General features: G+C 41.3%; 1 protein-coding gene and 1 long non-coding RNA gene across 3 annotated transcripts; both read right to left on the bottom strand.

Annotated features, from left to right (window-relative positions):
• Positions 1–50,858: 50,858 nt before the first annotated feature.
• On the bottom strand, positions 50,859–123,496 carry MDFIC (MyoD family inhibitor domain containing). 2 transcript variants are annotated; one of them, XM_039508122.1, is made up of 5 exons: positions 123,278–123,496; positions 122,747–122,901; positions 112,109–112,240; positions 74,968–75,243; positions 50,859–54,385 (listed from the first exon to the last, which is right to left on the bottom strand). In XM_039508122.1, the coding sequence occupies exons 2-5, from the start codon at positions 122,838–122,840 to the stop codon at positions 54,138–54,140; spliced, it is 750 nt and encodes a 249-aa protein (XP_039364056.1). In that variant the 5' UTR covers positions 122,841–122,901; positions 123,278–123,496; the 3' UTR covers positions 50,859–54,137. The 2 variants fall into 2 exon arrangements, with proteins under 2 accessions (XP_039364056.1, XP_039364060.1); XM_039508126.1 differs by lacking the exon at positions 123,278–123,496 and adding an exon at positions 123,164–123,224.
• LOC120387417 lies at positions 79,083–108,254 on the bottom strand. Its single transcript, XR_005590158.1, has 3 exons — positions 105,848–108,254; positions 104,701–104,887; positions 79,083–79,338 (listed from the first exon to the last, which is right to left on the bottom strand). It is a non-coding gene; the product is annotated as an uncharacterized LOC120387417 (long non-coding RNA).
• Positions 123,497–144,179: the final 20,683 nt, after the last annotated feature.

The following is a 144,179-nucleotide window of genomic DNA, read 5'->3' as shown; positions in this document are numbered from 1 at the left end:
ATGACCTGCAAAAGTAACACTGACTATGCAAAAATCCCAAACACTGCACTTCATTTTCCTTTAATAATTTTAAAACTAGGATTAGCAGAATATAGTTACTGAATAGAGTAAAAACTTTGTTCATGAAGCAAAGGTCACATTTAAAAATAGCAATATATTACCAGGTATTTTTTCCACAGATATCCTATAGATGGTAGGTAGAGTGCATAGGGCAGGCACATGCTAAAAGAGATTGGCAAGAATTTCATTCTTATCATTATGTTTTCAAATGATTTCTTGTGTTTTCATATTTAACCTAGAATTCAGAGCAAGTGATGAATACATAATACACACAGGTATAGTAAGACTTTTAAAGCAATAAGTAAAACTTTTAAAATATTAGGGCTTCAAAGGAAAAGAGTCAGGAGTATTAGAAAAGGTAAACATTAGCTTTGGAAGAATAAATGGAACTTTCCCTAACAGGTTTGGCAAGACCAGTGGAAAATATTCCTCACTCACTGTTTTTTTTTCTCTTCCCCCTAACAAGGGATAATTTGTGGAGAGAGAAATTAGTGTAGCAAAAACAACTTGGATGAACTATCAGCAGCATTTCAATAGAGATACAACCAACATATACTCAAACTTTACCAGGTCACCGGGGAGGCAAATCGATATATGTAGGTTATCGCTAACATCAAAAAGAATAGATATATCACAGAAAAAATCCCAGACTATTTAAAAATTGAAAGCATGATCCCTAGCATTGTTATTCAAAGTCTTTCTGTACAATTGGGTTTGCTTGTATGTTTCTTTTGCAGTGGAACGTATAGGACTAATCCTGCAACCCTTACTCACATGTTCAGGGCACTACATGGGCTTTTACTTCTATGTGTAAATAGCACTGAACGATTCTCAACTTCAAAACATAGTAAGAGTAAAATAAAGACTCATAAATGAGAGACATAATCAGCCCAACACAAAGCACTAGACAACAAAGCAAAAGGACAGATGTAACTTGCACACCAAATGGTTATGTGGATGTTTATATTCATACTCCAGGTATTAAAATATGTGCTTATCATGAATTCATACATCACATACTGCTTGCCTAATCTGATTGGCCCCAGCCTGACCTGAAGTCAATAGGAGGCTTTCCATCATCTTCAGTCCTCCAAATAGGTTTCAGAAAAAAAACAGGAGTACTTGTGGCACCTTAAAGACTAACAAATTTATTTTAGCATGAGCTTTCGTGAGCTGCAGCTCACTTCTTCGGATGCATAGAATGGAACACACAGACAGAGACAACACAAGTGAGAATACTGAACAATATGGAGGGAGCAGGAATAAAATATGTTACAGAAGTAAGGTCCTGCAGTTATTTAAGTATTTTATATGCATATCTTGATATTTTTCCAAGTTCATCAGCAGACACAAAGACTTTCTTGGTGAGGAAGAGCAGACTTACTGTATGATATGAAAGATTGTAGATCTGTGGCAATTCTGTTCTAGCACTGGAATTAATTAAGGTATGAGACATGTTCTACTGCTTTAAATGTAAAATAATCCAATTAATCTAAGTTAAAGTTAATCTAATAAACTAATTAAGTTTCCAGTAGTGCTATTTGCAGTGGGAAAGAAAGAAAGAAAGAAAGAAAGAAAGAAAGAAAGAAAGAAAGAAAGAAAGAAAGAAAGAAAGAAAGATTCTTCTGTCCTTGTAAGCTGTAAAGTGACTGTTCATTTTTATTTACTAGAGTTTATATTTAGAGCTGTTTTGAAAATGTTTTTTCCTCTGGAGAAAATTATTTTTCTTAAAAAAACAATTTTTTTTGCCCATTTTATTTTTTTAAGCAAATGTGAAATTTTCTTCAAGAAATAGACACTTCCCCCCAAAAAATAGTTTAGTCAGAAACCTATTTTTTCATCAAAAAGCAGACATATTTTCATCCAGACCTATTTATATTGAATTACTTCGTCTGTGTCTCTTGTCACAAAACAATAATAATTACAATAAGATAATTTATGTTGACCTGCTTTCAGTATTTACTAAATGCCAGTAAGGACAGAAATGTCATTCTTGGCGGACATGTGAGATTGGATTATACAAATCTATTTTTTATTATTTACTTTATTATTTTCTTTCTTGATGGCTAGGAAGGCAAGGAGGAGTACTATTTAGAGGTGTCAGACAAAAATAAATTTAATATTAGAGCTGGTCAGAAAATGGCCTTTTATTCCCATGGAAAATTGTAAGTTTTTGACAAAATATCAGAAACTGAAATATTTTGGCAAAAAAGAAAATATTTCAGATAGAAAATGCCTGATGAGTGTTGATGACCACGGTCTCCCCTCATAGTGAGAGGAGGAGGAAGTTGCATCACAGGAGTCCCTTGCTATAGTGCATTGTGGGAGATGCAGACTGGTTGGGGAGCCCTGCTCATCAAGGAAAATGGGGACATGATGAAACCAACCTACAATTCTCATTAGGTATCATGCCAAGGTATCTGAATTCAAATATTTCAGTTTTCAAGCATCTTGTTTTTCGACATCTTGAAATTTTCCATGGAAAGCAGACATGTTTAGTGAAAAAATACATTTGGTTGAAAACCCAATTTTCTAGTGAAAACAGTTTGATGGAAAATTTTCAACCAGCCCTACTCATGACTTTGTTTATGGTACTTCATTATACTTTCTCCATTTCTTTAGTCATTACTATAGTGCACCCATAATTAAAATGAATTGTTCTCCAAAAATAAACAAACAATCTGCTGAGAAAAACAAACTAATGCTTTTGTTCGCATCAGTGCAATAAATGAATTTCATACTGGTTCCTGTGGCATGTTCTACTGATTTGATTGTTCAGTAGTCAGATTTACAGTGCATTAGAAAATAAGAAGGAAAAATTGAATGAAAGCGGCTCCTCTTTTCAGTTCTTGTAAGCTGTACAATAGCTTTTCACAGTTCATTCATTAAGTAGAGGATGAGTGATGGACTGTTGGCCCGTGGTGGTGTTTAATATCATTGGTATTCTCCTGCTAGCATTCTGCACTGATCACATACTATTCTTCAGGAGGTGTTTCACTGGCAGTTCTCTGGTGACTCTGGACAGAACAGTAACAGCAGCAGAATTTTTCATATGCTCTCTAATTCAGTTACTGGAGATTTTCTAATCTAAACTAACTAGAGGGTGATTTATAAGTTGTTTTAGAAGCCAACTTGTTCTTTTGTAATTTATTTTTGTCTGCAACTTGACTAAATGCTTAGATTAAGTCAACATCTAAATAAAAGGGCTGTTTAAAAATATTATTATTGAATGGATGAAAGAATTAACAGCACAGCAAACTGAAATCCTCTATCCATAGAACATGTACAACGTAAGCAATAGGTTTGGCTGGCCAACATACCTCATTCCTATTCTGGAGAAACACCTGTAGGGATGAGAGTGTAGGTAAATAACCTTGGATACTGATTGATTGGCCTGCTGCTCTGCTTAAACTATAAAATTTCATTGAGGTATCGTCAGGTGTCCACTAGGAACTATATGCACAGATAGCTAAACTGAGGCAAAATAAAAATGACTTTCAGTCACTTTTCTTCTTCATCTCCCTACCCCCCTCCCCATCCAGCCACCGCTTATGGAAAACTAAAAAATCCAAAGTCATATTTTGAATGAGATTGCATAAAGAAGTCTTGTTCTGAATGAGTCTTGTTTCAGCACCCCTTGTTTGGGTCAGTGGATTAAAACACTGACATGGCATATGTTCCTTTTCATACATTATGCCACACTAATGAATTAAACCTGAAATGATGTGTGTGTCTCAAGAAGAAAATAGCATGTAGTGCAGATTCGCATCTCAGTTACAGCATTGTTAATTTGGAGTGACTCCACTGACAGCAGTGGCTGTACATCAATGTAAATTAAATCAGGGACTAATCCTATGGCCATTTCCAATTGTACTTTATGGCACATTACATCCAGGCATTAAAATTTGCCACAAAAACAAATTTGCTTACTGGACCACAGAACACTCGTTTTCAGAGGGCCTGTTCAGAGTGCACCAAACCTAATCTGTAGAGTAAATAGGTAGCAGCAGTAGCACTAATTTTTTTCCTATAGTTCAATCTGTATAGTCTTTTTCTTATCCTGGTATTTTGAGAGGGGGAAAAAAAGATCCTTGGTGTCAAAATGGGATGAAAAGAAGAGAGTTTAGGAGCGTTATTTCTTAAATGTAAATTTTGCTCCTTTAAAATAGACTTTTTTTTTATTTAATCAAATTGTAAAACTCAGCATGGTCCCAAGTTATTCTCCTGCCCATGCAACACCAACAGTTTTAATTTATGAGGACCAACTGGAGAACTTAAATACAACTTTTTTACAAATATAACACCAAAGTATTGAAAAGGTCCAGTTAGCAAATCCCCAGGAGCCCTGGTCCTTTCACAAAACTACAGGCCTAATTTGCCTAGCCACTGTGCCTACAAATGTGTGCATGCAAGTGAGAATGCTTAAATGTCCATTTGTACTTGCAAATATTAATGTAGGCTCCATGGTAATATAAATAATAATAATAATTTGCAGTATTTTGTGTATGCAGATAGGGCCTGATCCAAAGCCCACTGAAATGAATGGGAGGCTTTCCATTGACTTGTGTGGGCCTGGGATCAGGCCTATACCCAAAAGTGTCTGTTGTAATTATATGCACACATGCAGACGTGCAATTTTTCATAAATTAGTTCGCGTCTTTGAAAATGTGGTCCATAAGAAAACAACATAGTGAAAACAAAGACTGAATACAGAAAGAATTTTTTAGCCTATTTTCTTCAGAACCTGATTGAAATTTGGGAACTTTCCTGAAAGCTGGCATTATCTGCCAATATTTAGTTATAAATATAAGATGCATGGCAACACTTAATACAATTGAAAACAGGGACATATCTCTAATTTGATTTTTAATATGCAGCATATGGTCAAAGCTTTCAAACTCAATGCACAAAATAAATACATACATAAACTTTGTTTTCAAGCACAAATCAGCATAAACATTAGATTGTAAATTATAAGAAAATTTCCCTTACTATACTGAATTACTCTTAATACCAGAAATTTAATTAATATCATCACTGATTAAAGTGAGAGGTGTTTTTTCTTTTCTCTCACATACTGCCACGGAATATCATTTCATACACCTGAATAACCATTAGTTTCTTCATGCAGCAAAATTCACCTTCTAATAGCAGCTCTTAAGGAGGTTATGAGGACAATTCACATGAAAAATTAATATACTTTTTTTTTTAACCTGAAGACTTGTTTTACTTGTTGTTTCTCAATGAACAGCCTTTTCCCATTCGGAATATTTGCTATACTATGAAGAAGTTGTTAGTTACCTGTCAGATTGCACCTTATCTTCTGCTGCAAACCTCTCAGGCAGGGCATGCACATTTCATGTCCTTTCACAGTGCAGTTCACTTGGAGACAAAAGCAAGAGGAATTTGTTTCAGTTGAGCTATTCTCTTTTAACAGACACTTTCCAGCTGACTAAAGTTATCTTTAAAATTACAGAAGCGGTCAAAAAAGAATCAAGAATTTAGATGAATAATTTTCAGGATTTCAAAGATCAATAAAGGGAAAACTTTTATATTTATGTATTTGAAAGTACCATTAAAACATGTAAATGTTAATTGATTATGCTATCAACATGCCTGTCTTAAATCATCCCATGTAACTAAATTATTTTCCAAAATGTCATCATCGGATACTTGATTTAAATACGTCATGTTGAAAATTGCTTCCAGTAAAATACAACAGTGATACTTATTCTACTATTTCCATTAAAACTAAGTAATTGGCCTAGCTACAAGAACAATAGAAGGCTTATTAGATCAACTATGTATTATTTGCAGTTTGGGCAGCCTAAACCCCATATTAATTTTAAAATAGATGTATGCCGCGTAATACCTTGATTATTGTAGATACTAGTGCTATCTGACCAGAAAACACACAATCCAAAATACTTTTAAAATTGATCAATACTATTCATAGACTCTAGACTCTAGGACTGGAAGGGACCTCGAGAAGTCATCGAGTCCAGTCCCTGCCCTCATAGCAGGACCAAATACTGTCTAGACCATCCCTGATAGACATTTATCTAACCTACTCTTAAATATCTCCAGAGATGGAGGTTCCACAACCTCCCTAGGCAATTTATTCTAGTGTTTAACCACCCTGACAGTTAGGAACTTTTTCCTAATGTCCAACCTAAACCTCCCTTGCTGCAGTTTAAGCCCATTGCTTCTTGTTCTATCCTTAGGGGCTAAGGTGAACAAGTTTTCTCCCTCCTCCTGATGACACCTTTTTAGATACCTGAAAACTGCTATCATGTCCCCTCTCAGTTTTCTCTTTTCCAAACTAAACAAACCCAATTCTTTCAGCCTTCCTTCATAGGTCATGTTCTCAAGCCCTTTAATCATTCTTGTTGTTCTTCTCTGGACCCTCTCCAATTTCTCCACATCTTTCTTGAAATGTGGTGCCCAGAACTGGATACAATACTCCAGTTGAGGCCTAACAAGCCCAGAGTAGAGCAGAAGAATGACTTCTCGTGTCTGGCTCACAACACACGTGTTAATGCATCCCAGAATCACGTTTGCTTTTTTTGCAACAGCATCACACTGTTGACTCATATTTAGCTTGTGGTCCACTATAACCCCTAGATCCCTTTCTGCCATACTCCTTCCTAGACAGTCTCTTCCTATTCTGTATGTGTGAAACTGATTGTTCCTTCCTAAGTGGAGCACTTTGCATTTGTCTTTGTTAAACTTCATCCTGTTTACCTCAGACCATTTCTCCAATTTGTCCAGATCATTTTGAATTATGACCGTGTCCTCCAAAGCAGTTGCAATCCCTCCCAGTTTGGTATTATCTGCAAACTTAATAAACGTACTTTCTATGCCAATATCTAAGTTGTTGATGAAGATATTGAACAGAGCCGGTTCCAAAACAGACCCCTGCGGAACTCCACTTGTTATACCTTTCCAGCAGGATTGGGAACCATTAATAACTACTCTCTGAGTATGGTTATGAAGCCAGTTATTCACCCACCTTATAGTAGCCCCATCTAAATTGTATTTGCCTAGTTTATCGATAAGAATATCATGCGAGACCGTATCAAATGCCTTACTAAAGTCTAGGTATACCATTAGGTATCTCCCTTATCCACAAGACTCATTATCCTATCAAAGAAAGCTATCAGATTGGTTTGACACGATTTGTTCTTTACAAATCCATGCTGGCTATTCCCTATCACCTTACCATCTTCCAAGTGTTTGCAGATTATTTCCTTAATTACTTGCTCCATTATCTTCCCTGGCACAGAAGTTAAACTAACTGGTCTGTAGTTTCCTGGGTTGTTTTTATTTCCCTTTTTACAGATGGGCACTATATTTGCCCTTTTCCAGTCTTCTGGAATCTCTCCCGTCTCCCATGATTTTCCAAAGATAATAGCTAGAGGCTCAAATACCTCCTCTATTAGCTCCTTGAGTATTCTAGGATGCATTTCATCAGGCCCTGGTGACTTGCAGGCATCTAACTTTTCTCAGTGATTTTTAACTTGTTCTTTCTTTATTTTATCTTCTAAACCTTCCCATTAGCATTCACTATGTTAGGCATTCCTTCAGACTTCTCAGTGAAGACTGAAACAAAGAAGTCATTAAGCATCTCTGTCATTTCCAAGTTTCCTGTTACTGTTTCTCCCTCCTCACTGAGCAGTGGGCCTGCCCTGTCCTTGGTCTTCCTCTTGTTTCTAATGTATTGATATTAAGGACAGAAATATCTCTACATGTTTGAACAGGTGTGTTGGCTACAGATAATAAAATTTTATGCCTGCATCTGGACAGAATTTAATCAATTTAAAGTTGAATATGGATTTCATGTATTTATTATTATTTATACTGCTATAATACCCAGATACCATGATGTTGATCAGGGCCATATTGTGCCAGGCTCTGTACAAACACAGGAAGACAGAGTCATTGATTCAAAGTACTTATAACCTAAGGTCTGGAAGACCTATCCCATCAAGCACTTGTTGTGCACCAGTTGGCTACAGCTCTCTGTCCCAGAGGTGGCTGTATTTCAGTGGGCCTGGATGCATTTAGAGCCATACTGTAGCTCTTCTCTACATGCCCCTCCAATATCTGTAACCCTCACACTGATACTGGTCACAATGGGAGTGCCAGCACTCAGAGAGCCCCAGAATTCCACTGGGCTAACTCCACTGTCAGCTCCAGTCTCTGTAAAGGGGAGGGAGAGGATGCTGAGTCAGGGTCCTTTCCAATCCAGCCCTTGTCACTAGCCAGGCAGATAAGGAACAAACACCACGCCCAGTCCATGGGTGATGCAGCAAGCAGGTTCATGCTGCATTCTCCAAAGCTCCAAGAAGGAATGTCTGATTTACAGTACTCTTAGGAGTTCTTGGAGTAGTGAGCTCCCCACTACCCTGGAGGCAGACCTCTGGCTATATGCCACAGTCAAGCCTGAGTTTGTAAAGCACTTTGTGATCTTCTGGGATGAAAAGTTCTATATATATGTAAAATATTATCACAATTATTGGCTGCTGTTGGAAAATAGGGAACAGGAGCAGAGCTAGAAAATTACTCAAAGGCCAAACCTCCATCCAACCCTGCTGTGCCTGTCACATTTTGGCAGGAGAGAGTGGCAGAACCAGCCATCCTGCAAGTCTTGTAGTCACTGAACCTTTCTTTCAAGAAAGAACAATTATGAACTGTGTTTGGGGATATATTACTGTGGATGTCCAGATCAAAAGAAATGATGGCTATAGAATATTATGGTAACGGCTTTTGAACATATACTGTATTTTGTTGAAAAAACCCTAAGCAATTAAGAAATTACATTTCCAGTAATTTTTTAAGACCCTGGACCAGATTGCAGGAGGTGGATTTAGGGGAGGAAATTATTAACATTATCCTCACGGAATTTTCCATTTGGGGAGATGGCATTTCCTGCTATCCCATCCACAAGCCTGTTCTATGCAGAGTTGGCTGTACTTCTACCTTGAGAATACCACTAAATGATATCTCAGATCCCTTGAGACATGTGCTAATTTTAAAGGGTCTGGTAAGGACACAAGGCCACCCATATGAGGTCTCTGTGCCTTAGTACTGGCATTGGGGACCCTAGCCCCTGGTTTAGGCCCCTAAACAGCAGCTCTATGCTGTATTGCCAGGACTCTCACTGCCCTGGAAGCCTTGTTAAAGGGTATTTGCTAGCATGGAAGGACCTTTATGGAAAAGCTAATGCAGCTTCAGGCCACAACAGCGTTTTGGTGGAATCAGTGCTGACATGCCCCTTATGTCTTGAAGTAGAATCCTGCAAATAAGAAACAGTCTGTGTGGAAAAAGATTAGGTATTATCCATTGGATCCCTGAGATTATGAAATAAGAAAATAGAGCATCTCAAACATATATAACATTTTATATTTTCATTCTATTAGCTTTAGTTCTGTAGAAGAAAAAGTAAGTTGTAGAGGAAGATATCTCTAAATGTTGAGTGAAAACTGGCCTGTGATTGGAATCAGGCAACTAAGAAAATATTTCAGAATCACTGTAGCAAATTATTATTGATCCTTTCTAGGAACTTGAAACTATAGATAAATGTAGGGCATAATCCTGCAACAGTTAAAGACATGACTAGTTGATGTCAATAGAACTACACCTGTAAATAAGGGCTGTTTGTATGATTAAGAGTTGCAGGAATAAGCCCAGACATTTTCATTGAAACCTCTGTGAGTTGTGATAAAAGTTTCATTTTTAATACTTGCTAGTGTATTTGCTTATTATGTGGGCAGTGTAAGATTTTTTATGTCCTTAATTATTCCTTTCCTTGCTTTCAATTGTTTAGATTTTGTTGATGTAACTAGAATGGATGGGTTACCAGACTATTACAGTGAAGGACTAAGTAAACTAATAATGACACCCATTGACCCTGACCTCATTTGATGCATGTCTGACAAGACACACATGTGCCCTTGGTATGCAGTACATACAGCCACAGTGCAACCTATCTTCACCGCAAAGGTTGGTAAAAAAAACTACAAAGCAAATGCAAATTTTCAGACTAGAAGCTATTGTATGTCTCTCCCGTAATCAAAGCATGACCCTCCAGGCTATAGTGTTTCCTAGCTAAGTGACTGGCCCTCTCTTTGTTACCTCTTCTGAAAAATGTCAACATTACTTTGAGGGTCACGTCAGCTCTGACAGTGGCTTAGATTAGAATCAGGAGATTAGCTGAGCTTCCCCTCATGCTGGGTTGCCAGTTTTGTGCTTCTGGACATACACCTCTACCTGGATATAATGCGACCCGATATAACATGAATTCGGATATAACGCGGTAAAGCAGTGCTCCAGGGGGCGGAGCGGCACACTTCGGTGGATCAAAGCAAGTTCAATATAACGCAGTTTCACCTATAACATGGTAAGATTTTTTGGACAGCGTTATATCGAGGTAGAGGTGTACCTCACAAAATCTCATCCAAAATGTCTACTCATAAATAATTTGAAGCAGCAATAGTCAACCATGGTCTCTTATATTGTATGGGGCTTTCTTCCAAACTTTCACAATGGTGTGGTAGTGCCCTACGGAAAAATAAGAATTTAAAATAAAAACTGAGTATCACAGTTAAGAGAGGCAGATAGGAGATCCACAGATTCATTTTTTTTGTGTCTCTGGGACACCATTCTATAGCTAAGTTCCACTGATTTAAAAGATGAAGGTGGGGTAGATTTTACCTACCTTATTTTGAATCAAATATAATATGATCTTTACCAGGACTGTAAAATGGCTCTGTGCACACGTTTACGAGTCATGTTTCACTTACTTACGTCCAGATATTGCCTTCACAGAGTAATTACAGTTTATCACCTTAATAATACCAACATCTGTGAAGCAGGTGGCATGAAAAATCAATTATTTGATGTATATTTATTTAAATGTTCCTTTATAAAGCACATACCAAAACCAAATCTATGCCCAAATACAAGAAACTAAAATCAGATATCAAAAAACAGATAGCGTAGGCCAAAATAGCAGACACCTTCAAAACCTTGCCCCAGATAACACAGATAAAACACTGCCAGAATTAAAAGACCTGAAACAACAGGTAAGTCTTGTGCTTCTTAAACTTTGTCTCTACTATGAAAAGTGGCAGTTTTATTCCATGGAGCTGTTCCTTTTCTGAGTTATACCTGCTGACTTTAGTGACAAAAAGCTTTTACTGCTTTTTATGCAGAATGGACCTGCAGAATGAACACAGCTAAGAGAGAAAGATAGATTCTATTCCTTCTTGTTCATCTTCAGTAGAATTCTTTAAAATTCCAATCACCTATGCTTGTGTATAACAACCATGATCTTGGTAGTCAGGGAAGATTGAACCCAGAAGTTCCATAGCATGAACTTAAGCTAAAGGGCTAAGGCTGCAATCGTGCTTATATGTTTGGAGGATTGTGGCATTATCCCCTGCTTGTAGCAAACCCATATCCTTCGTGGATCAGGCACAGAAGGGAACACGTAACACACATTGAACAGCAGTTATATATGCAAACTAATTGATTGCAATGGGATTGCACTAGGAATTCTCATTGGCTATTTCCAGCCAGAATCCTGAGTGGTGCAAAAATTTGCAACCCTAGAACAGGGCTTGGACTCAAGCTTCACCATGAAGTCACACCAGGACAGTCCTTAAGGTAAAGTAGAGCAGGCTCAGGATCTCCTTTGGGAATATGTTCTAGAGTTAACCTGGTTAACCTGTAGAAGTCCGGCATAGTCTTGTTTCTCTGCTAATGCTGACTGCCAGGTCAGCCACATTGCTCAGGCTCCCCCCCCCCCCAAACAGCCCAAACTACAGCTGTCCGTAATGCTGCCTCACTAGGAATCTACACTGTAAGATTTCCAGGTGGAACTGAAGATGCCTTAGGCCTTAGCCTATAAATTCTTAAATAGTTTGGGTCTGGCTGCCTGGGAGATTGCTTCACATTTGATGCTGTCACAGTTCAGTTCAGTCAAAATGCTTGATATGGAGGTCCCCCAATACAAAAGAGAGGTAGTTGCTGGCAGGGCATTTTCCATATGAGACCCTCCACTTTGGAACTTGCCCCTTTGTCTGCCACAACCTGGATGTGTTAACCTTCTGGTTATGTTGCAAAGGCCATCAGTTTCCCCAGGCTTTTGGGAAGGGGTTGTGCTTGGGTTGGAGGGATCTATTATGTTTGCTACGGGCTGGTTTGTTTTATTTATACTATATTTGCTCGTGGATGTTTATCTGTTCTTTGAAGTGGGAGAAGCAATTCATGGTATTATATTGCATGATTGATATTGTTAATGCTACTTTGTCTAAAAAGCACCCAGAGCACCTATTGAGGTGGGCACCTATTGAGACGTCTAGCAATCAAAAATAAATAAAATATTAATTTCTAATAAGACACACACCCACGTACCCACCCATACAAAGAGATGCAATTTGTTGTGCCTCTTATAAAATCGTATAATTGCATTTCATTTTAAAAACTGGCTTTAATTGATTTTCGTATTTCAAGCTTCATCCATAAGGATCTATTTTTATTTTATTGCTTTGGCTTCTACTTTATTGTTTCATTCAACGCTAGTCTACTGAGATCTCTTTATACATGGTATTTTCTTCTTAGCCATATTTTATTGAAATGTCAACTAGTACTGGAGTTCTTCTTTCCATGGATTTTTGAAACTTAGCGATATCTTGGTTCTTACATGATACTTTAATAATGTTGCCAATCCTCTGATAAGTTGTTCACATCAGATATTTAGCCCCAATACCTAATGCTTGAGAATCCACACTGATTCTCTTCACGTTCTGCCTCTGCATTCCAAGATTTATGAATATTAAGTTGTGCTTGCCCCAAAGCAAAAGTATACTCGCTAAGATATTTGCTGAGATCAGGAGTCTCTATGCCCCATTTTTAAAACAAAGGCATTAATAAGAAAGCACTATAAAATGTACAACATTCAAAAAATAAGGAAAACAGGAATTCAGTATTTTTTAATAAAGTGGGGGGGAAAAAATCAGTTCAAAGCACCCTATTCTCAGCTACCCTGAATAATGCAAAAGAGCAACATTTATGAGATTGGTACAGAATTATCTCTGCTAAGAAATGTGAGTAAATCCTTGAGCTCTACAGCTATGACCCTTACTTTTAAAACCATGGTCGTCTACTGTAAAAAGGCATCCTTCGCTATAATTTTAACCCTTTCAGACACCAGGGGAATAACAATATATGGTTGCATCTAATAACATGGAACTCTTATATAACATGTTGCTTAAGGCCTTTAAGAAAATAGCACAAAAATCTCCTCCTCTTAACCATCCAGCAAGGAAGACAAAATAGCCAATAATCATTGTTTTCACACCAGTGTCAGAAACTCTCCAAACTAGACCGTATACATATTTCTGCAAACTCGATAGCAATACCTCCTATGTTGAGCATTTGCAGAAACAGTGATGGACAGTAATTATTGTGTCTTATCCAGCCCTATGTCAGAACCATAGTCTTCATTATGTGTAATCTGGGGACACTTGTGACCAGTCTCTGAAAACAAATGGCATAATGAAAGTGAGGAGTTAAGTGACCTAGCCACAAGTTTGGCATATCAGGACCAATTAAATGAAATTAGATTTACTCCTTCTCTTTTTTGTGGAGGGGGGAGGAGATACGGGGTCTACTTTCTTCTTAACCATGAGGGAAAATTACAGAAAATATATAGTCATCTCAGAACATGTAAGAATATTAAGGCATGCTAATCAGACATGGTTTCCACTCAGGACATTGAGCCCATGTATCTAAACTTTTACCTTGGTTCATATTTACTTCTTAGTCCACTAAATCTCAGTGATACTTCAGTAGAAGTTACTAACGTCAAAATATGCTTGTAAAAGAAAAAAAAAAGCTGAGCTAGAACCTTGAAAATTCACATACCATGATCTATAGTCAAAATCTGTTTGAGCTACTTAGATTGGTAGGTAGGAGCAAAAAGGTTAAGTTAATCTCTTATTGAAGTAAGTGAGCAAAACCTTTCAACTGAACAGAAACACACACAGTTAGAGTATGTCTTCACTACCGGCCAGATTGGCGGGCAGTGAGCAATCCAGTTGGGATTGATTTATCACGTCTAGTCTAGATATGATAAATCAATCTCTGAGCTCTCACCCGTCAACTCCTGTACTCCAGCTCGGCAACAGGCACAGGCAGAGTCGATGGGAGAGCAGTGGCAAAATCAATCAACTCAGAAGAGCACAGACAAGTAAGTAGATCTAGCTCAACTTCAGCCAGCACGTTTGTTCATGTGAAGTTGTGTGTAACTTAGATCGATTCCCCCACCCCACCCCCAGTGTAGACCAGGCCAAAGTTTCAGTACTAAATTCACCCATGGGGTTGCCAGTACAGCTTCAAAGTTTTAAATACATGTACATACACAATTTAAAAAATTAAAAGTAATAGTATACTGGTAACAGATTTTTTTTCCAAAATGAATACCTTTCTCAAGATCCTTTCCAAAAGTACTCACTATCTCCGGAGATTTGGCCCATTCTTATTTGATTGTGGAAATAAGTAATTCTGTATTGCAAACAAGTTGCAAAAAAACCCCAATCAAATGCAGGAAAGAATATAAATAGCTGCTGGCAGAGTTAACAGTGGATTACAGGCTTACTAACAGGTGGAATACACGCGTAATCACAAAACCATTGCATTGAGACAAGCGCAGAACCAAACCAATACTAATCATTTATGGAGACATATATTAAGATATTCAAGGTTCAATTTATAAACTGTGACTGTATAACATGACTTCTACCCCTCTGTTTGTAATTACATCACTTTTCAGTTATATGTATTAAATGGTCCCCAAGCTGCTCTTTAGAAAATAATAAATTGCTTAATTTTAAAAGCAGCCTCATATGGTTAAGATAATTCAAGAGATACAACTGAGTAATATAATTCATAATTTTTGATTTATACCTTTATATTAAACTAAAAATAGAGATCTACAGTGTTTATTACAGTAAATATTCTTATTAAAAATAACAGCACATGAGGAATTCCCAGCAGGCTCTGCATAAGCCATCAGTGACATATCTCATTGTAATTATTTTTCAGCAGTTTCCTCCTACTGTGATGCACATTGTTATTAGTAAGGTGCCACAAGTACTCCTGTTCTTTTTGCGGATACAGACTAACACGGCTGCTACTCTGAAATTGTTATTATATATACTCCAGAACACTGTGCAACAAAACAAGATGTTGGTACTTCTCAGTATTCTGAATGAAGGAGTTTCAATGTAACTTTTATTAGCTTATAATTAAAGGGGGCGGGCGGAGAGGGAAGTACATATTGAAAACCGGCTCCATCCTCAGGAAGCTGGTGGAATCCACAAACCTTTTTTCCTAAATGTACGGCGGCCTCATTGAATATCGGCATGAAAGCTGATCCAAGTGAGGTTTCAGCACGATGGCCTTCTTCCTAAATGGCAGAATGAGGAAAACACCTTGGGTTGTCCCACACTACATTAGGCTACTCCAGATAAACTGAGGATGAAATACTGAGTCATTACACAGATTGCCTGATAGTATTGGAGGCCACCTTTTCTTTAACACTCAGGAGAGTGTAATCTCTTTTTAAAAGATACCAGATGTGGGTCTCCTCACAGTTAGCCGTGCTTTTATCACTCTCCAGGCTGGATTACTGTGGAGTGCCCTGGATGATGGTGTACAGTACAAAGAGAGACACTCTTGTCCTGACAGTCCTCCAGCTGGTATCTCTTAGGGGATAGCAGAAGACAACCCTTAACTTTGGAATTTATTTCCCCCACCCTCTTTGCTCAGCAGAGTGTGTGTGGTGACCAACTGGCCTCTGGTTTTATTCATACTCTTTCATTTGTTAGGAGAAGCAGTTTTGTTGCATTCGCTAATTAACAAAGGTTTGTTTAGCTGACACCTTGTTATTCATATTACTGTATTATTTGTATTGCGATAGCACCTAGGGATCCTGATGATCGTCCAGGAGCCCATTGCACTAGGTGCTGTACAAACTCAGAACAAAAAGGCAGCCCCTTCCCCAAGGAGTCTGCAATATACCTTATGTAGTGTTTTCTATTAAGACCATTGTAAATGCAACTAGAGGCCGGGATATGTACCTTATACATGGAAAAAATGAAAGATGCAGCAGTCTGAATAGACAAAAGTGAACTTTACCTGCCTCCAGACCAAAAGCTACATTTTGCTCCAGAATAGCAATCTAACATGAGAAAAACAAGTGGAACATAATTTGAAAATAATCACTTAGAATTGGTTTCTGCCACCCTTACCTTGTTGTACCTTATTCCTTGAGTAGTCTCACTGAAACGAATGGGGCTACTTAAGAAGTATAGGTACTACGCATTGTGATTAACAGTGGCAGAACCTAGTCTTCAGTTTGAACAGGCTGCCTTTGAAAAACTGACCTTTGCCAATATAACAGGAGCCTTCTGAATCTGCAAAGATCTATAAGAACAACTAACAGTCGCTGCATGCTAACTCTGTAATATAATGCAAGTGCTAAGGAAGAGTGAATATTACTGATATCAGTAAACTAATTTTCTCATTAACCGTGATATAATAGACCCTAAATGAATTACTGATGTAATAGAACCACTTTTGTAAGGTGTAGGCGGGGGAGGGGGAAACCCTAAGGCACTTCAAAAATTATAGTGGTTTTTATTTTGTACTATCAAGGAAAGAAGGAATAAAACACTGGAGGAAATATATTCATTAACGTCCCTGGAGAAAATATATTAATTATCAACAAAGGCTCAGCCAAAACGCTAAGACAACTTATGTAGTGCATCAGACAAAATATGCCAACTAATCAAAACCCAAGACAGACAAGATTAGGCTTGTGCAGATTGTCTCCCTGACATGCAGCGTTCTAGACAAGCAAAGTGAACATGCTACCAGACAAGCAAGTGAACATATTACACAAGAACCTAAAAAAACTACAAAATGATCAAAGACGTCTTCAATATCATAATGTAAAAATATAATGGGAAGGTAGACAGGATGATATAAAGAAACAGATCTCTTTGATATGCAAGTCAAGAGTGAAAAAATGACAGGCTCATAGAATTTTCAGATAAGGATTTAAGATTGTCGTGCTTTCCACAAGAGCAGCCTAGGAAGTGAACATGAAATGCCCAGATTTTAGAATGAGATTAGTATACTTTTGACAAACTATATTATTCCAATATTGTAAAATTCAGCCAATGCCAGAAAGGAAGGTATCACAGTGATGTAACATCTAATTAAATACAAAGCTAGAGAGAGCAATACAGTTAAAGGAAGAGTCAGAGTGAGGGTCTGCCCTCACTGCATGAATTGCAGAGAGACCCTGCTGTGAAATAATAGGACCGGGCTCTGCTGATTTCCCCACCAGCCCTCCAGAAAGAAGGAAGCTGCAAAAAAAAAAAAGTAGGAGCTTTTGGCAGGTCTGTGCTGAGGAGTCATTACTCAGTTTAACTGGAAATGGAGCATCACTATCCCAAAGGCAAGAGCGCTTTCAGAAACACAGGCTGCAGCACTAAATACACATTGGAAGACTGGCTGCAGGAAACCTCTTGTAACATTAAGATTTCAGCTGCAGGAAGCCCTATATTTTTATTTGTCTTAAAGCTGGCTGTAAGAAGTCATTTATTCTTTGCCAGACATTGGCCATGTGAGGAACTGCTTTAGCCTACTGCAGCTGGAAAAAGAAGGGCCAGTTATCTACCTGTGCTTGGCTGGCCAGCGTATTGTAATTAGAATAGAGACAGCAACTCTGCAAAGTAGACACTGGACTATCATGTGCAGCAGCCAAAACATTTGGAAAATGGGGGGAAGAGAGCAAAAAAGATTAACAATACAAATAAGATAATCAGACAACCAAACATCCACTGGGAAAGGACAGGAAAAGTGAGATTATAAACCCTTTGTTGGCATGCTCACTGCTTCTTGTTTGGCATGGATCATTGGTACTTTAGAAGTACAATAGACAAATAATTCTATATATAATTTATCTAAACTATGTGCAAGAAGGGGCTCCCTAAGGCCCTGGCTAAAATTGTCAGTACAATCAAAGAAGGTTTGGGATGATCTCTTGTTTCTGATAGAGTTCACCCTGCTTGGATACAGCTATGTCACTCCTGCCAGAGGTGAAATATTCATAGGGGTCTAACAATATTTCTGAAGAGCAAATCTTTACCGTAGGAACTGACAAATGACATCAACGGGTAGGTATACTTAAAAACTTTGCACAAGGACTGCCCAGTTCCATCATGTTGACAAGCACCTTCTCTCCCAGTACATGAGGGTTAGAACAGGTTAGTGTGGAGATTTTTTGCAGAAGCCTCTTTTTAAAACATGTTGATAGCTCATCTCTTGGGACTTGACCCTCATTGACTTCAATGGGCATTGACTCAGGCCCTATACATGTAAGTATGTCAAGAGACAAAAGGAAGATAAAAGGCAAACACATCTATATAGACAATAAATACTTAACTTGAACTAGTTCAGTGTTGCATATCTTGCCAATTGACAACATAAGGAAATATAAGAATTGATAGAATATCTAATATGTGAGAGCCAAGAGAACCAAAAACTTAATCTGAGAAAAATTAATCTTATGCTCACAATACGTAGCAGAAAATAGCAACATCACAGAAAAGACGGTTACTCACCTGTAGTAACTGGTGTTCTTCGAGATGTGTTGCTCCTATCCATTCCAGTTAGGTGTGCGCGCCGCGCGTGCACAGCTCTTCGGAACATTTTTACCCTAGCAACTCCGGAGGGCCGGCTGGGCGCCCCCTGGAGTGGCGCCGCTATAGCGCCAGATATATACCCCAGCCGGCCCGTCCGCTCCTCAGTTCCTTCTTGCCGGCTACTCCGACAGTGGGGAAGGAGGGCGGGTCTGGAATGGATAGGAGCAACACATCTCGAAGAACAACAGTTACAACGGTGAGTAACCGTCTTTTCTTCTTCGAGTGATTGCTCCTATGCATTCCAGTTAGGTGATTCCCAAGCCTTACCTAGGCGGTGGGGTCAGAGTGAGACATGGCAGAGTGTAAGACTGCTGAGCCGAAGGCTGCATCATCTCTGGATTGTTGCACCAACGCGTAGTGGGAAGCGAAGGTGTGGACAGATGACCAGGTGGCCACTCTACAGATGTCTTGGATGGGAACATGGGCCAGAAAGGTGGCCAACGAGGCTTGCGCCCTCGTGGAGTGAGCGGTGAGGCGGCTAGCTGGCACGCAAGCAAGCTCGTAGCATGTCCGGATACATGCAGTCACCCAGGAGGAAATCCGCTGAGAGGAGACCGGCTCGCCCTTTATGCGATCAGCAACCACTACGAACAGCTGGGGCGAACGCCGGAAGGGCTTCGTCCGCTCTATGTAAAAAGCGAGGGCCCTGCGGACGTCCAGGGTGTGAAGCTGTTGCTCACGAGGTGAGGCGTGCGGCTTCGGGAAGAAGACCGGAAGGAAAATGTCCTGGTTGAGGTGGAAGGCCGACACCACCTTAGGGGAGGAAGGCCGGGTGTGGTCGAAGCTGCACCTTGTCTCCGTGGAAGACGGTATACGGTGGACCAACCGTTAGGGCACGGAGCTCGGAAACTCGTCTTGCTGACGTTATAGCGACGAGGAAGGCCGTTTTCCACGAGAGATAGAGCAGGGAGCACATGGCCAGGGGCTCAAAGGGTGCTCCCATAAGCTTGGCCAGAACTAGGTTCAAATCCCAGGATGGGGTAGGACGTCGTAACGGCGGGTACAAGCGGTCCAGGCCCTTAAGGAAGCGGGAAACCATCTGGTTGGAAAAGATGGACCGACCTCCTATGGATGGACGAAAGGCGGACACGGCTGCCAGGTGTACCTTCAAGGAGGAGACCGCGAGTCCTTGTTCCTTAAGGGACCAGAGGTAGTCCAGGATCGTAGGAATAGGGACCAGGAAGGGATTAAGGCCTCTGTGATTGCACCAGAGCGCAAAACGCTTCCATTTCGCAAGGTAGGTTGAGCGAGTGGAAGGCTTCCTGCTTTCCATCAGGACTTGCTGCACCGCCGCCGAACAGTCCTGCTCCGCGTGGGTCAACCACGCAGGTACCAAGCTGTAAGATGGAGGGACTGCAGGTCCGGGTGGCGGAGTCTGCCGAAGTCCTGCGTGATGAGATCCGGCCATAACGGAAGGGGAATGGGATCCCGAACGGAGAGTTCTAGCAGCAGAGTGTACCCATGCTGCCGTGGCCAGGCCAGAGCGACGAGAATGAGGTGGGCCCTGTCCCTCCGAAGCTTGAGTAGCACCCGGTGTATGAGTGGGAACGGAGGGAAGGCGTAGAGGAGGTGATCCGTCCAGGAGCAGAGGAATGCGTCCGACAGGGAGCCTCGGGAGCGACCCTGGTAGGAACAAAACCGGTGGCACTTCCTGTTCTCCTTGGAGGCAAACAGGTCTATCTGGGGAAACCCCCACCTTTGGAAAATTGTGAGCACCACATCCGGACGAAGGGACCACTCGTGGGAGATGAATGACCTGCTGAGATGGTCGGCCAGCGTGTTCTGCACTCCTGGAAGAAAGGACGCTGACAGGTGAATCGAGTGGGTTACACAGAAGTCCCACAGGAGCATTGCTTCCGTGCAAAGTAGGGAGGAGTGGGCTCCGCCCTGCTTGTTCACATAGAACATCGCCGTCGTGTTGTCCGTGAACACCGCCACACAGCGCCCTTGCAGATGTGCGCGGAAGGTGTGACACGCCAAGCGGATCGCTCGCAGCTCCCTGACGTTGATGTGCAGGGAGAGCTCTCGGGGTAACCAGAGACCCTGGGTGTGCAGGTCACCAAGGTGAGCCCCCCATCCCAGCGCCAAGGCATCCGTGGTCAAGGTGACGGACGGGCAAGGAGGGCGGAATGGGACTCCTGCACACACAACTTCTGGGTCCAGCCACCAGGTGAGCGAACCGAGGACTGGCTTCGTGACCGTGACTACCATGTCCAGGGGGTCGCGGTGCGGACGGTACACCGATGCAAGCCAAGTTTGAAACGGGCGAAGGCGCAGCCTCGCGTACGTGGTCACGAACGTGCAGGACGCCATGTGGCCCAGGAGGCGTAGGCAGGACCGAACCGTTGTCGTGGGAAAAGCGTGCAGGTCCCGGATGATGGAGACCATAGTTTGGTGCCGAGGTCGAGGGAGGCAGGCCCTGGCCAAACTGGAGTCCAGGACCGCTCCCATGAACTCCACCCTCTGTGATGGAGTTAAAGTGGACTTTTCGGCGTTTATGAGGAGGCCAAGGTACCGAAATAGGACTAGGATCTCGGCCATTTGATCTGCTACCAGCTCTCGGGATGGCCCGCGAACCAGCCAGTCGTCGAGATACAGGTAGACGTGTATGCGACAACGGCGGAGGACTGCAGCAACCACTGCCATGCACTTTGTGAAGACCCTCGGTGCGGTGGAAAGGCCGAAGGGAAGTACCACAAACTGGTAGTGTGCGTTGTTGACCACGAAGCGCAGGTAGCGTCGATGGGGAGGGTAGATCGCGATATGGAAGTAAGCATCCTTCATATCGAGGGCGGCAAACCAGTCTCCCGGATCCAGGGAGGGAATGATGGTCCCCAGGGTTACCATGCGAAACCTGAGCTTGAGCAGGTACCCGTTGAGCTCCCGGAGGTCTAATATCGGTCGGAGACCTCCTTTCGCCTTGGGGATGAGAAAATATCGGGAATAAAATCCCCTGCCCCGCATGTTGTGCGGCACCTCCTCTATGGCACCCAAACTCAACAGAGTCTCAACCTCTTGTAAGAGGAATTGCTCGTGAGAGGGGTCCCTGAAGAGGGACAGGGAAGGTGGGTGGGAGGGAGGGGACGAAACAAACTGAAGGCGGTAACCATACTGGACCGTACGAAGTACCCAGTTGTCCGTAGTTATTTGGGACCACGCCGGGAGGAAGTGGGAAAGGCGGTTGCAAAATAACGGGGAAGGATCCGGTAATGAGACTGATGGGCCGTCCTCGGGCGTCCCATCAAAATGACTGCTTAGGCCCTTGAGGGGCCTTAGAAGGTGCCTGGGCCTGATTACGCCTGTTGCCCGACGGTCTACGGTGGTTTAGGCTGCCTCTGCGGCTGTTATAAGGCCGTGACTGGGCCTGGGTAAATGGTCGGTATGGCTGCTGCTGGAACGACCTCCGCTGGGTAGCCGGTGTGTGCATACCCAGGGTGCGAATAGCAATTCAACCATCTTTGAGGGTCTGAATCCTTGAGTCCGTTTTCTCAGAAAAGAGCCCTTGAGTGTCAAAGGGCAGGTCCTGCAGGGTGTACTGCACCTCGGGCGGCAAGGTGGAGGACTGCAGCCAAGAGATGCGCCGCATGGTCACTCCCGAGGCCAGAGTTCTGGCACCTGAGTCCGCCGAGTCCAGAGCGGCCTGGATGGAGGACCGGGAGGCTTTCCTGCCCTCCTCAAGGAGGGCCGAGAACTCTTGTCGGGAGGCTGCTGGGATTAGTTCCGAGAACTTGGACAGGGACACCAGAATGTCATAGGTGTAGCGAGCGAGGAGAGCCATCTGGTTGGCAATCCGGAGCTGGAGACCACCCGCCGAATAGACCTTCCGGCCCAACAGATCCATGCGCCGTGCTTCTTTAGATTTTGGCGCCGGAGCTGGTTGCCCATGTCTCTCCCGGTCATTGACGGACTGCACCACGAGGGAGTCCGGAGATGGGTGGGTATATAGGTACTTGTACCCGGTGGGAGGAACCGAGTACTTGCGTTCGACTCCATGAGCAGTGGGAGGGACGGACGCCGGTGACTGCCAGATGGTAGTGGCATTCTTTTGAATGGTGCGGATAAAGGGGAGGGCCTCCCGCAGCGGGGCCTCAGCTCCGAGCACCCTGGTCACCGGGTCGTCATCCTCAGTGACCTCGGCCACGGGGAGGTCAATAGTCTTCGCCACCCGGCAAAGAAGGTCCTGGTGGGCCCGCAAGTCAATTGGAGGGGGATCCGCCGTAGAAGCCCCCGCCACCGCCTCGTCCGGCGACGAAGACGAGGACAGACCCTGGACCACGGCCTCTGGAGGTGGGTCTTCCAGGGGGTGGGAAGCTGCCTCAGCCACCGCATGCTCCGCCGTAACAGGTGGCGGTGGGGCCTCACCCGGTGGTGATGGGGGAGGCCTGCTAACCGTGGCTTCCGGCATCCTGCATTCGGAGCCCGCGGGGAAGGGGAGCCCATGAGCCTGGTGGTAGGCCCAGGGGGCCCAAAAGCCCCACTGCTGTGGTCCGTGGTCCTGGCCTTGGGGGTCGGCCCAGAGATCTCCACCGCTGCCCGTCTGAGAGGCGACTGAGGGCTGGTGAGAGGGCCATGGGGGGCAGAGGCGCTCAGAGATTGCGCCGTCAATGCCGCCAGTCTGTCCCTGGACGGTGCCGGGGATTGGTGCCAGTCATCGCGGTGCCGGGAGCAAGAGCAGGACCATCGACTGTGTCGGTGCTGGGAGCTCGACCGCGATCTCGACCAACGGCGGCGGGAGCGGCTTCGGGATTCGCGGTGCTGGGAACGGTACCGGGAGCCGGACCTCCTGCGGTATCGGTGGTCAGGTGACCGGGACCGGGAGCGTCTCCGGGAGTGCGACCGGTACCGCGATGCTGAGCGGTACCGGGACTGTGACCGGCGCCGAGATGGGGAGCGGTACCGCGATGGTGATCGGTGCCGGGACTGGGATCGGCGTGACGGCGACCGTCTCCGGGATCGGGACCGAGACCTGGAGCGCCGTCTATCCCGTCTGTCAGGGGACGGGGGCCACATCATAGCCGGCTTGCCCACTGACTGAACAGCCCGCACCGGCGGTGCCGGGGGCCGGAGGCTCGGTGCCTCTGTGAGCTCGATGAGCTCTCTCGCCATCGAGAAGGTCTCGGGCGTTGATGGGAGAGGTAGCTCGACCGCGGTTGGCACCAGGGAGCAGGGAGGTACCGGACTCAACGGCTCTTGGGGTGCCGGAGTCGACGGAACCATGCACGGCTTGTGCACCACCACCAGTCGGTGCCGGAGGTGGCTGGGTGAGCGGTCCCGGTGCAGGAGGCTTAGAGGCCATCTGCGCCGCCTTCCGTTTCCGTGCCGGAGAGAGGGAACGGTGCCTGGACACCGGTGCCGGTTGTGGAGGTCGTACAGTCTCGGTACTGGACCGGCTCGGGACCGCTGGTGCGCTGCGCGCCGAGGAAGGCTTCGGCGCCGTTCGGGTCGGCGCGGCAGGGCTAAGTGCCGACTCCATAAGGAGCTGCTTTAATCGAGAGTCCCGCTCCTTTCTCGTCCGTGGCTTAAACGCCGTACAAATCGGGCACTTGTCTGGCCGATGGGACTCCCCGAGACAGCGCAGGCAGGAGTCGTGCAGATCCCCAATCGGCATGTGCCGCTGGCAAGCCGAACAGGGCTTAAACCCCGGTGCCTTGGGCATGAGCCCGCACCGGTTGTGGAAAAGAGGGGCGAACCCCCCTAATTCCCCTTACTACACTAATTATACTAAACTATTTAACTAACTTAACTAACTTAACCAACTATATATACTTATCAAACGGAGAAACACTAGGGTTGTGGAGGTGAACGGAGCACTCCACTGTTCCAACTGGCCGTCACGGGCGGTAAGAAGGAACTGAGGAGCGGACGGGCCGGCTAGGGTATATATCCGGCGCTATAGCGGCGCCACTCCAGGGGGCGCCCAGCCGGCCCGCCGGAGTTGCTAGGGTAAAAATGTTCCGAAGAGCCGTGCACGCGCAGCGCGCACACCTAACTGGAATGCATAGGAGCAATCACTCGAAGAAGAACAAATATACCTGAAAATGGAGAGAAACTAGAAGACATCAAGGACCAGGCTTAATGAGTTTGAAAATCATTCTAAAAGTCTGAGCACCATAGACACCCAATTAGGTCCTGTTCCTGCTGCTGCATAGCAGTCATTGGGCAAAATTCTGAGCTCAATTACACCAGTGTAAATCAAAGTTGGTGGGCTGATGCTCTAGGTTTTGTGTAGCCAGCCAGGTGCAGAATTTGTTCCACTGGCTTCAGTGGGGATGAGATCAGGTCCTAACACTTGTTCTGAAGTAAAATTAAGAGTTTCAAAGTTTGGTGCTTTTCTTAAAGACCCAGCTGCTGGAATCAAGAGTTTTCAGGAGAATCTCAGTTTTTTTGTTTTTTGGGTTTTTTTTTTTAATTAAGGTTCTAGCCCCCTTGGTTGAAGGGAAAAACTTGAAAATGTGAAAGCAAGTGTTATGTGGCAAATACCGATGGATCACTCTGGCATTCAAAGTTCAGATAGCTGTAGTAAAACCTTCTAGATTATGTTTTCAATTATCTCTGTGACTGACAATTTTCCGAGATCTAATAATGTGTAAAGATGCAGGCCTACATGTATTTTCATTGTTATATGTCTGGACCCCAGGTGGAAGCCTGGCTGGTTGTATCCCGCTGTGAGATTTAGTTTGGGAAAAGGAAACTGGGCTACATTTAGGACTGGAATTACATTGTCCCTCGGACAGATGATATGGTTTACATTTTGTTGCATTGTTTGGGAGCTGCACATGAGCATTGCTTTGACTCTTTAACCAATGCTTTGGCTTCTGAGCTATCACAGTAGGAGAGATATGTGGGCCTTCCACATGCTCAGTTCTGAGCTTCCCTGGGTGCATTAGCTCTTCTTCCATTAATTTCCTAATGTGGAACGGGATTTCCTCTGTGTGACAAAACCACAGAGTGAACTCTGTTATCTGTGTAATTCAATTTGATGTCCTTTGAGTTTTCCAGTGCTCTGGAATAGGGCAGCATGCATTTGGAGTAGCTGATTCAACTTGTCAGACAGCACACTGTGTAACATGTGTATTAGTCCTAATTCAGCTGTAGAAGAATAGGGTGTCTCTCGTCAGTCACTCTGTATATTGGGCTATTCACAAGAGCACTGCTGAAATAAATGTCAACTGTGAATGCTCTAGACAAGGATATTTATTTTGATGTATTAAAAAGGACCCATGCGAACCCTGGTACAAATATTAAAACTTACAATCAAGAAACAATGTTCTTTATGCAAATGACTTAAGGGGCTGTGGACTTCTGTAAGGATAATTCATAATTCAAGAGTGGTCCAGGATTCCTCCCTAACATTGAACACCTAGGAATAATGATTTCAACCATCTCCAGATGCCAAAGAAACTCCATCACATCCTGAGACTCAATGACCAGGCCTCAGAGGGCTGAGAGTCTTGGATAGTCATCATGCTGTGGTTAGCAAGATCTAAATGGCTTTAGACTTTATTCTTCTTGCTGATGTGACTTGGGGGAGGAAGGTAGGAGGCAGGAGGTAGCAGCTGGAGGACCAAGCAGAGGAAAGACACTAGCAATACAATTTGCATCCCACCAAATACAGAAATCTCCTATCTTATGGTGCATAACAAGCAATTGCCACAGTATTGTAGGCTTCCACACGTGATGTTCAGAACCAGTTTAACAAAAGAGGAATATATATAAGAGAGCAAACGCCTTCCTTTAATTACACTTGGATTACTAAATATATTTTTATTATTAGCCACAACCAGGGCCAGCTCCGGGCACCAGCTTAGCAAGCAGGTGCTTGGGGCGGCCACTCCGGAGAGGGGCGGCATGTCCAGCTATTCGGAGCCAATTCGGTGGAGGGTCCCTCACTCCCGCTCGGAGCGAATTGCCGCAGATCGCGATCGCAGCTTTTTTTTTTTTTTTTTTTTTTTTTTTGGCTGCTTGGGGCAGCAAAACCCCTGGAGCCAGCCCTGGCCAAAACACACACACAAAAAAACAAAAACAAAAACCAGATGAGAAATCTAAAGAAAATCAAATATCTGGATGATGCCCTGGCATTCAGGATTTAGCTGAAAGATGTGTAGCCATTCAGGTGGGTAGACAGTTGGCCTAACTATACAGCTAAATACATCCACATACTTTACAAAAAAACAAAAACATTATATAAAGAATGTTTTATACAAGGTATATTAACACATATATTAATACGAATGTGATACATGCACAGATCGTGCTTCTTGTCTATTTGCAAAATGCCTAGCACACCACTGACTCCTACTGAAAAGAAGAAAAATAAGCTCCCCTGAGCAAAGAGTAAGACATCCTGCATTTGTTCAAATCACATCCCATTTTGATGACTCTTCAAACACAGATGCGGAAAACACACTTTCTTTTCCTCAGATGCCATTTTCAAAACTTCAAGGTCCCAGAGAATTACATTTACGTGTGTAGACAGCAACGTGCCGCTCAGACACTCATATTATGCCTCATGTGTATCTGAGCTTAAAACTGGGCCCAACTAGCATATTAACCCAAACAGTGCAGCCTGGGAGCACCTCATACATAATTAGTACTATATCAAGCATCTATGTATTACACTCACCATGGAGGATCACTGAGAAACAGAGCATATGCACTTCATATGCTAATTTCTATAAAAGGCTCAACAATGGATTGCACTTTAAAAAGTCCTTATGCTTTCATGTAATGGAATGCCCTTTGTGTGCTAGCATCCTTGATGCAGTGCTGATAGCCTAGTTGTATCACCCACAGTCAACAATATCTTTCCTTTCACCATACTGATTAAATGAGTGACATTTGCTATTGGGGAATTCCCCAAGGAACAACAGGAGCTCATATGCACCTAGCCACAATACCAGTAATGACATGATTCTGAGGGAATCTGAAACCCTACCTCAACAAATTTATTTCTGTTTTTCAACCTATATTCAAAGCAAAACTTTGGCATTGTAATGTGATTCTTGACAGGGCTAGGGTAAATTCATCATGCTAAACTGAAATGTTTCTGGCAGATGTCTACTTTGCAACAATCAGACTGTGTGTACTATAATATGTGACAACCACAGTGCTACTTCTAGCTGTAAAATTACAAATATAATACTTTATTATTCCTAAGTCTCAATATAATTATGATATGCATTTTTTAATTAGGCAACATTTTTTGCAGAAAAGTATTTCTGTACTTTATTTATATACAGTATATGCAAAAGAGATTCGGTTTTAAAAGTAAATATTGAGGAAAAATGTACTATTACAAAGACACTAAAGATTTTTTTATACTTACCAAAATTAATTTTCTCACTCAATTTACACCTCTGAGAAATTTGAAATAGATTTTTTTCTCCCCAGTCCTTATCAAACTTTCTACTTCACTACCTCTCACTGCTCATTTGTGACTGGACCATTACTCTTGAATGACAGAATCCAGAAGCTGCTTTGGAAACAGACTGTGACTCTGAGAGGTTCTGAGTATTGGGCTCCTGATGCTCCAGGGAAGAGGTACATTGTGCTGAACCAGCAGCAGGAGCACCAGTCTATGGGTAACATACATTGTGCCAAGTCACTATCTGTTTTCCTGGCTGATCCTGAGACAGTAAAACTCTGTGCTGCTCCTTGATAGGGTCAAATAATAAAGCGACAATCTAGCCCTAAATGAATGTCTACACTGAGACACCTTCAATTTGAAATGTTTAGAGAAGTCTGTAGATTTTGTAAATAAGAAAATTGACAAAAAATGTAATGCTCTTTAATTTTTCCAAATAGCTTGACTCCATCATTCAAGGGTAGCCATCCAGCCCCAAAGACTGTCCTACGCCCCTTCCACCACCATATTCCCTGCTTCTTCCCATCCTGTGCTGCACCCTGAGGTATGAGTAGCTCACAAGAGATCAAAGGAGTGTCTTTTGCATAGGCACACAGGACTAGTGACCAGCTAGTCCCTAGTTTTGTTCTTTTACACTTTTTGAGTATATTTGTAAAGGTTGTGATTGAAGCCATGCTGACAGCTCCTGAGACTGAAATCCCAGTGACCCTCTCTTTAATACATCAGGCTGCATTTTGTCTTGTGAACTTTCAATAAACCCCTATAGCATGGATGAACTTTCACGTTTTATTTCACTGAGAGCGGACTATTTAGCCATTCCTCTTCTCCCCCTCACTCCCATTTTATTAACTTTTGCATATTAAGTAAATTCACTTTTTATCTATGATGTTTGTTTTACAGGTAGTTCATCTAATTTAGAGTATTTTCTCAGGGACTTCAATTTAGCATTGCCCTTGAAATTATCATTTTATGTGTTTTACATTTTTGCAATAGAAATTAATCTTTATTTGCATTATTAGTCCAGAATATATCCTACACCCATCCTATTTGATATTAGTACTGAAAACATCTGCCTCTGTCCTGTTATCCCAGGGAGCCCCTTAAAGACACATGTCTGTGATTTGATGGACTTACACCTACCTTCGATGATATACCATTCCAGGTGAAATTTAAATGGATTAAACATTTACAAAAAAAAGTTACCTAGCTTTTGTAGGTTCTTCAAGATGAGTTGCTCATGTCCATTCTATTCTAGGTGTGCACATGCCCACGTGCGCGGCCGTCAGGAGATTTGTGCCTTAGCGTTATCCCTAGGATCGGCTGTGGCGCCCTCTTGAGCGCCACGCTCATGCGTCGGTATATTAGGTGCCTCTCAGTTCCTTTTTGCCGGCAACTCCAACAGAAGGGCAGGAGGGCGGGCAATGGAATGGACATGAGCACCACATCTCAAAGAACAACAGTTACGAAAGGTAGGTATCAGTTTTTTCTTCGAGTGTTTGCTCATGTCGATTCCATTCTAGGTGACTCGCAAACAGTATACCAGGAGGCGGGCTCAGAGTTCATGTTCGTGTGGCTTACAACACTGCTCTACCAAAGCCAGCATCTTCTCGGGCCTGCTGGGTAAGTGTGTAATGCGACATAAACATGAGGATAGATGACCAGGTAATGGCCCTGCAGATATCCTGAATCAGCACTTAGGCCAGGAAGGCTGCCGATGAAACCTGTGCCCTAGTTGAATGGGCAGTCATGGTTGCTGGTGGAGGCACCTTCACCAGGTCATAGCAGTAATGGATGCAGGCTGTGATCCAGGATGAAATCCTCTGCGCAGACACTGGGTGACTTTTCATCCTGTCCTCCACTGCAATGAACACCTGTGTTGACCTGCGAAATGGCTTAGTCCTGTCGATGTAGAAGGAAAGTGCTCTCCTGATGTCTGGGGCATGCAATTTGCACTTCTCTTCCGTTTTATTCTTCGGAAAGAAGACCGGTAAATATACGTCTTGGCTGGTATGAAATTGTGAAACTACCTTGGGCAAGAACACTGAGCGTGGCTGCAGCTGGACCTTGTCCTTGTAGAACATTGTATGGGGCAGCTCTGAAGTAAGCACCCTGATCTCAGATGGGCGGATGTTATCGTGACCAAGAAAAAAACTTTCCAGGAGAGGAGGAGAAGAGAATAGGAAGCTAGAGGCTCAAAGGGAGGACTCATGAGCCATGATAGCACAAGGTTCAGGTCCCAGGGAGGATGGGATTCCTGACGTGTGGGTAGAGACGCTCCAGACCTTTCAAATATTAGACCATCATGTCGTGAGCAATGACTGACCTGCCCTGGAGCAGAGGGCAGAAGGCCAAAATAGTGGCTAAATAGACTTTGATCGATGACAAGGACTACCCTCAGAACTTGAGGTGCGGAAGATAGTCCAGGATCACCTGCAGCAAAGCCTGTTCAGCCCAGATGCCGCAGTCTGAGGGCCAGCCCATGAACCTCTTCTCACTTGGTGAGGTAGGTTGCTCTGGTGGAGGACTTTCTGCTACCCAACAAGACCTCTTGGACATAGGCCAAGCATTTCCATTCCTCCTCATTCAGCCATGCAGTAGCCATGCTGTCAAGTGCAATGCCATCAGGTTTGGGGGCAGAAGACTGCCAGGGTTCTGGGACAGCCAGAGACCACCCTAACCGCTGAAGGATAAATGTTGCATTTGAACCTAGAAAGAGCGTGACATCTGTCTGAGGGCCCTTCTCATGTAGGCTGCTCTCTGCCCGGCTTCTGAGCCTTCCCTGCCGGACTCCACCCCTTGTACCTCAGCCTTGGTGCGTAGCGCACCCCTGGCACTGGGCTCTGTCTGGCACCACTCTCAGTCACTAGTGCCCCAAAAGAAAGCCAAGAAGCAGAGCTCCCCAGCACCAGGGAAGAAAGGTGATGGGATTTGAAGGGAGCACCTTACTGCTGCAGTACCCTCTTCCACCAGGGTGCCCAAATCCTGGGGCAGAGACTCCTTTAACTTACGAGGGAGTCCCATAAGTTAAAATTATATTTTCCCAAGAGAAGCCGGTGGTTTGCCACCCCGAACTGAAGGCTGGCTGTTGAATACATTTTCCTCCCAAAAAGGTCGAGTTTCTTGGCCTCTATTTTTGGGGGTTAAACTGGTCTGCCCCTGCTTGTCCTTTTCATTGGCTGCAGAGCTGACCAGCGAGTGTGGAGGCATGTGGGTATACAAGTACTCGAACACCTTGGCTGGGATGAAGTACTTCAGTCCTCTTGTAGGTGGGCAGGGTGGATGACAGGGTTTGCCAGAGGGCCTTGGCAGTTTTCAAGACCCCATCATGCACTGGTAGTGCAACACGGTAGTGCAACACGGGCACTGGTAGACACCAAGAGCACACTGAACAGGGTGTCTGCCTGCACTACCATCTCCTCTACCTCTAGGCCCAAGTTCTTGGCCACCCATCGAAGCAGAACCTGGTGTTCTTTAAAATCGTCCAGTGAGCACTCAAGGATCCCACCACCGCCTCATCTGGGCATGAGGACAATAACTGTGCTGCCAGGGGAGGCCCCAGGCATCATTCCCTGTGGCAGAAAGGTGTTTTGAGTTGGGCACTCGTTCCTCTACCCCAACCTCCAAGTGTGCTTCACACACCAATCCCAGTGCTGCTAGTGCTGTCTACTGTTGCTCCAAGATGGTGGCCAACGAATGGCGCACAGGGGGCATAGGCATCACAGGCATGCCCAACACACTCCAATAGGGCCACTGCGGTGGCTACTGGCCTTGTTGCCAAGCTGGTATCGCAGAAGTCGACGCAGCCTCAGGTGTCCAATTGTGCAGTGATACCTTGGTGAGGAGCTGAACTCCTCTCCTTGCCGGACGAATCCCCTTCTGGTGACCACGGTAGGGCTGTTGATGTCTCTGTCTGATGGCTAACCATTGCCACTGGAGACCAGTGCTTCGAACAGGAGGACTAGGACTGAGGGAACAGGTACTGCGATGGAGATAATTCCCACGGTGCAGGAGACAGGGATCTGCACAGAGACAATGATCGGCAGAAGGATGAATGGTGCCAGTGATACGGTGACCAGCGCCTCCCCATAGCCGACCTACATCAAGAGGGTGGAGACTGCGATTGCGGTGTGGGTAGTCTTGGGTGAGCCACAGAGAACCTGGGCTGCAAAGCCAGAGATCTGCAGCACAGAGCAGAGATTGCTGCCTCGGCTCTGGGGATCGGCAGTGCTCAATTGCCCTCTGAGGGGTCTTGATGGCTGGCTTGCACTCATAAGGAGCCTTTGCCGCTTGCTGCGGCATATGTGGTGCTGGTGGCACTGGTAGAGGCCTCTGCTTTCTAGACACTGGGAGAGCCTGGGAAGGCATTGGCCCTGCCACAAGTCTGAGTCCCCTAGTGCTTCCGGGAGTGGGTGGCAGATCCCTTGGGGGTTAGAGGCCCCGATTGGGGAGGCAGATCCATGTGGCTCCGGTGTGGGGGGGAGGCCCGAACTGGGTCCTTTGCCTGAAACCCCATGGCCTTTCTTCCCTGGTGCCGGGAAGCCATGCTTCTTGGCCTTCTTTTTGGGCACCAGTGACGGAGAGCGGTGCCAGGCAGAGCCCAGTACCGGGGGTGCGCTACGCACTGAGGCTGAGGTACTAGGTAGAGTCTGGCCGGGAAGGCTTGGAAACCGGGCAGAGAGCAGCCTCCATGAGGAGGGCCCTCAGATGGATGTCATGCTCTTTCTAGGTCCTGAGTTGAAAGTTTTTGCAAATGCACCACTTCTCCTTCACGTGAGACTCCTCCAAGCACTTCAGGCAGCTGCTATGGGGGTCACTAACAGGTATAGCCCTGTTTTAGTCAGAGCAGGGCTTAAACCCTGGAGAATGGGGCATGCCCCGCCTGGGGAAAAGTCCCCATTGGGATTCTAACTTCTAACTATACTTAACAACACCAATCACTAACTACTGTAAACAAACTACTCACAAGGCCCCAAGGCTCAAAGTCAGAAGAGACAAAAACCGCTAGCAAGGAAGAGGACTCTGACTAACCACCACGGGCGGTAAGAAGGAACTGAGAGGGCATAGGGCTGGAGGTGCCTAATATACCAACGTATGAGCGCGGAATTCCAGAGGGCACCGCAGCCAACTCTATGGATACTGGTAAGGAAAAAATCTCCAACAGCCACACACGTGAGCACACACCCACCTAGAATGGAATTGACATGAGCAAGCACTTGAAGAACTCATATTCCCTGTGCCCATATCATTTACTGTTAGAAGGGAAACAGGAAAGTACAAAGACATTGTAGAAACCATTAGAGTAAATCAGGTAAGAAACAATTCACATTTTGGACATAATCTATCTGTAGACCTTGATATTGTAGCACCCTTGTATTCAGCCCGATAACTTGTGTTTCACTAAAGCATAATGTGTGTATGGCAAAAACATAGGAGAAACATACTTCCTTTGAATGAACCCAGCTTAACTGACCTCCCTCATAATAAATTATCAGTGTTCCAATCTTTTTTATCATCCACAGATTTTTATCACATCTTTATTAATGATCTAGATCAGGGGTCGGCAACCTTTCAGCAGTGGTGTGCCGAGTCTTCATTTATACACTCTAATTTAAGGCTTTGCATGACGGTAATACATTTTAATGTTTTTTAGAAGGTCTCTCTATAAGTCTATACTATATAACCAAACTACTGTTATATGTAAAGTAAACAAGGTTTTCAAAATGTTTCAGAAGCTTTATTTAAAATTAAATTAAAATGCAGATCTTATCAGTTTAGTGTGATCCTTGCCCTTGCTTTTCCTTGCTGAGTTTTCCAATGTCTGGCACGTATTTGGATACTTTAAGCTGCACACAGGCTTCTGAGTGATCACTTGTTAACCGGCTCCGAGAGGGACAGAGGACAGATTTCATGTGTGAAAATACCTGTTCACACAGGTATGTGGATCCAAATGCTGAAAGCATTACAAATGCAATTTTCTTCAAACAGTTAAATTTCACTGGCAGGGACATCCAGCCAATCAGAATAAAGGCCCCATGATCTCTCTCGGTAGCTTCAAGTGCGCTCCACAGATCCACAAATTTTGATGTCCACAGTTCTGAACTTTTTAACTAAATGAGTTGCATTTCAAAATCTTCAACACCCATCCACTGAAATAAAGACAAATCCAAGTCTCTTTCATTGAACTTTTCAGGTTTAATTAGAAAAGAAAGTATTGGGCCAAATTGCTGGACATCTTGAAATCTGTCAGAAAATTCTGATTCCAGTTCTTGCATGTACTTTCCAATCTCATCGACATTGACAGTGCAACGTGTCGATAGCTCATTTATGAGTTGGAAGTAGCGGAAAGTAGAAGTTTGAATATCCCTGGAGAAAACTGCTAGTTTCACAACAAATGCTTTCCAGGCTTCATAAAGATCCATAACTGTTTGCCCTGCACCCTGGAGACAGAGGTTGAGTTCGTTTAGGTGAGCGGTGATATCAGTTAGAAACATGAGCTTACACAGCCATTTATCATCATCCAGTTTGGGGTAGTTTTGTTCTTTTTCTGACAAAAAGGCCTTGATTGCATCAAAACAGTTTACAAAGCGCACCAAAACCTTGCCACGACTTAGCCACTGAATGTTGCTGTGAAGTGGGATGTCATTATAAGCACTGTATATCTCTTCTAGCAGTGCTTGAAATTGTCTGTGAGTCAAAGCAGATCGAGCAACAAGGACATTCACAATTCGCACCACGGTATTCATCACATTATTAAGCTCTGAATTAGAAATTTTTCTTGATGGATGATACAGTGAAATTTGACTGTTGGATGGCCAATTTGATCTTAAGTAACTTTACAAATCCCTTCTGTTTTCCGACCATGGCAGGAGCACCATCTGTTGTCACAGAAAATATTTTTCTGATGTTAACTCCTCGTTCTTCAAAATGGTTTACAAAACTTTCCAGTATATCTTCCCCCTTTGTTGTGCCATGCAAGGGTTTTAGGCAACAAAGTTCCTCTTGGATTTCATCGGAAGCACAATATTTTCCAACAACTGCCAAACGTGGAACGTTGTTTATATCCATGCTCTCATCAACTGCAACACTAAACACTGCTGTGTCTTTCAATGCAGTTGTCTGCTTTTCCTTAATGTTTTCTGCCATTTCACTTATGCGTCTCTCAATTGTTCTGGCAGAGATGGGCAGTTCTTTTATTCTAGATATGATTGTATCTTTATTTGGCAAATCATTGAACAAAATCTCCGAATTGCTGAGAAAAACTTTTATATATTCCCCATCTGTAAATGGCTTTCCCTTTTTTGCAATGCACTGTACAATCTTGTAACTTCCTTCTGTAGCTTGATTTTTACTTACTCTTAAGCTTTTAAAAACACTACTTTGCTTCTCATAGGCTGCCAGTGCCTTTTTGATTGATTCAGTCTTGTCTGCTTCGTCAAGAAAGGTTTTCTTGTGCTTCGTTTCAAAATGTTGTCAAACACTTGATGTGCGACAAACAACACTTTCATAACAGAAAGCACAAATAGCATGGTCCTTCTTTTCAATAACTCCAAATGCGTCTGTCCAAGCAGGCTGAAATGATCGGACATCTAGCTTCGCTTTCTTAGGAGCTGCCATTTTGTCAAATGTTCCCTTCAACTCTCAGTGGGGAAAAAAATGGCGATAGAAGGCAGGCACAAGGTCAAACGCAGTGTGGTCTGATATAAGCAATTTTAGGATGGGGGTGCTGAGCTGCACCCCCTCTTGCCTCGTGTGCAACCCTCACTGTCCCAGCGGGGGACAGTGGGCCACAGTGGGGAGGCTGCAGAGCAGGGGCGGCTCTAGGAATTTGGCCGCCCCAAGCACGGCGGCACGCCACAGGGAGCGTGCTGCCAGTCCCGCGGCTCCGGAGGACCTCTTGCAGACGTGCCTGCGAAAGGTGTGCTGGGAGGGCAGCAGGCGGCTCCAGCGGACCTTCCGCAGTCATGCCTGCGGGAGGTCCACCCAAGCCGCGGGACCAGCGAACCCTCCGCAGTCATGCCTGCGGGAGGTCCTCTGGTCCCGCGGCTCCGGTGGACCTCCCACAGGCATGACTGTGGAAGGTCCGCCAGAGCCACCTGCCGCCCTGCCGGCAAAATGCCGCCCCAAGTGCACGCTTGGCGCGCTTCGGTCTGGAGCCGGGCCTGCTGCAGAGGAGCGATCCAAGGCCAGGAGCAGAGCCCAGGGTGGCCTGCTGGGACTCCAGGCTGGAAAGCAGGCTGAGCAAGGCCGGAGATCCAGACCCTGGCTGGCAGGAGGTCTGTGACTGGAACCCCAGATCGGCAGCTGAGGTGAGTGGAGCTGGCGGCTGGTAGGGCTGAGCAGGGCTGGAGGCACAAGGTGAGTGGGGATGCGGCGGGGGGGGACCCCATCTGGCAAGGGGCCAGCAGCCGGAACCCCAGAGCAGTGACTGAGCAGCTCACCCCGCCCTACTCTTGGGTTTCGGCCACTGGCTCCTGCCAGCTGGGGTCTCAGCCCCCTGCCAGCCTGGGGTTCCTTAACCCATGCCAGCAGCGGGTGCTGAGTGGGACTGGTGGCGGGACCCCAGCTGGCAGGAGCCGGCGGCAGAAAGCCCCAGAGTGGCAGAGGGCTGAGCGGCTCAGCCCGCCCCGCGTACGATCAAAAATTGGCTCGCATACCACCTTTGGCACGCATGCCGTAGGTTGCCGACCCCTGATCTAGATGATGGCATGGATTATACCCTTAGCAAATTCACGGATGACACTAAACTGAGGGGAGAGGTAGATAGGCTGGAGGATAGGGATAGGGTCCAGAGTGACCTAGACAAATTGGAGGATTGGGCCCAAAAAAATCTGATGAGGTTCAACAAGGACAAGTGCAGAGTCCTGCTCTTAGGACAGAAGAATCACATGCACTGCTACAGGCTGGGGACCGACTGGCTAAGCAGCAGTTCTGCAGAAAAGGACCTGGGGATTACAGTGGATGAGAAGCTGGATATGAGTCAGCAGTGTGCCCTTGTTGCCAAGAAGGCTAACGGCATCTTGGGCTGCATTAGTAGGAGCACTGCCAGCAGATCGAGGGAAGTGATTATTCCCCTCTATTCAGCACTGGTGAGGCCACATCTGGAGTATTGCATCCAGTTTTGGGCCCCCCACTACAGAAAGGATGTGGACAAGTTGGAGAGAGTCCAGCGGAGGGCAACGAAAATTAGGGGCCTGGGGCACATGACTTACGAGGAGAGGCTGAGGGAACTGGGCTTGTTTAGTCTGCAGAAGAGGAGTGAGGGTGGATTTGATAGAAGCCTTCAACTACCTGAAGGGGGAATCCAGAGAGGATGGAGCTCGGCTGTTCTCAGTGGTGACAGATGACAGAACAAGAAGCAATGGTCTCAAGTTGCAGTGGGGGAAGTCTAGGTTGGATATTAGGAAACACTGTTTCACTAGGAGGGTGGTGAAGTACTGGAATGGGTTACCTAGGGAAGTGGTGGAATCTCCATCCTTACAAGTTTTTAAGGCCCAGCTTGACAAAGCCCTGGCTGGGATGATTTAGATGGTGTTGGTCCTGCTTTGAACAGGGGGATGGACTAGATGACTTCCTGATGTCTCGTCCAACCCTAATCTTCTATGATTCTATGATCAGCAGTGATTTTATATTTGCTTCCAGATCTGTCATGAATATATATGTTGAATAGCTTACAGCCTAAAACGATGCCTGCAGAACCCCACTAGAAACACACCATTTCATGATGATTCTCCATTGACAGCTACTTTTTGAGATCTGTCAATTATCCAGTAACTTAATCCATTTAATGTGTGCTTAATTGATATCGGATAGTGCTAACGTATTAATCTGAAAGTCATGCACTAAGTCAAATGCCTTACAAAAGTCTATGTATATATCATCTACAGTTACTTTTATCAACCAAATTTGTAGTCTTACCAAAGAATGTAATCAAGTTTGTTTGACAAGACCTATTGTTTATAAAACCATATTGATTTTTAAAATTAATTACATTCCTATCCTTTAATTCTTCATCAATCTCATACCAGTTTTTCCATTATTTTGCCCGAAATTGATGTCAGGCTCACCTGAGGCATTCCACTTGCCCTTTTTGAATATTGGCACAATACTGGCACTCTAATCTTTTTGGAACATTAAGTTCTACAATAGAAACATACCTCACAATCCTAAACTTAATTATTAAATTGGCCAAACTGTTGCAACCACATCATAAGGCTGAAATTTACACTGACACACTTACTTAGTAATTACATTTATGCACAAATGGGTATAAGGCAGTAGAAAGCAATGCAATAAAAAAAAGGGTAAAGACATTTGGAGAATAGGTGAAGGTTGGTTTGTAAGGAAGAAAATATAGAAGAGGTAAAAACAGTGAGAAGCTTAAGGGCTGGGCAGGAATAGAATAGTGACAAATGGGAATGGGCCAAAAAAAATGTGTGTACATACACTTTCTCTCCCCACTCCCATTAGATAATATAGGTCTCCACCCCCAGAAAGCCTGCAGTGTGATTTGCGTTTGAGAGCCGTATACATAAATCAGTAATAATGTGGAGTTGTAGGACTACTTCCAGCCCATCCAAAAGTAAGAGTGCAACAGAATTACTGTTTTAGTTTCATTGCAACAAAGGCCTATTCAGCTTTCCAAATGAGTGTTCCTGTACCTGTATACTCTGCCCAGCCCTCTCTTCCATTCAAAATGCAACAGTTCCAAATCCCAACACCAAGCATGTCCTCTCCACGAGGCCTATTTACTTCAGCTTGGTTCCAATAGACCAAGTTTTGACACTTAGGATGGTGGAACATTTACGACTCACGGTATGTTACATCTACGGTACGTGTTTATTTTCATACCATTGTATATTATTTTTACAATATTTGGGGATTTAATCTTTTCTATTCTAACCTCATTTAAGCTTACTCTTCTGCTCCATATAGTAATAAAAGTAATAAATAATGCTACTTAGAAATGTAGCAGGTTTAAGCACGTACCAAACAATCTGTGTAATGTTTTGATACATACCCGATAGTACAATTTGTCCTTATTTTTATGTTCATATTTTAGAAACTTGAGTAGTTCTGGTTTTACATACTGTATTAAAAAATTGATACAACTCTTAAAGGATAGTAAAAGAAAAACATTATTTCAACAAACAATAAAAAATACATATTTACCAAAGGCCTCTTCTAACAAGTCTTGCAATTTAAAAATCATTTTGATGCATTATAAATCACCTGTAAATAAATAAATAAATAAGTGAAGACATTCTGGATTTTGGTAAATATTTATAGAGCCAAACAATATGAAGTATATGTAACAATCAAATTTCTAGTGAAAATGTGTGCAAGTGGGTTTATTTTGAAAGGAAAATTCCTACTCCCAGTGTCATACCCAATTAAATTCTCCAGGTAATGACCCCATTTGCATAGAGAGCTGAACCCACAAGTGGGAATTTTAATGGGCACACCACCTGAGTACATTAATTGAGAGTGACACTACTTGAACTAGTTTTGTGCTTACCCCACTGAAAATTCTACTCATATTATTTTTAATGTCAAGCTACAAGTCAAATTTCAAGATGATGGATTTGTTCTTTTTTAAGCATTGAATTTGAATAAAAGAATGCTTTAATTCTGTTATGCATTGCATAGCTTTGCTTTAACTAATCTGTAGTTCTGATTCTCACAATTGCTTCATTTTTTCAGTGATTGGAATTTAATTTTCTTCATTAATTTGTGAATAATTAGATACAAAATAATGCCTTCAGCAGCTAAATTGCTTTTGGATTGCTGTTTAATGTACTTTTACCGGAATATGTGTTACAGTTAAGCTGGCATCATAGTTTACTAAAATGTAATTGCGTAAATATGTCTAATTATTCTTTCTGATGTAACAAGATTGAATATAAATTTCAGTCAGGGGTGATGTCCCTTTTCTCAAACTTAACTTCACCAAAGCATAGCTGCCAAGAAGTGATCACTGATGCAAAGATATTAGTTGTCATTTATGGTGGTTTCTTTGCATGGTGGTTGTCTTTATCCTTCAGACAGTGTTCATGATGACCTTGAAGTTATTGTGGATTCTAAGCCATCACTCAAAGCCTTCATTAATTATGTAATCAAGGTGTCTTACCACCACATCACGAAACAGACAAATGGAGAGTTATGTTTTCTAGGCAGGCTAGCAAAACCTTGTCGTTTAATCATATCTCACCTCTTACAGTTCTGCTTGCAGGTCTTCCACTTACCAGTCCTAAACAGCTGTAATCGGTACAGAATTCAGCAGCTAGACTACATCATTCCACTGTATTATCTACCAAGTTTAGAAAAATGTGCAGGCCATACAGTAGAAACAACTGTTTCAAGACTGTCAACTTTATATTATAAATGATATAAAAATTATATAAAGCTTGGCTCAAATTATGAGATCTGTTGGTTCTTTAAGTGAAAACATATTGATCAAGCAGAGATTAACCAGGATTTTTATAAAGTACTATTTATTATTTGGCACTTATGTGAAGTAATTTATATGAAAAATATCAATGATAATGATGGATTAGCATATTTTGAATTCAAATACACTATTACAGTGGAAACCTCTTAAATGAAGTAATTTTTCCCCTCCATGTGACAACTTCACTATGGCCCAGGTTCAGGAAGCAGTAGTCCATTATTCCATGGTTAATCCCACTGATTTCAAAGAAACCACTCATGCAGTGGGATACTACTCAGCAGGAGTAAGGGAGGCCAAATGCGGTCATAGAAAGAACTCCATTACAGATCCAATGCTGCAATTCTACTCAAGTGAGTGTAGTTATTCAAGTGCACATATTTTGAGAATCCTATAACTGGAGATCTCCAAATATATTACCTTCAGAAGTCTATTTTCTTGGAATTGGATATAGTACAAATATGGACAATATAAGAATGTAATCTACCATAGGACAAATACCTTGCCAAGACATCTACAAAGGAAGAACGTATCCTTACCTGTTCTCTTCTTTGGAGTAAAAATATTTAAAATAGATGGAGATCAGGTTAAACAAACAAAGGCAGGCATTGGGGAATGTTTGATGTGTGAAATCATGCTATTTTTGTTTTGTTTTGTATGGTTGATTCCAGCATTTTTAAATACAGTTTTAATATGGAGTGAAACACTTTATAATTATATAGTGTCAAAAGTTTGCTAAACACTTGAAAAAGACCCACAGAAGGAACTGTGCACTGCATTTATCATTTAAATATAATACATCCAGATGAAGAATGGGAACTATCAAAACCCAGGAAGATGAGTTGGAATGTTTAGCACACATTTTGTTCCATGTATTTAAGCTTGCTTTTGTTTTGTTATATTTAAAGTTGCATTGGTTTGCTTTAACTAAAGTTGCATATACATTTGCATTTTCATCCACTGTTTTTAATCATTTAACTCTGAAAATTTGATCATTTGGACTACAATTTTACAGGCTTGGTCTCTGCCCAAAGGTAAGTTTCTTTGGAAAGTTTAATCTTTCTTTGGAAAGTTCAGACATTTTGGAGTACACACAAGTTCCTTTTTTTTTTTAATCCAGTTCTAACACCAAAACACACAAGGGTACAAAGTTGGAATGTGGCCTTCATTAATGAGTTTTCTGGTGGAAACTCCTTAATGAATTGTCCAAGTTAGTAGGTGTTGAAAATTACACTCTCTGCAACCTCAGTACATTTTGCCCAGTCTCTCATTTGGGGCCTGATCTAAAACTCAATGAAGTCAAGAAAAATCTTTGGATCAGGTCATAAATTCTCTAACGGTGCAACTGAAAAGACCATAGTGTATTTGAATGCATGGCTGGCAGAGCATGGCTAACTTAGCTACACAATGAAAACTTTAATGGAGGTGCATAATGAGGGAGGCAAAGACTTCACAGAAATGCCATACACTTTGAAGGAGTGCAGGAGAGGGGCTCTAAAAAGATTTGCTAAGGTTAATAGGATGCTCCTGGAGACCTAATAAGATGCCTGGGCATCTATTTTCTATATTCTCTTTTGAAAAAAGAAGGGGGGAATGAGAATGGAAAAGTTGCATGGTTAAGCACTCAAAAGTCAGAAAATGCCAAAGTCTGGCTGCACAATAAAACTTTACTCTGCTTCTTTCTACATATAAATATAATCTCATTACATGATCACATGCTATTTCTCAACTAATATACATTTTCCCTTTTTTTCCCTAATAATTTAAGTTCCATTCTGAACAACTTTTATTCTGCCTATGCTGGACAAACAGTCCATTAAATTGTTTTTTTCACTCAGCATACTACAGACTAAATAATCACATACAGAAAAAAAACAGTTACCTACCTTATGTAACTGTTGTTGTTCGAGATGTATTGCTCAGGTCCGTTCCATTCTAGGTGTGTGCACACCCACATGCACAGTCAGAGATTTTTGCCTTAGCAGTATCTGTAGGGTCAGCTGAGGCACCCCCTTGAATGCCGTGCCCATGCACTGGCATGTTAGACGCAGCTGACCTTACACCCTCTCAGTTCCTTCTTGCCAGCAACTTGGACAGAGGGGTAATGAAATGGACATGAGCAACACATCTCAAAGAACAAGTTAAGAAAGGTAGGAACTGTTTTTCCTTCTTCCAGTGCTTCCTCATGTTGATTTCATTCTAGGTGACTCACAAGCAGTATCCTAGGAGGTGGGCTCAGAGTTCAGAATCTAGAGACTTGCAGTATTGGTCTACCGAAGCCAGCATCATCCAGGGCCCTCTGGGTAAGTGCGTAATGGGATGTGAACGTGTGGACGGACAACCAGGTGGCCACCTTACAGATGTCCTGGATAGGCACTTAGGCTAGGAAAGCTGCTGAAGTGGCTTTCACCCTGGTTGAGTGACAATCGCTGGAGGTGGCACCTTCGCCTGATCATAGCAGCAGCAAATGCAGGCAGTGATTCAAGAAGAAATTCTTTGAGCGGATGACCTTTCATTCTATCAGCCACTGCAATGAACAATTGTGTCGACTTGCAAAATGACTTGGTCCTTTCAATGTAGAAGCCTAGCACCCTCCTGACGTCTACGAAATGCAACCTACACTCCTCCTCTGACTTATGCGGCTTTGGAAAAAAGACAGGTAAATACACGTCCTGGCCCATATGAAACTGTGAGACTACCTTGGGTGAGGCCACAGCTGGACCTTGTCTTTGTAAAAGACCATATAGGGTGGTTCTGCAGTAAGCGCCCTAATCTCAGAGATCCGGCGAGATGTTGTTATTGCAATCAAGAATGCGAACTTCCAGGAAAGGAGAAGGAGACAGCAGGAAACCAGAGGCTTAAAAGGGGGGCCCTGTGAGCTGTGACAGCACAAGACTCCCATGGAGGGACGAGTTCCCTGATGTGCGGGTAGAGGTGCTTGAGGCCCTTAAGGAACCTGGCAGTCATGTCCTGGGTGAAAACCGACCTACCCTTGAGCGGCAGATGGAAGGCCAAGATCGCGGCCAAGTAGACATTGGTAGATGAAAGGGATAGGCCTTAGAGCTTGAGATACAGAAGGTAGTCCAGGATTAACTGCAGCGAGGCCTACTCAGGCCGAATGCCTTTATCCGGGGTCCAACAAGCAAACCATTTCCATTTGGCCAGATAGGTCGCTCTGGTGGGCAGCAGAAAGCCTCCCAACAGGACCTGTTGGACACCAACTGAGCACTCCTGCTTCTCCGCATTTAACTATGCAGCAGCCAAGCAGCTAGGTGCAGCACCGCCAGATTCGGATGCAGAAGACTGCTGTGGTTTTGGGGCAGCAGGTCCAGCCTGAGCGGTAGCTGTAATGAAGCAGACACCGAGAGGTCCAGCAGCATGCTGAACCAGTGCTGGCGCAGCCAAACCGGCACTATGAGGATCACCTTCACCCTGTCCTGCTTGATCTTCATGAGGACCCTGTGAATTAACGACACTGGGGGGGGAAGGTGTACAACAGAGCCCCTAACCACGGGAGTAGAAAAGCGTCTGACAGGGAGCCTCTGTCAATCCACCGAATCGAGCAGAAAACGTGGCATTTCCTGTTCTGCATGGGTGTGAACAGGTCCACCTGGGAGTCCCCCACCTTTGGAAGACGATGCTGACCGCTTCCAGATGGAGGGACCACTTGTGGCGAGATGAGAAGATCCTGGCTGAGGCGATCTGCCAAAGCGTTCCTGGCCCCAGTGGGCGGCTACGAGATGAATGTCGTGTTGTACACAGAAGTCCCAGAGCCTGATGGCTTCTTGGCAAAGGGCAGACCATCAGGCTCTGCATTGATTGTTGATATAGAAGATAGCCGCTGTATTGTCCATCACGACCTGGACCACCCTGCTTTCTATGTGAGGTAGGAAGGATTGGCAGGCGTTGATGTATAGGGAGCGATTGTGACATAACCAACGGCCTTGCATGCTGAGATCGCCCAGGTGGGCTCCCCACTCCGGGTCTATGGCATTGGCGACAAGGGTCACCTACAGAGATGGAGCCGCAAAGGAACTCCCTCCAACACCAATGCAGGATTCTGCCATCAGGTGAGTGCTGACAGTACGTGGTCCAGGACCCTGTCCATCTGGGCCATGCTGTGTCTGTGGGGGATGTAGACCGACGCCAGCCACACCTGCAGGGGCTTCAGACAGAGCTGTGTGTGTCGGACCATTGGGCTGCCATGTGGCCCAATAATCACAGGTACATGTGAGCGGTGGTGAGAGAGTGATCTTGTATGCATGAGATGAGGTCCATCATGGTTTGGAACCGAGCCTCCAGGAGAGGCTCTGGCCTGAGTAGAGTCAAGGATTGCTCTAATGAACTCTGTGTTGCATTGGACTTAAGGTCGACTTTTTCTTATTTGTTAATAGCCCCAAGTCGCAACAGGTGGAGCAAACTCTTGGGGCTAATGAGAGACCAAATGGCAGTTCTGTGAATTGGAAGTGGTGCTGGCCCAGCACAAAACGGAAGAAGCCCTTATGTCCTGGGAAAATTGAAATATGGAAGTATGTGTCCTTCAAGTCGAGGGCAGCGTACTAGTCTCCTGGATCCAAGGAGGAGATGATGGAGGCTAGGAAGACCATGTGAAACTTCAACTTCTTGAGAGACTTGTTGAGGCGACACAGGTCCAAAATGGGTCTGAGGACCTCTTTTGCTTTCGGGATTAGGAAGTAGCAAGAGTAGAACCCTTTTCTTTTCATATCCCGAGGGACCTCCTCCACCACCCCCAGGTGCAGGATGTGACCTGAAGATATTACTTCGAGCACCCAATGGCCTGAGGCCAGCCGAGACCAGGATGACCAGAAGGGGCACAGTTAGTCAAGGAAAGAGTGGGAGGGTGGATCCTGAGGGCGGGCAGCCACACACCTCTGCTTTCTTCTAGCTTCCTTGGCTCCTGGAAGGGAAGGGAAGGGGCTGAACTGGACAAGATGACAGGTGTATGACGGTGTTGTCTTGTCTCCCCTTGTCTCCTCTTCTCTGCTCAGCAGCTGCCGAGAGAGTGGGGGTGGGAGGGACCTGGGGGGGAGGGTGGGAGGGAACAGGGGTGGGGGTGTCAGTCTGAGTCTAAGAGCCTTGAGTCTGTGAGCATGGAGAAGAGCCCAGCCCCCTCAGATGGGAGTGTCTTAAGGGTGGCCTGCATCTCCTGGGAAAGGCTGCAGGCTGAGCTCAGCCCTGTGCCTCACCACCCACACCCAGGTTACCACCTGGCCACTGAGTCTGGCCATCCCCCCATCAGCTGGGCTTCTCACACCCGCTGTGCCTTAAGTCCACCAAAGGGCAAACTTCTGGGCTCGGTCCTGTGAGAGGGCCCTCTTGTTTAGGGAGTTCCACAACAGATAAATATTACCTTTCCCTAACAGGGGCGTGGTGTGGTTAGAAACCAAATTCCAGGCTGGTCAAAAACAAATTTCTGCCAAACAAATCCATCTCTTCCTGCCTGTCCCTCCTTTTTTTAAAACAAAACAACCAGTGTGATGCTGGGGAGGATGCGTGTACAGATATTCGAACCCTCTTGCAGGAAAATACTTCTTTTTCGCCATCTTAGAAATAGGCAGTATAGAAGAGGGGGTCTGCCATAGCGATTTGCCAATCTTAAGGACCCCTGGGTGGACGGACACTGGAGGAGGATATAACATTAGAGAGGCTGTTGGATTCCTCCACAAACTCTTCAATTTTTAAGTTAAAATTGGAAGCCACCCTTTTAAGGAGGGCCTGGTGCTCCTGGAAGTTGTCTGGGGGGGACTGCCTGTTTGGGAGGGACCTGCCACCGCTTCGTCTGAAGATGACGACGATTGCCCTGCCACAGAAGGAGCAGGTTCACCTTGCATCTCTGGGGATGGCTCCTTGTTGGAGCCTGCTATGCTGTCCCCGCGTTGTATTCGGTGCCAGAGGCAGTTTGTCCGAGGCAGCCAAGGAGGAATGGTGGGAATATGAGACTGGCATTATGGGCACACCCCACAGGATCCAGCATGGCCATTGAGTGGGCCACTGTCCCTGCTGACATGCTGCAGCTGCAGATGCTGCACTGGTCGCGCGGATCAGCAGTGAATCACCGCTCCTCGCCGAGGGGCTGAACTCCCGGTCCGACTCCAACCACTGCCCTTCCAGTGACCAGGGCGGGGCTTTCCAGGCCTCAGATTGCCAACTGACCCTGGTTGGCGATCAGTGAGACGAGGGCGAGGATCGGTGCCTGCCAGATGAGCAGTACCAGAGAGGGGGAGACTGGTGTTGTGATGGGGAGCAATCCTGCTCCGGAGCGGAACTGATATCTGAGAGACCATCTAGGCAAACGTGACCTGCGCCGCAGCAATCTTTGGCATGAAGCTTGCCAGTACTAGGGGTACCGCATGGGCAGTGGGCCTGCCTGCTGCTGCCGTGGCCATCAGACCCCCAATTGTGGGGTTTTGAGGGGAAGTTTTTGATTTATTATGCCCCATGCAGGATCTGGGGCGGCTGAGGAGGCGGTATGTGCTATCGCCTCCTCAGCCGCCCCGGAACCTGCATGGGGCATAGCAAACGCTTCATCTGGAGAAGAGAAACACATGCTTTTCTCCGGGCGGCTTGGGGTCTGTGGAGGGGATAGGAGTGGAGTGGAGATGAAACTGCAGCTGGCCCTGGAGGACTCCTCCGGGCGGGTGAGTGGGAAGGTGCCCGTCAGCTTGCTTGTTCCTTAGCGCATGGGTCCACTTCAGGCAACAAGTGCCCTATGAGAAGCCGGGATCCCCTGCCACTCCCAGGACTTGGAGTTGAATCCCTGGCCAGGCTGGGGGGTCTAACCACATTAGTACCCCCAGGAAGCCCTGAGGCGGGCCACATAGCTTAACATAGGTCCTTTGCCTGAAGCCCCTTTCCCCTCTGGTGCTGGGGGGCTCTTCCTCTTGCGCTGCTTCTTAGACACTGGCAAGGAGGAACGGTGCTGGGAAGAGCGCACCACACTGATGCTGAGGTACTCGGTATGGGGTCCAAGTGGGAGGGCTCCAACACAGGACGAAGCACAGCCTCCATGTGGAGGGCCCTCAAGAGGATGTCCTGCTCCTTTTGGGGTCTAGAGCAAAAATTTTTGCAGATTCAGCACTTGTCCTTTCTATGGGACTCTCCCAAGCACTTAAAAAAGCTGTCGTGGGGGTCACTAATAGACATCGGCCTGTTGCATGATGAGCATGGTTTGAAGCCGGGGTAACAGGGCATGCCCTGCTCTGGGGTGAAGTCCCAGCAGGGACTCTAACTACCAAACTAACCTGACACTTAACTTAATGGCTAAGTACCTACAAACTATATACAAAGAAGAGAGACAATGGGCTGTAAAGAACCACTAATGCACTTGCAATGCAAGACAAGGCGCTCCGACCAACCGTCACAGGCGGTAATAAGGAACTGAGAGGGCACAGGGTCAGCGGTGCCTAATATACCAGCACGTGGACTCAAGGGGGTGCCACAGCTGACTCTATGGATATTGCTAAGGTAAAAATATCTGACGACTGTGAACGTGGATGTGCACACACCTAGAATGGAATCGACATGACTCGAAGAATAGTGATATTTGCTAACATATATAGGCCAGCTGAGGTCTAGACTTTTCAAACATTTAAGCATGTGTGCAACACCATTGATATCAAAAGGCAGAGCCTCAACTGTATAAATGGTCATAGTTCCAGTGCTATAACAATTTACGCCAGCTGTTCCCAGAAGTCCATGCAGGATAATGACCTAAGTTTACTTAATAGTAACTATCCTATCTTCTGCAATGTACCTCCATTAGGTATGTAACTTAGGTATACTGTCTGTTTAATGCACATAAAGTAGCTTTTTAGTTAGGTGAAACTCAAGGATAAAGTAGCTGAGGAAGGTTGCATTGTTGGTTGAAAACAAATTGTAATAGTATTTGGCTGCTGACTACACACTTCACAGAGTCATATAAAAAAGATGCCCAATTATCCCGGACTATTACGGTAATGAAATCAGTGAATGCATTCCAGAATAAAAATAAATAAAATGCTACATGTGTACTAAAAGTTATAGAAAAATATTGTGTACTATTTTGTATTTCAGCAAAGCGATAATTGATTTTAGACTGTACTGTAATGCATAGGCACAAGGGGGCAAAATTAGTTTGCTTGCAGATAATTTAAAAACAAAGGTAATCCTCATACTAAAAAGTCAACCCATATACAGGCTCTGATCCTGTAATCAAATCCTACATCTGCCCCTATCTTGCAGAGCGGAGATGGTACTCCTCTCTAACTGTGGTGGAAATAGTTCACCATGGCAAAAGCTGATAAGGGAGGAAAGACCATTCTCTCAGCTAGTCAGTGCCAAAATCACTATACATGATTTGGTGAATGCTCATGACAAAGCTCCTAGATGAATGGGTAGATCTCTGTACAGGTAGTCAACTTCATCTTCTAGAAAGCTGAGTGCTCTGAACAAGTCCAAGTCAGTGCAGGAGAACTTTTATGGCTACTTTAAGGAAACTTTTCCATTTCCTAATGTCCAGATTGGGCCAAAATCATCCTGCTACCTTTGGAATTGGAAAGTATTTGCAGCATACAAATACCAGAAGGCTTAGTTAGGAGGGGAGAATGATTACTCTCTACATAGTGAATCCTCATTTTTTTTGTAGGGCCCCTCAGGTCACTATTTTCTTGAGTCAAGCCGAACTCAGCTGCTCTGAAGAGTATTCCAAATGCCTGCGTCACTGTTGGTTCGGAGATAGAATTCTCTGATTTGCCTTCTCTCACTCCTAACAAGAACACATGATGACAATTTTGACAGGGTTTTCCAAATGTCTAAAAATGTTCTAAGCACAGGCAGAGAGCTCTTTGCCATCTTTGGGACTGAGAGGAGCAAGAAATTTCAGATTAACAGAAATTTTGCAGAAAGTTGTAAGGTATCTGATAAGAGCTTGTAATGGATTTGCCTCAGTGTAACCATAGTGTTCATCTCCAAACACAGACACACACACAGTCTCTCTCTCTCTCTATTGTTGTGAATATTATTTGGGCATCACATAATAAAATAGTTAGACCTACAACGAAAAAGCTTTTCCCTTTAGAAATGTATTCTTTTCTTAAAAGATGGCTATTTCCTTTGAGTTTAACTAACTGTTCTTACTATAAATTACTAGTGTTAAAATACAGTTATTATGCACACTGAAGGTTCCTAAATGTGCATCAGGTCTCCTCTTGACTGAAGAAATTGTTCTCTAGATGTTATTGTTTATAGCCATCTACTATTATATATGAATAGCTGGAGTAAACCTCAAGCAGCTGCTATTTGTAAAGGTTTTTATTAGTGTTTTTATATGAACAATTATTTTCTACTAGAAATTTAGCTATTGTCCCAAATGCAAAATTTCATTCATTGCAACTAAAATATTAGTAACATTTGGTGGAGAGTCTTTAGAATTATTTTTGATTTTCTAAGGCCTCATGTATACAGGAGGTTGTATCAGTTTTAAAAAAATGATTTAGTAAAACCATTGTAAAAGGCCATGTGGACACTCTTCTTTCAGTTTGAGAGGCTTATTTAGCTTAACTCTGTTCCCACTCAATTTGAGCCAAACTGAAATAACCTTAGTTTAAACCACAGTAGGTGCCACACAGCCTTTCACACTGGTTTAGTTAAACTGGTTTAAAAAAAAAATCACACCTTAAATTAAATCGATGCTACTTTCTTGAGTGGATGAACCCTAAGCTTTTGCAGTCTCACGAGTCCATTAATCTTACTGCCACTTAAATAATATTGTGAACCAACTACTCCATGTTTAGTGTAGCTTTTTAGTAATTTGAAATGGATACGTCAGTGAATATATTAAAAATACAATAATTCATCCTTAGTGTAGTCAATGGAGTTACACCAGGGATAAATTTGTCCCACTAGTGTTTAACTTACACAAAATGTATTTTAAATATATTCCATATTATGAAGTCCCAAGTTATTTCTTCGGAAATTTTAAAGTCTAAATCTGCTATGTTGTGCAAAACTGTACATAGCGATACTGGTTCACTCACACTGTGAGTCACCCAAAGATCACAAGCTGTAGCAGGAACTCTCGCATAAAGCAATGTCTGTATGCAGAAACTTCCACATGATGTTAAAATGCAAAACAGTAATAAGACAGTAACATAATAACAAAGTAGTTCAAAATTTTAAAATAAAGTTCTTTTATTTCAAAATAGTGTTTTATAATTACACAGATCCAGTTAATATAAAATACAAATAGTAACTTACCAATTTGTAAAAAACAGGGCCAGTTTGCAGAACTATAAACTATAAAACTGAAACACTGTGAATGTTCACCAGAAATTTTACAAACTTGACAAGTACTGATTTTTTATTTAAACTACAGTTTCACATTGTCTACTTTTAGTTCTGCTTGTTTTTATTACACAAGATGCTCATAAGATTGCCTACAGAGCGGACATAACAAAAGAGAAATTTAAGAATATAAATATAAAAAAGAAGTTCTTTAAACTACTCACTAATATTCTCTGCTGCAGAGATAAATATTACAAAAGTGCTAATATTTCTATGACAAAGAGTAGCAGAATAGATTTAAATGTTAAATCACACAGTTAAAATTTTCAGAATTAAATCTGCAATAATCTGATGATAGTTCCAAGTCATTGGCAGGCTTTATATGTCCTATAACCTGCCAGTATTTCCACTTCCTAATATTTCACAAATCAAGTGGGCACAAGAGAAGTATTAAAATTGGTATACCTAAATATCCAGATTCTGATTATATAGAAATTATAAACAGAGCTCTTCTTGGTTTTGGTTTAACAATATGGGAACTATACTCTTCAGAAAAAAGAATGAAAAGTATCCTACAAGCAGAAACATTTGTGTGTATAACAATCTAAGTGAACAAACAAACCTTAAACCATGAAAAAGTAGTTTGCATAGACCATAATTGTTTGCCCATCTATAGCAGCCTGTGGTATAGTAATTTATTTTCAAGAGCAATACTAAACAATTCTTAAAATTTAATATTTACTAAAAGCTTAATAATGCAGATGTTCAGTTTTCCAGAAACCTATAAACCAAAATGTGACTCCTCTGGCACAAGGAGAAGACATAGGAAGCCCTTCTCCCCTGACTCACAAGCGCATTCAAAACAAGGGACAGCCATAGCTTATTTGGCTCTGCTAAGCAACACAGGGGATGGCACAGCTAACACAGTCTTCAGTGGTATGTGGTCCCAGAGAACATTTCCCCAACACCACTGTAGTGACATCCACCAATGTTGTGCTGGGGGAAGGTGCATCAAGTCCCACTGCTCACTGTGATGCCCCCAGTTTCCCCAGAGGCGTTATATCTTACAAAGGCAAAACGCCTCCAGGCACTGCCACTCAGCCAGCACGCCTCTTCCCCCGTCCCAGTGTGGTTCAGACTCTAAGGAGTCATAAATGAGCCCCAAGGGCCTGATTCTGAGCTCAGTGATTTTATCAATTTAACTATGTCGTTTTTTAGTATAGTGTCCATTATCATAATAGCTGAGCACTTCCTTAATGAAGTTACACCATTGGAAAATGCTGACAGTGGAGAAACACCTGGTTCACCTTAATGTGAGATCAGAATCTGGATCTATCTATGCAGCAAAAACAGATGGGAATAGCTACTGTAGTTACTGTCAAAAATGGATAAAGATACCTGCTGAATAAATCTGCATTGAACTGGAATATACCACAATCCTGGAGAGGTCAAGGCAGAAGGAAACACCTCCCTAGATCAACAGAATTGTGAAGGATACAGCTATTTTAAGGTTATCATTTTCAGTGAGAACTCACAGTAGTAAGCACTACTAGTCAGTGTTTGCAGAACCAGGCCCTAGGTAAGAACAATGTGTTGACAACGAATTTCACATTCCCATGCTCTTTCAGTTTGTCACATTTGCATACATTGAAAAGAACTGTTTTAGGGTCAATTCACTTTAAGGAAATGTGATATTACCCATCAAGGACTGTTGTAGTGAGACCTAAATCAACTAGGACCAACAAACTACAAACAGGAAATATGGAGTCTAGATAGCAAAGTTAAACATGTGAGATCAAGATATACAGGTAGTTTACATAACAGAACAAATGAGGCAGAGGTATTGAGGGGAGAAACTAGCAGATGCTAAGGTAAATGGGCACCATTATTTCCCAACATCTGGAAAATGTGTAATCACCAGCTAAATTGGGCCAGAATCTGTTCTCAATTATACTGAGAAAATCTAGATTTACATGGTGTAATTAAGAGAAAAATGTGGCCCATTGAATCCTATGTATTTTTAAAAGACATTACTATAGTTCCTTTGGTTTTAAAGAGACACAGTCAGCTTAAAACTAACTATTTGAAAATTCTTTACATACTGTTTATAAGTAACACTTAAAAGAACCAATATTTGAGAATAAGATATTTCATACGTTTACTTTCTGCACGTGATCGTACTTCCCGTCTAGTTGGTTTCACTATTTTCTCTGACTGACCATTTCCCCTATTTGTGTGGATTTTTCCTACAGCAGAGGAAAGGGGTGGGAGGGGAAGGGGAGAAAATTAAATTAGGAAATGTGGTTGTAAAGCCACAAAAACTGGTAGGTTTAGAATCTGAAGTTATTTTTGATGATATTCCTTTAAATAACTAGAGTGATTTTGACTATCTAGTCCAACTGAGAAATGGTATGTTACCTGGGCTTTCAAAACCTTGTTCTAAAATTGATCATTTCAAGTAACATTAATACTGAAGGGAAATACAGGTCCCATATAAAAAGTTTCTTCTGGTTTGGAAGACAGTGGGTGAAATCCTGACCCTTTTAAAGTCAATGACAAAACTCTCATTGACTTAATATGCCTGGAATTTCACCTATTCCCAGTATTCACCCTTATAAGCACAGGGAATCTCTCTCAAACCAATGGAATATTTCAAAAGAGAAGAACATTTCAATGTGACCACTGCACCAAGACCAATTGTAGATTCCCACTGCATATTTTAAATTCACTTTAAAATATAATAGGCCAAGGTTACTTCAAACCATAAAAGGTTGAAATAAAGACATTTTGCTTTCAAGACCTCCTGCAAAAGTGTGTTAGGTATGGAAGACTATTCAAGCATTTAAGCATTAAAGTAGGTGAGGGGGAAATATTTAGGCTACTTTGCAGTCTTTTCTCTGGCCAAAAACTTTGCTATTTTAACCAAGAAAGGCCTGTTGTATCAGGCTTTTAAGTTGATTGCAGCCAACTGTCCCATTTGCAAAGCCAAAAAGGGTTGGAAAGTAACTAGAATTTCACATACTAAACCATAAAACATTTGTTAGAGTACAGGTTTTTCGTTTTCTCTAAAGATTCTTTAAACATAGCAAGTTAACAGTGCAAATACTAGGTTGCTGTGTGAGACTCTTACCTTATTTATCTTCAAAAGTATTTTAAAAAGCTCTCCAGTTTTTAAACAGAATAAAAAAAAAGAGATACAAATATTTCATGTTGGGAAACAAATCCCACAGCATTCCATACAGATTTCCAAGCAGTCTGATGATTCGCAACAAGTGTCCATTATGCCACAATCCATGTCACATGGGCAGTTACAGTCATCCCCCATTTCATCCCCACAGCAACAACAGCAGGTCTCCGATGTACAGATGCCGCAGGAAGCTTGTCCCAGAACAATATTACAGAGGGTGAGAAACTCACAAAACAAGCAAGCCAGGATACAGTGAACACAGCAATCTTCGTAAGTACCAGTTTTGTAGTGTGCCGCATATAAAAAAAAAAGAGGAAAAAAAAGGACAAATCAGTATTACATTTTATGTGCAAATATGTCACATAATAATTACCAGCACTGCTTTACAATCGGCAAAGCTTCCCCTCCCCTGCAACAGGAAGTTGAAATTTTGTGTCCTCCTCTTCAAGGTCACAATACAGCCAGCTTAAATCTTGGATCTCATCTTGTACGTCTCCCTCCATTAGTCAATTATGCTAGCCTCGATGCCAGACTGCATGTCCTTTCTCTACTCTTGATTTCACACTGCCCTCTGCATATCTCTATCACCTCCTCATTCAAATTTGTCTTCAGACTCACTTCTTCCACAACACCCATAAATAACCAGATTATGGAAGAAATATCCAGTTATCTAAAGTGACTGCTTCCTTTTGGTCCACCTTTGCATCTGTCTTCTAGATTGTAAACTCACCATATTTCATATCTGTGTCCGATGTGGTACCAACCACAGAGCTGGCATATGAACATGTTAGTTTCTTGTTGCAGGATCAGTTTGTGTGGCAAAGGTACAATACAATTTTACTGTTCATACTATAATCGGGAACCTTTGTTACTTGTAATTTATAGTTGTGTTACTAAGGACGGGAGAACTGGTGCTGGGGGGAGGAATGGAATTAAGAACCATACCTCAACCCACGTTTCAAGTCAAATCAAACCCACCTATTTTGAGAATTACCTTCATGAGACATAATTCATAAGAGAAACAAAATCTCAAGAGACAAAGTCAAAAACAGAACACTGAGACTTTATGAATTGAGAGTTGGTCACAGCTGCCTATAATTTATGCATAAATTATGTGCTTGCCTGTTTTGTTGATATTTATGGAAAAAAGTAGTTATAGCAAAGGAGATGCCACCACAGCATGAGGATCTTGCTTTCTCTGTGATATCAGGCTAATCTCAAAAACAGCCATATCAACATGCCATATATACATCTACATTTTCAACAATGAAAAAAAAATCTGATCTGATCCCACATTTTAAATTATTCCTCTGCACAATTCTCTTATTAGTCTTAGATTTAATTAATTTTTAAAGCTAACTGGAAATTAGAACTAAACCTGAACTGAAATATCCTGCTGTCATGGGCACTGGTAAGTCACACATAGTAAATGAGAAAGTGCACTCGAGTAGTATCCCACACATTATCAGCTGGAGAGATGGCACCCAAACAATGAATACATGGAATCACATCAAATAATTATCATTGATATTTTGTTCTAATTCTATGATAAAGGATGGGGAAACACACAAAGACTGGAAGAATAGCAAAGCACTGAGCAATGAGAAGAAAATTATAGTATTGAGGCATACATTTATCAGATTTTCATCAAAATCAATGCAAAGGAAACCCAGTTACATACAGTATGTTCTGAAATGCTCAGCAGAACCCCCTCTCCAGATATAGCTGCATATATCATGCACACAAGTTTAATTTTGTGTTCTTCATTCAGCAACAGATACTATTTGGGGAGGAGTATATTTAATTTGTGAGAGACAGGAATACTTGGAACACAAATGAAAATTTTGAAGTTGCAAGACTTTTTAAAGCAAAAGGTCACTACAGAGTAACATCTTTAAAGCTGTGGAATATTTGTTGTAAGAAATGAATGGTTCACTTGGACGTAAAACAAATCTGATCAGAGTGGGCAATCAGTTTTGAAAATTAGACAGACTAAAATCTAAATATTGTTAATCTAATTTAGAACTCAAGGGAGAAAATTTAGTCCTAGTGTTTTTTCTATTGGTACATTTGTAAGTTAGTTTGTCCTTTCAAAAACATTTGATGCCAAACGGCTTAGCTATTGATAAACAGTTATGGCAAGGTGATTTTCATGCTAACCTACAAATGTAACCAGAGGCAATAGCGATGATAATATAGTGCTCAAGAATACAGTTACAATTTTAGATGCTTGCTTATAGGCCATGTCACATTTTGAAAGGCTTTATGGAAAAACTTGACCAAACTATATCTGTGAAGTCCAGATGTGGTAAAATAAATGAGCTTACTAACTTATTTATAGTAGGCAATGTCCAAACTAAATTTGGAAGAAATCTTAAGTCAGTGTACGTACTAAAGATACATCTACACTGTAAGTAAAGGTGTGATTGTAAGCACATCTATGCTATCTTTAATTTAGCCCAACTCAGCAACCTGAGTACAGAGTTGCTGGCGGGCTTGTACTGGCACAGCTAACCCATCCCAAAGCCCATATTGCCAATCACATCTTCATTTGCAGCATAGATATACCCTGAGTGATTGTGATCAAGCAAGACTTATGGGTCTTTACATACATTTAATAGCTGAGAAATTGAAATGATAAATGTGTATTTTTGAAATTAAAGCCCAATCAGAATTTTTGGTAGGAAACAGCAAAGCTTCAGTTCTCATGTTTAAAAAATAAATGAATGAGGTGATTTTCATTGAGCCAGTTGACACAGGAAAGTGTTGACAAGAGGATTATCAGTTGCAGTAGGTAAGAACATTGTCATCTGCATACATAAATATCTTAGGTTAGGTGCAGTACTTAAGCCAACAAATGAATTTATATAAATAATGAATAGAGGTGGCCCAGAATAAACCCTCAAGATGCAGTAAAGCTAGGGAGCGAGCAAGAAAAACAAAACAACTTTCTCAAAATTCCTTATCATTGTGTGGGAAGGAGAACTGGAAGAGGCAAATGCTGATAAGCTTCAGCATTTTTTTTTTAAAAACCCAATGCTTATGTCTGTTAAAGTGGCTTCTTTATATGAAAAAAACCCTATACCTATATCAATGACTTTCCTCCAAAACTCAACAGATATGTGAAATGAAGTTGGGAAATATTAGCTGAGTGAAGATGACCAAAGCCACACTGATGGTGATTAATTAGCTTGTTGTCATGGAGATGTTAGATTTGTTCAGGTACAATTTCCTCTCTGATTTTTGATGTAAAGGAACTAGAGGTAGAAGATAACAGTCACAGGAGTCTAAGGAGTTTCCACATTTGAGGAACTGGAGTTATTTTTTACTATTCTCTACCCTCAAGACAGGCAGATAGACAGAGGTTAATAATGACAGAAAACTGGTGTATAGAACACAGAATTTTTTAACAAAAGCATCAACAAAATCAAAATCTAATGATTTTGAGTAGACTGCAGGACATTTCAGAACTGTTACACAGAGAGATAAAGGCCAAAATAAAGAAACACATACACTAATCTTCGTCACTGCCTCCTTTTCCAGCGATGTGTAAATCAGAGAGAGAAGCAGACAGACACACACACTCAGGATATAGCACTAGATTGATATACTGGCTTTTAAAGCAAGAGGCAAAACTCACCAGAGTCTACTTTTCAATTCTCAGTGTAGTGAAAGATATTCCGTGGAACCTGCAAAGCTTTCCATTATGTAGATATTTACTGAAGCAGACCAATTGTGTTGGTCTAAATAAAGCTACTTCACTCTTGGCTAATTATCAAAGGCCAAAGCTATCCATGTATGCTCAATTACACAAAGAAATGATGCACTATTAATTTTGGCTGATGGTTCTATTATGGGTGTCACTATGGATGTTTTTTCTTTCATCTCTTCTTCACAGGAGTGAAGCAGAAACTTATGCACATACTGTTTATTCTGATTTAAGCTGCCCTGATAGCAAACTCACACATTCTCCACTCAGAAGGTATTTTGTTTCCTATGGGGTTTATTTAGCCTACATAGACTTCAGAGAATGAAAAGAAAAAAGGCATAACATCTGTGTTACTTTCTTTATCCTTTCAGTGACCAGTGACTCATCTGTATGATGAACAAAAATTTTGGGCCATGTTTCAAGGGCAAAGTTGAAACATTAATGAAACTTTTTTTCTCCCTGTGCTACTGGACTCTGAACAGCTGTTGGACTAGAAGATTATACAATATGTTGTGATGGGCAAGTTATCACCACATCCACCTAACCTCAGATATTTGGTGACTCTCAGTAGTTTCTCCAAAATCTCTACACTTTGGTTGGTGCCGAAGGTACTACAGACCTGGAGGTTATGTTGAATAGAACACACTAGTAAGAGTGGGGTTCCAGTTGTATTAATTTAGATGGAATATATGGACCAAAGGTATTAACATAACCAAGTCACTGTCCAACGTTAAACAACTTTAAACAAGGTTCAGGATTTGGCATACAGAGACCTCAGCCTGCTTAGCACACTATTAGAAATCCTTTAAACCTTTTATGAAAGATTCAAAAAAAGAAGGAAAAGCAGTTAAAGGATTTGAAATGTAAAGCACTGAATAAAGTTTTCATTTTAGCAACTTTCTTTGCTCCCTTTCCCTTTAGCTGGGGAGCATTTTTAGAAGGGAAAATCCTCTTATTTGTCAGTCTCTTCGATGGCATTAAAGATAACTGTCCTTTTGGGGAAAAGAGAAGTTTATAGGGATAGTTTGTAGCGAGCTGTTGTTAAAGTTTGATATGTTTCATAGAAAACAAAAGAAGACAAACACTTGCAAAAGGAGAGAGAAAAAACCCGCAAAGATAGAAATGCAGCTTCTGTCTCTGGTGTTGTCTCCCACGTGCAACCTCACTGTTAGAAAAAAGAGAAGGATCAGAAAGAGAAGAAATAAAGTAGGGGAAGAAAAAAGACACATGAGGGGAGGCACAAGGAAGAGAAGTCTCACATTCAAAGTGATATCTGAGATACAGTCAAAGCCATTGGAGGCAGTGATGTCGCCTGGCTCCCCACTCTCTGGCCCAGTCTGGCAGGATAATTTTCAGAATCAGGATGACAAAGGTTTGGGGCCCCAGAGACAGTGGAGAAGCAGCCATGATGGTGGAAAAATGTGGCTCTTGGAATGAGCTTCACCAAGTCTCTTTCTTTAAGGACCCACAATTTTGGTTCACTGATGTGACTCGCACACTGTTCTTGTTTACCAGGCATGATCTTAACACAGTCCTTCAGTTATATCAGTAGGACTTTTTGTTGGGACTAATTCAGTCTGTCTCACTTTTGTAGTTTTCCCATCAATGTTTGTTGTTATTGGTTATTGTGACATCTTATGAACTTACATTCACTTCTTACAGCTGAGCTCATAATTAGGGTAAATTTGTAGGCACAATTATTGCAACATCCCATCTAAGCATGTCATAAAGACAGTATTTCTTAGCTTCTTTAAAGTGGAGACTGACAGAGAAGTAGAGGAGACATGTCATGTTGTATTTCCTAATGGCAATAAGAAACCTGGGGTTTATGAGCATGTGCAACAGATCAACGTGGTGCAGAAACCACACACATGCCCGACTGTGGTACTAGCAGACGTATTCTAGTTTTTCATCTCCAAAACTATTAAGTATCTCTGTCACTTGGCCTAGATGAACTCTCTCTTAGCAGATGGTAGAGGGTCCCTTATCTTCTTTGGAAGCCAGTTACTTAAAGGCAACAGGACACACACCACTAGTATATTGCACAGGATTCAGTCATAAAGGTAATTTCAGGTTTTCCAATACCCCTTTGCAGACAGTTATGTTCCTACTCCTTTCATAAGATTCTGAAACACTTTTTCCCAGGCTCCAAAACCAAGTCCTTATAGATCACTTAACTAGAACATCTTGGATAAGCACAAATATTTTTGATGATAGTACTTGTATGAAAGATTGTTTCCAATGGAGTTTTATTTCCACTTACATAAAAAAACATAGCAGGTGCTACAGATGAGTCAGAAGTGGAACACATTAAGCCAACTATCTGGAACATGAGTTTCATTTTATATTCCCAAAGATGAGTGAAGATTATGGAAAAAGAATAAAGTCAGCAACCTGGAAGTGGAGGGTGTCTTTTTGCAACTTTTTAAACACCTATTATTTTCTGTTGCAGAGACAGTCTTCTTCATACTGTAATACAAAGTAGGGCTGCTGGACCTAAAACTGTCTCCTGATAATCCACAGAAGCCGAAGGTTTGAACTAAAGCCACTATTCACCTCAGTGACATGCTAACTTCAACAATCTATTTCTTTGTGCAGAGAAACTCCCTTCATTCATCCATTTTTAAAAATGGGACACTTCCTAAATATATAGTGTAGGGAGAAACTAGGGGGCCGCCCCTGTCAGCATTTATTTAATTCTTTTCTTCATCCCCAGTCCCCCCCCCCCACCCCCAGTGACCCCATCCCCCACCATATAATATATTTTTAAAGTTAATGGTGAAGGACTTTTTTTTTTTTTTTTTTTTTTTTTTTTTTTTCAGGTAGAACTTGCTCTATAACAGACTGTGTCAGAGTGCTGGGCAACAGCAACTATACAGCACTCTGATCACTGTATCGCCAATTAAATCGCCCATAGTAAGCTGGGCAGGCAAAGATAGATTGGAATGGTCTGGAGAGAGTTAAAGTGTTTTTTAAATTGGGAGTAGAAGGAGTAGAGAAGAAAGAAGAAGAAAAAGAGAAGAGAGAGAGAGGGGGCAGGCAAGCTTTGAGAGCCAGGGCAAAGAGAGAGAGAGAGGAGAGACTCCTCTCTCTCTCTCTCTCCTCGGGCTAAAATGGAATTATATTATATTCTATTATATATGGCTGCAAACATTGTAAAGTAAGTTGGGGGGGAATCGTAAATACTGCATGTGTTGTTTACTAGCAGAGTGTTGCCAAGTGGTCTGGGTGCACAGAGGAAGACAGGAGCGAAGAGAGAACCTTGTACATAGACCTTTTCTCTTTCACTCTCCTATCCACAAATCTAAAACAATTTAATAATTTCTAATCCTTTTTTTTTAAAAGTGTGAGAGAGAGAACTGACAAAAATTTCAGTAGTGATCTCTCATTAAAAATATATACAGAAGAAAACACACCCCCCCTCCTCTCTTACTTTACCTGATCATACATCACCATATTGCATTTACTCTCTTCTCTCTGCTCTGCTGGACTGGGGGGGGTTCTGTCTGTTGGTTACCAAACACACTCTTTAGCCCTTTTGTGTAGTGTGACCTGTGATCACATTCATTTGTGATGTATGAACTTGCTTCTGGCTGTATTAAAACTTACATTACTCAAATCAGCCCAGTTCACGAAGTGATCCAGATTGCTCTACGGAAGTGACCTGACTTTACCATTATTTACCACATCTCTACCTCGATATAACACTGTCCTCGGGAGCCAAAAAATCTTGAAACCACGTAGCGAACTTGATTGATTCTCTCTCAGAGAGTCAGCCCCCCCTCTCCCCGGAGCACTGCTTTACCATGTTATATCTGAATTTGTGTTATATCGGGTGGTGTTATACCGGGGTAGAGGTGTACTTCATCAATGTTACTGCAACAGTCTCTTGCAAACTAGCAATGATTTTGTGTTTTCCTCCATATCGTTGAAAAGAATATTGAAGAACATTGGGCCATCCAGTGGGATGCCACAACAAACACTGCTGCTGGACAACAATTCCTCATTTACAGTTACTTTTTGAGACATATCAGTTAGTCATGCGCTACATTGATTTTGAATAGTGCTGTTTTCGTAATCAGATTATTGTGTAGTACAAAGTCTTACAGAAGACTAAGAATGACGTAGTTCCTTTTATGAACCAAACTTGTAATCTTATCAAAACACAATATCAAGTTCAACCAGACCTATTTTCCCTAAAGTCATGTCAATTGGCATTAATTATTATATCATTCTTTAATTATTTACTAATTGCATCCCAAATCAGCCTTTCCATGATTTTGCCTGGTATCAACATTAGGCTAACCAGCCTGAAGTTACCCAGGTCATTCCATTGAGCTTTTGTTAACTATTAGGACACTAGTAACTTTTTTTTCCCCTCAGTCCTCTGGAACATCCCCCTGTATTTTAAGATTTCTTGGACAGGGTTCTAAAAACTCCTTGTCAGTGTCAGAGCAAACAGGCAATAAATACCACAAGCTAGTCAAGGTTCTGCAGCTCAGACAGTGCATACGCACAGAGTTACTTTCTGTAGATTTGGCAAGAGAAGGTTAACATTTAAACGTTGTACCCAACCAATGCATATTTTGTAGTAGCTTAATTTGCTTATAAATGATACCTTAGGCAAAACCCATACAGGTTTTAAGCGCCGTAATCTGTTTAACAGCTGTTTCCTTGAGAGATTTAAGGCCCAAATGGCTTCTTCCTCCCTCCCTCCCAATTATAATATTTATGCTCATTTAGTCTGGGAACAGAAACAACAACTAATAGCTTGAATTTTCTAGAGTAAAATTTTCACAGCAAACTATTCTAAAGCAAGCCATAGTGTTAAAAAAATTGCAAAATGTTGCTGAAAACTTTTGAAAAATTAATGCATTTGAGGAAATCATGATCTCCTTATGGAACCTGTGTAAGCAAAAGATATTCTGAATTTGTGGAGAACATTATTCATGGGAAATTATTCATGAACTTCTATCATTCTTCCAGATGAGGATGTAAAGGACTTTCTTCAAACTCATCAGTGCTTCTTAACTTGATTGAAATTGTGTACTGCTGAATGGCAAAGATCCAAGCTAGGTTTGGACCTGGCAGTCTTAATTTCTTACTATCTTTTTTTCCAAATGAGAGGTTCACTCCTCACAATTTAGGGAGCAAAAGACCCAAAAATGAACAAAACTCAACCAGGGCTCCCACAAAAATTATATTTAACAGCAAACTTTGGTTTAAAAACTACTCTTTCTCAATTTGAACTATACTTTCTGAAAACAAATGGTCCCTTTCTTTATCAATATTTCTTTTAAGAAAGTGTTCAGTATCTTAGTGGTTGCATACATGCAGCACATTGCTGCAATTGGATGATAACTCCTTTAAAAAAAAAAGTAACTTTAGCTACATACAAACAGCAAGGATCTAAGTTAGGGTAAAGTCTTGCAGCCTAAACTTAACTTTCCATAACCAAAGTTTGTCAAATCATTCCTCATTTTTAGTTATATATTTTAATGTCATTTTGTTTTTAAAGGTCACAATAATTATTATAAATAGTAGTATTAGCACAACATTTTTCATCTTCTTTATACCCATTAACAATTACTCAGTATCCAAGTTAAATATTAAAGTTTGAAACAAGTATTTACTCAGGTTAGCTTCCCTTCTGCTATCTCCACCCACTTCTTTTATTTAAGCATGAGCTTTCATGAGCTACAGCTCACTTCTTCGGATGCATAGAATGGAACATAGGTGCATCCAAAGAAGTGAGCTGTAGCTCACGAAAGCTCATGCTGAAATAAATTTGTTAGTCTCTGAGGTGCCACAAGTACTCCTGTTCTTTTTGCGGATACAGACTAACACGGCTGCTACTCTGAAACCTTCTTTTATTTAAACTGGGTAGATCTGTATAACAAATAGATTTTAAGAGCTCCATTACATGACCATCTAAATGGCACAAGATCAGCCAAAGTTAAATTCCAACACATAAAGAAAAAACACACATACAGGCTGATCTTTGCTTCTTTTGTAATACTTGACACTAACCTGTCACAAACTGACCCAATAAGCTTTCATACCAGGCAGGCAGGTCATATATGATAAAAGGTTTTCATGTCTGTAATGGTAAATAAGCTCACTTGCAGAATGCTGACCTTGGTCAGCTTTTTAGCTTACTATATTCACAGAGTTCAGACAACTCAAAACAAATCTCCCAAGCACTCTGCTGTCTCGCAGCAAGAATCAAAAAGGGCAAAACCGCAATCAAAGTGGCAGTTGAGGTCCTCAGCAGGGGTTTGCTCAAGGCCCATACAGAGAGATGAACAGAAGTCTCAGCAGGTGTTACAGGTCTCATGCAGATAGGAGGAGCAGACCTGGGGAAAGCCAAGGATAAACACTGAGCACTGTCAGAAAAGACAGGCCACAACCAAAGCAGCACAGCAGTCTGAGACAAACAAGAGACAAGCTGAAGAGAAGCCAGCTGAGCAAAAGTAAAATAATGATGATAATAATAATTAAATTAAATAGAGATATGGTGTACATTTACAGAGCGGTGTTCAAGAGGTAACAGCATAAACCCTGTTATCTATGTGAACAAACCCCTCTGCAGCTGCTGTGCACACCACCTTGAAAATATTCAATATTCCTAAGCAAAATACTGAACTAGAATTTTAAAAATACAAACGGGCCACATACACAGCACCGTTCTCCCTAGTTTGGGGAAAAAATATAAAAATGCAAAACATGAGAAGACACATGATAGTATAAGCATTTTAAAAGCTAGCAAAAGTCATTTCTCTTCTTCAGGGAAATTAAAAAGCTACCTGAAACAAACAGGCATATAACCTTGCGCAACAAAAGAAAGCTTTCACAAGGGCCCAGAATATGAGCTCTTGAAACACATAATCTGATAAGGAAAATGATACAATTTTTAAATATTGCCAGTTTAAAGTAGATAAGGATACCTTGGAATCTGCAGTATTCCCTCCCTCTGTTTATCCTACTACCAATACTTAGAGCTACCAAAGCTACTGTAATTGGTAGGCCCTGATAGTCTGACAGCCAGCGGGCCTTGCAATGGCTCCAGAATTTTCCTGTCATAGAATATCATGATTGGAAGGGACTTCAGGAAGCCATCTAGTCCAGCCCCCTGCTCAAAGCAGAACCAATTCCCAGACAGATTTTTGCCCTAGATCCCTAAATGACCCCTTCAAGGATTGAACTCACAACCCTGGGTTTAGCAGGCCAATACACAAACAACTGAGCTATCCCCTCCCTGCCTTGGTCTAGAATCTAGATCAGTGTTTCTTAAACTGGGGTCACCGCTTGTGTAGGGAAAACCCCTGGTGGGCCGAGCGGGTTTGTTTACCTGCTGCGTCCGCAGGTCCAGCTGATCACGGCTCCCACTGGCTGCGATTCGCCGCTGCAGGCCAATGGGAGGTGCTGGAAGCGGCGAACCGTGGCCAATGGGAACTGCGATCAGCTGGACCTGCGGACGGGGCAGGTAAACAAACCCGCCCGGCCCACCAGGGGTTTTCCCTATACAAGCGGTGACTCCAGTTTGAGAAACACTGATCTAGATGGAGTCCTGCTGGGTTGTATACAGCATGCCTCTCCCTCCAGTGTATCCTCTCTCCTCCCCTTGGTATTCTGTCATGAATAGAGGGGGACCTGGGTCCCAACCCAGGGTCCTGAAGGGGAGTTCCAGTGTCCACACCACTTGTTGGTCCACCCCAAATTGCACATCCCTGTAGGTCACTTCCTAATGGGCTGTGGCTCTTCTGTTTGGGGCACAGTCACAGGCTCAGCAATATCAGTGTAGTCCTCTGCTTCAGGGCCTCTCTTGGGTTCCCCAGTCAAAAGGTATGTGTTAGGGTTACCACCTTTGAAATGCAAAAAAAAAAAAAAAAAAAGACACCACCCCCCCAGGGAAGCCCGCTGCAACTTAACCACAAGACAAATCCACAACCCGCCTCCCACTCAACAGCCAGTTATAGTGTCTAGAGAGAGAACACATCTAGAGAAGACTGATAACTCCATTTTTTATTTTTACACTGGGATCCTATTTATCCAAGCTGCTTTGTTTGTGTGCATCATCATTGAGATTATTTTTCCCAAACTGCATTGAGTCTATATTTTATCTATACACTTTAATGTGAACGCTCTGGAACTTTATACATAAAACAAATCCATTGAATCTATTTCTTGAATTTGTATTTACCATTTCATTTTGCCATTTCTAGCCATTTCTTATTTTTAACGGCAGCATCGTAGAATTCCAGACAGGAATAGCAGAGGTTGCGTCTAATGCAAAGCTCACTTTTAACCACTTCAACACTGAGGTGATTCCACTCATCAGTCCAAAGGTTTGGTAGTGGGCAGACAGCTGCTGTATTTTCAACAGTTTTGATCTGTCATCACTTAAACTGAGGAAGTGGGAACACTGCAGCATCTGTAGCTGGATATTAACTTTTAACATTAGATATCCCAGTGTATTGTGTTGATAATGCAAATCTTTAGACTCAGGTAAAAATAAAAACCTGGCAGATTAAATTATTTTTCTGGCAACTGGCAAATCCATATAAAAAAAGCCAGGCTGGTCAGATACCAGCCAAGTGGTAACCCTAGTGTGTGCGGGGTGGGAGAGAATATGGATCACAGTTTCCAGAGTGGCCATGCCAATGCTGTATTCACTTTTCCCACTATAACACCTGGTCTATAACACCATCCCCCTGTCCCTGGGCTACCAAAACCATTTTAAAAACTGTTCCTCCACCTGCTGAGGGGCAGGCCTCCCTGATCTAGTACTGCTCCTCATGCCTTGCTCTGATTTAGCATAATGTCTGAAAACCCCTTCATATACTCTTCCACTCAGCTCTGGATTTGCCAGGTGGACTTGTGTTGACAGACAGAAATCTGCATTTTTATTCTCTCTGCCAACTGCATGTAGCACTTTAAAGCAATATGTTTGCAGAGATGTATACCACTGTAGTATTTCTGAGTTGTGGTTCTTCACAGACTGTTGCCATTGTAGGGGTGTATGATCAATCACCAGCTGGAATGTGTGACCCCACAGGCACACCTACAATCTACTTTAGCGTGAGGGCTTCCTTCTCCATCACTGAATAGGCAACTTCCTGGGGGGGGGGGCAACTTCCTGCTAAGATAAAGGATAGGATGTTCCACCTTTTCCCCCACTTCTTGTGACAGTAAGGCTCCAAGAGCAACGTCAGATGTATTTGCAAAATGCAAGGTTTTGAGAACTTGGGGTGAAACCAAACAGGTTCCTGGGTCAGTCATTTTAATACCTAGAAGGCTTTGCCAGTTGCTTGAGTCCAGCAGATTTTTCTTGGTGAGGCAATCTTCCTTGGAGATTGTTAAGAGGGCACAAACTGTGGCAAAGTAGGAGATGAACTACCTATGGTATTCCGCTAGCCTCAGCAAGCGACATACTTGTTTCTTTCTAAAAGGAATTGGGCATTCTGACAAGGCCTTCACCTTTCCCAATGGGAGTAACCACCTCCCACCTTCACCACCAATGGGAGTAACCACCCTCTGCCCACAATATATCCCAGGAAGTTTACTTTATGGTTGGCCAATTGACATTTAGTAGAGTTGGCTGTCAGACTGGCTTCCTGGAGTGCCTATAAGATAAGTGTGAAGTGCTTCCTGTGATCGTTCCAGGTCTTGCTATAAATGGGTCTCTTCCCATTGTGTCCACAGACTCCCCACTTTCTTCCTCCAGGGCCTTCCTGGGGCCCACTTCTATCAATTCCCCAAAACTGTCAGTCCTGCCTAATTATAACAGGGTAGGCTAGGTTCGTGGTCACCTCCACATGGGCCATGTCTGTGTGGTTCTGAATTGTTACCTACACCCACCTTGTGGGGTATGAGGCATATATCCCCCAGGATGCACAGTGGAAATGTGGCACCTAATGGCTCTCCCTTGATGCTAGCCTGGTATCCTCTTGACCATCATCTGATTACACTCTGAGTCTATTAAGCCTTGGACCTGATCCCATTAACTTGCACTGGGACCACCATTTTTTCTGTTCTCTTCTTACGGGCGCTGGATTCTGCCACACAGACCCACCCATATTTGCAATCCATATTTGGGAAAACCTGTCAGAAACTGCCTAGCTGCCCACACACAAAGCAGTTACCTGAGAGTGGAAGGGTCTCGGCTGCTTGTGCTCTCAGATTCAACAGTGTTCCTGTGAAGGAGACTCTTACCAGGCTGGAACCTCCTTCCTTACTCATCCCTCCATAAGCATTAATACCTGAAGGCGCTCTGCTCAGCTGGTCTTCCTCCCCTTAGATGTGAAGGTTTCTCTCACACCACCCCTCCTTGCCCTTCCTCCAGTCAACTGAGTTGCTTGTGGCTGGGCTGAGTACCCCTCCCCGCAGGCCCAATGGTCAGCATATAGCTCTTGATCAGTGTCACTGCTTCTCACAGTCTCTGATCAGTGTCTGGATACTCATTCCTATACTCTGGGCAGGAAAACTTAGAGGAACTGTTCTAACATGATCTTCTCAGCCACTTGTACTTCCATTCTTTCATCAGACCAGAGCCACCACCAGCAGTGTTCCTTTAAAGTCTGGGCTACCACCGTGGGTCAAGCTCCACCCACAAATTTCTCTGGCTGCAACCCTCCAATAACATCACTACTGTAACTATAACAATTGCTTCGACTGAAAAGCAATAGAAAATATTTTTAGTTATTGTCAATATAATAAATGTCTTGCCTCCTATCTATTCCATTTCTTTTTTCCCTTCTTTCTTCTTTACATGGTTCTCTGCTGCCTGGTCTCCTGACATCCCCCTACATATCCTTTCTTGCTACTTGGTTCTCTTCTCCCTTGCTCCCCTGTACATGCTGATCTGCTCTCTGTTCCTCTTCACCACCTATTCCCTGGCAATGATGCAGCTCGGCATTAATTCCAATCTCTCCTGGACACTGTTCCTTCCAAGTCTACTCAGTGAATACTGATGTCTCCTTTACCTATGTAGCGAAAGGCTTTTAGAGGCACTGGCTATACTCTCACCTAGTTACTCATTTCCAGTTGTTTATACAGGCCTCAAAGTGTATGTTTGCAAAGAAGAACCTATCCACATGTAGTAGTAACTGAAAACAATTAAGAGAGTCAGCGCTCCCAAGCAAGAGTTCTGCACAGCTCAATCTGGGAATATCAGTATAAAGAACACTAAATACAATGTTAAATGCAGTACTACTCATCCACAAAAAGATTAGCAGAGGACCATACAGAATGGGCTACCATGGTTGCAAACCTCCAGTAATGGAGATGCTACTTTAACAAGAAGAAATACAATGCTGCCAACAATCTGCACAAAAGACTATTTCGCTGAATCAACATAAGAAAAGTTAACACAGAAGTTAACATTTTTAGTTTCAGTGTGGCTATTTCAATTAGTAAAAGCAAGTGTGTATTCATGTATTTGGAAAAAATGAGTCAACCCAGCATGCAATGGTCACCACTGTGACATACCACCTAATCATCACCCTCTTCAGCTAGGTAAGTTACTATATTTCCAACAAAAAAGCTTTAGTTCTGAGCTGTAGCTCAAAAATTACATTTTCAAGAGATACAAAGTATTGTCTTACCCTTTGAGAGTTTCTGTTGTGTTTGCAGCGGATGGTATGGAGTAGAGCATGGTTTCTTCTTTCATTAACAACTCATTTTCTGTCATTACTATTATTTAAATTATCTTTGCATTCTTCCCAGTCCATGGTTCATTTGGATTTTTATCTTCCTAAAGCTCACCGGAGCCTCTTCCTTGGGGTTCCCTGGACTCTTGTCTCTCTGACTCATTTTTACTCCCTTTCAGCGAACTGCAACCTTGATCCCTTTTTGAGTTTCCTCCATTTATCCTTGCTAATGTGATATTTCCCCCCCTTTACACCAGCCCTTCTCCTTCTTTATAAGCCACATTTGTCCTCTTCCCCCTGCCATTTCCACTCCTGCACATTATACCACTCCTGTGCCATCCCTGTCACTCATGCACACACACTTTCTGCAGGCTGAGTAACTACAATTGATTAAACCAACATTTCCTGTACTAGTGGTGTTGGCAAAGCTACCTCTGATAGATACTTCTAGTGATATGATATGTTCTGATGCTGCAAGGGCACATTTGACTGTGGGTTCTAATGAGTTTTTGACTGCAACACCCACTCCATGTTCACAGTGATCTTGTTTGCTTTTTCCATGCCAGAAAAAGGTGTCATGCATCTTGTGTCAGCTAGTCTGATTTCAGAGAAAGCAGCTATGTTGATTCCAAGCTTCTCCAGCTCTCTGTCAATGACAGCATAATTTCCTAGAGTCAATGACCTCCTCTAGATTGTCTGACATGCCCATGCACATTGTCCTCACATTCCAACAAGCAAGTTTGAAGAAGGCATCCATTGAACCTTCAGTGTGTATGCCTAGGCAGAAATAAAAAAAAATAAGAAGACTAACACTTGGAACCAGAGCTCTCCTCTCCATAGTACTGACTAGGCCCAAGATGTTTTGAAGGCAGCACAGTTGCAGGAGATGCCAGAGGGCACAGCTGAGTTACAGTACCAGCCTCTTGATGTTTTCTCCATAGGGGATTTGGTTCAGGCCTTGTTCAACCAAGAACTAGCTGCAAGACAGCAGCACCAGATGGAATGAAAAGCACTGTCCAAAAACGTCCAATAGGTAGCTGGCATTCCCCCACCCATCGCCAAGCACTCAAACGCATGGCAGGTTGTACTGGATATGTGATACCAGTAGCCAGGCCTCATATGCCTGACCTGACAAACATTTCCTAACATTACTTTTCTACATAAACAATTGCTATCATTGTGATGTGATTGTCAATTGAGCACAAGAGAGAAGGGGGTGTTCACAAGACAATATCTTTGTTAGGAAAGATATGGTTCACAATATGAAAAGGTTTTAGAAAATATGCTCAAAATTTGTGCACACCACTGCTAGGTGTATACATGTACAATGTTAGTTACAGCACTGAGGAGTGTGAACCTATATATTTGTATGTTTAACTATATTTGTTACTTAGAATATAGTTAAAGTAGATTGAATATGCATTTGATTAATCATAAGCAAACTAGCCTTCTATAAGAAGTTACAAAAGAGTAACATTTTCATAACTGCCTTCAGAGCTGGGCAGCTCAAAAGCGGCAGCTGCTGGATGGGCACAGCAGAGGCTGTTGGCCTGGTGCTCAGCTCTGAAGGCAGTGCCACTGCCAGCCACAGCGCTGAAATTGCTTCTCCGCTGCTGCTGGCCAGGGTGCTGCTTTCAGAGTTGGGTGCCCGGCCAGCAGCCACCACTCTCAGCTCTGCCTTCACACAGAAGGGGAGCATGTTCAAATAAAGTTGAGAACCACTGCTCTAGATAAATGTTCTTTTCTGAAGTGGTGATTTATTCCCTGTGCATTATTTCAAATGACCAGTACCAGTGTGTCCACTTGTGGGTTTAATCAACAAAATGAGTGATGAGAGGGCAAGAGGAATATTTCCTGCATAATAAGGACTTAATACAAACATCACCAACAGTCTCCAGAACTCCACCTCCACTTCCAGCAGAGTAAACTACTTGAGTGCTGAAAAAAGTTGCCAGCAGGTTTATCCTATTTTTTGACACAGATGCAGAAGTGTCCACCATAGGACCACAATGCAGAATAAACCAAGTTATGGAAGAGAAAAGTAACATTTTTCACAGATGTGTATTCACCACCTGATACTTCCATACAGTTTAATTACAACACAATAAAGCTATGCTGCACTCAAACTGAAAACAGGTGAACCTGAGCAACAATTTCAGCAGCTGTCTTAGATCAAACTATTCAGAGCCAATACAAATGTTCTCACCTCCAAAAACTGTAGTATTAAGCACCAAATTAAACATGTCCAATTTTAGCTGTTGGATAATTCTGTATCTAGAGATTATACATGACAGTATTATATTTGACTATACAGGGAGTGTACTGTATTTTTAATTTACGGGACTTGAGTAAGAAATTACCTCAACTTATGAATGGTGACATGAAGTGAAGCAACAACTGTATCAAGCAGAATTACGCAAACAATGAAAACAGTAAGTTAACCTGCTAACAGTTCCATAGTAATTTTTATATATCATACAGATACATGTTTTCACATATGAACAATTACTTTATATTCTAAGCCCTGTCAGGTAGAGTTTAGCTCATTTGTTTAAGCCCAAAATTACTTGGGAGATCCCTACAACTAAGAGGAGTAAAATAAGCCCTCTCTGCCCCCCCCCTTTTTTTTTTTAAAGAATACCCGAAGTCCACCGAATGGATCATACAGAAGGGTCCTCCTGCTTGCCCCTTGCTCCCTCTGGGGAGTAAACAATAGAGGAAGCAAGGGGCAAGCAGGAGGACACTTCTATTTGATCTGTTCAGTCGACTTGGAGTGTTTAGGAAAAAAAAAAAAAAAGGCTGACAGGACTTACTTTACTCCTGATTTCCCCGAGACAGACTATGCATAGCTGAGGCAGGATCTCTCTGGTGCTGCCCCATAGGCAGTGTTGCTCTGTGCCACCCCTGCACAGGCCTTTGTGCAAACTGCACAATCCAATCCTAACTATACAGTGTCATTTCTAAGCATACACAGCACAGTATGTGTCATTATTGAAACTTTCCATGCTCTATGTGTGTTTACAATGTATTGAGGGTCTATGTTGAACTACAAAGCAGCAAATCTACAGGGAATCCCCTGAAGTTTCATTTGGGGCAAGAAATGGGAGCATAATGACTGGAGGGAAAATAGGACTCAATTTAAACACACATCTGAAGGGTTTATTTTGCTTTGTAATTGATTTTGAAGAGAGAATTAAGTTACTGAGAAGTTGTGTCTGCATATAAGACTCTTGTTACAAGACAATGCTTCATAAGAGATTTCAGGGCCTGAATTGCTGTTGTTTAGTGTTAAATTAAAAAAAAGTAATACTCTGCCCATTTTATTTTGAAGATTTACAATTAGCTGTTGAAGATAGAATTGAGAGAAAGGATTTTCCGATTATGTTCTCAGCTATGCCAATGACTCGCTGCAAACATGGGAAGTTAAAAGAACAACTGGATGCAAGCTTTTATTTTTTTGCATGGTAAATATCCACTAATTTGAGTGCCCAATTTGAGACACACTGAACCTGGTTTTCAGAGGGGATAAGTGCATTCACAATCTTAATTAGGTAAGTGGAGACTCAGGTGTTTAGCATCTTTGAAAAGCAACCTGGAGGTGTCAAACTGAACAACAAAAAATTGACACCCTCTGTGTTTATAAGTGGTGAGTCAGTTTCTTCACTTGTATCAGTGTGTTGACTTTCAAATAGTAGTAATTCTGGAATTATACAGCACAGGCAGAAGTAGAGCAAACTTCCTCATGTGCACCGTGAATGTGCCTCAATCTTGACTCAGGGTTACCACCGCCAGGGATAAGAGAATAATTTAATATCTAACCTCATTCTTTGCTGAGGTTGTCAATAAAGTGTACTTGTTATCATGCCAATATGACTGTGACTTTTAGTCCCACGATTGGCATTAAATCTTGAACTGGAATTTATAGCTATACTTGCCTCTCTTAGCAGTCAGTTTTCCCCTGAACACCAGTCATGATTCATTTTTCGCCAATAACCTGACTTTCTTAAGTAGCAGTTACAGTCTTACAAATTCACACTGTACACTTTTCCCTACCCACCAACAGGAGCACCAGTTTGTAGGAATAGTAAAATATCCTTTTAAGAGTCTGGATTTTCTAAACTCAGCAATGTTCAGTCCACATGAGCCACATAAAAAGACAATATGAAAAATGAGTGAGTATGAGGAAAATATTGGGTAGGGAGGTGAAGTGGATTTAAAATGAAATAAAGCAGTAGAGGGGTCTAGCAAAGCAAAAGATGGTGCATTTGGCAGTAAATTTGAAAAGAATGAGAGGGTAACCAGAGAATAATAGCAAGTAGTTGAAAATATCATATGAAAATAAATTCACAGTAACCAGAATGAGCCCCACAGTACCAGTATGAGTGACTCTACCCCTGAAGTAATTACACATTTTCACTCAAAAGGAAAGGCCACTGAAGTCAAAGGGAATCATTCCACTGCTGTAACAGGCTTTGGTTTAGGCCTGATATGTACATATCTTCTGATCCTCTTCTCCTTAATCCTCCTTATGCCTCCTCTCCTCCCATCCAGAATGAGAGTCTTCCCCATGTCTCTGAACAAAATTACCCCCCAGTCCCTGTCCCCTACGATTCTGTGTTTTTACCTGTGTTCCCAGACTGCTTAAGCCTGTTCCACCTTCCCCCCCACAACAGTGCATGAAAGCCTGCTTCAACATCAATAAAACTAAGAGAGCTTCTAGCGTAGCTCCTGTTGTAACAGGCAGAAGAAAAGCTTTCTGAGTATATTAATACTAATGGAAAGGCAGTGAATTGAAAATGGGCTCAGGAACTCTGGGGCCATTAGAGTAATTGTGGGCAGTGAAAAATAAACACAGCTAAACATAAGGAAAAATTTTACTTTTATTCATTTAAGCTGTGCATAGGGAAGAGAGGGTAAGAAGCAATTGTTCCATGCGAATTATTTACAGACTAAATATAGTGTGATGCATGATAAATAAATAAATAAATAAAAATAAAACACTGGTCCAATTTTAACTTCTGATGTTCAGATCACACAGGAACTCAAGAAATCTGCTAACAGCACATTTTCAGCAACAAATCTTGCCCTGGGAGAATCTGCCATTACAGGAATTAAATGTTTACTAATCTCCCAAACCAATGCTTGTACATCATTTGTGGTGTATTTGTGAGGACACTGCCAATTTAGAATTGCAACTATTCAGTCTGAAAATATTATCCAACTATGGTAGAGAAATGTTTGAAAGCAGGAAATCAACTATTGCTTCAATTTCCTTCAAATACTTAATATTTTCCTTTGGGGAAGTAACTTGTGTTTTATCATAATTTTTTCTATTTGCTTCTGGAGCATGAGCCATGCTCTTCAATTATTTTTAGTTGATTGTGTAATTATGAGAGAAAATGGGCTTTGGTTAGTCTGTGTTTGATTTGGTGTGGGGTTTTTTGTTTGTTTTTGTTTGTTTGTTTTTATAATAAGAATTTCATCTTACCTTCAGGAGAAGAACCTGGTTTTTGAGAATATGCAGAGCTTATTTTACTCTTCTTGCTGCTATCACTGTTGACGGACAAGCTGGACTGAATTTTTCTGTGCATTTTTTGTGAAACAGGAACTGAACATTTTCTATTATCTGTAGCTACATGTTTGACCCCATTGTGAATTCCATTTCCATTACTCAGACCTGCATGGCCATTCTGTATCTTGCCAGTTTCTTCCTCGCTCTTTTCCAATGCTGAAGTATTTGGCTGAGGCAAGCGTTGAGGTTGTGCTTAAAACGAAAAAGAGAAAGAGTTAATACAATTGTCAACTGGTATCTGAAAAGACTGAGACCTCACTGGGAACATAACTATTTATTGCCTTTATTGAGTGACCAGAGAAAAAGTGGAAGAGTATAAATTATTAAAAAAAAAATCTAGACTAAAAATTATAGAGATTAGTACAATTTAAACATTCATATAATGCCATAAATATATGACACTTACAAAGTCAAGAATAAGACATGGTCCTTACCCTGAAAGTTTAAAATTCAGCATGAGTTAGAGGGAGACGGCAGGAAGAACAGAGAAGAAAGGAGAGAAGACCTGGGCAGATGGAAAGAAATGGGAAGAGAGAAGGAGAACAGGAAGCTGAAGAAAGGGAAGGAAGATACAGAAATGGAGAGAAAAGGAGTTAGAATGTGGTAACAGTAAAAAGGATATGGGAAGATAATGGGGCAAATGAGACAGAAGAGGAAAGGAAGGAGAGCAGGGGAATGAATGAGAGTATACAAGCATGACAGTACAGAAGTGAAATAGGAGGAAGGCAACGCAGCTAGGCTGGTCGAAATATCCCAGATGACAAGGAAAGGGAGGACAGACAGACAGCAAAATTCTGAGCTGAAACCTGTGAAGGCCAATGTTTCTTAGGAAGAACTAAAACACGGGCTTTGGGAGGTGGGGCAGTTGGTTCAACTTACAGGCGCAGTATTTTCAAAAGCAATATGCCAACTTATTTGTCTGGCAACCAACAACCCATGCAAAAAATCAGATCCTCCCAATTCAAAGTCACAATTTAAAAAATGTTTATAATGGATCAATTCAAATTCTAACTGATACAAATTTAAACCGTCAAAAGAACAGTTGCCTAAACTGTGTCCAGGACATACTAACACAAGTTCACAATGCTCTGGTTAAGATTATTCAAATACTTGTTATAAAGTTCTATTAATAGGATGTCTATGACCGATTAAAAATTCTCTCTGGTCTAAAACTTGACATACAATATCTCAAAGCAGCAGAAAATATTTGTGGACAATATCTATTCCAAGGATTTTTAAGTTTATATGTAAGGAAAAGAGTAGTTAGGGTTTTTAAATATGCTTTTTATGCTCTTAATTTAAAAAATGTTTGTGTTTTTAAATAGAAGTATTAGTCCCTAGTCTGGACTAGTCACATTACCTTAAAAAATTGATACCTATGGAGTTTTAAAATGGGTGAAGTCACATTATAGTGACATAATGAGGTTTGATCAGGTACAAAGCACCAGCTCGAGGCCACAAATGCACATATATGAGCACTGCAGAATCTAAAAACACCCCTAAATTCCAATCTTGAGTAACAAAGGGTGGACACATTCCTTTTATCCAGTACAGGTCTTCTAGGTGCTTCCCCTATACTGACACTGACTCAGTCTTTTCCAGATGAAATCTCAGTCAGGCACCAAATCAGCCATTTTGCATTTAATGAATCACAACAGCAGATTTATAATACTGAAAGCAGTTTATCAGATTTCTTATTAACATTTCATCTAATTGCAATTAGATTATACTAAAACATACAGATTGAAATCAGGGAATAATTTTAATGTGCCCCTGAACCAGATGTTGTTTTCCTCTATAGTAATCCCAAATGAAGCTACTATAGCTAAGTGAACATTGCAGGGGTGATAAAAAAAAAAAGAAGAAGAAGAAGAAAAAAAATGAGGGATAGTGGTTTATTTTCTCCCCTCTCTTTACAAATACATTTCCCATTTTTCAGAATGTTTCTGCCTATCTCAGACACATGCCTGCCTCACTATGCTGACTCAAGATCAAAGCTTCAATGATAGAAAACAGTGGAATTGTTCCTATTACTTAACTACCTCCCCTTTCTTGGTCCTTTAGATCATGACTTAAAAAATTTACCAGACACTAAAATACTACCTGGAGGTCTAACCCTACTAAGACTGAGCAGACCAAAAATTCAGAGGATGAAAGGTTCACACGCACACAGTGGAGAGCTCCAGGAACACTGCCAGGTGAGAAGACCAGCTCCCTGTCCTCTTTTCACTCAGGAGAGGGGTAAAAAGGTTTTGTCCCCAGCTTGGAGTCTCCATTTTGTATCGGCCTTTATTTAGTATATCCAATACACCTGAAACCCAATCACCCACACTGCTGTAAAGGAAAAGGTATGCAGTGTTGTAGCCATGTTGGTCCAAGGATATTAGAAAGACAAGATGAGGTAGTATCTTTTTCTGGACTAACTTCTGCTGGTGAGAGAGATAAGCTTTTGAGCTTACACAGAGCTCTTCTTCAGATATGAGACAAGGAGCTTCTCTCTCTTTTTTCCCCTCACCTCCAGAATCTGCCTGATGGTCGAGTTGGCAGGCCTTCATTACTCTACCTGTTGCCTGCTTCCTGGTTGGTGCAGCAATGGAGAGAGAGTGGGGGTGGAGGTAAAGAAGGCTCTATTATTCTACCAATCACCCTGCCTTTGTTTATTGGTTACTTCTTCCTCTAATAGCTTTGCCAAGTGCAGCAGCTTGAAACGGGCCTGATTCCTGACCATTTCACTGTTGCCTGCAGGTTTGGAATAAAAATACTGAAATTGACTCGTGTTTTGAAGCTTGGAAGATCTAGGAACAACAGCACAGCACTTAGGCTGTCTTCTCTACAGACTCAGGAGAGTCTTGTTATACATTCTGTTAACACTGAAAACTTGTCTTCATAACCACAAAAAGGTCTAGAAACAATTTTTGGGGAAAGGAAAACTTGGAAAGAACCCATCTGAAACAGGATTAGACAGGGAATTACAAATATACTTTAGGGAACAATCTACATAAATTTCACCTACATAATAGTAAAACTGTACACATATATGGCTAAGTTCATCCAATGGTCTCAAACCACTATCCAATGATATTAGCTCCATTTTGAAAATGGGGAAACGGAGACATGTTAAATGGCTTGCCCATGGTCCCACAGCAAACTATTAGCAAAGTAAGAAATAGAATTCTTACTTCTCAATTTCTAGTTGCTCTAACCATTATGTCCCAATATTTCATTTCCATCTCTAATGTATATAATTAGGAAAATTGAAGTGATCCTTTCCAGATCTCAGAGGAAACTAAACTTGCTTTGCCCACACAAATTTCTGCTGGTAAGCATTTTGCTTAGAATGCAATAGTACCAAGTGTTACAGCAGCACACCAATCGCCTAAGGTTGCTGAGGGAGTGGGTAACCTTCCTCAATAGATGAAAACAAGAGAAGAGGGTAAGAATTCTGTGTGTCTAGACACAAAATTACTAAAATTGACAGTTATGACCTTTTCCAAGCCAGCTAAATTGGTGGTGGTGGTGGCTTACAATTGTTTGTGCATGTTTGGAGCTTTATTACAATACAATAACTTGACAAATTTTCCAATCTTCAAAATTATGTCTGTTTCTGACAATTTCTGGGTGAATGGGAAGTCTTGAGGTAACTAAGCTATACTCAGTTATTTGTTTTAGCTTTATTTTATTATTATTTTTACTAAGGATTTTTTTTTAATAATTCTGTTCCCAAAGTACTCTTACTTCAGCCTTTTAGCATTAACATACAATTTTTTAGTTGACTGGCTTTACAGCATTCACATATGATATGTAGGTCAAATCTGAATAAAACCCCCAAATGTATTAGTTATCTCAATTTAAATTTATTTTAACTTTATTGATAATTTTTCACCAGGGAGACTTGAATCTTATGGTTAAAATACACTTGAAACCAATTAGGAACCATAGGACTGCATTCTAGCATAAAGAACAAAAGCACTTGACAGTTCTAAGATTAAGCCACAATCATTTGGTTTAAAACAGAAATATTTTACCTTTTTTTAAAAAAAAGGTTGTGTATATCTTAAAAAAAAAAAAAGTAATATGGGAAATGACACAATGCTTCTTAAAACACAGTGATACCCAGGGACCCTCACTCTTCCTTTAATGATCCACTGCTCTCATTCAGCTGTCTTTCTTTTTTCAAATCTTTACATATGTGACAGCTCTCAAAAGTAGACCATAGACCATCTGGCATTTTCAGAGGTGTAACTTGTGCAAATTCAGCTCTACTGGGAACACAATGCTATCTTCTGCCTGCGTTATAAAAGATACAATAGAATGTAGAACTTATGAGTTGTTTTGAATTATTCATTTTTTGCCTGTATATTCAAGAAATTTTACAAACTCTGCATTTTGTACTACATAATCACATGCGTTAAAGGTACAAAGAAACTTTTTGACACCTCTTTTCTACAGAAAGATGGCATTTTGTTTGATATGTGAACATTCAGCGTCTGTTATATCATTCTAAACAGGCCGCGTGCTGCTACAAAAGACCTCATTTTACACTCTATGTATGAGCAAAAATTTTATTCTTGATATTCAGTAACTAATGCAATACACATTAAAATTTCAAATACCAGGTGTATGAACATTCAGTATCTTAAAACCAGAATGGCACTGGTCACCTACTATATGTTAAAGACATTTGGGGGGGGGGGGGGGGGGAAGAAGGAGAGAGGAAAAAAAATTCCTTGCACAACACAGAAATATTGTAATTTTAATTATCCACAATGAATAGTTTCAAATGTCCTAAGAAATACTATGCTTTTTAGGTTAAAATGTTTTCAATGTATAGCAAAACCAGTAAATTTAGATCAATATTTTATACAGTGCTAACGCTAGTGAATTTTCAATAAGAATGATAAATACTGGATTAATGATTCAATAGAGTGAATCTCTTGATAGAAAACTAGCAGATAATGTAGCTAGCAATAACTATACATGAATCTGCTGCCTGTGGAAAAGCAATAAAAAGGCAATATATTGCTATAACATATAATCTATTAGCGTGTTTCACTGCTGCCCTGTCATGAGTCTCTTTACAAAGTGGGCCTTAATACAGTAACTGTGTTATTTAACCAACTTTATATAATAATTTAATTGTAAGGTGAGTAAATGGTAACAAAGTATTCCAGTATTTGAACATTTACTATGCTTTTGGTAATTTTGAATTGATTATTTGCATTCTTATTCAGATTTTGAATGCAAGCCAGTTGTCAAGGTCACAAAAAGGCTTACTTGAATATACATATAAACACATACCCCTATACACATAAAGAATATGACTTTTGTAATGATTTGGATAGATTTAGAAAACTACAATATACATTTATTGTACCTGTGACTAAACCTTTATTCATCTAAAGAGAAAATATATGCAAACATAGGGAAATTCCCTTTTTAGCATAAAAAGATCTGTGTAAAGACATTTGGGATTTTACACAAACTTTTTTACTAATATATATGTAGATTACACAAAATTCCTCAGAGCTGAAGGGAGTCAAATGACGACAACATCAGGAGGAAGAAAACCTGAGACCGCTCATTAGCAGCCTAATTACATTTCAAAACAATTCCAAGGCTGGCAACACAATGTGGAGTTTACCAAGCAGCCCATCTAAGGAAAAGTGTCCTCCAGTTTATTAACTGAGTCACCAGATTATTATCCAGAAAGAAGATCCAACACTTCTTTCAGTGGTTCAGGACATGGCATCACAATACTCATTAGAGCAACATTTTTTAAATACACCTCTACCCCGATATAACGCTGCCCTTGGGAGCCAAAAAATCTTACCGCATTATAGGTGAAACTGCGTTATATTGAACTTGCTTTGATCTGCCGGAGTATGCAGCCCCGCCCCCCTGGAGCGCTGCTTTACCGCGTTATATCCGAATTCGTGTTATATTGGGTCACGTTATATCGGAGTAGAGGTGTAATGTAAAAAAAATTAACGTGGGTATCCTAAGAGATCTGATTTCTGCAATTTATTCTTTAATAAAGAAAAAAGTATGTCTTCTGGAGGGTACTGAGAAAATATGAAGGACTATTGCAATTTAAAAATGTACTTGTTACTTGTTTTTCTCCCTACTTTAAATACAGCAAGTGGGGTAATCATCTTTTAGGAGATAGGAAGGTCCTGCTTTGGTCCAGTAACATCAAAGGACTGGCTCTCCACTGCTTTGTATGGTAACTGTTTACACCCACTGTGCACAGACTGAAATGACAAGACAAACAGCAAAGCAGTGAAAAGTCAGACCCCTAGTTTCTAGCCTGCTCATCTTCATGACACAAATCTGGTCTTGAGAAAAAACCCATTGCAACTAACCATGGGTTATTAAAAAAAAATATCCCACAACTGTAATTGTCTCTATTTAAAGTAAAACTAAGATGACTGTACAACTGCTTCTAAGAAAATCCTGATGTTAAAGGCAACATTTCAAAATGACTGTTGCACAAAAGCTTATATTTTAAAAATTACAAATTGAGTGTGTTCATACCTTCCATGAGCATATCATTTTAGTAAAGCTTATAGTACTCAAAGACCTCAGTAGTTTCCCCTCCTTCTCTCCCCCCCCACTCTCCCTTCAAACTAAAATCCTGACTAGCCTCTACATGAATCTTCAAACTACATCAATAGGTAGTTCTGCATAGCTATCTAGAATATTAACATTCAGATTACAAGATGAACCCTTTGAGTCAACCTGTGAAGTGGCTTTTGTCAGCAATTATTTTTGAATATTTTCTAGGAAATAAATAGCATATACTGCACCTTCTGTATCAAAGAAAGCATACATTAACTAAATAATAAGGTACCATCAAGGTACAATCTATCTTTTAAAATCAATTTTTCACACTGAATTTTTTATACCATGCTGACTTTAGAAGGAAAACAAAGTACCAACTAACAGCATCAACCATTTTTTTTAGAAATGTCTTCATGTTTTACAAGAAGCATCTTCAAAATGAATACAATATATTACTATGAAACAGGATTTCTTTGTAAAGAAAATACTTTAGTGAAATTGCTGGTAGAAGTTTTACAAGACCCACACTGAGAACAGTTTGTTAGAATATGTCAGAAAACACATCCACAGAACACCAAACATAATAGGAGTGGAAACATACATTTTATAACATCAGTTTTCAACCTAGGGAGAGGGAGACCAGCCTTTGGCAATTGTGTGCAAATCTGAGAGGTGAAAAGGTGTCACAAAGCTGTTCCCATCAGGCTGGATAAAATATTTTTAAAAATTATTTAAAAATCAAATTTTATTTACATTAAATACATTTTTCTTTATAAAAATAAACCCACTTACAATTAAATCTGAAATTGACAACCTATGTTAAGACCTAAGCTCTTTATTATCTATAATAATTTACATTAAATATAAAAAACAATATCAAGCAGTACAAGTACTCGCTGGGTACTTGAAATTTTAAAGAATTTTAAAGAAAGTCAAACCACTGAACGGGTGGAAGTCACTGGCTAACCATCTGGAATCAGAGTGTGTTGAAGTGCTAAACTAGCTTTTGACAGAAGTATTCTCTTCTGTAGATGCAGGGAGAACATTAACTGTAGTTCAGTTCATTCAGCTAGTTCAGTTCAATGACTAGCTCATTCAAAGTTGAGAAACCAACAGAGTGGGGGGAGAAGGCAGGAAAACTTGTTTTCCTCTTCCAATCTATGAATCAAAACTAAGTGTGAGAAGATGAGATCTACTAGTTCTAAAGTCTTAATGGACATGGTGACCATTCAATTCACTCACTAGAGATAATTCTTCCTTTGTTTAATAAATCAGTTTGTTTTATATGCAAAACATGTCTTAATTAAAACATGATTTTTCCCCTTATATATCTAGCACATTTAAGGTAGTTTCATTTAGCTAAAAAAACAAATTTAAAATACTGTTTTGTGCATTTTAATTGAATTCAAATTTCCATCTAAATGCAGTCTGACCCAAATCATGAGTAAAAAACAAAAAAAAATCTAGCAAATAAGAAATGTGGTAGTCACCATTCTCTAACAATAAATACCATAAAAATTAAGAATCTGAATAAATGTGTGTTAAGATATCTAATTGATTAAATACAGGGTAATACCAAGTTATACCAATCTTATCTTTCTTAAGAGCTATAACTAAAAAGTACAAATGTAAAACAGGACTAAAATTGACAATTTAAATCCAGGTTTCCTGGTTACTGATTTGAATCATGATTAAAATCAGTTATTTAAATTACTTTTATTTAAAATCGATCCAGCCTGGTTCCCATCCCATTTTGAACCTTTTGTGGAACTTCATTTCCTCAATCACTTGCAACCAGTTCTTCAGATGCCAGAGGTATTCTGAAATATGTGTATGCATGCCTATAGCACTTCCTCTGGAAGTATTGCAGGATCCTGCACCTCCTTTGAAGGGCAGCACGAACTTGTTCAAATGATTCTTTGATATATCCAAAAGAAAGCAGTTATAAATTCCATGGAAAAGGTTGAGAATTACAAATTCATACAGTTGACCAGTATTCCCACTGAAATAATGTTAAATATTCCATTTATGAATCCTCTTTCTTCAAATGGAGTTTCAAATGTTGAAGGAGTCACCATCTAAGAAATGCCTATTCAATTTTTTCATTAAAAATAGCAAGTTATGAACTTTTGCTGAATTATTCTATTCAATTTTTTTAATTGTCCATGTCTTAATATTCTAACATTAGGATATTTTCCTGCCCTTTCCTTACCTTCAACTGGCCAAGAGGTTTTTCGTTCCTTCTCAAATGCTAATCATATCACCATCATCCACATTTGTGTGTGTTTAGGCTAAACCACACTATGCTGCTACCTAGGATTAACTTTAAAGGCAACTTGGAAGCTCTCAACAGAGCACAAAGTAGCTAGCAACCTCCAGAGCAGGGAAGACCTTTGAAGACATAGTGCATCTCTGGTTTGCACACTGCAGCAACTGTCAATCCATTTATAGACACACACACACACACACACATGCACACGGTTGCTACAAGGCCCTAAATGGCCAGGCCTCAAGTTACTTACAGTAAGAAACTGGCTTTCCCTCTCTGAGCCACAATACGATAGTTTATCAGGAAAATGTGCTCACTTCTGGAATTTGCACCGATCCCCCTCCCGCCCTCTGAACCCCTCGATCCCAGCCCAGAGCCCCCTTTTGTATCTCAAGCCCTTCATTCCCAGCCCGAACCCGCACCCCCAGCCAGAGCCCAAGCCCTCCCATTCCCCAACAGCCTGCCCCATCCCTGATCCCCCTCCCACCCTCCGAACCCATTGGTCCCAGCCTGGAGCACACTCCTGCACCCCAACCCCTTCATCCCCAGCCCTGATCCCCCTCTCGCCCTCTGAACCCCTCGGTCCCAGCCTGGAGATCCTTTCTGCACCACAAACCCTTCATCCCCAGCCCAGCTCCAGAGCCCTCACCCCCTGCACCTCAACCCAGAGCCCCCTCCTGCACCCTGAACTCATTTCTGGCCTCACTCCAGAGCCCACACCCTCAGCCGGAGCCCTCACCCCTTCCCACTCCTAACCCCAATTTTGTGAGCATTCATGGCCCGCCATACAATTTCTGTACCCCGATGTGGCCCTCAGGCCAAAAAGTTTGCCCATCCCTGGGCTTGAGAGTACACATATGATAGATCAAAATAATCCACTAATCACAGAATTAAGCTCTTCTGTGAGTTTCTGCACCACTGAAAATTTTTTAAGTCAAGGGTTGTCAACCTTTTTCTTTCTGAGGACCCCCAACATTCTATAAAAACTCCATGGCCCACCTGTGCCACAACAACTGGTTTTCTGCATATTAAACCCAGGGATGCCATTAAGGGGTAGCAAGCAAGGCAAGTGTCCAGGGCCCCAACCACAGGGCCTCCCTTGAAGCTAAGTTGCTCAGGCTTCGGCTTCAGCCCCAGCCTCGGGTGGCAGGGCTCAGGGACCTGGGCTTCAGCCCAAAATGCAGTGGGGCTTCAGCTTTCTGCCCGGGGCCCTGGGAAGTCTAATGCTGCCCCTGCTTGGCAGACTCCCTGCAACCTGCTCGCGGCCCCCCCCAGGAGGCCCCGGACCCCTGGTTGAGAACCGCTGCTCTAAGTCAAATATCAAGACTATATTTGTAATAGATTAAAAGAGACTTACCCCAAAAAGTATACAGGAAAATTCTTGAATTTATGCTTAATAGAAGATCCTAACACACCAATATGATCAACTGTTTCACTGAGAAACAGAGCTTGCTTCTAGATTTATACTTTTATAAAGAAGGCAAGTGTACCACAAGGCACCAAAAAGTAAACTGTGCGATTGGAATGACAATTACAGCAATCATGTAATTAGTACATATTACAACACATGGTCATACCTCTACATCTGGTGTCCAATGAGACTTAGACATACTAAACCACGTAGTTAGAACAATTTTGATGCTCCCCACTATTCTACCTGGAGGCTCTCAAAAGAGTGTTTAAACAGAGGACACCAAAGACAGGAAACCGGCTGCTGGTTGTCACCTACTAAGCTGCACTACAGAATTGTACAAAACAGGACTAATGACCCCACCCAAAGAGAGAGTGGAGTTTCTCATTCTCATCAGTAATTCCATCAGCTAGACCCTGTGTGAAAGCCACCCTACACACAAACCAATCAAACAAACAAAAATACCACAGTTGAAAAATTAGTTGGAAAATAGCCATTTCCATCCTCTGCCAGGACTGACTGCGGAGATAGTAAAGGCAGGCTAATACCATTCCACAGGGTTGTCAGTATTCTCCCCACTCCTGCCATTCACACTCCCCACTCCGCAGAAATGATCATCAGGCTTATTCACAGTGTGACTTGTATATTTAACTTTCATACGACTGGGGCTTCACAAACACATACATGCACACACACTTCCAAAAACCGCCAACAAAGCAAAAATTCAGGAGCTTCTTTAAAATTTGTATCTCCCTTGATTTCTAGGATTGCATTGCCATTGCTATTCATACTAGACTTAGACCCCTAAAGTTGTTTCTCATGTCAGTAGTGGACTTCAACAGAGTTACGCTTTGGGGGTGAATTTGGCCCCGTTTCCAATTTTAGTTTTCCTCATTTCTATAATGCTATGTATTAGCCAACACAATGTCTCAGACCTAACAATAAGATTCAGAAAGCGCTAAGTCGTGCAAAAATAGAAAGAGTAAAGGCAGAGAAAAGGAAATATCCTCGAGAGCAGGGGAAATGGAAACAGAACATCAGTGCAAATTTAAAAAATGGGGGAGGGGTGGAGTAGATCCTCTGATCTGTGTTTCTGACACATTTGCTGCACCAATTTTCTCCCTGCTTTTCGTTTTGTCTCTTATGTATCAGAAGACAGAGAAAGATGCAGCTAACCTACAGTAGAAATGAAAATGAAACAAGAGGAAAGCAAAGGGGTCAGGAACCACAAGCAGCAGAAAGAGACTTGATTTTTTCATTATTCAAACAAGATACCTGAGTGGTGGAGGAGACAAGATCACGTGAGAAAATAGTGGCAGCCACCTGACAATTCAGGAGAAGACAGTATCAGAAGAAGAAGCAGACAGAACGATTGGGTTTTTCTGGGGTAAAAAGAAGCACAACAATTGTAAGAAGCCCCTCAAAAGCAAAACAAAAATCCAAAAGATGTAAAAAGCTATATGGAGATAGCTAAACGATTTCCTAGAATTTTTAAATGCAATGGAAATACCAAAGGTAAGTCAGCAGTCAGCTTAACACTGTGAGAAACACAGATGATAATAAACAGGCATTACTTGGAACAGCACAGTGATCTAATAGCAGCACAACGCTTTCCTCTTATGCAGGGCCAGAGTTTGACTCCAGATCGTCAGGCTGGAAGTCAGCCACACTGTGTTCCAGTGGGGAGACATAAAATGGAGACCTGGGGCAGAGATAGGAAAAGGAGGAGAGGGGGATACAAGGCACAATTCATGATGCTTTAACATCCAGTCTTCCTCTTCTAGAAGACTAGTTGCAATTTTGAGAGATGGGAGGGTGGGTGACAGGGGAGGGAGGAGGAGGAGAACACTGGAAGGGGGAGGTGTCCTTGAGACTCCCAACTAGAGGATTTCCTAAGGTGAAGGATCAAGAGATGGGGAGGTATGTTCTTCAGCATGTTCTTGAACTTATTATGCTGACATATTGGAAGGAATTCTCCTCCACGACAGCCCCTGTACACTACTAGAGTCCTTTCACCAGGAACATTCCTCAGCACAGGTACTGTATAAGGGACCTGGATTGGCCCCCTCAAGCTCCATTGCACCAGATATGCCTGGGGCCAGAGCAGGCATAGGAGGTGGATCCTCATAGCAAAGAGCACTATGGGGACTCCAGGGCAGCTTTGGGTTTTGGAACAATGCACAGCAAGTCCAGGTAGGGATGTCATAATGCAGAGCAGCTCCCTCGGCTGTGTTATGTCAAGGGCTGCACCAGCTCGGCATCAGAATGGTAAAAAGGTGGCTGTCCCTGCTGCCCTTGGGCTGCAGCTATTTGTGTGGTATATGCTGGAGTTGCAGCACTGAAACTCACCCAACATATTTACTTTGTGTGCAAAAAGCACAAGTATGTGGGGGAAAGAAGAAAAATAGATAGACTCTTTGCGCTGGTGTCCACACAGTTTTTGTACTGACTTATACAGCTGTTTCTAAACTGATACAATTAAAGGAGTGCAAAAAAAATGCATGTAGATAAACTCTTGTTTCATGATACGTTTCAAATGCTTTAAAATGTTATTTTTCACTGAAAACAAACAGGAAAAATAAATTATCTGCCATGTCTCTGGACATTTAACTGCAGACACAACTTTGATTTGATCAATCTGATATTCAGCACATCTGAAAGCAGGTTTTCTTACTTCTGATTTACTCTACTCTACCAGAGAAAAATATAATGATCTAGAAAGAATTCTTATTTGACTGCACTATTACAGTGCTCATCCATCCTGGCAATCCTTTCATACATGAGATTCATTGCATGGAAATGATAAACAAAAACTGTTTTACTAATAAGTTAACATTAGTTTTTTGTCTGCCCTCTGTAAGATTGTAGAAAGTGGGATGACTGATCAGGCCCTGTGAAGACTGAACTTCCTGTAAAAGTGACGCACTCAGTTTCCTGAGAGGAAGTAAAGCACAAGATGCTAGAAATCAATGCCAAACAATTTGGGAGCAGCACTGATATATGAATCAAATAACTGGCAGCAAGGATACAGTACCGGTTAAGATGTCACATCAGTGACGAGCAGAGGCAGCAAGGCACAAAAACTGGGGAGAAACAAAAATACAAATTCACCGGACAAGATGAGTAATAGAACATTCACCGAGGAGGTAGGGCAGACTGCCATAATGGGATGAAATTACCAATACAACTTTTTTTTTCCAGCGAGTTAAAATTCTGATCCTCCTCGCAGTTCATGGAACAAGATATAAATCTCTATGAAATCATTATGCTCACACATTTTCAATACAGCTGAGGCCAGTGGCACTCACAAGTCCTTATCTTGTGGAATTAACTGAGTGGCAGCAGAATACTGTTTTTTATCTTTAACATACTAACAGACTACGGTAGTCTTATTGTAACATTATAAAAAGCATTCAGCAATAAAAATGAGAGTTTATTGTCATTATAAATTGAAGATTTTTCCTTTAATTTGTAAAACTAATTTGGCCCTGCTGCAGCTTATTTAGTGGACCTCATGTTTAAAAATATTCCTAGCTAATGTTTGAAATCTGCTAATGTTCAGCTTTTGAATGATTCTCACTCAATGGTTTCTTGTAACATGGATCTTTTTCTGAAAAATGCCTCGGCTGGATTGTGTTTAGAAAACAGATTCTGTAAGACTTGTATGAACTCTTTCCCATTTTCAAAAAACATCTGGTTTTCTTCTCTTCAACAGTGATTATTCTCTTAACACAAAGTGCAGACACATTAGTGAAACTTTTATTATAGTAGCATTATTTGTGATACTATGGTAAGCATGTCAGAAGTTCCATTACAAAACCCTTGCTTACAGGATTTTATAACTCAGCTGTAAGATTTCACAGCCAAGGAACACTGTTTTAAGTTGAAGTGCTAAACTTTCTAGTCAAACTCCTTTTTCTGTACCTGTCCAGTTCAGGAGCTAAAAAGACAGTTAAAAACACTGCCTCTGACGTTCCCATCAGGACCAAGCTCCAGTGCAGACCCCTCTACCCACAGCAGAGAAAGCAGCTGCATCCCAAGCAGATAGCCTTCCTCCCCACAGAGGTTATAAAAGCCCCCACAATCCCCACAAAAACACTCTGATCATCACCAATAATAGTTGCTCAATCAGGCTCCTATTTAACAATCCAAATCTGTTGCCCTCCTTCCCATTGTCTCCAAAGGACTAAGCAGCTGCACCAGACATCTCAGCCCTCCTCCTTGCACTTCTTGGCCCCAATTATAAAAGCCCACAGCCCTGTACTGCAACTACTGCCAGAGGGACAGAGCTCCAGCTTCTTGCCACTTTCTCATCTGCAGCACTCAAGGTTCATATACTCTGCCATTTCGTTTACACTGCTGCCTTGTCAAGCCAGTTTTAATTAATTCCACCATCCTTTATTTTGCATTAAGCTATTTCATAGTAGCCAGTCCTCTAATTCTACCGTACTGCTCCATGTCATCTCCCTTTGCCACTGGAATCCTGCCATTTTACCAACCTTTGTTTTCTACCATGTCTTTGCTAACAAGCATCTTTTACCTTCACTTTCCCTACAACAGCCTCCTGCAGGTCTCTCTTGAATTTTCACTTCCATTTGCTTTTCCATATCCATGCACCTGTCCCTGCTCTTCTTTCTTTCACCATTGTTCACTGTCTTCTCTTCTGTCTATCCCATGATCTCCATCTTCAATTTCACCCTTTAATGCCTTCTCCCACCACTCCATGCAAGCTAGACTGAGAGTTAGTGGGATGTATGAGCTCCTATTTCTCTTTTATTTGCTCCTCTGTTCATTCTACCTCCCCCCATCCCAAAATCTATTCCATTTCAGGCCCAGAAGCACACCCTATCTTAAATTTCTAATCCTTCAACCTCTTCTCCTTCCAACTCACTATTATTGTTGCTTCCCCACCAATCTCTCTCTTCTTTAGCTCCATTCACTAAACCTTCAAACATGCTCTCCAGTATCTCCTCTCCTAAACCCTCCCTCCTCTCCTTTCTAGATAGATTCTTATAACCAGGACTCCATGTGTTCTGTGGCCATGGATTTTGCCAGAGAATTATGCTGCATAATTTCAGCTTTTGTTTTTTTAACAAAAGGATTGAGTTTCTAGTCCTTACATTTGCAGAGAAAACCTCAAAAATATTAATCAAATGTAAACAGACGTAGTGTCACCACCTAAATCTGCAGAGAGCCTGAATCTATAGCTATCAAAGGTATGACTTGCCCCCATTCACCTCACTCAGAGCCTCCTGGACTTCACAATTCTGCAGCTACATAATTTGGCATTTTTCCAAGATGACAGAATTAATTTTGCTGAAGCCAGACACTTGACATTTTGTTTTCTGCCTCTTTCTTATGCCATGACCTACCTAAACTGCCTCTTGCTCAGCAGATTTCCCCACAGAAGAAGTTAAAAGGATTAGAATACATACTCCCTGCACTGAACCACAGAAGTAGGCAGAAGAGGTTCAGGGAGCAACAACTGGCGTCCAGCTACCAGCCCAGGGAGAGGGAGACACAAATGGCGGCTGGCAACTTACGAGAACAGTGCAGCAGTTGAGGCCTGAGAGCTGGGGAATTAAGCAGCTGAAGTCTGCTACTGTTTCCCTCCTACCCTGGCACATGTGAGGACAAGGAAGTTCTAAACTGGGCTGCCTGGACAACATAATGGGAGCCAACCCCTGGGGAGTGGAGCCAACTGCCTGGAGACCATAATTAATCACCCATTCTTGAAAATCATCATCATAAACAGAATTTACATCAATGAATATTTTAAATTATAAGCTACCGCTGGGCATTTTTTCATGGGGATTGAGGGGATAGGAATGAGGGCTGTTCTATAGCAAGAGAATAACGTAATGCTGCTGCAGAATTTCAGAGCTATTGCCACAATATTTGGTCCCACTATGCTGTGGAGTGCACAGGGTCCTGATTATAAACAGAATGAATTATCTTAGTACTAGAAGATCTCCTTAGAAATAATTACCAAAATCTTTTGCTTCCAAGTTCCTCCAGGATTGCATTCTGCTCCTGCTGTCTTAAATTTTCCAACACCAACTGGCCTCCACCCAGTAGTTAGTCAGTGTTATACTGTCTAATTTCAACTGTGACTTTTCTGTGGACCAAGAACTGTTGCCATTTGCTATACCCTGCAGTATTACAAACCCCAAGCATAAAAAAAAGGAGGCAGTCCCATCCCCCACAAAATTATGAGACTGGCTTAAAAAACACTGGATTTAAAAAAATAGGTTATTTTTCCTTATTGTCTGGGTTTTGAGCCTTTAGGGTTCATGTTTTCAAGTTTTCTCAGCAACCATGTAGGACTAGAAACTTTTTTTTTTTTAAATGAAAACTGAAATTCTCACATAATTGATCACCTGACTCTAGGTAGGGTTGCCAGGCATCCGGTTTTCGACCGGAACGCCCAGTCGAAAAGGGATCCTGATAGCTCCAGTCAGTACAGCTGACCAGACCGCTAAAAGTCCAGTTAGCCACAACTGGTCAGGCAGTCTCCATGCCCGGCTTCACAGGGCTCCCGGGAAATAGCTGGCATGTCCCTCTGGTTCCTAGGTGGAAGTGCGGACGGGGGGGCTCCGCGCACTGCCCCTGCCTACAGGCGCCACCCCAAGCGCCAGCTCCAGGAAGCGTGGCCAATACAAGCTGCAGGGGCGGCACCCGCAGGTCGGGGTGGCACTTGGAGCCGCCCCCTGGCTGCCCCTCCACCTAGGAGCCAGAGGGACATGTTGCCACTTCCTAGGAGCTGCCTGCAGTCAGTGCTGCCCAGAGCCCGCACCCCAAACCCTTCCTGTACTCCAACCTCCGCCCCATCTCTGAGCCCCTCCCACACTCCAAACTCCTTGGCCCTACCTCTCAGCCAGAAGCCCCCTCTTGCACTCCAAGGCCCTCATCTCCAGCCCCACCCCAGAGTCCACCCCCCACACACAACTGAACCCCCTGTCCCAGTCCCAGAGCCCCCTCCCATACTCTGAACCCCTCAGCCCACACCCCCAGCTGGAGTCCTCACTCCCTCCTGTACCCCAACCCCCTGCCTCAGTCTGGTGAAAATGCGCAAGTGAGGGAGGATGGGGACAGCGAGTGATGGAGGGAGGGAGGGGGGATGGAGTGAGCGGGGGGCGGGGCATCAACAATAGAGAAGGGGATGAGGAACAGAGGCAGAGGAAGGCACAAAAACTTTCCAGTGATCAAGGGAGAGAGACCATTGGGAGATAGTAGGGAGGAAGCAAAAAGAAGTGTCCAGAAAAACTGAAGAAGAAAAAAAAGCTAGCGAATGAGGGGAAAGACGACAAACTGGATGCAGTAATTGTAACAGTGCTGGAACCATGACTTATAAAGGAAACAGAAACTACGAAGAAACATTGGAAAGATGACTGTGTGTACAATGTGTGTGTCATGTATATGTGATTTTTAATTATCTATATCCATATGCATGTGCGCACCCACAAGGCTAAGTTGAGAGTAAAATAAAAGGGGAGCAAGAAGAATGCAGTCATTAATCTAGAAAAGGATTAAACACAAGCAGCTAGTTAAAGTATTTTTATAAAATAATTTATTGTGCATTTACGAATCATCAGCTATTTGGTAGCGTAGCTTCTATACCATTTCTGCATATGACAAATGTATCTGATTAATTTTAAATGGCAGAATATTACCAAAAATAAATAAATGAATAAATAAATAAGCTTAAAAACCATTTTAAAGCAATGTGATTGGTATAAAGTATTATTTCAGTTTCAAAATGCTGGAGGACCCAAATAAAGTGAGCTGTGGGAAGTAGAGGAAGGCTGGATTGGGCATATAGCAAACGGAAGGATTGTAATTATAGAGAGAACTCTCTCTCTCCCCTCTACCCCCTCTTGCAACTATGGTAACCATTATTGTGCAACTACCTTGTTTATGCTCCATATCCTATCCCCTATGTCTTCCAAAATTTGCATAAATGCTTTTTAAAGAAAATTATCTGTATAATCAAAACATTCAAATGCTGTTTCTATATTACCAAGAATTTAGTTTCTGACTCCTGGTCTGCATTTTATGAGGCAGAGCAGACTACTGTATTGGACCTTTGCCCATGTTATCAGAAGGGCTGCCCAAGCAACGGCTCCACCTTTTCAACATGTCTGATCTGTTCTATGACCATCTATCAGGGAATCAGGGACCAGAGCACCAATAATAAGGGCTGTAGATAAACAAACTGCAATGCTGGGCAACTCAAGTCTGCGGAAGCTGCACTAGCAGCATTCCTGCCTGGCAGAGAAGAACCAGAAGATGAGTAGGGAAGGAGGAAATTGTAGGCAGATTAAGAGGGACTGAAAGGCAAGACAAAGCAAAGTAGAGATGGGAGAATTTATTATTTCTATTTTAATTCTTCAAACAACTTTAAATAAATAAAGGATGTTAAAAATTATTTTATTTTATCTTTTTCACATCTCCTTAGTTTCCAATAGTTGTAATCTTTCTAAGGTGAAAATTCACATCCGTTTCACACTTTCAAGCCTTGCTCCAGTACGACACACCTTACTAAATCTGGCTATAAGTAAGATTACCGCTATATATGTAAGAGGACCTGATAACTTTTTCAGATTATGGGTGCATGTTGCTTGAGGCACTGTGAAGGAGTTAGTGTAAAGATCTATTGCAAAGCCTTTTCCCAGACAAAAATCTTTCTTAAGACAGACTCAGGGATATAAAGATGCACAGTGATAACTTCCACTGAAGAATTTACCAATTGTATTAAGAACTTTTGAGGGAGGGGCAAATGGTATTTTATAAGAACATTGTAATTACACACCAAAAAGCCAGGAAATGCTAAATAGTGAAACTATATAAAACTGGAAATATGGAAGTCTACTTTAGAATCACTCATAAAGCCTTAAATCTGCACCCGTCATCACCATCCAGTATACCTAATACGTAACGAAACTTCTACGAGAAACTCAGTCTTACCATTCAGACCCTCAATCCATGGCAGACTGGCCCCAAATCCTCTATCATCACTAACGATGTTCTTTGGAAATTCAAGCAAAATGAACATTGTCCATTAATTCAGACTACTAATATACATTATATATTTACAATATTTTCATGCATCACATTCTGGGTTTAAAATGTATTTAATGACAAATCATGCTTGACCTAAGGCTATTTTATATAGTTCAACTAGTAAAACATGGATTTTATTGATTAGAACTTACAGGTGACAGAATGCAGTAAAAATTTTGGTAGGATCTGTAATTTTTTCCACCCACATTATTTTCTCTTGTTCCCAATAAAGTGGGGGAAGAGGGATTTTTAGTGGGTTATGTCAAGGATTTTTCAGAGACATATATAAAACTATATTATGCAACTTATCCCAGCAAAATCCAGGCAGAGAAAATATACATTGTATGCTACAAATTGGGTAAAGATCATTAGGTTCCAGAATTTTTTTTAGCTATATCTTCAATATTTAAAGTCCATTATGATGTTAACCAAGACTGAGAAGTGATTTTACAGTCACTTATCAAAACTGTTATCTAGACAATTCCTATCTCCTACCAAACTTGGTCAGAAACATATGAATGAAAATTTCAGAGGTCAGCCAATTTGAGTCATTTTTGTGAACAAGTGATAATTTATTTTAAATATTGGAAGTATTTTGTCAGCCTCAAATAATTTAGAAATCACTCAGATTTTACTCTAACTTCTCAAAAAATTAACACACTCACCTACTCAAGAGACACCCCCACATACACATACCCCCTTCCACAGGGACCAAGCATGGACATTTTTAAGATCAAATGGAGAATATTTTAAGGGATAACAAGAAAGTTTAGTTTAGACTAAGGGTCTCAAACTCAATTGACCTTAGGGCCAGTGCCAGTCCTCAAATCCTCCCAGCGGACCAATAATGTCACTGAAGATGGTGTTCAGAAAATAAAATGTTTATATTTTTTTTTTCAAATTTCTTAAAGATAATAAAACTGCCATACAACTTTATACAATTCTTCACTTGCCAGACATCTGGAAATGCTTCAGTTCTGTCAGTTTGTTGATGTTTGGCCTCAGTGACTGAGCAGTTGAAACCTTCAGGATTGCAGCAAGGTGTGCATCAGATAGTTGTGTTCGGTATTTTGACTTGTTTATATTCATTGTGAAAAAAAGTGATGCTGCCTCTATCGCTGACCCTGCCCAGCAACTAATGATGCTTCCTCCATGGCTGACTCTGCCCGACGACTAGTGATGGTATCTCTGTCCCTCTCCCCCAGCCAATGGTGCTGCAGGAGTGGCGCCTGCAGCAAACATTGCCGGCAGCATCTCTCCTCCGCGGGCCACAGTGGAGAGGTTCTCGGGCCGCAGATGGCCCATGGGCTGGGACTTTGAGACCCCTGGTTTAGACGGTTTTGCAACCTGACCTATAGTGCCTATTATCAAGCAAACAATGAAATATTGCCACATACAGTCCTTCCAGAGAGTAATTTAGCAGCTTATGTGGAATGCTACATATAACATATTTGCAAGTTGAGTAACATGTACCAGTTGAGGGGGAACAGCTCAAATTTTTCTGTTGTAGCAATGTACATTCTGAGTTAAAAGTAGTCCCAGTGTTGGTTAACAGGCAGGCTAGAGTTAAAGCCCTATTCAAATATTATAGCTTTTTAATTTTTTTTTAAATCCCATTATAGTCTTAACACCTTTTAAGGCTATATTTTCCTGAACGTGAAAATAACTTCTCATTTTTTTAGTAATTATATTGATACTAATTTTAAAGAGATACATTATCAGGTTAAGAATTATTCTTTAAAACTAAATTCTCTACTAATATTTTTCTGAAGCAAATTCACTTATTAAACCTGAAAAAGCCTTTAATATCTAATTCACTTTTCACAATTTATGTTGAATACTTTTTGCAATTCAGTTGCCTTAGAAAATAAAAATGGAATAGTCAGTTTCCCTTTTGTGTATAGGCTGTTTCCAATCAATGTTACATTTGACTTCTCATGTATTAGCACACTGCTGCAATGTCTGGGTTGCAAACACTGGAGAGGAATGGTAATTTGTTTTTGTTGTTTTTTAATTCATTAGATTTTATTATTTTATGCAAGCATTTTTATGGGACTTGGCCTTTAAAAAAGTTTATTTTTACAATAGGCTAAAGTTTGAACTAAATTTGATCTGAGAGTGTATCTCTAATGACAGTCAGATTTTATTTTAAATGTATTACTTGCACTGCAGATGACTACAGACATCATCACACTTTTACAAGCAAATAGATTAGTTGTCTATGGTCTAAGACAAATAGATATTTCAAGTCCTGTTGATATCTGAAAATACAACAACAGCCTGCTCTCACTTACGTACATATATCCACATAAATAGTGATCAACATTGGGCTACACCTCATATTTTGCTAATCTAAGCGGGCTGTTTCTAAAGTTAGTTTTATATAATGTCAAACACACATAAAACAACCTGCATCTTAATTGGAAATCACAAAACACACACCACACCAGTACAGCCTTAATGAACATGAGAATTAATAACTGAGTAGTCAAAGACACAAAGGGGACCTGGGCACCCATAGACTTTCCTAGAAGACCAGAGGACATCCAATCTTCATAGATTGCAAGCTCTTCAGGGTAGGCATCTTGTCTTCCTGTATGCGTAGGCAGTACGTCAAATATTGCAGACACCACCAGAATACAAAATAAATAATGTTCAGAGACCTTCTTTCCTCTGGACAGTTAGAATACAGATTCACATAATCACTCATTGACTTGCAGTGTGAGCTTGCAATTAAAGCTGTATATAGCCCTACTCAATCTGCCTTGATACCACTAATAGAATCATAGAATATCAGGGTTGGAAGGGACCTCAAGAGGTCATCTAGTCCAACCCCTGCTCAAAGCAGGACCAATCCCCAACTAAATCATCCTAGCCAGGGCTTTGTCAAGCCTGACCTTAAAAACCTCTAAGGAAGGAGATTCCACCACCTTCCTAGGTAACCCATTCCAGTGCTTCGCCACCCTCCTAGTGAAAAAGTTTTTCCTAATATCCAACCTAAACCTCCCCCACTGCAACTTGAGGCCATTACTGCTTGTTCTGTCATCTGCTACCACTGAACAGTCTAGATCCATCCTCTTTGGAACCCCCTTTCAGGTAGTGGAAAGCAGTTTTCATATCCTCTCTCATGCTTCTCTTCTGCAGACTAAATAAGCCCAGTTCCCTCAGCCTCTCCTCATAAGTCATGTGCTCCAGCCCCCTAATCATTTTTGTTGCCCACCGCTGGACTCTTTCCAATTTTTCCACATCCTTTTTGCAGTGGGGGGCCCAAAACTGGACACAGTACTCCAGATGAGGCCTCACCAATGTCGAATAGAGGGGAATAATCACGTCCCTCAATCTGCTGGCAATGCCCCTGCTTATACAGTCCAAAATGCCATTAGCCTTCTTGGCAACAAGGGGACACTGTTGACTCATATCCAGCTTCTCATCCATTGTAACCCCTAGGTCCTTTTCTGCAGAACTGCTGCCCAGCCATTCGGTCCCTAGTCTCTAGCAGTGCATGGGATTCTTCCGTCCTAAGTGCAGAACGCTGCACTTGTCCTTGTTCAACCTCATCAGATTTCTTTTGGCCCAATCCTCCAATTTGCCTAGGTCCCTCTGTATCCTACCCCTACTCTCCAGCGTATCTCCCATTCCTCCCAGTTTAGTGTCGTCTGCAAACTCGCTGAGGGGGCAGTCCACACCATCCTCTAGATCATTAATGAAGATATTGAACAAAACCAGCCCCAGGACTGACCCTTGGGGCACTCCGCTTGAAACCGGCTGCCAACCAGACATGGAGCCATTGATCACTACCTGACAATCTAGCCAGCTTTCTATCCACCTTATAGTCCATTTATCCAGCTCATACTTCTTTAACTTGCCGGCAAGAATACTGTGGGAGACCATATCAAAAGCTTTGCTAAAGTCAAGGAACAACACGTCCACTGCTTTCCCCTCATCCACAGAGCCACTTATCTCCTCATAGAAGGTAATTGGGTTAGTCAGGCATGACTTGCCCTTGGTGAATCCATGCTGACTGTTCCTGATCACTTTCCTCTCCTCTAAGTGCTTCAGAATTGATTCCTTGAGGACCTGCTCCATGATTTTTCCAGGGACTGAGATGAGGCTGACTGGCCTGTAGTTCCCTGGATCCTCATTCTTCCCTTTTATAAAGATGGGCACTACATTAGCCTTTTTCCAGTCATCCGGGACCTCCCCCGATCACCATAAGTTTTCAAAGATAATGACCAATGGCTCTGCAATCACATCCACCAACTCCTTTAGCATCCTCGGATGCAGCGCATCCGGCCCCAGGGACTTGTGCTCGTCCAGCTTTTCTAAATAGTCCTGAACCACTTCTTTCTCCACGGAGAGATGGTCACCTCCTCTCCATGCTATGCTGCCCAGTGCAGCAGTCTGGGAGCTGACCTTGTTCGTGAAGACAGAGGCAAAAAAAGCATTGCCACTAGGTTGCCTCCCTCATTCAGTAAGGGGCCCACACTTTACTTGACTTTCTTCTTGTTGCTAACATACTTGAAGAAACCCTTCTTGTTACTCTTAACATCTCTTGCTAGCTGCAACTCCAAGTGTAATTTGGCCTTCCTGATTTCACTCCTGCATGCCTGAGCAATATTTTTATACTCCTCCCTGGTCATTTGTCCAAGCTTCCACTTCTTGTAAGCTTCTTTTTTGTGTTTAAGATCAGCAAGGATTTCACTGTTAAGCCAAGCTGGTTGCCTGCCATATTTACTATTCTTTCCACACATCAGGACTAACAAGTGCTGATGGTGAATTTCTTGTCACCAAACCCACTGCCATCCACCAAATGGTGGCATGAATGCTTTAATTAATTACTTAATGATTTATTTACAGTCTCTGATGGGTCACTGGATAATGTTCACAAACTATCTACATATAATGCATTTGCCAATCCATCCCCATGAGCTGAGGTGCTGAAGCTGTCCAAGCAATTGAAAAACAGCAAATCTGTTCCTAATGTCATTCCAGCTGAAGTTTTCAAACATGGAAGAAATCTTCACATTGACAAGCTTCTCACATATCTGGCCTCAAGAAATCATACCATGACAACTGAAAAATGCCAACATTGTCATATCTATAAGCGCAAAGGCTTAAAGAGCAACTGTGATAGCTACCATGGCATCTCCTTGCTCTCCACAGCGAGTAAGATTCTTGCATGAATCCTCTTTAACTAGCTCCTGGACCAAATTATCGATAAAATTCTATCTGAGTCACAGTGTAGCTTTCATGTTCAGTAGTACTGTTGACATGATTTGCATAATCCGACAATTACAGGAAAAATGTTGCAAACAGTATCAACCTTTGCACATTGTGTTTCTTGATCTAACCAAAGCTTTCAATATGGTCAAATACACAGCCCTCTGGCAACTGCTCTCTAAATCTGGATGTCCAGATAAAATTTTATGATCATTTGGCAATGCCACAAACAACATTTAGAAGAGTTAATGTTGATAGTGATCTAACAAACCCATTTCCAATCACAAATGGGGCGAAGCAAGGATGTATCCTTGCTCCTAGCTTTTTTGGTTTATTCTTCTCTGTAATACTAGAGGAACCCTCCAAGACTCTTCAAATGGAGTCTTTATCCGCTTTCACACTGGCAAGCTCTTTAATCTCTATCGTCTACATGTGAATACCAAGGTGAGCGAAGCATTGATCCAGAAACTACTCTACCCCAATAACTGTGACTTCGTAGCACATTCTGAAGCAGCACTACAAGACCTTACAAGCTGCTTTGCTGTGGCAGCTCAGAACTCTGGCCTTACCATCACTCAAATAAAAACTATGTACTAGCCAGCTCCTCAACGACCTTGTCAAGATCCACATACAAGTCTGGAACGTACCATGCTCCAAGTTGTCAGACAGTTTAGTAATCTCAGCAGCATGTTAATCATTGATATGACAATCAATCACAAAGTGGATATGCAAATAAAGAAAGCCAGTGCCGCAATATGGTTTTCTTTGTCACTGAATCAAAAAGCAACATGGAATCTCTGTAAAAAAGACAAAAATCTAAGCATATAATGCTGTTGTCCTAATGACATTGCTCTACGGGGTGAAACATGGATCTGTTATTAATGGCACATTAAAAACCTTGACAGTTTCCATTTGCAACACTTATGATGACTGCTGGGCATCAAATGGTAGGACCAGCTGTCCAACAGGGAAGTCTTGGCAAAAGATAGTTCGGTTGGTATTGAGGCTCATTTGATCTGCACCCAAATGAGATGAACTGGTCATGTAATTTGTATGCCTGAGAATCATCTAGCAAAACACATTTTACATTCTGAATTATGCTCCAGCAACCGTAACTATGAAGAGCAGATGAAACACTTCAAAGATACTCAATCAAAATCTGCACAAGATGAATATTTCTGATTTGATCGTTGATAAACTGGCATCTGACCACATCAGATGGCACCACACTGTAAGTGTGAGTGTCCACAACGTTGAGGAGAACCACGTGGTGCAGCTAGAAGCACAGGGCCAGGCATGGAAACAACGTGCAACTCAATTAACACTGGCAACCAAATGGCTCTGTGGTCAGTCCAGCAAATCTTGTTCTTCCCAAATTGGTTTACTGAGCCATGCAAAGCCCCATTAGTACAAACTGGGATTGTTGATGTCACCCTTGAAATTGGGGTGACCAGTATTAGTAGGCAGTGCCTCACACACTGAAGGGACTACCAGAATGCAAAATAAATTAATAATGTTCAGAGATCCTTCTGTCCTCTGGACAGTTAGAATTCAGCTTCACATAATCACTCATTAACTTGCAGTGGGAATTGGGTACCTAAGTCCCCTTACACAATTGCTAGTTTGTCACTCAGGACAGGTCACAAACACAGAAGTGTTTATAAAAGACTAGGGGTAAACTACTATTCTGGCTCTCTCATTTTAAGAATTAAGACCATAAGAATGGGCATACTAGGTCAGACCAATGGTCCATTTAGCCCAGAATGCTGACTAGCAGATGATGTGATATGCTTCATGGGAATGAACAGAATAGGGCAATTATCGAGTGATCCATCTCACGTCATCCAGTCCTACCTTCTGGCAGTCAGAGGTTTAGGGACACACAGAGCATGGGGTTGGCTAATAGCCTTTGTGGGGGGGGATCTACTCTCCAGGAACTAATCTAAGTCTTTTTTGAACCTAGTTATACTTTTGACCTTTGCAAAATCCCTTGGCAATGAGTTCCACAGGTTGACTGTGTGTTGTATGAAGTAGTACTTCCTTATACATGTTTTAAGCCTGCTGCCTACTAATTTCATTGGGTGACCCCGTTTCTCATGTTATATGAAGGGGTAAATAACACTTTCCTATCCACTTTCTCCATGCTATCGTGATTGTATAGACCTCTATCATATCACCCTATAGTTGACTCTTTTCTGAGCTAAACAGTCCCAATCATTTTACTCTCTCCTCACATGGAAGCTGTTCCATACCACTAATAACATTTGTTGCCTTTCATTGTACCTTTTCCAATTCAAATATATCTTTTTTGAGATGGGGCAACCAGAACTGCACGCAGTATTCAAGGTATTGGCATATCTCGGATTTACATAGTGACATATAATAAGACAGAAAATATCAATCTCTTTCCTAATGGTTCCTAGCACTGTTTACTCAATGTTCAGCAAGAGTCTAAAAAGCTGATATTTTCAGAGAACTGTTCACAATGACTCCAAGGTCTCGTTCTTGAATAGCAACAGCTAGTTTAGATCCCATCATTTTGTATGTATAATTGAGATTATGTTTTCCAGTGTGCATTACTTTGCATTTATCAACACTTACTTTCATCTGCTATTTTGTTGCCCAGTCACCCAGTTTTCTGAGATCCTTTTGTTACTCTTCAGAATCAGCTTTAGATTTCATAAGTAATTTTGTATCGGCTGCAATCTCTGCCACCTCACTATTTACCCCCTTTTCCAGATCATTTATGAATATGCTGAACAGCACTGGTCCCAATACAGGTCCTGAGGAAACCCCACAATTTATCTCTCCCCATTCTAAAAAAAATGACTATTTATTCCTAACCTTTGTTTTCTATGTTTTAACCAGTTACTAATCCATGATCCCTCTTATCCCATGACTGCTTCCTGTGTTTAAGAGACTTTGTCAGACGGTTTCTGAAAGTCCAAGTACACTATAAAACGGGATCATCATTGTCCATGTGCTTGTTGAGTCAACCCAAATAATTCTAATAGATTGGTGAGGCATTATTTTCTTTTAAAAAGTCTGTGTTGACTCTTGTCCAACATATCATGTTCATCTACATGTCTAATAATTCTGTTCTTTACTATAGTTTCAACCAATTTGCCTGGTAGTGAAGTTGGCTTGCCAGCCTGTAATTGCTAGAATCGCCTTTGGAGGCTTTTTTAAAAAAAATGGCATTACATTTAGCTATCTTCCAGTCCTCTGTATAGAGGCTGATTTAAGTGATAGAGAGAATTCACTCTGATATGTAAACTATATGTGCATGCGCACACACACATATTATATGAAAGATGCATTAACACTCTTCAGCCATGCAACCTACACCAAGTTGTGCTATAAAACACACCAAAAATACATAGAAATTAAAATGAGAAATGCTAACCATTTCTGCAATGGTTCACGTTCATTGGTTTGGGGGGGGGGGGTGGATTGGCAAAAATGTATTCTAAAAGTACAAGCCATGTATGATCATGTTTTTGTACTGTATGTAATTTGTTGTTGCAATGCTAAATATGGCTAATTGAAACCAGTATTACTGAAAATAGCAGACTGAAGCCACACTTACTCAGGGACTCCATAATATTTCACATTGAATTTGGTCACACTTTTATTCTTCTTTCACTTTAAAAGCACAAAACAAATATACATGATATTTTCTAATTAAGAGACGTAATTACAATTATAGTGAACTATTTTTAAAACCAATTCAGCATATAACAGTTTTGGATTAAGTTTATCTGACATGGTACCAACAACAATAGACACTATTCTGAAATGTAGCTAGAATTTACTTTATAGTCAAAACATGACATCTTTAAATTTATCTGGAAATCACAAACTATATACAGAATTTATGATTGTCATCTTAGCAACCAAGTAAAGTGCTGTTGAGGCGGGAATGCAGTTATACAGAAACAAGAGACCTCAAATAATCTTGGCCATTAATATACGTAACATACATGCATCAACACTGTGATCACCCAGCACAGCATCTAAGGTTCCTGTTGGAATCATGACTGCTGCTACATACACAAGTAGTGGCCATAGCAAAAAAACAACAACAAAAAAAAACACCTTCTTCCACATTCAGTCACCCGGGAGGTTACATACTATGAAAAACTAGCTATGGTGGTTAAACCACTGCAACTCATTCTATCTGGGGTTGTGGATTAAAAACCAAGACATTTTCAATTTATACAGAATGCAGCAGCTCTCCCCCCGCCCCATTTTTTTAAGCAAAAAAGGCTACAAGTGCACATCACTGGAACTTTGCGGATCCTACTGGCTTCCAATATCGGGTTCAGTTCAAAGTCCTGGTTCTAACCTTCAAGGACCTTGACTGATGAGGGCCTGGTTATCTCAGATACTGTCTTACCAAGTAAGGGGCAGAACATGTTCAGCTGAGGGACCTTGAAATATCTGACAGCAAAAAAATAACAATGATCTCAAAATGGACCCTTTCCAGGGACAATCTAAATCCTACCTTTTTGCAAAAGCCTTCCTCACAATAGGAAAGAACAACTCATCCACATTTCTCATTAGAAGAAGCGGGGTGGGGGAGAGAATCTAAACAATCAGAGCTCAATCATCAGGGAGTAGTGGTGAATAGTATCCCTTATGGAGAAATATAATGTGACTCGATTGGTTGTGCTACCTCAGAACTGTGATGAGCATATTAGGAATAGTCAAGATTGTTATTCTGTCTGTGTACTGCTAGTAATGGCTTACAGATTTCTCACTTGCATTTACCAGTTTACATCAACTGCACATGTATTCAAATCTTCTAAATTCTCCTCCTCTAGGCTTGATGCACCTGTATCAGGACTAAACTCAAGTGCCTCAGAAAGGACCAATTAAGAGCCCACTCTAGAATACAAGCAGCACATAATGCAGTGACCTGCCCCAAGCTGACTAAGCCCTTAAACTTCTCATTCAAGATCAGAATTCCCACAACAACTGGCATACAATCTAAGACCAAGCTTATCAGAATAACTGTATATAGTACTAGATGTATAACCAATATAATACAAGATGTATAACTTGTCCTGTGTTGTCTTTTTAAAATAAGTTAAATAATCAAAATTAATGTTTTGGTACTTACTGGCTGAAAACTGTCACAATAGGTCACATTATTCATCCTTATGTAGTGCTGAAAGGATTAGCTTATGCTCAACATTTTGAAATATGGTGATTTCAAAAGTATGCACTTTGTGAGCAATCTTAATATTTGGTAGGTCATCAGTCTTTTGGGTGCCAAACTCTTTTCTCCACTTCACTGTAATAGTTCACTTGAATAAACAATATAATAGATTTAGTTTCAGATAAGGAATTAAACAACCGGCTAGGAAGAACAAGTTAAAATACACATGGCATTAGGCCAGTCAGTATATACTGGAGGAGATCTGAGAGTTGAGAGAGAGGAAGCACATTAGAGGGAAAAGCAGAAGTTAGTAAAGGAGGCATATGGTAGACGGGTGAGAAGTTAGGGTGATCTGGTTGAAGGAGAAATTGCTTAGGAGTCCCAAAAAGTGGCTACACATAAAGGTGCTCCTAGACACAACTACTATATCTATTGTCTGGACACACTTCCTCTGAAAATGTGTTAAACGTCTCGAAGGGGATCAAACATTCAAGATCATATCCTAGATGCCTTTGTTTGAATGTCAGGGCATTGAAATAAACAAAACTGGGCTGTTTATTTAGACACACTTCTGGTCACACGTCTGCTCGTGCACTGCATCAATCCCATTTGGAACATTATGCAATTACGTCTTTAAGGATGAGGATGGATGACTTAGGATCAGTATGATATTTTCATTCATTTCTATTAATCGAATTTTTAAAGCATTTTAGACTTACGAAGTAACTAGCCATCATAGAGGCGTTGCCAACTCTGAAGTTTGAAAACAGCCATTTGAGTTACTTCAAGCACTAAGACAGTTTTTTAAACAGAAAAAGATTTTTCATTCTCATAACTTTAAAATGGTTTAATACACTATAAGATTTCTATGAAAAATTCATCTTCAGACGGAAATCAAGCAGAAGGGATCATTCTAAAATCAGATACTATAACAAGTTATAAAAATAACCTACCAAAAAACAAAAATACGGTGTTGCAAATACCAAAATAGACCTTTTCCTATAGCAGTTTTCATTAATTAACTGTAGAAAATAAAATCTGTGTAAATTTGAGTAATAGAGAAGATCATAAATCTCCTACAGTAATATAATCACAGCACCTTCCTTACCTCCTTTTCTTTAATTAAGATAGTGGGCACCACAATGTAAATGGTAGTTTATCCCCCCAGAGATGGATGAAGTATCCCTTTCCCAAGAGAAGAACCCTTATGCAGGATGCTGTTTAGTAGAGGAGAAAGAGGCAATTGAAGCAGAGAAATGATGGATAGCAATGACCTTTCTATCTGTAAAACATGGGCATATTTTAGGCTATTTAATTTTCAGAATTGGATTATTATTAATCAATTATTCATGACAATTTGAATCTATGGGAGATGATTTTTGTTTTCTTAAATATCACAAAGCTAAGGTCCTTCTTGAGAATGAGAACGGATATTAAATCCTCACAAGTAAATAACGATCAAGTCACTGAAACTCTCCCCCCATCACACACACATTCTTTTTCCTACATAAAACGTACATTAATGATGACTTTTCACTTTCTGTAAGACTTGTGTCTAAAATCGACCTACTTAATCCTTTTGAATGTTGTTTTGACTATTAAAAAAAAGACGTTTTCTGTGCCAGTATAGTTTGAGTATTAAACTGCAGAAGCCACTGTAGTTTGGGATCGGTGAAAGAATGAACACTCCATCTCCAACTGGGGGAGAGAAGCACTGCTACAAGCAGTGGTGTTGCATCATAGCCTTTTCCACAGACACTAGTTAAAGCAAATGTGGTTAAACTTAAGAACCTTCTTTAATTTCAGCTTAACAGGGGAAAAAACATACAGAGCCTTTGAAAGGTGTGGGTGCACAGCAACAGGCAAGGACAGGATAGGTTTAATGGGCTCAGCATATATAGCTATGGGGTATGTGAAGGGGCGTATGAGTGCTTGTGAAGGTTTCTTTTCCTGGCCCAGCCTATTTTCTGCATACTTGGATAGCGGAATTTCTGTTCCCAGAGCTCTCATGTTCCATCAGGCACCCCTCCCCCACGTATCAAAGAACGGTTGCAGCAGAAGTAGAGTCTCCATAAAGGATGCCTGACTGTACTAGGATGAGGGGGGAAAGAGCTATTTGCTGGTACTTAAATTCATAACTAAGGAAGAAGGCAAACCTGATAAGAGGCTGGTTTTAGAACAGCTTCATTAGAGGAATCCTGAAATAAGAAGGCCGAGGGTGATCCTCTGTGGAAGGGGAAAGGTTTATAATAGTTTCTGGGATTTTTCAAAGCTATAAAAATCCTGGCTGATCAAAAAATTTAGTTGCTGCTGGTGCAGAGAGAACTCTCTTACAACAGGAGCCATACAGAGCTACCAAATTGAAGGCTGGAGTAGGCTGATTACAGGAGATTACCATCTGAAGGATGAAGTCCAGAGAAGGGCCTCAAAACCAAGCACTTGGTGTGAGAGGGTTGCAATGTGGTAATACAGAGTCCTTGGCCTGCCTCAGAACAAGACAACGGTTCTTCCAGGTTCTGAGGCTAGGTTCAAACATTCTGCTACCTGCCTAGCTAATTATACTAGAAGAACTATAGCTATGTTTTGACCTACTGGGCAATGTGTTGCAGATGCAAATACTAACTACTGGGTGACTGACTACTTGATAAGCACCATACACTTGTGAGAACACACATGTGTGTGCAAAAAAATGCACTCACAACAGAAATGGTGGGCTGATACTTTCTTCCAGACTACTCATGATTGGATGCTTTCCTTCCCACTACTGTTTGTATGTTTGTCTTCATAGAGACATTGAGCTTCTTCTGCAAGCTCTTTGGACCGGACCCTTTGGCCTCCTGCACACATGGGCAGTACCTAGCACACTGTTGGCAGTATGGAATGCAAAAAACAAACAAACAAGGTTGGGCTCCTTCCTTCCTCCAGGCAATTAAAGAATTCACACTAATCTCTCACTGCCTCTAATGATTACCAGTTAGATTAATTTGTATTATTCTCTTCCAATGAGAATGAAACTGAAGAAACTAAAGAAAAAATGTATGTCACAGCATGCATTTCATTACCTTTCAGTGTTAGATAGCTAACTTCACGCATAAGTGTTAATAGATTATGTGGCCAGAAGTGACCACTGTGATCATCTAGTTTGACCTCCTGTACTACACAGGCCATAAAACTTAATTGAATTAATTCCTGTTGGAACTACAGCATATCCTTAAGGAACCCATCCTAGCTTGATTTAAAAATTTCCAGTGATTGAGAATCCACCACAACCTTTGGTAAATTGTTCCTATGGTTAATTACTCTCACTGATAAAAAAAAATATGCCTTTCTTCTAATGTGAATTTGTCTAGTTTCAATTTTCATCCATTGGATCTTGTTATACCTTCATCTGCTAGCTTGAAGAGCCCTCCATTATCAAATTTCTATTTCCCATGTAGGTTTCTATAATATAAGAAACAGGGGCCACCAAATTAAATTAATGGGCAGCAGGTTTAAAACAAATAAAAGGAAGTTCTTCTTCACACAGCACACAGTCAACCTGTGGAACTCCTTGCCTGAGGAGGTTGTGAAGGCTAGGACTATAACAGGGTTTAAAAGAGAATTAAATAAATTCATGGAGGTTAAGTCCATTAATGGCTATTAGCCAGGATGGGTAAGGAATGGTGTCCCTAGCCTCTGTTTGTCAGAGGGTGGAGATGGATGGCAGGAGAGAGATCACTTGATCATTACCCGTTAGGTTCACTCCCTCTGGGGCACTTGACATTGGTCACTGTCAGTAGACAGGATACTGTGCTGGATGGACCTTTGGTCTGACCCACTATGGCCATTCTTATGTTCAGTTTATTAATTCTGCCAGGTAACATGAATTTACAAATGCAAATGAGCAATGATAAAAATAGTGAACTCGTTACACAGAGTCCCTAAAATTCGAATCTATTGTACTATATATGGATCAGTAAAACTGACGGATGAATTTAGTTACATACACAGCAGGATAACAAACATCTGTAAAAAAGAAAAACTTGGAAAATTAACAGATGGAAACATTTATAATATGAAAACTAAAAGGTTCTTATTACAAAAGGAGACATGTATCAACTGTGTGGGTGGACAAAACAATCCACATGGAAAAAGAGAAACTGAATCATTAGTACAGTGGTAAATAGATGGCAAGACTCTTGAACAAAAATTACAATGTGTCCTTTGTTTAAAATTAACTTAAAACACAAAAAGCTAATTATTTGACTAGGCAGTGTAATGTAAATTTTCTTATTTAAAATATAACCATATGCCAAAAACTGTTCACTTCTAGCCCCAGACTTATTTTTATATACAATATTTCTTGAATTTACTTGAATACTACAGTATACTTGGCTGAATCATTGTCATGCTTAGCTGAAGTACTTATTATTCAGATGATAAACAATGTTTTAGACACACAAGGTTCTCTTTATTGTACTTGGTCTGTTATTCAAGCTTCAATTATCAAGAAGACCAATGTGTAAAACTTTTACAAATAGCACTTGCGGTACGTAATTGAGTCAAATACTGTTCATGCGATGTAAAAGCTACGTCTCTCCTCATGCCCACAACTGATGAACAGTGAGAAAATCTGCTTCAGTATTATGATTTTTACTACTTTTTCCTTGGAGGATCACTTTGCTCTGCATTAAGAAAATTAAGGGAAAAAAACAATGGTGAAATAAAAAATGAGTATTCATTATCTCACAACAGTTATTCACACATGCTTCATCGTAAGGCAGCACTTTACTGCTATATGAAACACAAATAGAAAGGATGGGAGTTTTAGAGGTATTCAGCATTGACCTAACTCTGCTGTCACTGAAGTCAATGGTAAAACTGATATTGACTTCAATGGGAGCAATTCAGCCAATGCCAAACCCTTTTGAAAATCCTAATAAATATTTTGGTGGATGTTTATCCTATTCCAGTCTTATCAATGATGAGATGATCCCTCCCATTACTCAGGCTTTCAATCATGGTGTCATTTTAGACTCTCCTTACTTCCACGCACTTGCTAATTCCTGCTGCTTCTTACTATACCATATCTAGAAAAAAAAATCACCCTTCTGTCTCCAATCCAACTGCCAAGAACAGAATTCATGCACTAGTTTTTATATCTTGACTACTGCAACCTTCTGCTATACCATTCTCTCTCCACTGCAGTTCAGTCCATCTAAAATATTGCTACCAAGTGATTTTACTTTCCCAGAACTCTATGCCTTCCTCCCCAACCTCTTTTCTAATTCCACATAAAATTCAAACTTCTTCTCTTAACCTACAAGGATCCTCATACCCCTCCTTCTGTGAACAATTCTACTCTCATCTCCTCCACTACACCCATCTCTCTCTTTGCTCACTCTCAACTCTGCATTTTCTTGCCTGTAGCCATTACATTTAGAACATCGCTCTCTTCCTTTCCAAAACCTTTTAACATCCACTTTTTCCAAAGAGCTTTTTTCCAGTTATGGCTACCAGCTACTCTGCTTTTCTAAGGCCTAAAACTTAGGTCTACACCTAAATCTTAGATCGACCTCGCTACATCACTCAAGGGTGTGAAAAATTCACACCCTGAAAGACGGAATTATGACGACCTCAGCCCCAATATGGACACCACTAGGAAGGGGGAGGAATTTCCTACAGCAATGGAAAAATCTCTCCCATTGCTGTAGCAAATGTCTGCACTACACGGGTGCAGCTGAAGATTTGTCTCTGTAGAGCTTGTAGTGCAGACACACCTTAATACTCGGTACAGTATTTTGAACTGCCCTAGCTTATGCTCTTAGACTGATAGTCCTTTGGGATAAGGAACCTGTTAATTGTGGCACAGCTCTCCCACCATACTGCTTTACATACATTTATGTCACCATATATGACAGTGATTCTCAAACTATTGTACCCCTTTCACAGAGCAAGCCTCTGAGTGTGACCTGCTCCCCTTTTAAATTAAAAACACTTGTTTATATATTTAACACCATTATAAATGCTGGAGACAAAGCGTGGTTCGGGGTGGAGGCTGACAGCTCACGACCTCCCATGTAATAACCTCGCGACCCCCTGAGGGGACCCCCAGTTTGAGAACCCCTGATATATAACAACTATTACCCCAAACTATGAAAAATGTACAGATTTACCTTTAGGTAAATTTAAGCTTTCCTAAGAAACATCTAACTAGTAATACAATACATCCAAGATACGGCAAAATATTTATGGAATTATCTAAAAAAGGGAGAAGTTGATATTTCAAAAAGACTTTTATTCAGCTGCTCAGAGAGGGGAGGAGATGGAACCCCACAAGGGAAAAGAAATGCTTAATTGTGAGAGTTCTGAGGACTAGAATACCACAAATTTATCCTACTGAAACTTTGCTGAAGAAGGACAATACATGCAGACTGTGACGCAACTCTGACCTTTAAGTGGATGGTCAGTCCACATTGCTCAGGTTGAAAGTAGACGCAAAACGCTGCTTCAGGCTTATTCAATTTATGAATATACCTTGTAATTAAAGACATTTCCCCATGCTACCACTCCCTTGACTTTCAAAAGCTCAACTATTCAAAGAATGTTAAAGTAAACATAGTATTAGCACTAACAATTATTAGCAAAACATTTTATCTTTAAATGTGCAATTTTCAGGATACATTGGGCAGTGCATAAACATTGGAAATAGCTTTTACAAGGTGCACCCCAGTCTATAATTTATTTTAAATAAAGAACGTAAGGCTATCTAGTGTTAATCCCTTACCAATCATGCTTTAAGATATGTTTTACAACATTCTTTTAGTTCTGGGTCTGCCAAGGCTACATTTTGTTATGCAAGACCTTTCTGCAAGCGTGCTACTTTAGGACTTGAAATTCCTTATAAACTTGTAGAATGCTGTTGCTCAGCGTATCTGAATGGAAGCTCTAGCTTTACAGAAAGCTGCGCTAAGCCTAGTTTACTCTGCCACTTCAACATGTAACTTGATAAACCTACGGTGATAGTACCTAGTAAAGTTGCACACTGCATCTAGTTTGTCTGCTACATAAACTCATCTTGTCATGAACTTTTAGGCAAAGTACATCATATCACATAATATTATGTCTTAAAGAGGTAAACTGTACAGGAGTTCCTTATTATACTGTTATGCAGAGACACTCAAATCACCAAAACATCTTGTTTATGTCTTGGTTTCAACCTCTTGCTGATAATGCTGACAGGAATCATTTCAGGGAAGAAATTCTGTTGACATACATTATGGTTGCAACATAATTGATTTGACACACATTTAACTGAGTCAACAGTCAGTACTGCATTACACTAGTAAAGCAAGCCTAAACGACAGCAATTTGTTCTGGAAATACTTACTTCTGATGAGGTCACCATCAGTGCGATTTCCCCAGACGGACTGGTCTTGTATCTCTGGTTGTATGCTTTGGTTATTGGAAGGTGGTGTTATGTCTCTCTCTCCTGCAGCTGTATTCACTTTGTCACATTTTTCTAAATCAAAGAAAAACATATTTTAATTTCAAATCACTGATAACAGTAGTAAGTATTATTTCCCCCTTTTAAATAATGCACAATAATGTTAGTTTTTAACCAGTTTTCCCATCATTTTTGCTCATCTAATCAGATTAGTTCTTTAACGAAAGTCTTTCAGTGGGCTTGCATTTTACATGTTCACATGCAAACATACCTTAAGAGGACAGTTTAACGGCAAACTGTGTTTCGAGTTTAACAAAATTTATTTACCTTCCAAAACAACATTTTCAGAAAAACCTCTAAACGACACACAAAATCTGGTATTTTTGCCCATGCAGACGTGCATCTCGTGTACAAACTACTTGCTATGTGGGAATTTCATAAAAGCTACAGGAACTGTGTCAAAGGTCTAAGATTCAACATATGACTAAGTATCAGAGGGGTAGCCGTGTTAGTCTGGTTCTGTAGAAGCAGCAAAGAATCCTGTGGCACCTTATAGACTAACAGATGTTTTGCAGCATGAGCTTTCGTGGGTGAATACCCACTTCTTCGGATGCAAGCAGTGCATCCGAAGAAGTGGGTATTCACCCACGAAAGCTCATGCTGCAAAACATCTGTTAGTCTATAAGGTGCCACAGGATTCTTTGCTGCTTCATATGACTAAGGACTTTTATTGACTAATAGCCAAAACTGATGGAGGCAAAAATCCCATGGTAACAGAACTTTCAGTTGTTGTTTTTTTAAAGATATGAAAAGTCACTGTTGAATTAAAATGAATTTTTAATCAAATTTACAAAATGCTTTTCTTTTTGTAATAAACATACTCCAAACATAAGGAAGCTTACTTCACGGTGTTGGCCAAGAGACTTTTAAGCCTTCTTTACAAGTACTGTGGAATTCAACAGTAATATGTTCACACGTAGCTTCCCATATGAAGTTCCTTCCTGCTGACAAGCACTGACCCATATTTTCACTCTCCAAAATAAATGAAAGCTTTCATAGGTATCTTCCATAGGCAATTTTATTCACAACACATCAGTCACTGACAGATCACCAGTTTAAAAATCTATATTCCATGTTAAAATAGTACATAAAATACTGCACTTGGATTTCAAGTTGAAATAATATTTCAAACTACATAACATTTTTAAATGTGTTTTATAATGTGTGCTATTTAAAGCTATTTTAAAATAAAGTAAACTACCACTTGTTGAATAGTGGGGGGAAAGGGCATGAAATTCTTAATGTTATCTTTATTAATTTACTGTATTTCTAGCACACAGATAACAATTTAAATCATTTTAAAAGATTTTGCTCTTAAACTAACCAGAAGAACAAAATTAAGAAGATCATCATACCAATCCTAAATTGCTGGAAAACAGTTGATGTTTCACTGTGCAGCAGTAACTGTTTTGTATAAGATGTGATGGTGCACAACCCTATTTAGAATCTTGATGTAGTAGATGATATTAAACAGTCCTACTGAAAGAATAACTGTATTTTGGGGCAGTCAAAATTCCAAATTAAATTTTAATCAAGTGAACTGGAATTCTAAGTGTAGAACCAACCATAAGAGTCAAATTTCCTTAGATGTCACCACACCTACAGCAGTTATCATTGGGTCTTAAGTAGACATCTTCCCAATATCTAAAGTCTGCTATGGTCAGTGGAATAGTTCATAATTCATGACCTTTAATTTTACTTTTTTATTAGTTTTATACTCATTTCCCAACTTCTTTTCATTGCTGAGGATTAAACCATACTTGAATTCTCTCATTTTTGTTTCCTCTGATTGAAAAACTATGACTGTATATACAGTACACTGCTAGCCAGCACTACTTAATTGGCTATTCTGTGAACCAATTCTGAAATTGTGATTAAACTGTTAACATCAGGAGAATAAAGGTGTAACATTTAAGAAAGGAGTGTGGCAATTAACCAGTAAAATAACTCTTGATTTGAGGATTATCCAAAAATGAGTATCTTAAATTGCTGAAGGGATATCAAAAAGATGTGCAGCATAACACCATTAACTTCACCAAGTGAGGATCTCCCCCAAATGTCCATAGACGAAGTCTATCCCAACATTTTTTCAGATTTCACGGTGAAAGTAATAACCATTAACTTACCTTCTCATTTCCCTCTCCTTCCTACCCCACCCCCACCCCAGCAGATTATCTAAATTTAATTATTTTTTTTAAATGGGAATTTTCCCCATAATTGAGATTTTAGGCTTCTTGGATTGCATTATTAGGCTTCAAATAATGGAGAGAAATCTTGGATTCTATATTAGACTAACACCTGTCAGGAATGGTCTAGATAATACTTAGTCCTATCTTGAGTGCAGGGGACAGGATTAGATCTCTCAATGTCCCTTCCAGTCCTATGATTCTATGATTATTTTCTTGATTCCAGAAGTGCTGGCACAATGTGCTAGTTGCTGTCCAAGCACACATGAAGGCGAACATTGTCTCCATTTGCAAGGGTTAAAAAAAATTGTATTTCTAGGTGTTTTGTTGTTTTACTTTATTTTTTGCATTTTGTTATGAAACATGCCTGAAAACAAGGTCAATAAATTAAAGCATTACAATGACTATTACCAACAATCCAAGCAAATGCTTGAACCTTGGTTGATGTGTCATACCTACTCAGAAAGTTTTCCCAACAGAGCCTAAAGATGGTATGAGAGCAATGGCATGCTCAGGCGGTAAACGGGCACACTCCTTTTTCATGGGTTTTTTGTAGGAACTTATAACACTTTTCTAGTTCAAAGAAGTTTGGTATTGAGATTTCTCTCTCTGTATACTAGCCTTCTCTTCTCCATTACATCCTTCAGCCTATATGAAATTAACCCTCAAAAAATGGCAGTGAGTAGGAAAAAGAGACACAGTTCAACTCAGCTTATTTCCAAACTCTAACATCCTAGATATTTTGTTTGATATTCATTAGAATGCGTTCATCCAAAAAAAACAAACAATCTCTCTTCAAAACTTTCATAAGTTTTTTCAAATGATACAATAAAAGCATCATACCCTTCCCTTGGTTATTACTGTTATTCAATTGTATTACAGTACTGACTCAGGATCAAGTCCTTCTTGTACTAGGAACTGCTGCTTTAAAACAAAACAAAATAAAAAAAACCAGTCCCTAGGAGCTCAGAACTAGACCCACAAAAGTACTTATCCATTACAACTTTTAGCTGACCTGCTTCTCAGTTGAATCCTTGGATTTAGGCAGCAAAACTGGCGATTAGGTGCCTAAATCCCTTTGTTGATCTATCAGCTAACTACAGTCTAAGGCCCTGACAAAATCATAGAAACATAGGACTAGAAGGGATCTCGAGGTGTCATCTAGTCCAGTCCCCTGCACTCATGGCAGGACTAAGTATTATCTAGACCAGTGTTTCCCACACTTGGGATGCCGCTTGTGTAGCGAAAGCCCATGGCGGGCCGGGCCAGTTTCTCTACCTGCCCCGTCCATAGGTCCAGCTGATCGCGGCTCCCAGTGGCCGCAGTTCACTGCTCGAGGCCAGTGGGAGCTGCTGGAAGCAGCGGCCAGTACATCCCTCAGCCCACGCCGCTTCCAGCAGCTCCCATTGGCCTGAAGCAGTGAACCATGGCCAGTGGGAGCCGCAATCAGCCAGACCTGCAGACGGGGTAGGTAAACAAATCGGCCCAGCCCGCCAGGGGCTTTCCCTACACAAGCGGCATCCCAAGTTTGGGAAACACTGATCTAGACCATCCCTGACAGGTGTTTGTCTAACCTGCTCTTAAAAATCTCCAATGATGGAGATTCCACAACCTCCCTAGGCAATTTGAGTTTTCAACCACCCTGACAGTTAGGAATTTTCTTCTAATGTCCCGTCCAAACCGCCCGTGCTGCAATTTAAGCCCATTGCTTCTTGTTCTATCATCAGAGGTTAAGGAGAACAATTTTTTCTCCCTCCTCCTTGTAACAACCTTTTATGTACTTGAAAACTATTATCATGTCCCCTCTCAGTCTTCTCTTCTCCAGAGTAAACAAACATTTTTTTTTTCAATCTTCCCTAATAGGTCATGTTTGCTAGACCTTTAATCATTTTTGTTGCTCTTCTCTTGACTTTTTCCCAATTTGTCCACATCTTTCCTGACTGTTCCTTCCTAAGTGGAGTACTTTGCATTTGTCCTTATTGAATTTCATCCTATTTACTTCAGACCATTTTCCAGTTTGTCCAGATCATTTTGAATTTTAATCCTATCTCTCCTAAGCACTTGCAACTCCTCCCAGCTTGGTATCGTCCGCAAAGCTTTACTAGATGTATCCCAGCCCTGTGGACATGAATCATTTCACTGGTGCTTTGCATATGAAACTGAAAGCTGAAGTAGGTTTACAGGAAAAGCAACAGTTAGGCATTTGAGTTTCTGCTTTTCATTTAGTGCTACTTTAGAACCAATGCTGACAACTATGAAGTAAACCAATTTCACAAAAATAAGCCAGATAACTAGTTTGGGAAAAAATAAAGTACTTACTTTGTGTGTTTCCAGATATAAAATTACTATAATTGCTCAACAGTTGAAAAAAAAATCCCCATTACTCATAACACTCAGAAACTGCTGGTAAAGTGTAACTATTATGGCAAGCTGTAATCTTAAGAAATTCTAGGAGTCCCAGTGAAGCAGGATTACTACAGTCCAAATCCAATCTAGGTGCAGTATTCTTTTATGGCCCCAGGATAGCATCCCTATTCACATAAGAACTAAAGCATGCAAACTCAATGGGACTTTGAACACATGCTTGAAGTTGAGAATGTGCTTAAATGCTTTCACGAGGCACTGAACATTAATTCTTTTTTCAAACACTAAATTCATTTCATATTTTGAATTTGAATGGAAGTATATTTTGCAGGGAAAGAGGAGGCTGCTGGATGTCATTTTCAGAATTTGTCTCTTTATTTCTTCTATTTTTTTCAACCGAAGTGTTTGAATTGGTTTCAACACTCTAAATCTTCTATAAACACTCTATATCTGTTACTCTCTAAAGTATAGTTATTATTCTTCCTTTCATACTAACACTGGTTGTTTCTCTATTTTGCAAACACTTAGGCAATGTTCACTAATTATTATTCTAGATTATTTTTAGTTAATAACAGGCCAAGATAAAAGCTTGCTCAGTACTCTTAGATGATACTCCAAAACAGTTGAAGATATGGCCTGATTATTCAGCTGGAGTTCTGTGCAAGATCAACCTTTTAATAGTGTACAGTTTATTTAAATGCACAGGATTTAATATAAAAAGTCTATCCATGGGTAAAAGTAATAAACAGCACCAGGTCAGTGCTAACATTTTTAGACATTTTACTTCAATGGGAGCTACTGGTGCTCAGAAATGCTGAGAGTCAAACTTCTTATTTTGGTGCATTAGGTGTCCTTCACAGTCCAATCTACATCCCACAGAACACGAATACAGGGGGCAGTCAGGCAGCTGGGGAGCACAGGAGGTGAGAGATGCTAGTACTGCTAGTTCAGCAACTACAAGGGGCCTGTCCAGACAGGATCATGGCCCCACCCAAGCAGACCTAATCTTTATTGGAGGAGGAAATGCACAAGCACCTTCAAAGGTATAGCAAAGGTGCATTCTTAGGACTCTCCTCAGTGCCAGGTATACCTCATTGGTACCGATGAGGTAGGTACCTCACTGATGCTGATGAGGCTATCAGGATTCAAAACTAAGCATTAAAATGACTCCATTTCAAAAGGGACGACACTACTAATTCATTTGCTACTGATGGTAAGCCCAGCAACATGAAGAGCCAATTACCTTAATCACATAAATATTTATCAATTAATTATAAAATGGTCTAATAAGAAAGGTGATTGGAGAGATGCTCTGATGCCATGTTGGTGAGCATAGTGTAAATAAATAAATAAATAATAGATGTGGCCCAGTATATACTTCATAACTTTTGCTGCCATCATCATCTTTCTTTCCCACAACTTGCATGGGTGTACCCAGCTAGTTGCTGAAGCCATTTTCTTCCACTTCTTTTTTTCTTAGTCACATAACTGTGGCATTTTTCAGACATTTAAACCTTAAATAGTTCTTCCTTATAAAGATCTTGTTTTAAGAGGGAAAGCACATTTAGTCTTCAGCTCTCTATCTGACAGTGCAATTGGAAGTATAAGTAGTTGAGTGAGGAGAACACCATTGGAATGTCTGTTTTCCTTGCAACGCATTGCAGAATTATGGAAGAGAAGAAGAAATGGATGTCCTCAAGAAGTCAGAGTCTTTGCAAATAGTTGGAAAACATTTCAGAAGATTGTATTATAGATTTTCTGACTGAAGTGGACTTAATATTTTCTATTCTACACAAGAAGCCAGCTATAGCTAACTGATGAAACTTTGTCAGTTTTCCCAGGCAAACAGAGATTCAGTTAATACTCCTTATTGCAAATTTATGGAGTCCTATTTTTAAAATGAAGACATTTCAACAATATGATAGCTAGAATTGTGTAATTAATTACTCAAATTATTTCCATGAACCCCCGACCTACCCCAAAAAACATTTTGGTCTTTCAGTATACTAAACAAAAGCTTTTCAAGAAACCTACAACTTCCAGCAAAGTCAATGGACTCATAGGTGTTCAACAGCATCTAATAGGGTCAGGCCACAAGGAAATCGCTCTACAGAACATTGCACATGTTCATTGCTATTTCCCCGCAAGTCTTGTTGCTCAAAATAAAATTCATACAAATTGATTTGCTAATATTCAGAGTTATTGGGAAAACTAGCACTCCACTTCCATGCATTCCTCTGTTTCCTAACAAAGCAAAGAGTATTTTAGAGGTATTTCTTCTTAAGTACTGATTTAAAAAGCAGCAACTTCCTCTATTTAAAACAAATGCTGTAAATATTTCACAAGGGTCTTGATTTGAAGGTGAGGTGGATACTGTTTTCCTTACATTATATACAATATACCTTTAGACATCATAGAACTAATCTCTTTAATTGAATCTACAAGATATACTTCCGCTGCTAGTCTGTAGACTTCATTTTTCTTCAGTTTTTAAATATTTACTAGAACACATACTGTACTGGGATCACATTTATAAAAGGCATAACATTAGTTTATTTATGCTTCCCCAAAACAATTTTATTTATCTAAAACAGCAGTTTTCAACCTTTTTTTCATTTGCGGACCACTAATACATTTTAAATGGCAGTACAGACCCTTTTGGAAATCTTAGACAGTCTGTGGACCACCAGGGGTTTGCAGACCACAGGTTGAAAACCACTGATCTAAAACTATGAACTCAGTTCTTTCACCCTAACATTGAGTAATAACTTACTAAGCAACAGGAGATTAATATGTGTAAGGGTGAAAGGCCTAAATATTTTTCCTAAACCTTCAATTTTCTAATTCCTGAATTACCCTGGCTTTGTAACCATATACTGCTAAACTGATTGAAGCGCCGGAATAATGATTAACAATGATACAAACTCACCTCTTTCCTTTTCCCCTCCCCTCCAAAACAGATTTAGGCTAAAAGAAAGTAATAAATATCCACAAATACTACACAAGTTTAGGTTCATCATCAAAATACATCACATTTTAAAGTTGTAGCAAATAAGACCCCAATCCATCAATGGAACTTCTTCCATGCTTAAAGTTGAGCATGTCCTCAAGAGTTTGCAGGAGCTGTGACACTGCTCTTGACAAGGTGTAGGTGTTAGCTGACAATTGACAAATTCATAGCTGAAAACCAGACCAGCTCACCTGTATGTTAGTATTGTTTAAGATAGATGTAAAACTTGTAAGGATGTGTTTAGACTCTATAAATTGGTTGTAAATTGCCGCATGCATTTATCTCATTGTAAGCTCTGTATCCCGTGCTATAAGGTAATCTTTTACTTTATAACTGTAAAAATGCCTGCTCTGAACTTGAGAGCTCAGACAAGAGGAGTGGTTCCCCCACCCACCAAGGAGGACTATGAGACTAAATGGGCCATTGTAAGACATCACTATACAAAGACTTTGCTAATTACGCCAACACAGGCTACATGCAGAAGGCCTTGTCCTATCACTTTGAATTTTGAAGGAGGGAAATAAAGATAGCTAACATGAAAATTTTTCATCTTTGGAGTCTGGACTCTCTTCGGGCCATAGACACTAAACTGAAGCAGAGATCCCCAGGGTTACCCCTTGGTCCACCCTGAAAGACATTTTGAATTGACAGATTACAATAGCTCTGTCACTTTTTTGGAACCATAGACTCATTTTGTGTATATGTCTGCTTGTTTTAACCTGTAAATAACTCTCTCATTACTTTTCTTAGTTAATATAGCCTGAGTTTGGATATTAGGAAAAACGTTTTCACTCGGAGAGTGGTGAAGCACTGGAATGGGTTATCTAGGGAGGTGGTGGAATCTAGGGAGGTTTTTTAGGTCAGGCTTGACAAAGCCCTTGCTGGGATGATTTAGTTGGGAATTGGTCCTGCTTTGAGCAGGGGGTTGGACTAGATGACCTCTTGAGGTCCCTTCCAACCCTGATATTCTATGATTCTATGAGTTAGTTCACTGTCTGATTGGTTACCAGCATTGTCTTTGGTGTGAGATCTAAGGTACAAACTGATTTGGGGTGAGTGACTGGTCTCTTGGGACTGGGAACAACCTGAATATTTTGTGATCTTTGGCGTAAGTGACCATTTATCACTAAATCCAGCTCGCCTAGGTGGCACGGTAGACTGCAGTGCCCAAGGCGACTGTCTGTGACTTCCTGGTAAGACTGGTATAATGCTTCAGGACTGGGTTGGTGAAATCTAATTATAGAACATACAACTAGTTACAGGTGTCTGCCCTCAGGCTGGCATTTACAGTCGTGAACCACTCCAAAGTGTGTGACAGACCCCCAACCAGTGAACAAATCTAAATCAAAGTACTTACAATGCTTGTGATTCATTGGCTCTTCAGAATATGATCATATAATCCTTTAAAATGACAGTTACACATGTAATAGATGCCATTCAAATTTCTTCTTACACATAGTTTGCCCATGGCCAAATTAGTGTCATATTTTGTCCCAGCTCATTAAATAAAAAGCCTAATATTTTGGAAGCTAAATTATTTTATTTCATATTAATAAAATACAAAAACCCAATACAAAGCCTCAAATCTTAAAAATAAAGTCATGTTCCTAAATCAATTATTTCACTGACCAAACGTCAATAATTTCTACGTATGGCCTACATGTAAAGTTTAACCAGTATGTGTCTCATAATCAGATGTCCAATAAAGGTGACACTTAATGCTCAAAAAAGTATGTTGACAATAAATAGGTATTACAGACATTGGTTCTTCTGGCAAAAACATGGTTCTAACAGTTCAGTTCTGCATGGTTGATCTTCTGTATCTAATTAAAAAAAACCTTTTGCTGTTTAGCAGTTATGAGTCACTCTCTAGGACAAGAAAACAATAAGATCAGTATAAGCCAATTTAACATTTCTACATGCCAGAACATTTTTATTTAGCTTTGGATACTTTCTGGTTTCTCAAACGAGACTTCAACAATGATTCCATATTGCTATTGATTTAAAGATGTTGCCAAAGAAGAGAGTGTGGCATTATTATACAGTTGTACAACTGTGTTATCATGCTGTATAACTTTATACATAGCTGGTAAGTGAAGCAATTTTAAATTAGATTCTTCCTTTCTATTCTTCAGAGACTTATTTTATATTACTATCAGAATTCTTGAAATCAAAACTGCCAGCTGTAAAAGAAAAAGATAAAGCCTGATTGCCACAGACCAAAAGTATGTACAGTAAATGACCACATCCTCCTGTATGTTATCTTCAGAAGATAAGCTGTCAAACTAATTTATATGCAGGTTTTCCAGAAATCAACTCATTTGGGTGCCAAACTAAAAATAAAAATCAGATTTAATTCTGAGAGTGTCGTACTAAAATGAAAACAAATGATATGCATCCCTTTGAATAGTGGATTAAAAATAAGTTAATAAAGCACAAACTGGGTTTATCAGCAGTATCTCAGGGTAGCCTCAAAGGGAAAACAAAGTGACTTCCAACCTGAGCAAGTCATGGTCACAGACCTGCTGCCTACCTCAATCTGCTCGGAGGACACCTTGGGAATTTGAGAGGCATTATAGAGAAGTGTTTACAAACAAAACCACAAGACTGAGAAGCGAAAGAAAGGGAACGGTTAGGAACTTGGGTGGTGGGGGGGGTGAGACCCACCTCCTTTTTTTCTGTTGGCTGCACAGAGACTAGGGTGACCAGACAGCAAATATGAAAAATCGGGACGGGGGGGGGGGAATAGGAGCCCATATAAGAAAAAGATGCAAACATCGGGACTGTCGCTATAAAATCGAGACATCTGGTCACCCTAACAGAGACACATTTTAAGTAACCAGCGGAGTCCAGAGGAACAGCAGAGACCAGGGCTGAACACCCCCCTCCCTACACACACCGAATGAACCAGGGAACGTACCAGAGGCGCAACAATTGGAGAGAAACTTGAAAGCAACTCACCGCGAGGCAGCGAGACCCGAAGGGTGCGCTCAGTCGGAGCTGCAGGCGCCGGCCCGTCAGGCCCCGGAGGAAGAGGTTCCCTCGCTTGGGACATCTGCCAGCTCTCTCCTCCCGTCCTAGGAGCCTGCACCCCGCAACCAGCCTAACACGCCACCCTGCAGGGACAAACACACGAGAGGCCTTTTGAGCGCATTGCTCCGCCGCGCACTCACTGCTCCGGGGCGAGGGCTTGGGGAGGGGCCGGCCCCAAAGAAGCAACAACTTTGCAACTCGGCGGCAGACGCGTCCCTCCGCCCCTGCCCTCCCCGCTGCACGCCTTGCAGTGCACAGGCACGAAGTGCTCGGAGCGGAGCCCCCGGGGATCCTCGGCTCTGGGGGGCTCAACGCCCCATAGCCAGCAGAAGCCACCCGCCGTACCTCGCTCGGCTTTGCCTTCTGCTCGGCCCCTGCACGCGCCCCTCCGCCACCTCCTGTGGCGGGATGTCCCTTCCCCCCCCCCCGCCCCGCCCGCCCCGGGCAGGGGAAACTTACCGGGGCGCCCAAAGCAGCAGCAGCAGCATCTCCCCGGCCGGTGCGGCCGCCTCTTCGCCTCCCCTCTCCAGCTGCGGCTGCTGCCTCCTCCCGCCGGTGCAGCCCCGGGCTCCTACCGCCGCAGCCCCTAGCACCGCGCGGGCTCTCGCCCTCTCCAGCCACCGCGCTGCACCAAACGGGGACTTTTTCCGTCCTTCTCCCGCCCCCCAACGCTTCTTCTTTTTCATCATTTCCGGAGACTGAACACATCCAGCTCTGGCTGGCAGCGACCGAGGCTCGGGGGCGGTGGCTCCCCAGGTCCCGCTGCCCGACCGGTTCTCCAGAGGTTGGGGCAGGGACGGTGGACCAGAAGGAGGCATGGGCCCCAGGCCCAACCTGGGAGCATCCTCCTACCCATGTGGCTGGGGTTGGGTATCGGCCTTGCTGGGGTTGTAACCCTGCAAGTGCCCTGATCAAACCGAGTGGCAGCAGAGGGGGAGGGAGAAACCCCACTTCCAAAAAGGAGGCTTTCATGCCTGAGCTGTGTTTGCAGCTGTAGGGCTGGGGAGAGTAGCACTTTAACAGGGCTAACCTCTGACTCGGCCATTAGTCACTTTGGTTTGAAAAACTTAGGCTACTTTTCAGGTTCAACCAGTTTGCAAGTAGCAAGGTGGTTGAGGTGACTAAGCTGCAAAATCAGAGACACAGTAGGCCCTAAAGCCCAAAGTCTTCCATCAACAGCAGAGATTTACTTTAAAAAAGGCACTGCAACATTTACATGTTATTGCACAGGTAAGATACATATTATTTTTAGTGATTTTAAACACTTATACAAAACTATTCAAAAGGTCTGCACACAAGAAGAAAGGAGCAAAAATTTTACAGAGCAGATACCTAGAAAGCTAAACCACTTCCTTCTTTCCTTCCACCAGCACCTCTTCAATAATCTCATGCAGCTCTCCCTTGCAGGTATATTTTCATCCATATAGAAAAGAAATTCTTGTCAGTCTTAGGGCTTGTACACACCAGCGCTGACTTTGGTATAAGTCGCTCAGGGAAAAGTGGAAAAGCCACGACCCCGGCGTGGACAGCACTATGTTGGCAGGAGAAGCAATCCCACCAACGTAGCTACCGCTGCTTGGGCAGGTGGAGTAATTATGCTGACAGGAGAGCTCTCTCCTGTTGGCACAGAGCATCTGCACTCAGGGCCAGCTCTAGGCACTGCGGGGCCCGATTCAAAGGTGCTGCCGCCGAAGTCCCGCTGCTATCTTCGGCGGCAGCTCAATCGCTGCCGCGCAGGAAGGTCCCTCTGCCAAAATGCCGCCCAAGACAGTGGCAATGATTGAGCTGCTGCCACCGGCAGTGGCGGGACTTCGGTGGCAGCTCCTTTGGGACATTGCGGGGCCCTCTTAGGAGCATGGGGCCCGATTCCAGGGAATTGGCTGAATCTCCCTAAAGCCAGCCCTGTCTGCAGTAGCAGCGCTACAGTGGTGCAGCTACATCAGTACAGCTGCCCCACTGTAGCATTTCTATAGCCCTTAGGCCCTGATTCTGCATGTGCTTAGCTTTATTACCATGAGCATTCCATTGACTGCATTGGGACCGTACTTAATAGTAAAATGAAGCACATGTATTAAGTGTTTGCAGGATTGAGGGCCTTAATATGCTCCTAGAAAGCAATTCAAACTTCTAAAACAGAAGCAATTTGTATGATTTAAAAGAAGTTACAATTAAACTCACTGGCAGATCATAAACCATGGTTCAGTCCCCATATTTGAACTTTATCTTTCATCAAAGCATATTTTCACCTCTCTCTCTGAGAAACAAAAAACACAAGTAGGAAATATGTTACTAAGGACAAAATCTAATTAATAAAATTTTGAGAGCAGGTGAGAGGTGGATGCTAGTTTTGATACTGTACGCACTACAAGCTGTGGCTCAAGTGTTCTAGACAGAAGTTTCATTTTAAAGAAATATTTCTCTGCAGTGTTTGCAAACCAACCATTATAGATTGTAAATTCCTGGGGTTAGAAGCCATCCTTATATGCCTGCAAAGCACCATGCAGCTTTGGTGCCCAACCTTATTCCAACAGACATAAATGGAAGTTTTGCATTTGATTTCAGTTAGAACAAGGTTGCATTCCTTTGATGCTATTGTATAATCATTGTCATCAATGAAAAGATTGCACATGCTATCAGTTGCCTCATACTGGTATCCAAGACATCACAGTTTCTCTCTCTCTCTTTGAATAGGAAATAACTTAATTGTAGTATCTCCTGGAAAATACAGACGTAATGACAACCACTATAAATAATAATTAATAGTGCTGGTGCATGAGAACTTGAAAGTGAAACTTACTAAAGAGAAATTGATCACTTTATTGTTTATTGACAAGATGAGGAATAGAAAGGAAAAAAATACAGCTAGTGAAATTTAAATTCGATTTTATACAATTTTCTTTCAATTTTAATAATTTAAAGTAGATTTAACAACCCAACAATATATGTTTAAAGCTTTTCATAACAAAATGACTGAACTGAAAAGAAGTATGTTGCCAGAAGCTCAGAATGAGCGACAGGGAATGGATCACTTGCTGATTACTTGTTCGTTCCCTCTGGGGCACCTGGCAGTGGCCACTGTCGGAAGACAGACTACTGGGCTAGATGGACCTTTGGTCTGACCCACTATGGCCATTTTTATGTTCTTAACATGTTTTTCCTTTGTTTTTCTACAAAGATATTATATTTGTGTTCTATTATTTGTATAACTTTATTAAAGCAATCTAGATAATAGTTTACATTTATTTAGTAGAATGTTTTATCCTGAAGCATCCCAGAGCACTTCAGAAACTATATGTATAAAGCCACCTTTGTGATGGTGGGTGTGATGGGGTTCCCAGGGTGCAACCTTGATTGTGCCCTGGGAACCCCATCTAAACACACCAACCTGGGCTGCCTCTCACGCTGTGATGCTGATGTCAAGCTACAAGCCTCTGACTGGCACTCCACTTAAACAGTTATCCACAGGCAGGGACACACCCAATTGAGTTGATCTCCTGGCCACTCATGAACCATCAATAGAGAGGGTTCAGCCAATCCCCCCTAGCTTCCCAATCTTGCACCCGAGAACTGTAGCATCTTGCACTGGTCAGAGGTGTGGCCCGTGTAAACTCATTACCTAGTTTGCCACTTGTTCATAGGAAAGTGGACATTCACCAGCCTTTGTAATCTGAGCTGAGATTTCCCAAGATCTTTCACCAAAACACACAGTTTCAGGTAAAATATAAAACAGATTTATTAACTACAGATAGATTTTAAGTGATTATAAGGAACAGGCATAGATCAAAGTTGGTTACCCAAGAAACTAAAATAGAAATGCAGCCTAAATTCTTACTTAAACAGACTAAGCAAGATTTGAATCAAGCAATGTCTCATCCTAATAGATGGTACAAGCAGGTTCCAGTTCCTCAGTACACAGACTGGACCACTTTCCAGCCTGGGACCAAACTTCCCCAGTTCAAACCTTTTTTCTTACAGCTGTTTTTCCAGGTGAGATGGGGAGGGGAGGGAGGAGTCCAAGTGATGATGTCACTTCCCTCTTTTATACTTTCTTCCAGCTGCTAGAAAGTGGATACTAGCCAACTGGTGCATAGTATATAAAACTTCATATCTATACAGCATCATGTAGAAATATTACTCAGAACACTCCTGTGAAGTAGATGCGAAAGTATCGTTATCCCCATTTCACAGACAAGGAAATTGAGAAATAAAAGTAAAATGACTTAGCTAAGGCTACAAAGCAAATCAGTGGCAAAGCAGGGGTTAGAACTCAAAGCCTCTTGTCTCCTAGTTTATGCTAATTCTTCCAGACACACTGCAAAATTTTAGCCAAGTACACTGCGACAAACTCCTACTTCTTCAAAACATGCCATTGGCTCATAAATGTCAATGCGGAACAGACATATCAATTTTTCAAGTCTTACAATAAACTTGATGGATGACAGTACGAGTTTACTCTGCCAACTTTCAAGTTGCAGGGAGTCTACATGTTTTAGATTGAATCCATTACAACAGTTTGAAACAAATGAATAAAAGCAAGAAATATTCTCAGTTGAGATTGGCATATTGTAATTAATTGAGCTGTGATATAGCTTTAAGAAATTTGCCTGGTGAGAAAGATAACTTAAATTCAGAGGTGCAAAAAGTTCCTATTCAGCTCAGTGAGATATTTACTAGAATGTGCATACCACGCTTCACATATGGTATGGGACATAGAGATATGACAAAGTCCTCCATCCCACTCCTGTTACCACAGCAACCTTAGCTCTGGGCTGTTGCACATATATATTTCAATGTGTTCTTTCATTATGTGATAATAAAATCTCTGCATACTCTTGCAGCCCATAATGACAGTCTATGACATGGGTAGGAAGGGGAGTTTAAAATGTTCAAGAGATTAGATGGAAGGTGGGCATGATCATTGTTCAGATCTAAACAGCTGCTGGAGGGTGGGGATGGTGGGGGGGGACACTATTACAAGGATAGTGGCCTGTGTTTCATACGGAGCTGGTGTAAAAGATGTAGTCTACCACTGATATCAAGATGATGAATTTGGGAAATGAGGCAATTTTTCTGAGGCATTATATGAGTTCCATCAGTTTCCTTTTTCTGTGAAAACTGTAAAAAAATACAAGATTCCTTTTTGTTATTCAACGACTTTAAGGCTAGAGTAGACTACTATGATAATCACGTCTGACTTCCTGTGGAAGATAGGCTATTGAATCATCATTGAATCAAGCCCAAAAACGTGTGGTCGAACTAGAGCATATCTTTTAGAAAGACATCCTGTGTTGATTTAAAGATTTCAAGTAAATCCACCATATCTCATATTAAGTTGTTCTAACAGTTGATCGCCCACACTGTTAAAATTTATGCTTTATTCCTAGTTTGACTTTGTCAAGCTTCAGCTTCTAGCCACTGAACCTTATTGGATATTGGTTTATTTGTTTTTTGAAAGGCAGATTTAGGTAGCAGTGAAACCATTTACTGCAATGCTCTTAAGATGTTTATGCATAACCGTACCCTGGTTGGTTTCAAATTAGGGCTTTCAAGCGATTAAAAAAATTGCTATTAACTGCACGATAAAAAAATTGTGATTAATCGCACTGTTAAACAATAATAGAATACCATTTATATAAATATATTTGGAAGTTTTCTACATTTTAAAATTTATTGATTTCAATTACAACACAAAATACAAAATCTATAGTACTCACTTTATATTTGTTTATTATAAATATTTGCACTGTAAAAAACAAAAATTGTATTTTTCAATTCACTTAATACAAGTACTGTAGTGCAATCCCTTTATCGCGAAAGTAGAACTTACAAATGTAGAATTATGTATAAAAAATAAAGGCATTCAAAAATAAAACAATGTAAAACTTTAGAGTCTACAAGTCCACTCAGTCCTATTTCCTGTTCAGCCAATCACTCAGACAAACAAGTTTGTTTACATTTGCAGGAAATAATGCTGCCTGCCTCTTGTTCACAATGTCACCTGAAAGTGAGAACAGGCATTCTCATGACACTGTTGCAGCCAGCATCGCAAGATATTTACATGCCAGATGCGTTAAAGATTCATATGTCCCTTCATGCTTCATCCACCATTCAAGAGGACATGCATCCAAGCTGATGACAGGTTCTGCTTGATAACGATTCAAAGCAGTATGGACCGACACATGTTCATTTTTATAATCTGACCCAGATGCCACCAGCAGAAGGTTGATTTTCTTTTTTGGTGGTTCGGGTTCTGTAGTTTCTGCATCGGAGTGTTGCTCCTTTAAGACTTCTGAAAAGATGCTCCACGCCTCATCCCACTCAGATTTTGGAAGGCACTTCAGATTCTTAAACCTTGGGTCGACTGCTGTGGCTATCTTTAGAAATCTCATATTGGTACCTTCTTTGTGTTTTGTCAAATCTGCAGCAAAAGTGTTCTTAAAATGAACATGTGCTAGCTATCATCCAAGACTTCTATAACGTAAAATATATGGCAGAATGCAGGTAAAACAGAGCCAGAGACATACAGTTCTCCCCTAAGGAGTCTGATCACAAATTAACACATTTTTTTAATGAGTATCATCAGCATGGAAGGATGTCCTCTGGAATGGTGGCCAAAGCATGAAGGGGCATATGAATGTTTAGCATATCTGGCATGTAAATTCCTTGCAATGCTGGCTACAAAAGTCCCAGGAGAATGCCTGTTCTCACTTTCTGGTGACATCATAAATAAGAAGTGGGCAGCATTATCTCCCGTAAATGTAAACAAACTTGTTTGTCTTAGCGATTGGCTAAACAAGCAGTAGGACTAAGTGGACTTGTATGCTCTAAAGTTTTGCATTGTTTTGTTTTTGAGTACAGTTGTATAACAAAAAAAAATCGACAGTTGTAAGTTGCACTTTCAGGATAAAGAGATTGCATTACAGTACTTATATGAGGTGAATTGACAAATACTATTTATTTTGTTTATCATTTTTGCAGTGAAAATATTAGTAATAAAAATAATATAAAATGAGTAGTGTACACTTTGTATTCTGTGTTGTAATTGAAATCAATATTTGAAAATGAAGAAAAACATCCAAATATATTTAATACATTTTAATCATTATTCTGTTGTTTAACAGTGCAATTAAAACTGATTAATCTCAATTAATTTTTTGAGTTAATTACATGAGTTAACTGTGATTAATCGACAGCCCTATTTCAAATATAAGAAAACAAAATGTAAACAGAATAATGATGTAGTCTCCACCTTGGGAACTTTATAATGCACCAACAGCCAAATGTAGAAAAAGAATATCACAGATAAAAAAGGGGAGGTAAGGAAGAGAGAGAGACAGATGAGAGTTAAAGCAAAAAATGTTATTCTGTAAAAGAATATGACGTTACAAGTGAAGTTTACAATTTCTGATGTTGTATTCTTTTAAATTTAATATGAGATAGGGAGTAAACAGCACATAAATGGAGATCAACAGTGAAAAAGCAAGGTAAAAAGTGAGTATTGAAAAGGAATTTGAAGGAGAATAAGGGTGCTTGGTACAGTGGGAGTGGATGCCATTGGCTCTTGGTATTCAAGGCCTACTTTCCACAACATAGCTTTTTGGTTTGGATTGGTTTTTTTCCCCCAAATGGTCTGAAATTCTTCTATGGCTTGTTTAAAAGGCTCCTTGCCCTAAATTGCCATACTTCAGAGTGAATCAAAATACAGCAAAGCCAGTCAACCCATGGATTCCTGAAATTAAGTTGAAGAAATATAAAATAAAGTCATTTCACTGCTATAAGTTCAGTGCAATCATATATGTTCCATTTAAGTGAGGCAATTGATCTCTGCTGTACTCTTAATAAGGTCATGAGAATGTGTAGGCCCACTTGTGGTGATACCCACATTTTTACTCGATTATGCCATCCACTAGACATGGCCAAGACAAATTAGTGTTGCCCTGTGGTTCCAGTTCCCCAATCTTCACCTCCATTGAGTTATTCAATGAGTTCATTCCTCACCAGCATTGAAATTACAATTGGTGCAGCTATGAAGAATGGTGCGGGCCCTAAACTATCTTTCCTAGGCTTCTATGCAGCTGAAATAACCAGGTGTGACCTAAAGCAGTGTAAGGGCTGCTCTAAGTTATGCTAGCTGAAGTAGTCTCACAAAGGCCCACTGTACTGACCAATACTAGGCACCACATGCCACCTTGGCCTGGCCTTTACCTGTCCCCATCATGGCCCCTTTGAGGGGAGGAGCAGGTAGCATAGAGCAGACTGTGATGGCTCTATGCCACCGGAGGATTGCTCTCTGATGGAGGATTCTTTGGCTATCCATTTAAGGCAGTTTTCCGGTGACTCAGGTCAGTGGTGGAGGATTGAACCCAATGTAAATAACAATGGAAATCTGGGCCTTTTCAATAAGTTTCATTGAAAAGTAATTTTTTATAATTTCCTTTCCTGCATTTAATAAAATTATCTTTGTGTCTTCAGCAAAGATACTGAAATACTTTTAACATGTTCAGCAACATTATAATGTAATGAATGTAACTTACACTGTAAAGCAAAATAAAATATTATGAGACAAATTCATTCCAGATGCAATTCAAATAAAGTCAAAGAATTTACACCAGAGATGAATTTGGCTCAAGAAACTTTATCCCACTTCTAGCAAAGTAGATCATATGGCATTGTTTATGGTAGTTTCAGTTATTTCTGAGCAAGCTCAAGCAGGTAGTTCACTCAAGGAGGTAATAGATCTCATGTAAAAAAGGAATAAATCATATACTGAAGTATACTAACTGACATTTCACCACAACAAATTGTCAACTAGCAATTCATTATATTCCCACAAATAAGTCAAGAAGAATTATTCAAGAATCAAGCAAAAGTAAAGGAGTTGGGTTGCAACAATTAATTTATTTGCAGCATATACTCAGCATTCAATTTTTCACACTATAATACAACTTAAAGAGAGCCTATCAATAAAGATCTTTAATTTCAATAAACATTCAGGTTTTTGAAAGAGCACCTTTCCCATACTGTATAATGATTTTTTATTAAATCCCTTCAGAACGTTTTTAAAGGTTTTTCTGCTCCCCTGATGTTTATAAGGATCTTCTCAGAAAGAAGAGCAAATGGGCAACATCACAAAATTGCTAGTGAATGGGACAGGAAGTTCATAACAGTGCAGCTGACTGTACACAAAGTACTGTCACATGCACCAAGTAAACAAACTGAAAAAACAATTTTTTCCTCACCTACATCTTCCAGTTATAGTAATCTTTGGTGTTACTTTTATCTATAACAGGTAAAAGAAAGTTGAGACAAATGTGATTCTCAAGTTGACTGTACTCCTTTCTCTTTTGTAACTCTATAAATATTTGGATGCAGTGTCACTCACTATTTATATTTTACACACATACAATTGTAATTTTAATAAGTACTTATATTACAGTTTCGCAACAGTATCATACTAATAATTTGTCACCATCAAGTAAAGCTAGTGAAAATACAATACACAGAATTACACACACACCTCCAAACACAAAAAGATTTCCATGTAAAAAAGGCTCTATAACCCTTTCAAAATATTAAAATGAAAAATATCAAAAATATGCCTGTTATACAAATAGAATGAATAATGCATTGGAACAGAACATTGTACGTTTTATTACTATGTTACATCAGGATATCACATCAAGGGACCCATAAAGATTTAGCCAAGTTTTTTCTGTGTAATTCTTAATATGCATTCATAACATACACCATAATGTCTCCTTCTGAGCTGTTATAGTGCATGGTATAAATGGATATTAACAATACTATGCATTCAGTATTATGGATTCATAATATAGAATACTCTTAGTTACATATTGTGTATTATTCCTAATACATATTCAGAGCATATCTTGTAACAGCTCCTTTGGAACCATTAATGTGTATGCTGTGAATACGTATTAACAATAGAATGTATTTGCATATTATGAGTCCATAATATTGAATGCATAGTAAAATCTTTTATAAAAAGTAGTTACTATACATACACACAGAAGCTGTTCACTCATGCTTCTCACTCAGACACCTCTGCCATTTTGTAGAGTTGTTTCTCACTTATGTCTGTGCAACTGTTGAGGAAAACCAGTTCTGAATTGTAACAATTCAATGAACTATTTTCTTACCGCAAGATATTTCAGAAAGTCATTTCTCTCTCTTTCACCCTGGGATAACTAAGATTTAAAAAATGGATGCCTCGATTGTGTTCCTGAATTTGTATTCCAGCACCTAAGTGTTCTGATTCTCAAAAGTGCAGAGCAGCCAGAAGCTCACATTAATTATATATATAAAGAGAGAGAGAGAGAGACCTCATCGAAATATTTTTGTCAAAAAAAAACAAAAAACCAACCAACTAGCCAACAAAACCACCCAGATTTTCAACAGAATAAAAAAGTTCTGTGGAAAATTTTGAATGTAATGATTGTTTATTTCAAAATTATTTGCAAAACATACTGAACATTTTCCCACCCTCTCTCTCTGTACGCACACACATACACACACACTCTCTCTCTCTTCTGGCATTCCTACCCCAGCTCTGCCATTAGGGTGAAATTCATCTCTTACAGCACAAAACTGTATGACATTAATACAATATTTTGATTGATAAAGTGACAGTATTACTATACTGATAAAGAGCATAATGAACTTGTGCAAATAATGCATGATATTTGCATTACTGTCTCCATAAAAAAATTGGTATTAGATTGTGCCTTCGTCTTACTTGCCCAAGCAGAGGAATAAAGGAGAATTATGCTCTGCCTAATTCCCTTGCTCAGCTGAGACCTACCTGGATCTTGGGTCCAGATCTGGTGCAAAGCACAGCCCCTGCTGTCTGGATACTCCCCACAATTTTGCAAGCGGATAGGACAGGGAGCCTTGGTTCTTCCTGCCAATGACCTGCCAGAGTAACAAGCCAGATTATGACAGGGGAAGTAAGCTGCACCCTTTCAGAGACAGCAGTCACTCACTGCCCCTCCAATCCCCAGAAACGAGAGGAACAAGTGAGGAATTGTCACTTGCTGAGCCTCAGTTCCTTTCCAGCATGGCTATGCACCACCCCTTACTCAGGGTTGAGCCTAAAAGCTCAACCTAGCTCCCATAAATGTGTCTATGTAATTAGAGAGAAAAGTCACAAAATCTTTAGCTTCTTGTAGAGATAAGAGTTTTCAGCTGGCAGAGTAGTGTATATACATTTAATGCCAGAATGTGAACTCCTTTTCCCATTGTTGAGCATTTACTTGCACAAGAAGAGCCACCAGAACCAGTTGGAGTGCTGTGAGTGACACTTCTCTTGGTGTACTCAGAATTGTGAGTCACTATTTCCCCTCTCAGCCTCAGCAAGTGAGAGCTTTGCTGCTGCTAGGCTATGTGTCAGCTCTCTGACACACCAGCCTGTCTGCCTTGCCAGCAAACTACTGCCAGTCCAAACCTTGCCTTGCAGGTAATAACCAGTGAACCTCAATTCCCCAGAGATATCTCTCCGCAGTGTCCTGTAATTCTCACTGCACACTCACAGAAGAGATTATGTTCACTGCCTCCAGAGAGACAGTATGTACAGTTAGCTGAGAACTCACTTTCCACTTTAATACACAGCACTGAGATGGTTTTGTAATAAAACAAGAATAAGTTTATTACCAAAGAACAGAGATTTAAGTGATAATAAATAAGAATGAAACAGGTATAGTTACAAGTAAAACAAAACAAAATGTTTTCTAGCAACTAAAACTTAATTTCAGCAAGTTACAATCTTTGTCTAAGCAGATTTCTTGCTTGTAGTCAGTTTCCAGCTACTGACTCCATGAACTCAGAGGGTGCTGCTCCTTATTGTCCCTAGGTGATAGATGACGCAAATGTCTCTTTGCCCCCTTTACATTTCCCCAAAGTTAATTGTGTCTGTTTCAAGAGCCAGGAAAACTTCTGGGGATTGAGACTCTATTTTCCCATTATGATCATTAGTGGTCATCTCCCCCAATTGCTAACTTGATGGCTTTATTTACCTTATATATAAATGTCTTTTTCACTGTGCACTGCAATCAAGCTGGTCAGAGAGGTAAATACACATTCTTTTGTCTAAGGCAGGCTCAGCTTTAGGCGCTGCCTGCCAAAAACATTTTAGAACATATTTTCAGCATACATTTTTATCTCTTTTTATACACTCTACATACATCACAGTGTGTAACAAAGTGCTCTTTGTCTATAATACTTTACACAACACCTTTACAATACAGACTGTGACAACAGTGAATTAGGGCAATGAGTATGTCAGGCCTGATGTGAGTTGTAGTATGCTATGTCCTCTGCCAGTTGGCATTGAGGGATTCCAGGGTCACAAGTGTTCATGTGAGTAACTAGTCATGGGACTAAATGGTACCAGACCAGCTCTTAAAGCAATAAGACATAGAATATAGAGTTTTATTCTTCCACCCTTACTCATGTTGAATACTACTGTACTCCTTAAGCAGTCCCATTGAGTACACCAAGGATTGTGATGTGATGGCATGAGTTGGCTTCTCAGGAATTTCCCCATGCAAAAAGAATCTTCAGCTGTTCTATTAGGTTTATGCTGGTTTGCACTGCAGGAAGGTTCATATCAAGGCTGAGGAACTGGATGCTTCTACACTAACTGTTTGATTTCAGAGGGATCAAGGAAAATACTCCTCAAGATAACTAAGGGTAACAGTATCTAGTCTTGAGTGACTCTGGGCAGCTGATATGTGCAATAATCATCAAAAATATATGGACTGGATTATCTTATTTCCATTCAGCTGAGAATCACTTTACAGAATACCTTGCTAGGAACGCTTATAAGACTTAGTCATTTGTAGTTACAGGAATCTGTTGGATCACCTTTCTTAAAGAGTGGTAGCATTGCCATTCTCCACGTACTTCATCCTTCATCTAAATGAGATTAAATAGTTTGCAAAGGAGCATAACCATTCCTCTTCCACCATGTTTTAACACTTCAGGCAGTATACCATCTGGACCAAGTGCATTGTTGTTTTTCAGGGACTTGATTGCAGTTCCAATTCCTGCTTCTAGTATGTGTTGTTGTTCTTAATTGTTGCCTTTGCAGTTGATGTCCTCAAGGATAGCTGAGTTAAATTGACTATGCATGTTCAATAGCCGAGGAAAATATTCTTTCCATATTTTGAGCTTCTGATCCTTTTTCTGATATATTATTCCCCTGAGTGTCTCATAGCTGACTTGTTACAGGTGTTAATTTATTTGATAGTAATGAAGTTTTCTGAAAAAGCCTTCTGCATTGCTTTTTGGAAATTGTCTTTCAAACTTTTTGCCTTCTCTTTGAAGATAGTCTTTCTTAGCCTTTTTTACTCTTCTTTTTAGTTCTTGAGCTGTATTTATTTGTTTTTCATCTCAGGACAGTCTTCACTTTCACATGTTCTTGATACGCTTCCTTTTTTCTTCTTAACAGATTTTCGATCTTTGGTGTCACCTAGTATCTCATTTTTGGATTTGACCCTATCACTAAAACCTCCTTACTCAGGATATGCATGATACCTCTCACCTCTGCCCAGAATTGTTCTACTATTGTGCCCTCTAGGTCTAAAGAGGAGCAAAGTGTCCACCAATTGTATTCCAAAAAATCACCATAGTGTCTGTATTTTTCAAAACTTCAAACTATAAACTCTCTTGTGTTTTTATTGTTGTTTTTTTAGCAAATTTTGAAGTATTAAGAGCGGAGGAAATCCTTTCTGAGTCACAAAGTGGCTTTAGACCTGGATGTTCCACCGTAGATCAGAAATATGCTTTTTGTCAAATCTTATAGTGACACAGAGTTCAAGAAACCCATTTCATAGATTCATTCACTTGAGGAAAGCATTTGACTCTGTCAGCAGAGAAAATCTGTGGCAAGTCATCGAGTGGTATGGTTTTAGCAGCAAACTGATTCAAATACTGCGGTCTGTGTAGCATAGTGTGGCATGCAGTAAGAATCAATGGACAGATGACAGAGTGATTTGAAGTGAAAACTGGAGTCAAACAGGGATACATACTCTGTCCAGTACTTTTTGCTCTATATTTAGAAAACATCTTGTCCACCTTCCTTGGGAATATTGATGGAGACTGCATGATATCAGAGCAAATTATCAGTCACCTTGACTTTTCAGATCATATCCTAATGATAATGCCTATGGAGCACTACAACCAAAAAGCAGCAATTAACCTGTACACTACAGCCAGAGAATGGGATTAAAATTGAATGAAAGAAACCACCAAACTAATAGTAACATCAAATATCAAGAAAGAGGCTAAAGTAGTCATGACCTGTATAGATATTGAACAAGCAGACAGCTTGTGCTACTTGGGCTCCATCATAACACATGGCAACTGCTGTGAAGGTGACATTGGCAAGCAGATACTTGCTGCCGGCAGAACATTCCTGTACCCGAATAAAAACATTTGGAACCTTAAACCAGATTATATACAATGCAAAACATTGTATATAACACTGACAAAGTGTGTGGAGCAAAAGGAGCATTTGAAATGAGGTGCTTGCATCATATCCTAGATTTCAGAAGGCTAGACAAACTAAGAAATGATGACATCCATGGAAGACTGAAAGTGCAGTGAATGCCTGCAATCACAAAAGATGCTACCTACAATGGTTCAACCACGTAGCCAGACTGTCCCCACACCAACTGCCTAAAGCTGTTCTCTGTGGAAGAGTGCATGGTGAGGCCATGGATGTCCAAGAAGATAGTGGTGGAATACAGTATACAAACCATCTGGGCAACCCTCCCCCCTCAACAATTTCAACAGATGGATCAAAAGAGATGTGAATGGAATCTGCTCATAACCTTGGCCCAGCCCAACCCTAGGGTTGGAAAAAGGAGATGATTATGATGATTGCCCTATTAGTATTATTATTAGGCAATGCAATTTAATAATAAGGTAACAAACAATAATATCAATCAATTAGAACTGTACATTTACTGAGCATGTTAACATGAGTGTGACCTCACTGACAGCCAGAAGTTTCAAAGTATGTTCTGATGTATTACTTTAATAAGCATTATTATTAACAAGTATTTCATACATAGTCTATAAGCTATTTTATAATCTTAATATTACTTTGGAGACAGTATCTCCAATATATTTTAATATTCTCTCAGGTAATTGATAGCAAGTATCAAATATCAACAACCCAAGATGTTTATAAAACCACACATAAATGTAATAGTGCCTCAGCTGGAAAACTAAGAGGTCATAACATAGAACCTAGAACCAAGAAAGCCCCCCAAATACAGCAGGAACAGTGAAATTAAGTTAATGTGGGGGAGGGTAATCCTGCATAGTAGAATGATAAAGTAAATGTCATGACATCATTATTTATCAAAGTTACAGCGGAGAAAAAAAACCCACTGAAATTTTAGTGTTTTCTCCTTTATAAAGTAAATGGTTACAATTATAGTTTAGTGGGTAAGGTTATTACATTGTACAAATTCATTCATTTCTCTCTTCCTCTATTTCTAACATATTTTATTCTTACCATTTTTGAAGTATTAATGAAAATGCTGTAAAAGTTGTAATGTTAAAGTATCATTTTATTTAACTTTATGTTATCAAGCCTTATAAACAGCTTTATGTAAACTTATACAAGCAGCTATTTGGCTGTTTGAGGTGGGCTTTTTTTAAACGGGCAATACACTACAAATAAAAAAAGATAGTATTTGAATACTTAGTAACAATCCAACACCACAGCTGTTGTGTCTCATTTTCTTGAAGAACATATATGCTTAGAATTCCAATAATTTTCAAATTACCTTAATTATCAGCAACCAACAAAATACAACACTCCCCTGTGGCCTTCCAGGATTGAGCTAGCAGGGTTGGTCTTTAAAAATACATGCAAATTTATGCAAGATTCTTTTGATTTTGAATTATTATTATTTGATGTTAATAAAAATAAATATAAGCTACAGCCAAGCACAGAGCAGACAACTACAGTGCAACCTGATTATGCCAGTGGAAATGGCCTGGCCCCAAAAATGCTGTCATATATTGTCTATGGCCTGGTCTTCACTACTAAAAAAGGCCCTGACTTTGTGCACAGCCTACCTGACTGTACAGCTATGGGGGCAAAGAGTTTTAAAAGATCACTTGGCCCAAAAAGCAGACGGCTGAAAATCCCCTCACTCATGCCTCAGGCAATTCAGAAATTGGGGTTACAACAGGATTCCTATAGACAGACAGTCTTTTGGTTTAACTTCCTAACCTTGGCAGGTGCTCAGATAGCAGGTATGGAGTCAGACTAGAATAGATTTTGATACATTTAATTAGTTTACATAATATAAAGGAAATCAATTGGAGATTTTTCTGGATAAGAGCTACAGGATTATATAGCCTACATTTTGTTAAAACCATATGTGGCTCAATCCTACTCCCATTGGAATCAGGGAGACCAGCCTTTGGACTAAAAGTTGGGAAAGGATGATGGAGGTCCTCTCAAAAAGCAGAGCATGCTGGGATTGTATGTTCTGCAACAAAAGAGCCCATTTGTATCTAGAAACTTCACTCCTGGTGAAGCAGGTGTACCCATAAGAAATCTATGAATTGTGTCTTCCAGCAGTAGTGTTTCCATAGCTATTCAAAAGTCTGGGGTTCCAGGATACTGTCAGAGTTCAGGCCAGAAATAAATGCATGATCTTCTTCCCATTGAAGCCAATGGGAGTTTAACCATTGACTTAAATGGGAGCAAAACTGGGCTCTAATTATGTAGGATAGAAGAGATACACTTTGACCCAAGAATGCGGTAACTACTGTGTTTAACCAGCAGTAACCACTATTAGGGTATATCTACACTACCACAGTAGTTCGATTTAACTTAAGTCGAATTTGTGGAATCGACCTTACAAAGTCGAATGTGTGTATCCACACTAAGGACAGTAATTCGACTTTGTGAGTCCACACTAATGGGGCAAGCGTCGACATTGGAAGCGGTGCACTGTGGGCAGCTATCCCACAGTTCCTGCAGTCCCCGCTGCCCATTGGAATTCTGGGGCGAGCCCCCAATGCATGCTGGGGGAAAAATGTGTCAAGGGTGGTTTTGGGTAACTGTCGTCATTCGACTGTCACTCCCGCCGGCGGGCAATCAGTTCGCGCACTTTTCATGACGCGCATGTTTTCAGGAACTCTGGTCTGTTTAGACGCCTGCAGGAAGGTAGTTTCTTCCCGGACCACAAAATAACTGTTGGGGATGTGGAGATGCCTACAGTGATCCTCGGGGACCCAGCCTACCCACTAATGCCCTAGCTCATGAAGCCCTATACAGGCGCCTTGGACAGTGACAAGGAACTCTTCAACTACCGGCTGAGCAAGTGCAGAATGGTGGTGGAGTGTGCTTTCGGACGTCTCAAGGGGAGATGGCGAAGCTTATGGACTCGCTCGGATCTCAGCAAAACCAATATCCCCATTGTTATTGCAGCTTGCTGTGTGCTCCACAATCTCTGTGAGAACAAGGGGGAGACCTTTATGGCAGGATGGGAGGTTGAGGCAAATCGCCTGGCTGCTGATTACGCTCAGCCAGACAGCCGTGCGATTAGAAGAGCCCAGCGGGAAGCGCTGTGCATCCGGGAGGCTTTGAAAGCTAGGTTCCTCAGCGAGCAGCGTGACCTGTGACTGTTCAGTTTCTTTACAGAGAAGCTGAACCTGCCCCTGTTTCTTTACCCAGTTACTGTTGACTGTCCTCTGCAGTTACATACCCCGTTCACCCCGTTTCCCTCCTTCCAACACACATTTAAAAATAAAATACATGGAACATTGTTAATTAACAACGTTGTCTCTATTAATGACTTCGCGTTAAAGGGTTGAAACTGGGACGCAGACTGTGCTGGGTAGGGTGTGTAGTGATATAAAGACCGCTTCCAAACTCAAGGAATGACAGGCTCCTGCTCCTAGAGCAGTCTGCAGTGCCGGTCTGGTTGTTTCAACGGAGCCTGCCATCCCTCCTTTGCGGGACTCTATGTGCGGGGGCTATGTGGCCTTGTGGCAGGGTGAAAACGGTTACAGATTCCCCTGCTGCATGGCTCTGTGGTCCAGGACAAGGACCGCTGCATAAGATCTGTAACCGCCCTCCCCCGCCACAAAGTCACGTACCCCCCACCCACACAGAACATGAAAACCACCTCCCAGACCAACGAGGGTGCTTACTGACTGCACTGTGTGTGTGACCTGCTGCTGATCCTGCCCCCGTGTCTGTACCCTGGTAAAGGTGACTGTCCTATGCAATTACCAACCCCCTTTCCCCCCCCTCCTTCAAACACAGTCTTCTGTACAAGAACATAACGGAAACAGTAATTAACAGCAAAGTATTTTTAATAATCAACTAGACAGTTAGGGGATGAAACTGGGATTGGGGCTTGGGTGAGTCAGGAAGGGAAGGACTTCTCAAAATTTAGGGAATGAGAGCTTTTTGGTAATTGAGCACTCTGCAGGGGTGGAGTGACAGTTTTCACGGCCCCTGGCGCCCCTCCTTCTTGTTACTTTGGGTGAGGGGGGTATGGGACTTTGTGGCGGGGGAGGGCGGTGGCAGATACACTGCAGGGGGGCTCTGTCCTCCTGCCTGAGGTCCTGCAGAACATCCACAAGGCGCCGGAGCGTGTCCGTTTGCTCCCTCATTAGTCCAAGCAGCGTTTGAGTCGCCTGCTGGTCTTCTTGACGCCACCTGTCCTCCCGTTCGCTGTGTGAGCGCTGGTACTGAGAGAGGTTCTCCCTCCACTGGCTCTGCTGGGCCGCCTCGGCTCAGGAGCAGCCCATAAGTTCAGCGAACATCTCGTCCCGTGTCCTTTTCTTTCGCCACCTAATCTGCGCCAGCCTCTGTGAGGGGGATGCTGGGGCAGGTCGGGAGACAGTCGCAGCTGTGTGATGGGAAAAAGGGAGTGAATTCCTTACAAAGATACATTTTTGCGAACAATGAACATAGTCTAGTCTGTCTCTGTGAACAAGACATGCACAGCACCTATCTCATGCGCACTCAGGACAAGTTCAAATTTTCGGCCTTCGCATTCATTGCCTGGGGTCTTGCACTGGAGATCAGACAAGCGGGGCAGGACATCAGAATCCGTGGAGCAGGCACACATGGTAAGCCGTAGACTTTTGGCTGCTTAAAACTTAATGTATAGCAGTGCCCTCCTGCTGCAGGCAATCCGGAAAGCATGAACTCTGCCCCTGTTCCACCCCCTCGTGGCTGTCCCCGGGAAAGATCCCTGTATGCTGCCCCTCTGCAGCCTCCACCACGTGGCTGTAAACCGCCGCTTATTGTTATGCAAAGGAACAGTGAAGCATTCCCAATACTAACATTACCCTAATTACCCTAATTCAATGCAGGAGTTGCCGAGCGAGATCACCCTGAGGGGGATCACTGAGAGAGATAGAGATCGCATGCTGCGTGAAAGCCAGCACAAACCTATGCTGGCCTATGCTGCCATGCTCGTGGAGGCAATGCTCCCAGAGTACCTGATGATAGCCTGGCGTGGAAAAGTGTCCTACCACAGAGCACCCAATAAGGCAGCTCTCCCCAGGAACCTCATGCGTAGGCTTTTCGATTACCTCCAGGAGAGCTTCATGGAGATCTCCCAGGAGGATTTCTGTTCTATCCCCATATATATTGACCTTCTTTTCGCATAGTTAATATTCCTGTTCTGTTAGAAATAAATGTTTACACGTTTAAAGCACTTACTGACTGATCCTTCCCCTGATTCAGGGTCTGGGTTAACGGCCGGGGAGGGTTGGTAGGGGATCTCCGTGAGGGTGATGAAGAGATCCTGGCTGTCAGGGAAATCAGCGCTGTAAGCGCTGTCGACTGCCTCGTCCTCCTCATCTCCTTCCTCATCTTCCCCATCCGCGAACATCTCCGAGGAACCGGCCGTCGACACTATCCCATCGTCAGAGTCCACGCACACTGGTGGGGCAGTGGTGGCAGACCCACCGAGAATGGCATGCAGTGCCTCGTAGAAGCGGCATGTCTGGGGCTGGGATCCGGAGCGTCCGTTTGCCGCTTTGATTTTTTGGTAGCCTTGTCTCAGGTCCTTGATTTTCACGCGGCACTGCATTGTATCCCGGCTGTATCCTCTGTCTGTCATGGCTTTGGAGACCTTCTCGTAGGTCTTTGCATTCCGTTTTTTGGAGCGCAGCTCCGAAAGCACAGACTCATCGCCCCACACAGCGATCAGATCCAAGACTTCCTGGTCAGTCCATGCTGGGGCCCTCTTTCTATTCTGAGATTGCATGGACACCTCTGCTGGAGAGCTCTGCATCGCTGCCAGTGCTGCTGAGCTCGCCACGATGTCCAAACAGGAAATGAGATTCAAACTGGCCAGACAGGAAAAGGAATTCAAATTTTCCCAGGGCTTTTCCTGTGTGGCTGGTCAGAGCATCAGAGCTCAGACTGCTGTCCAGAGCGTCAACAGAGTGGTGCACTGTGGGATAGCTCCCAGAGCTATTAGCGTCGAATTCCATCCACACCTAGCCTAATTCGACATGGCCATGTCGAATTTAGTGCTACTCCCCTCATCGGGGAGGAGTACAGAAATCGAACTAAAGAGACCTCTAAGTCGAACTAAATAGCTTCGTTGTGTGGACGGGTGCAGGGTTAATTCGAATTAACGCTGCTAAATTCGACATAAACTCCTAGTGTAGACCAGGCCTAAAAATCAATTCACAGAGAAAAAGCAGACTCACATAAAATAGCTTCTGTTTTCAACCTTCTGGTCCTAAAGAATTTGGGAAACTATCAGGAACTACTCGGAGGAAAGGTAGAGTACATTGGTCACAAAATGTTGGTCACAGTGAGTGGTAGGTAGCAACCATTATGATGGCTCATTCCCCAATCTGTGATTTATCATGTATTTTCTACTTGAGAAATAAAAATAATACCAAGTATTTAAATAGTGTTTAAATTTTTAATGCACTGTACACACATGGACTAATTAATCAACATCCTGTGCTTCACCACAAATATTCATAGTGTATTAACAGCAAAGAAAAAACTGCCCTAAAAAACTGGGAAAAGGGGATAAAGACACATGGGGGTAAATCCAGCAAGACAGTCTCTAAAAGCTATAATGTGTTTTTTTCCATTTTATTTATATTTTCAGAAATGCACATCAGTTTAAAATAAAAAGAGTAATTGATACAAAACATGCACACAAAAATCAGGCAATGATAAAATAAAACCAATTTAAATATTGTCTTAAGGAATGCAAAATTATCGCATATAGGTTATAAAAAAAGTCAATGAAATTTAGGAAGAATTAGCACAAAAATCAAATCTTCAGAAATATCTAAATGATCATCAATCAGATTTTCC

The sequence above is a fragment of the Mauremys reevesii genome, linkage group 1, assembly GCF_016161935.1.
Source record: "Mauremys reevesii isolate NIE-2019 linkage group 1, ASM1616193v1, whole genome shotgun sequence".
NCBI classification, from domain to species: Eukaryota; Metazoa; Chordata; order Testudines; family Geoemydidae; genus Mauremys; species Mauremys reevesii.
The sequence above is the reverse complement of the archived record's forward strand: the minus strand, read 5'-3'. Positions and strand labels throughout refer to the sequence as shown.

What these genes read in the sequence shown, in the direction of transcription:
- MDFIC (XM_039508122.1), bottom strand. Translation starts at nt 122,840, where the DNA reads ATGTCCCAAGCGAGGGAACCTCTTCCTCCGGGGCCTGACGGGCCGGCG. An exon ending in TGATGGTGACCTCATCAGAA is followed by an intron (nt 75,244 to 112,108) that starts GTAAGTATTTCC and finishes TTTCGTTTTAAG; the next exon opens with CACAACCTCAACGCTTGCCT. An exon ending in ACCAGGTTCTTCTCCTGAAG is followed by an intron (nt 54,386 to 74,967) that starts GTAAGATGAAAT and finishes GTACTTACGAAG; the next exon opens with ATTGCTGTGTTCACTGTATC.